At 45.0% G+C, this 111,132-nt stretch overlaps 7 protein-coding genes and 1 pseudogene across 13 annotated transcripts; 3 read left to right on the top strand and 5 right to left on the bottom strand.

Annotated features, from left to right (window-relative positions):
* Positions 1 to 14,960: 14,960 nt before the first annotated feature.
* Positions 14,961 to 41,597, bottom strand: ANAPC2 (anaphase promoting complex subunit 2). Its single transcript, XM_027849370.1, has 13 exons — positions 41,395 to 41,597; positions 40,370 to 40,998; positions 38,168 to 38,300; positions 30,170 to 30,344; positions 25,658 to 25,777; positions 24,435 to 24,552; positions 23,260 to 23,441; positions 21,234 to 21,375; positions 19,593 to 19,668; positions 19,172 to 19,375; positions 17,107 to 17,236; positions 16,140 to 16,378; positions 14,961 to 15,482 (listed from the first exon to the last, which is right to left on the bottom strand). The coding sequence occupies exons 1-13, from the start codon at positions 41,509 to 41,511 to the stop codon at positions 15,270 to 15,272; spliced, it is 2,478 nt and encodes an 825-aa protein (XP_027705171.1). The 5' UTR covers positions 41,512 to 41,597; the 3' UTR covers positions 14,961 to 15,269.
* Positions 41,598 to 41,734: 137 nt separating this feature from the next.
* Positions 41,735 to 43,865, top strand: SSNA1 (SS nuclear autoantigen 1). Its single transcript, XM_027849357.1, has 3 exons — positions 41,735 to 41,863; positions 42,019 to 42,218; positions 43,205 to 43,865. The coding sequence occupies exons 1-3, from the start codon at positions 41,812 to 41,814 to the stop codon at positions 43,310 to 43,312; spliced, it is 360 nt and encodes a 119-aa protein (XP_027705158.1). The 5' UTR covers positions 41,735 to 41,811; the 3' UTR covers positions 43,313 to 43,865.
* A 2,354-nt stretch (positions 43,866 to 46,219) lies between these two features.
* On the bottom strand, positions 46,220 to 79,600 carry TPRN (taperin). The gene is made up of 4 exons (XM_027849303.1): positions 77,362 to 79,600; positions 48,565 to 48,781; positions 48,136 to 48,245; positions 46,220 to 47,556 (listed from the first exon to the last, which is right to left on the bottom strand). The coding sequence occupies exons 1-4, from the start codon at positions 79,549 to 79,551 to the stop codon at positions 47,494 to 47,496; spliced, it is 2,580 nt and encodes an 859-aa protein (XP_027705104.1). The 5' UTR covers positions 79,552 to 79,600; the 3' UTR covers positions 46,220 to 47,493.
* Positions 79,601 to 82,213: 2,613 nt separating this feature from the next.
* TMEM203 (transmembrane protein 203) lies at positions 82,214 to 83,048 on the bottom strand. The gene has a single exon (XM_027849346.1). The coding sequence runs from the start codon at positions 82,997 to 82,999 to the stop codon at positions 82,589 to 82,591; it is 411 nt and encodes a 136-aa protein (XP_027705147.1). The 5' UTR covers positions 83,000 to 83,048; the 3' UTR covers positions 82,214 to 82,588.
* Positions 83,049 to 83,346: 298 nt separating this feature from the next.
* Positions 83,347 to 96,455, top strand: NDOR1 (NADPH dependent diflavin oxidoreductase 1). 4 transcript variants are annotated; one of them, XM_027849316.1, is made up of 15 exons: positions 83,350 to 83,397; positions 83,806 to 83,940; positions 85,265 to 85,342; positions 86,621 to 86,718; positions 87,452 to 87,550; positions 88,251 to 88,352; positions 88,864 to 89,073; positions 90,180 to 90,301; positions 90,672 to 90,892; positions 91,069 to 91,176; positions 91,804 to 91,918; positions 92,296 to 92,442; positions 93,130 to 93,248; positions 93,426 to 93,520; positions 93,716 to 96,455. In XM_027849316.1, exons 2-15 carry the CDS (start codon positions 83,806 to 83,808, stop codon positions 93,858 to 93,860), a joined length of 1,794 nt encoding a protein of 597 aa, XP_027705117.1. In that variant the 5' UTR covers positions 83,350 to 83,397; the 3' UTR covers positions 93,861 to 96,455. The 4 variants fall into 4 exon arrangements, 3 of the variants coding, with proteins under 3 accessions (XP_027705117.1, XP_027705124.1, XP_027705133.1); XM_027849323.1 differs by having other exon boundaries at positions 83,366 to 83,397; positions 83,793 to 83,940; XR_003568008.1 differs by lacking the exon at positions 93,716 to 96,455 and having other exon boundaries at positions 83,347 to 83,397; positions 93,159 to 93,248; positions 93,426 to 93,518.
* A 1,666-nt stretch (positions 96,456 to 98,121) lies between these two features.
* LOC114033684 lies at positions 98,122 to 100,665 on the top strand. The gene has a single exon (XM_027849342.1). It carries the CDS (start codon positions 98,612 to 98,614, stop codon positions 99,308 to 99,310), a length of 699 nt encoding a protein of 232 aa, XP_027705143.1. The 5' UTR covers positions 98,122 to 98,611; the 3' UTR covers positions 99,311 to 100,665.
* Positions 100,666 to 102,429: 1,764 nt separating this feature from the next.
* RNF208 (ring finger protein 208) lies at positions 102,430 to 106,171 on the bottom strand. Of its 4 annotated transcripts, none has more exons than XM_027848767.1 (2): positions 106,015 to 106,156; positions 102,430 to 104,965 (listed from the first exon to the last, which is right to left on the bottom strand). In XM_027848767.1, exon 2 carries the CDS (start codon positions 104,499 to 104,501, stop codon positions 103,746 to 103,748), a length of 756 nt encoding a protein of 251 aa, XP_027704568.1. In that variant the 5' UTR covers positions 104,502 to 104,965; positions 106,015 to 106,156; the 3' UTR covers positions 102,430 to 103,745. The 4 variants fall into 4 exon arrangements, 3 of the variants coding, with proteins under 3 accessions (XP_027704568.1, XP_027704575.1, XP_027704582.1); XM_027848774.1 differs by lacking the exon at positions 106,015 to 106,156 and adding an exon at positions 105,320 to 105,336; XM_027848781.1 differs by lacking the exon at positions 106,015 to 106,156 and adding an exon at positions 105,208 to 105,227.
* A 1,753-nt stretch (positions 106,172 to 107,924) lies between these two features.
* On the bottom strand, positions 107,925 to 108,400 carry LOC114032821 (annotated as a pseudogene).
* Between the last annotated feature and the right edge of the window lie 2,732 nt (positions 108,401 to 111,132).

Raw genomic sequence — 111,132 nt, 5'->3', positions numbered from 1 at the left:
CCATAACCACTTCTTCCTCCCCTCAGACATTCCTATATTTCTCTACATATCTTCCCATATCTAACCTCCCTCCTCCCTCATATACTCCCTTGAGTATTGTACATGCTGCCCATAACACTGACTAGAGCATCTGCTCCCCACTTGGAGGACCTAAAATGGCCACTGCCCAGCTTGGTTGGCAACCATGGGACCCAGTCTCCTCCTGTCACCCCTGCCAACTGAGAGAGCTGGGAGCTCCTCCTCAGCTCCTGGTCCACCCCCCACACACCTCTTGGTACGAATAATGCTGATGACCACAAGGAGCAAGGCTGAGAAGCAGCTCACACTGACACCTCCAAGGACAATGAGTAGGGTGATCAGGGCCTCCCGGCTGAGCCCCAGACCACACTCACAGTACTTTCCATCAACGGAGACAGAGTCTAACCAGGGAAAGGAAACAAAGGACAATTGATGAGGGATATCAGAGAGAGGGGAGGATGAGAGAGAAGGAACCCCCTTTCCCTCTGGGGAATTTTTTATATCCCCCCCAAACTCTGATGTCCATAATCAGAGGTAGTGCAGGTCATGTAGGCTTTCTCCTCAGGAGGAATAAGTTTCACCCTTCTCACACTCCTCTCTCTAGCCCCAGGAAGGCTGTGAGTGGGGAGAGGAGCCAGCAGACAAGACATGAGACTTAGCAAGAGAGACCAGAACCAGGAAATCACAGGGTCAGGGAACATATTAATGAACCCTTTTTCTGCCCAGGCTGGGCAGCTAAGAATGGGGGAAGAGTAGAGGGAAATAGGCAGGTCCCACAGAATTCACAAGCGTGAAGAACCTCGAACCCTCGAATCATCTACTCCAACCCTCCTCACTGTATAAATAAGGAATCCTAGGCCCAGAGAGGTTTAGTAATTGGCCCAGTGCCACACTGGTGCAAAGCAGCAGAGTACCTGCAGCTGAAGAGATGCTGACAACCAAGAGCAGCAGGCATGGGATGCTGCCAACCAGTCCTGAGGGAGACTGGGGTCGGGGGAACATGTCCAGCCCCCAGTCCCTGTGGACAGCTCTGGGCAGGGCTTGGCAGCTGGAATGTGCTGACCTCACAGTGCCGGCTCTGGGCTGGTCCGTGGGAAGAGTGGGAGAAGGGCCAGACTAACTCCCTTACCCCCAGTTCAGGCCCTCCTGCCTGCCTGGTCACCTGAAGGACTGGTCCCAGGTAGCAGGGAAATCTCACCACTGTCTCCCCTACCTCGAAAAAAGGACAAAAGGTCACCGTGTACGTCTTACCCAATGGGTTTGACCTCAGAAGAGAGCTCAGGGCAAGGGGAAGAGGAGGGGAGGGCATGAACTTTTTTCTTCTTCTCATAAATCATGAGTTATAATAAGAATAACAGTGCTGCTCCCCCCATCCCCCTAGTCTTTCCCTTACAGCATGAGGCACTTCCTCATAAGGCAGCACAGGGAAGGGTACAAGGGCTGGGTCCAAGCCAGGGTGACACAGTGTACCTGCCTATCCTTCCTGCCTCAAACAGCCGAAACTAGGAGCTGCCAAGTCTGAGACAAGAGGACAATTGTGGGGATCAGCCAGCCAGCTGGAAAGAACTGGCTTGGTGACAGAGGAGACCTGGATGGTTGGAGCCTCTGGTGTCACCTGCAAGCAAGGGGAGAAGGGAGGAAATAGGGATAGGGAGAAGGGGAGGGGGTGGGGAGCTGGGGTGGCAAAGCTTTAAACCAATCCTAACCTGAATAACAGGAATTCTCATTTCATGGACGATATGTCAGGGTCTGGGGGTGGGCAGACTCCTTAGATATTCTGCCCCTTGGCCTGGGTATATCCCTCCCACTGGTGCTTAGCACAGTTCCTGGCATGTAGTAAAAGCTTAATATGCTTACTGACTGACCTCAACTCACACAATTGTAGGAAGACAGACTTTTTTTTGCTTACATCTGCTTCATCTCATGCAATCTACACTCTCCATAAATTGGAGTCTTCTGGCCCCAAAATACATGCTGCTCTCCCACCTCCATTCCTTTATACTCATGCTGCGTTTGTCAAGGACAATGATGCCCTTCCTTGATCTCTTTGCCTACTGCCTGCATTCCAGACAGAAATTATTTCCATGAAGCTTGTCCCCATAAATCTTTCCCACCTCATCGACCTTCTCCTATCAACCCTTCTACATGGTTGTGCAAGGAAATGGAAAGGCCTTGATAAACACATTCACACTTAAGATGTTCAATATTGATCTCTACGACATCATGCCATTCTTCAGTTGCTCTGACCTAACTAAAAAACACCTACCTCCATTTAGGAGTTCTACTTGGACTGTAGGAATTAACCCAGGGAACAAAGTCCATGGTGAAGGTGGTAAAACAACCGAAACAAAAATCTTAGAGAACCCCGTTCCTAGAGAACAGGAAGTGATTACATGTGTATGTTAATGTTACAGTGTTCACTCACCAAATCTGAAACAAACTTTCCAGTGATATACCCTCTCCAGACTTCGGCCACTCAGAGTCCTTGAGGTATTAGAGCACACTAATCAGCTAGTCAATTGTCAACAAGTATTATTAAATGCTTATTGTGTGCTAGGCAATACTAAGTGTTACAGATACAAAAGCAAAACAAAACAAAAACAAAATAAATGTAACAGATGACCTTGGCCTTTTTTTTTGTGCATGGGGGGCATTTATTTTGTATCTAACTAGTAATTTACATCTTGTCTCCCACTTTTGAATGTATGCTCCTTGAGGGCAGGGGCTTCTGTTTTTGTTTTTGTTCTGCTTTTGTTTCTCCAGGATTTAGCAATGCCTAGCCATCAACAGCTGTCTTGACTTTTGTCTTGCCGCTGGACTTCAATGACTCTGGAGGACAGAGTGAGGCCGAAGACTTTGTGCAGTTCTGTCTCACTTAAATCCAATTACCATGCAAGTCAAGACATCACCTTCATGAGGTCATTGGTCTTCCAGAACCAAGGACAAACAACAAGAACCAAGAGATAAATAAATGCAGAGTAGAATGAAGGTAATCTGAAAAGGAAAGGCACTGAGGGGAGAAGGGGAGGGGAACTGGGAAAGACCTCCTGTAGAAGGTGAGATTTAAGTTGAATACTGAAGGAAGGAAAATAAGAGTTGGAGATGCATGGAGAACAACCAATGCCAAGGTATGGATTTGGGAGATAGTGTCTTGTGTGGGGAATTACAAGCAGGCCAGTGCAAGCCGATCAAACAAACGGCAGGTGGAAGGGAGGAAAGGATAAGAACACTGGGAAGGCAGGAAGGGGCAGAGGTGAGGAAGAGCTTTAAATGCCGGAGGGCTTTATATATGATCCTGTGGGTAATAGGGAGCCCCAGGAGCTCCAGCAGGGATATGACAGGTCAGACTATTCTTTTACAAAAATCACCTTGGCAGATAGGTGGAGGATGGACTGGAGCTGGGGAGAGACTCGGGATGGGAGACCAATTAAAAGGCCCAGGGCCCACAGCAGATCATCAACTCAGTTCTTTAGCTTAGGACAACAGAGCAGGGGTTACCAGAAGAGCCTGGATCCAAGATTCTGATTCTAGAGCACTCAGCTAGGCCAGCAACCCTGGGTAGTTCAGAACAGATCACTGGGAGAATGAATTTGAAAAAAAAAAAAAAAAAGACTATTATGATTCCAGGAATGGATGCCAGACACAGAACCCAAAGAAGAGAATAATTCCAAATTACTTACAATCAAAGCCTCAAAGAAAAACAGAGCTAATTTATGAGATCAATTAGAATTTCTAGAAGAAATAAGAAAAGCTTTCTTTTAAAAAAAAAGTTTAAAATATTATACATGAAATGAGACTGATAGAGGAAAGAATCAGAAAAAAAATGAGAACTACAGAGAAGAAACTTGGAAAGAATGAACAGCTTAGCACAAAAATCTCACTCAAGTAAGAGACTCTCCAAAAATCAGAAGGGATCAAAGAGGAGTTAATGACTCCATGAAACAACAAGAAATATTAAAACAAAGTAAAAAATTGAAAAATTAGAAGACGAGGTAATGTCTTCCATATTAAAAAATGACCTGCCATTAAGAAGAAACTCCAAGTGGATTCCCCAGTGTATATAAAGCCTGAAGATTTTGTGGCTGATTTCCGACTGATTTTTGAAAATTGTGCTGAATTCAATGAGCTTGACTCTGAAATAGCCAGCGCTGGTATAAAACTTGAAAGCTATTTTGAAGACCTTATGAAAAACTTTTATCCAGAGAAAAAATTTCCAAAGCAGGAATTTAAGAATGAAACAGAGGATACCATATTTAGTGATGGTTCAGATGATGACTTTGTACAACCACAGAAAAAGCATCTCAAAAGCATTGATGATTGCCAACTGTTTAAATAAGTGGCACAGTAGCAAGGACTGGTTTGGACTTTTTTTTTTAACCTTTTTATTAGTGATTAACATAATTGCAAGGAAAAATCCATGACCACTCTAACTTTTAGGTTTGTGGATGTTTAATAGCTGTTGATTTCCTTAATATCCCTACCCACAAGCATCACTGAAGATTGAGACAGACCCTTCTCCTTCTCAGAAATCATAAAACAGCATCTGAAAGGATAGCCACATGATGTATTCTAAAGAAAGGAGAAAAGCTTTATTTAGACAAAGTTGAAAACTTAAATGTGGTTTCAACATATGAATTAATCCATTTTCAGAAGATGTAATACCACTACCCACTCTTCTTACCAAACGCTTGTGGCTGATCATTATAAGTTTATTCTACTGTACTTAACAGTATACCATGAATAATATGATATTAAATGTCCTAGGACACTGATGGGTGCAATTAAAGTGTAGGTAGATGCCACTAAGGAAGTACCTGATGGTCTGTCATGTAACATGAAGAGTGTATTAAAGAAAAATCAGGGGAAAAAAAAAAACCTGACTTGGGGACAGCTAAGAAGAGAGAGCACCAGCTCTGGAGTCAGGAGGATGCGAGTTCAAATCCAGCTTCAGACACATGATACCTACTAGCTGCGTGACCCTGGGCAAGTCATTTAACCCCAATTCCCTTGCCAAAAAATAAAGAAAAAAACTGACCTAGGAAATAGATCAAGTGATAATTTAGGATTCATTGGACTAACTGAAAGCCATAAAAAAAAACAAAACAAGCTTAGATAACATATGTCAAGAAATCATGAAAAAAAATGGCCCAAATCTCTCAGAGGGCAAAATAATAATAAAATCCAGTGAGTCATCTCATGAAAGAAACCCTAAAATGAAAAGATGATATCCAAAATCCAGAATCTCCAAGTCAAAGAAAAAATATAAGTTGTCAGGAAAAAAGAATTCAAGTACTGAGAAACCATAATCACATCACACAAAGTTTAGCAGCTACTACTATAAAAGGAATAGGGAGCATTAAACACAATATTCCTAAAGGCAAACCACATAGGCATAAAACCAATAATAATTTACCCAGCAAAACTGAGTATAATCTTATAGATGGGGAAAAAAGGAGGACCTTGAATGAAATGAACTTCCAAGCATTCCTGACAGAGACTAGAACAAAGTGCAAACTTTGAAATAGGATCATGGGTGGAAAGAAAAACATAAACAGATAAATACCAGTGAGTAATCAGAAAAGACTTTATAAGGATGAACTAATTACATTCTAATGTGAAAGGAGGTGGGGTGGGAATGATCTACAAGCATCTCCTAAGAACCATAATGTCAGAAGTAACAGAAGGAGGCAAATAGGATGGAGAGTTTGGCAGTGATTTTTATTATGTTTTGATGTTCTTAAAAAAAGAAAAGGGAGGAAGGGAAAGGATACACAAGGGAAGAAAAGGGAAGTAATAGGGAATACTTAATCTCTCTTCATTGTTCACATAACTCACATAACAAGTTACAGTCTATATATAAATAAGGAAGGGGTGGTGGAATGAGAGTAATTTGAACCTCAATTATATTTAAACTGGGAAAGGAGGGTGGAAAACACATGCAAACACACACAAATACACAGTGTGGTGTAGAAATACATTCAACTCAATAGGGAAATAGAAGGAAATAGGGAGAAAGGAAAGAATAAGAAAGATATAACAAAAGGTGGGATTATAAGCAAACCAAATCCTAAATTCAAAGGGGCAATTGTGAAAAGGAGTTCAAAAGGAAACAAAAAAAGGTGTGATTTGGATCAGATGTGGGGAAGAGAAAACAGTTGGGAAGGGAAAGCTGTTTGCATCAAGTCCACAGCACATTGGTGCTGAACACACTCCTATGCCCTTCTTTTTCTATGTAAAGGGGGGATGGAGAGCAAAGAAAAGGGAACAGGATGGAGAGAAATAAACAAAATTTAAAAGTTTTTGCACAAACAAATACAATATAGCTAAGATGAGAAGGGAAATAGTTATACAGACAAAAAAAATCTTCTAGGTGCAGGTAGGTAGTTCAGTGGATAGAGCTCTGGCCTTGGAGTCAGGAGGACCTGAGTTCAAATCCAGCCTCAGACACTTGACATTTACTAGCTGTGTGGCCTTGGGCAAGTCACTTAACCCTAATTGCCTCACCAAAAAGCAATAAATAAATAAACAAATAAATCTTCTTAACAGGTTTCTATGATAAAGGACTCATTTCCAAGATACATAAGGAACTGACAAATTGGAACTGATTCCAATTTATATGAATAAGAGCCATCCCCCAATTAACCGATGGTCAATGGCTATGAACATCCTTTATAAGGATGAATGAATTCCATTCTAATGAGTGTGTGTGTGTGTGTGTGTGTGTGTGTGTGTGTGTGTACCGGGGTGACACACAAGCATCCTCTAAGAACCATAATGTCATCAGGAGTAACAGAGGGAGCCAATAGTTTTCTAGGGAAGATACCCAAGCAATCTATAGCCACATGAAAAAATGCTCCAAGTCACTAATAATTAGAAAAATATAAATTAAAACAACACTGAAATTCTGTCTCACACTCATCAGATCAGCATGGCTGACAAAAAGGAAAATGACAAATGCTGGAAGGGCATCAGGAAAACAGGAACATTAAATAGACTGTTGATAGAGCTGTAAATTGGTGTAGCCGTTCTTGAAAGCAATTTGGAACTATGCCCCAAAAGTCACTAAACTCTACCTACTCTTTAACTCAGCATTACCTAGCAATACTAGGCTTATAACCCACGATCAATGAAAGAGAAAAAGGTCTTTGAGGAAATTGAGGGAATTAAAGGGATTAGAATTGCCAGTCGTGGTGGGAATTGGGTGAACCATAATGGCTCCATCTTGTGACTCAATTCTGGAGCTAGCTCAGTTCCCTTTCTATTCAATTATGAGTCTAGTACAATTTCTGTCCTATAAGAAAACTTTATTCAATTGTGGGAATTGAGGGAAAACCTTATTGCACTGTTTGGACCTAGCTAGGAAGCTGGAACCTCTACTTGCTGTGTAGAGATACTTAACTAAGGACCTCAATTATGCTGATCAGAAACCTTCAGATCCAAAGACTGATACAAGGAGTTTTCTCACAATTGTACACCTCAAGCAAACCATATGCCTTATATGAAAACCAGTCCTATGCTTATCAATCAGTTATTGCTTCCAAGTTACTTTGCTTGTTCATAGACACTTGGGGCAAGTGGTACATCTCTTTTTCTGATTTCAGAGAACTGTACCAGTTCACTTTCCCTCTTCCAACTTGGAAAATCTCTAACCTTTTCTCCAATTAGAAATCAGATTACCTAATGTTTATTGTTTCTTTTTAATTAATTGGTCTTCCTATTTGATTATTTTTAATATATAAAAGTCTGTCTCCTCCTATATTCAGGGTCCGGGCCTAAGCTGAGGACTTCTGGCCCCAGTTTGTTGGGCAGTTGGCGTACACTGCCTAATAAATCAATATGCTTGGAAGAATGGACCTTTATTTCCTCAATCATTTCATCTTTCGCCTGCCATGGTAACTACAAAAATATTCACAACTGCTCTTTTTGTGGTGACAAAGAACTGGAAACTAAGGGGACACCCAGGATAGTATTCCATGTGTACCCCTCTGACGTCCCTATGTTCTGTTTTATTGTAGCTATTTATCTAAGTGTTATCCTTCATGATTGTGACCTTCATGAGAAGAGAGGCTTAAATCTTTTAAACATCTTTGTATATCCACCAGTGCCTAGTACAACTCTCTGCATGTACCAAGTGGGTAATTTATAAATGGTTACTGAATTAAAATGAGTCCTTAGTTTTGAACAAGGCATATGTACATAAAAAAGACCAAAAGAACACAGAGGTAAAGCCAAGCAATTAGCTGTTATTTTCAAAGGAAGTACAGTTCAGTTACATGGACAAATCAAATGCTTCACGTAAAAGACATTGATGTGAAGCTAGAAAGTTCATTCCCTGCCTGAAACATGTAACCAACTGCTGAAAAAAATTAGATGGAAAGAAATCAGTGATCAACCTATGATACCAAATGAAAAATTCAAAGTGAAAAGTCCTGAGGCAACTTTCAAGCCCAGGACTTTGTCTGAGACATAAATGCTATGAAGAAGAGTAGTATTGCCTTCTGAGACAATCTCAAAAGATTAGGGCTGTGCTCCCAAATATTTCTAATTTCTCACATAATTACCTTTAGGAATGTAGAATACATCGAAAAATCTTCTTTAACATTTATTTCTTCAGTCCTTATCATCATTCAAAGTCAAGTGTTCTATCTTTGTTGTTGAGTCATTTGAGTTATAGAAGACTCTATGTGACCCCATTTGGAATTGTGCTTGCAAACACACTGGAGTGGTTTGCCATTTCCTTCTCCAGTTCATTTTACATTTGAGGAACTGAGGCAAACAGGCTAGTGACTTGCCCAGGGTCATACAGCTTGTAAATGTCTGAGGCTGAATTTGAACTCAAGTCCTCCTGACTTCAAGGCCAGCACACTAACCACTGTGCCAACTAGCTGCCCCGGTTCATCCTTCCTCCTGTGTAAAAGAAGACTTCTTCCCATTTGTCCTAAAACTATCCCATTCAATAATAATTGTTTCCATAGCACTTGCAAAACAATGCATATACTTTATCTCATTTGATTTTGACAACAGACCATTAAGGTAGTGCTACATGTTTTTCAGATGAGGACACAGGCCCAGAAATGTCAGTGACTTGCCCACTGTCATGTAATCACTAAGCCTTAGAGGTGGGTTCAAACCCAAGTGTCTTCTTATATCTAGTCCAGTACTTACTATATTTCTCTCAAGCCTTGACGTGGTCCTCATCCCCAACACTGGAAAATGGAATTTGGAGACCAACACTGGATTTACCCACTCCCCATCCCTTTCATCAACCCTCAGTCTGTCTTTCCAGAAGGAAACAATTTCTACCAGTAGTACATGAAGATATTGATGATCATACTAAATAGTGAACCATCAACATCCAAAAGGATGAAATGTGCTATGTTGGAAAATTCAGCTGATGCTTTTTACATTAATTAAAAAATAGAAACCATATTGGTGCTCACAGACTAGAGAATGGCTAAATAAATTAAGATACCTGAATGCAATGGGATGTTATCACACTATACGAGACAATGGATATGGAGAATTCAGAGTATGGAAGCATATACGCCGAGACCTCTTTTTGTTCTAGAAAACATTAAAAAAGTAATCTTTGTGCAGTCTGAAATCTTTGGTCTTATTTGAATCAAAGACTTCCTCAGTTTTTAGTAACAGAAGACTTAATAAAGCTTAGGGAGGGATCCAGATTCCCAGAAACTAGAATGAGATACAGTAGATGTCCCTTTGTGTTTAATCAAAGGTAGTGTCCCATAGTTTATCATGAATCAAATCAGTATTTTTGCTTACCTTAGATCTGACTAAAAGAAAAAAGTGTCAGTTCAATGCAATTAAGAAAATTATATAAAAAAAAATTTTTGTCTGCCTTTGAACAGATTGAGGTGAATTCAGGGAAGGAGTAGTTGAAGAGTAAATAGTTTCAGGAAGACAGTTCTCCAAGCATGCTCCAACACTGACATTATTGTTGTTCTGTTTAAGTAAATTTAAAAAAAAAACTAAACCTAAACTTTGTACCTTGTTTTCTCTTGCTGTGGAATTTTGTCCTTTATTTCATACAAAATGTCAGAGGACATTGGGTCAAGAACAATTTCAAGTAGCAGAGGAATCTTTGCCAGTACTCCTTTAAGCTAGAATAATTGTCTGATAGGCTTTTGGCTAAAAACACAGAATACAAAGTCTTTTGTCTACAAGAGAAACATGGAAAGACTTGTATATAGCGTACAGAAAGAAGAAAATAAAATCAGAGAAATGATATACACAATGACTACAATAATGTAATGAACATAACAATAAAAGCTGAAATCAGATTAAATGCACTGACCAATATTTGTTCCTGAGGACAAATGATGAAACATATCTCCCTCCTGTTGGTATGGGACTATAGATGTCAAAGTTGCATCCTTTGACAGAAGTGGAAACTGTGCCTATCAGTTTTGCTTAACTGTTTTTCTTTGTTATAGGGAAGCTAGATGGCACAGCGGATAGAACTCCAGGTCTGGAGTCGGGAAGACTTCTCTTCCTTAGTTCAAATCTGGCCTCAGACATTTACTAGCTGTGCGACCCTAGGAAAGTCACTTAACTCTGTTTGCCTCAGTTTCCTCATCTGTAAAATGAGCAGGAGAAGGAAATGACAAACCATTCCAGTATCTTTGCCAAGAAAACTCCAAATGAGGTTACGAAGAGTTGGACATAACTGAACAACCATCACAACTTTTCTTTATTATAAAAAAAGGGTATTGATGAAGGAACCAAGATAGAAAAGTGGTAGGAAGAAATATAGTGAGCTCCTCTCACCCACAAACTTGTCCAAAGGGACCTAGAAAATACATCAGACCAAATCCCGATGGGGAAATCCAAGAAAAAGTCAAGTGAGTTATTTGATTACCTGAAAGCCACAAAAAAAAAAAGAGCCTAAACATTTTATTTCAAGAAATTTATTTTTATTTTTATTTTTTTAGGCCATTGGGGTTAAGTGATTTGCCCAGGGTCACACAGCTAGTAAATGATAAGGGTTTGGTCTGAGGCTGGATTTGAACTCAGGTCCTCTTGACTTCAGGGCCAGTGCTCTATCCACTGCGCTACCTAGCTGCCCCTATTTCAAGAAATCTTAAGAGAAAACTACCCAGATGTCTGAGGACCAGAGGGCAAAGTGGAGATAAAAAATCCACTGGTCACCTCCTGAAAGAAACTATATAATGAAACTTCCAGGAACATCAGAGACAAATCCAAGGCTTCTGGGTCAAAGAAAAAATACCACAAGCAGCCAGAAAGAAAGAATTCCAGTACAGAGAAGCCAGTTAGGATCACACACAATTTAGCAACTACCATTATAAAGAGCAAAGAGCTGAAGATAGAATATTCCACAAGGCAAGGGATGTGTGTGTGTGTGTGTGTGTATTTACAATCAAGAATAATTTACCCAGCAAAATTGAACATAATTCTACAAGGGAAAAATGAGCCTTTAATGAAATAAAGGACTTCCAAGAATTTCTGATGAAAAGAACAGAGCTAGGCACAGTGGATAGAGCACCGACCTTGGAGTTGGGAAGACCCGAGTTCAAATCAGGCCTCAGACACATAAACACTCACGAGCTGTGTGTCCCTGGTCAAGTCACTTAACCTCAACTGCCTCACATTAAAAAAAAAAAAAGCTTATTGATTCAGTGAGATAATATTTAGGGGCAGCTAGGTGGCACAGTGGATAGAGCACCAACCCTGGAGTTAGGAGTACCTGAGTTCAAATCCAGCCTCAGACACTTGACACTTACTAGCTGTGTGACCCTGGGCAAGTCACTTAACCCCCTACTGCCTCACCAAAAAGAAAAGAGCAGAGCTGCACAGAAACTCTGAAGTTAAGAGAAACATAAATAGGTAAATAAGGGGCTAAACAAGGATAAACTGTTTACATTACATATGGAGAGGGGATACATATGTCCCCTCTAAACACTGTATAATCAGGGGTCATAGAAGGAATCTAATTAGATAAAAGGCCTTGATGATTTTAAAAGGATGGAGAAGGATGGCAAGAGGAATACATTTGAGGGGGAAAGTCAGAAGGGGAAAGAAAATTTAGCAAAATTATCTCACCTAATTAAAGTGCACAAGTAGAAGTCTATACAAACAAGAAGGAAGGAGTCGGGGAAGTGACTGGCACTTGAAACTCAACCTCATCTAAACGGGTCAAAGGAAGAAAAAGTACACTCACAGAAGAACACAGAAATGTTCAGTTGTTTCAATCTGGAGTTTTCTTGGCAAAGATACTGGAGTAGTTTGTCATTTTCTTCTCCAGCTCATTTTACAGATGAGGAAGCTGAGGCAAACAGGATTAAGTGACTTTCTCAGTCACCCAGCTAAGTAAGTGTCCGAAGCCAGACGAGTCTTCCTGACTCCAGGCCCAGTGCTCTGTGCACTATGGCGCCACCTAGCGCCAAGGTATGGACATACATTTCGCCTACTAGGGAAAGAAGGGTAGATTAAGAGATTAGTTCTAAGAAAAACAAACTCCGATTAAGGATGTACAAAAATATTTATAGATCTTCTTGAAGGACAAAGAATTGGAATCTGAGGGGGTACCCATCAATTGAGGAATAGATGAACATATGGGATACAAATGTGATGGAATATTATGGTGCCATAAATGATGAAGTACATAGTTTCAAAGAAACTTGGGAAAACTTCTATGAACTGATGCAGAGTGAAGTGAACAGAACCAGGAGAACAATTTGTATGAAGACAAAAATAATGTAGAGACAAACAACTTTGAAAGACTTAGGAATTCTGATCAGTGGAATAATCAATCATAATTCCACAGGACTAATGATGAAACATGTTACCTACCACCTGATAGAGAAGTGAAGGACTCAGAGTACAGAATGAGATAATATGGATACAGATATACTACATATATTATATACAACAGCATATCTTATTCTGTATTCTGAAAACATTCTGTGTATATGTATATACACATATATGTGTATGTCCATGTATATATGCATTCTTTTAGATAAAGTCAATTCTTTTTTTTTTTAAAGGCAATTGGGGTTAAGTGACTTACCCAGGGTCACACAGCTAGTAATTGTCAAGTGTTTGGTCTGAGGTCAGGATTTGAACTCAGGACCTCCTGACTTCAGGGCCGGTGCTCTATCCACTGCGCCACCTAGCTGCCCTAGATATAGTCAGTGAAGAAATTTATTTTGCTCGACTACACATGTTTGTAAGAAGGATTTTATCTTTCAGTCTCAATTGATTGTGGGGGAAGGGAGAGATAGTGGATTTTTGCTGACTGAAAAAAATGTTAAAAAAAAAGTTAGACATTTTTTGCATATAATTGGATAAAAAATAAAATATTTGAAAAAAATTTGTTATATGAGATGGTTCTCTTGGACGGGGAAGAGAGGGATATTGGCAGAAATTATGGTGATATTAAAAAAAAGAGTGATAAAAAGTTTCTAAAAAAATAAGAAAAAGGTATTTGTGTTTGGTCTAAGGGTGCTAGAGCATATATGTAAATGACTGTTGAGTAAAAAGCAAAAGGAATCAATAATTTAAAAAAACTCACTGCTGACTTTAAAGCACTATCCATGGCTGCATTTATAGAGCTTCCTTTATAAACTCATTTCAGGATAGTCTTAGGCTCAACTTTGCATGTAAAAGTAGCTTTCTGGTTGGAATCTGGACCCCAAAAAGGAAAAACCCTGGATTTTGCCACCAGGCCAAATCTCTGGTGTTAGCCTGAGGCTATAATCCCATCAACTGGCCTTTCATTGTGGATATGAAAATCTCTGTTACCCTTAACCTAGCCAGGCCCTCCTTTGTCTTACCTCCCCATGGCCACTGACCATTTCCCACCCTTAATCCTAGCTAAGTTCCATTCTCCCTTGGCCACGTGGTCCAGGTCCCAGGAGTTCTGTTCACCCCAGTTTACTGGCCACTCCCATCCAGATCTCCTTAGACCCCTCCTCCAGTCACTCCAAACTACTTGGCCACTCCTAGATCCCTCCCACAGCCTTTCTGTATATAAGGTCCATCTTGTCTCCATTAAGGAGCTCAGATTCTTATAATCTAGCCAAATGCTCAGATTCTTAATATCGAGCCAATGATTAAATCCTTATAATCTAGCCACCACTTAGATTCTTATCATCTAGCCAATAGCTCACTAACAGACTCCTTAAGAGTCTGCCAAATATGATGGATGTTCTAATAAACCTTGCCTTTGGCCGAAAAAAAAAAAAGTAGCTTTTTGCCTTATGGGACAAGGAAGCCAAATTGAGGGACAAAGAATGACTCTGTCCTGCTTCATAAGCCCTCAACTGGAGCCTGAGGTCCTGAAGCATCTTAACCACAAGGCAGAACCTGAGGTAAGCTTAGGGTTAAACAGAACCCTAAACATTTTATGTGAGAATTAAAAACTCTACCACAGTAACACAACAATCTTCCCCGGGGAAGATTCCTTTTATTCTGTGACCCCACAAAGGCCTGGTTCTATTCAGAAGCCCTCAATCTCCAATTAGTAAGGCATAACTACCTGTGGAAAGGTAACAAGTGCATAGAGAGGTGAGAGTGGATAGGGGACACAGCCTCTTAGTTCCTAGAAATTTAGGTGCTGAAAGTAATGAAATTGTGATTTCAGTGCTATAAGGTGGGAACAGGTCAGTTCTTTGCCCACACCTTGAAAGTTCAGCCCAGTGACCTGATATCATACAAACGTGCCTAGCATACTCAGGACCTCATTTGATCATGACCGAAACTGAACCCTGTTCCCAGGAAGCAGAGTCCAACCCAGGTATGGAAGAAGATGCCTCATAGACTGAGGTTGGAAGGTAAAGGTGAGGTGGGGAAGAAGGAAGTGCCTAGTGCCAGGTATGGTTTCTGGCTCAGTGTGGTTTCCATTACTGGTGTTCCTTCTCACACTGGCCCAGATCAAAAACCACCACAGAAAATTGAGAAATGATTAAAAAGCCAATTTGCCTTTAATGAGCAACAAAGAGTAGTGAATTAATTTTGGGAATAGTAGAAAAGGAATGAATGTGACGTGGCGCATCAGAGGAATGGGGGAGGGAATATCACACATGCTTTCTGTCCTTGTCATTATGGAAAGCAGAAAAGCCCATAGAGAGAGCCTGACTTGGCCAGATCCTATTCTCATGGGCAGTCCTAGGGTCACCCTGGGCTCTGGTCAGTCTCCAGCATGCCCTCACCATGACCCCACAGGCCCCTCAAGTCCCAAGATGATAAGGCTGCAGACCTGCCTCTTGTCAACTGCAGCTCTTGGGCAGGCGGTAGACGCCCCCAGAATAAATGAGCTGTTGGTCTCGAACCTTCTTCTGCAAAAAGCCTTGCAACTCCTGCAGATCTATCTCAGTCACCACCGGGCCCGTCATCACAAACATTTTAAGCATGCTATGGATGCGCTCCAGAGATAAGCTCTCCAAGTTGGTCAGCATGGCCTGGATGTATGTCCAGAATAGCTATAGGACAAAGAGACCAAGAGAATGAGTCAAGATGCACCCAACTGTCTTCTCCCCATTCCTAATCTGCCCAGAGCTCATGAGACTGGGGACCACTCTTTGAGCCCACAGATGTCAGAGATGGGGCACCATCTAAGAGTCACAGTGACTGCTCTGACCCAAACAAGTTCCTCCCATCTGTGTCTCCATGTCTTGGCAAATTGATAACAATGTCCCTTCCCATCTCCCCAGGTCAATCTGATAAGAAGCAACAGCTGAGGCTAATTCCTCACATACTCTAAGCTGGGGCAGCTGTTTCCCATGGCCTAGGCCATCTCTGGGAATCTCCAGGAGGTCTCCCTCTTGTGAAAAGTCCTCTGGGAATCAGCCAAGAGGAGGAATCCCTGAGGTACACACAAGTGAGTGTGTCCAAGTGAGTGTGGGACCAAGGAGAGTCCATACTATGGACTCATAAAACACTGAGCTGGAAAGCTTCTAGTCCAGCCTGCTCAGCTTGGAGAAACAATGGCTCTAAGAGGGGAATCACTGTTGTTCTGCCCCTGCCCTCTCTGCAGCCCCCCACAAGTGGAGCTCAGCTGCTGCCCCGCCTCCCATGGCAACCCAGCCCCTCGGGAGGCTCTCTCAAGGTGTGCCTGGGGGAGCAGGGCCGGGACTGACCTGCAGCTCCTCTTCCTTTTGGTCAGCCTGCGAGGCCATGGCTGAGTCGCCCTCCTCGTCGCTGTCAAGAAGCACCACCTTGTCCACTCGGTCCCTGGGCTGCTCTTCCTCTATCACTGAGAAGGTGCCCGGGGGCTCCTCGCGCAGCACCCCCTGCTGCAGCCACAGAGCCATCTTGCGCCGCAAGGAAGCCACTGGCACCTTTAGCACCTCGCTCAACTCCTCCAGGGACCAGCTGCCTGGGGTTAAGGTGAGGCATGAGGCCAGGGACCATCTGTACTATCATAGGCCTGGGCCCAAGAGGAATGATGGCCGAACCCTTCCCCAGCATGATCTGACCAGTACTGTACTGCCTACTTCAGGTCTGTCTCTGAGCCCAGGGCACTCCTCCAGAGAAGCGGGGTGTTCCATAACCAAGCCCTAATTCTGCCTTTAAGAGAAGGTTTGTCAGCAAAGGCAGAAAGGGCTGAGACCCAGTGATCACTTTCTTTGGAGGAGTTCCAGATAACCAATGGGAACCCAGCCACCCTCCCCCAGCACAATAGTCCTGCCAGTCCCAGTGATGCCAGAAGCCAAACAGCAAAAGGAGGCGATGAGGAAAAGCTGGGCTGAATCCAGGGAGGCAGGTGTTCAATCTACACTCAAATCCTTCCTACCCTATACCAATCAATGACTATTCCAGGGCCCAAGTCCCAAAGCAGAGAGTGCTTAGAATATAATAGGTGAGTATTAATGCTCTGCTCTGAGTAAGAGCTGATGCTTTGAGTTTACTGAGGGAATAGACCCACCAAATGAGCCTGAGAACTGGGGGGGATCACAAGTCCCCAAGTAGGACTATTGGTCCAGCCAGCTCAGAAGAACCACGAACTCCCAGCTAATTGACCCACTCTCCTCACTCAGAGAATGCAGAGCAGCATCCAGACGGCAATACGAGGGCAGGGAATGCACAAGACAGGAGGAATCTTACTTTTGCTCTGGAAATGCAATAGGACAGCAGCATGTATGGGAGACACCGACAAGGAAAGGGTACGGTCAGCTAGCTCCACATCGAGAGTCACCAGGCCTAGGTGGTGTTTCCAGCTCAGGGTCCTCATAGCCTGAGTAGAGACAGAAGAGTCAGCAGAGGGTCCAGGAGCTCCCTGCTTTGTTTAGAGAAGAGCCATGCACATGGTCCCTCCATTTAGTTCTGGTGATTCACCAAAGTGGCCCTTGATACTTCTGTGACCCTAATCAGTCCCCTCTCTATTTAGGCTAGAATTTTTTTAACTCTTTTTTTTGGGGGGGGGGGGGGGAGGTGAGGCAATCAGAGGTTAAGTGACTTGCCCAGGGTCACACTGCTAAGTAAGTGTCAAGCGTCTGAGGCCGGATTTGAATTCAGGTCCTCCTGACTCCAAAGCCAGATCTCTGTCCACTGAACCACCTAGCTGCCCCTAGGCTGGAATATTAGGTAAGAGAAGAGGAGGAAAGGAGTTGCCATGGCCCACAGGTCAATGTCCTGCTCCTCTTCTACAACCCAACAGTTTGCAGCTGAACCACCAGAAGCCCAAATATTAGAAGAAATTGAACAAACAGTGGTAAATGCTCAGGATGTTCTAAATCAGAGACTAAAAGAATGTGAAAAAACCACCAAGAACAGACGGCATCACTAAACTTTTGAAGGAACTCAAGGACAAAACTGGTGAACCACTGGCCAAAACATGTAACCTGCCATTATAAATGGCTAGTATGCCCAAGGGTTGAAGTATTGCTGATATGATCCGCCTTGGGCTCCAGAGGTCTCCTGGAAACCAGAAACTGGTGACTCTGGTAGGATCTATAAAGGGTAGACTCTACTGAACACTTAAGACAACATAGCTTATGTAGTGAAAAGCAAAGAAGTCCCACCTGACTCTTCTATTTTATGAGAGGATAAAAAACATTTAGGCAAGGAAAAAACAATGGATATAATTCAGCAAGCCTTTGACAAGGTACCACACCAAATTAAAATTATGAGATTTATTAAAAATATAAATGTTTTCTAAAGTTACAAAGCATGAATATGGACTTGTGGCTAAGTGCTAAATTACTATAATTAGAAGGCACTCCCTCCTTTAAAGATCACCATAGGCTTTAGAACCAGAAGAGATCTAAGAGATCACCTTCTTCTAAGTCCCTCATTTGACGGATGATGAAACATCATCTCACAGGTGAACTGATAAAAGCAGCACAGCTGGAATATGAACAATACAAAAAAGCAAAGACAACTTCATTCAGTGGGGAGCAAATGCTGAATGTGACATTTGGGGTGAGATAAGCTGCAAATATAAACACTAAGGTTACTATTAGAGATTGAATGCTAAGCTGGATGAAACATGGGACTGACTGTTTCTCAGGGAAAGTTTTCAGAGATTATAAGCATAAGATCTGAAGGTTAATGGACAAAAGAGGGTTGACACACTCAGGGTATATTAAAACAACGGGAACAGAAAATGATTCATAGCCAATGACAAAGTAAAATTAAGGACAGGAATTAAAAGAAATATATCATTTTAATAAAAATCTTAATCACAATTACCCACATTAAGTACTTAATTCAGATGGTTCTGGGTTAAATTTTTGTTTGGTTAATTATTGAACACTTAATTTATAATCAAATTTTGTAATCCATGCCATGAAAATAGCATGATTTAATTTGTTTTGAAAGTTCACCTATGGAAAACCAAATTTTAAAACATGGTTCACATAAACAGAATACGCGTTAACAACTTAATTGAACAAGAGAGGCAGTAAGAAATAATGGGTAGAGGCCTGACCGCACTGAATAGGGATGACTTTGGGTGGCATTTCTTAAGCTCTAATTTACTCAAAGGTCCCCTGCAACTCACCTAAGAACCTCCTAGCAGTCAAACCACTCTCAGATTTCACTGCCATATTCTGGCGTCAATGTTACCCTGCCACTAAAATAACCCCTTACTTAGAAAATAATGTTTATAAATGAGGGAAAGAGGGAATGCTCCCCTCCCAGTTCCCTTACATGTCAGGGGGGCTGGTACCTTCAGTTTCTCATATCTCTTGGAATAGGCCTCCATTGCCTCTTTGATCTGTTCTGGGAGCTCCAGCTTCTCCTCCTTGAGTGTCGGCCAGAACTCACTGGACAGGATGACAGCAATGAGGCTGAATGGGGGTCGCTCTTCCTCAGGGAGCCTCTCCTCCTCATCACGGATGTTGGCATTGATGCGCCTCGAGTCTGCCATGTCCTGGAGTGAAATGGAGGATAAAGGCCAGGTCATGTCTGGAGGGCCTGGGGTGGGTTCAGGAGTCAGGCTGCATCCAGAATTAGGGAGGGAAGATAATTAACAAAGATGGGGAAGGCATCTTCTAGGTTAGAGTAGCCCATTGGGTTTCTAAATATGGAAACAGAGATGCACTCTATACAACTTACTGAGAAAACTTCCTCCCAAAAGAGACACTAACCTTCAACATGACCTCACAGTAGTGCATCTGGGCCTCACCAAAACGGAGCTTCAGCAACTCCACATTACGGATTTCCCTGGAAATGGAAGGGTAGCTACATTAGTGCTGGGGAACAAGAACCTCCACGTGCCAGAGGGAAGGGATGTCCAAATCTGATAGCCCATAGCCCACGAAGGTCATGGGATGAGGTTATAGCTCTCTTGAGATCAGAGAGACCTGAACAATCTAATTACTTGTGAGGAAGAAGTGAGAGGATGTAGTAAATCTCCAAACATGGACTCTGATAACTGCCTGAAGGTAAACCTTAAGAGGAACATTTCATTTTGGAGGCTCTCCTGACATTTTTCCTCCTTCCCATCTCCATTCTCACCTCTGTACCCTTCCCTCCCCAAAAAAAGTAATTATAGGGTCACATAATTTGGAGCTGCAAGGTGCCTCAGAAACCACCCACTCCAACTCCTTCATTTTAAAGTTGAAGGAATAGAGGCCTGGTGGAGTTAGGTCATTTGCCTAAAGTAAACAGCTAGCAAACCACTGTTAAGATGTGTACCAAGTCCTCTAACTCCAAACCAAGGGTTCTTTCTACTGCACTATGCTGCAATGCCCTGTAGATTTTCCCTGAGACCTTGAGTCAACTGAAAAGTCATTAAAGAAGCTGTCCTGAGCCTAGGACAGCTAAGAAGGTTTGAAAGATCACTGTGAAATATTCCCTAGAGATCCTGAGAGAGTTCTGATAAACCTCCCCAAGCCCCTACCCAAACAGCAAAACGGACCAAAATCTCTGGGGTCTGTAAACTGCCTCACTGCCTAGGAATCCATGAGGCCAACAGTCCAGTCATGCCAAGAGAAGAGAGCCTCCATTAATGGCAATGAGTATCCTTACGAAAACTAGGCTTGATTTCCTCTCATGCCCACCCTGGCCAGCTCTGAAAGAGCACTATGGGATCCCTGCTCCAAGCTGAGAAGGGCTTCTTACAGTGAATGAACTCTGACCCTCATCTCCTAATACACAAAAGCTACAGAGTCTTCTGCCAATCTTGTCCAGGGGAAAATATTTATAACATTATAGTATTTATAGCAGCACCTTTGGTAGTAGCAAAGAACTGGAAACAAAGAAGGTGTCCATCAATTGGGAAATAGCTGAATAAATTCTAGTAATAGTATTGTACCATCGTGGGATGGAATATCATAATAAGAAATGATAAAAAAAACTTGGGAGATTTGTATGAAATGATACAGAGCTACTTGCACAGTCAGAAGACCAATTTACAAGATAACTGTAATAATGTAAAGGAAAATAACACCAAAATACTTCAGACTCTGATCAATGTAGTAACCAATCATGATTTCAGAAGACCGACAGTGATCAATAAAGCATTTAAAATATGTACATAAAATCCTATTCCTAGGGAGTTGTCCCTAGGGACAGGCTACTGGAAACAAGGAGGGAAACCTCAGCTTTTTTTTGACCAGTAATAGCTGGCACTGCTCACCTGCTAATCCCTTTCCTAGCCTCTGAAGGCCTCACTCAGCCAAATCAGAAGGGGATCAGGTCTCTTCTTCAAAGATACTGTGCCCTGGGTACTAGAATACTATGCAATGAAGACTCCTCTCCTATTAAGGGCCAGGAAACCGACTTACCTCTCAGCACTGTAATTGAACTGATGGAGAAGGCGGTCAGCAAGTAATGTACGGTATTCATTGATAAAGAGGTCTTTGCTGCCATAGATACTGACCAGCAGGCTGATGATGTCTGAGGAGCGGCGTTTCGAACTTGACTTCCCTAGAGACATAGGCAACAAAGACAGAACATTAGGGAGAAGCTTCTGGCAGAACCACTGCAAAGACATGAACATGCTGCTGGCAGCAAGGGGACCCAGGGCACATGAGCCCACCCTGGCTTTCCCAAGCCCTAAGGGAATAAGACTGTTATCCATTCCAGCACCAGATGATTCCCCTTTGGCTTGTCTTTGGGTGATAAACTCAGGGGGTTGAAAATCAGCTTCATTGTACTAGAGCAGTGGTCCCCAACCAGTCGATCAGGATCTAACAATACAGCTTAAAGACTTACCTGACCAATCATCAAACCGGCTGTTGCTGCCATCACATCCTCTTCCCCAGTTTGCCAGGGCTCCACGTGGAGAGGAAAGTGTGGCTGGTGGCAGCGACCCCTTGGTGACTCAAAGACTTTACTGCCAGCACTGCCACCCTTTCAAGTCAAGGACTTTACCACAACCCCTGACTCCAACCCCACCATGATCTTAGGGCTTCTGGGTAAATGAAAGTAGCTAGCTCTTCTTCAGAAAAAGGCTGGGGATCCCTGTCCTAGACACCACTCCTGTCAAAGGGGTGGGAAGAGAGAAGGGTCAGTCTTGTAGGATGCTGGGGAAACTGAGGGTGAAAGGAATACTGTGTCTGTATGAAAGGAAAGGAGGGTGGGACAAGGGACCTGAAACTATCACAAAGAGAGTTCGGGGCCATCTGTCCTCGGGGCTCCCCTGTTGGTAAAAAGCCACATACCTGAGTCATTCAGGCTGTCTGCCAGGGAAGGCAGAAGGGAAAACCCAAGAAGACTAAGATCAGCGTCAGGGAGGGAATGAGGGAAGGTAGGGGTGGAGAGATAGCTATTGGAGACTCGTGGAGACAAGTGGGGTGAACTATAGTGGGAAGAAGAACAAGCAAGGTGGGAAGTGAGAACTGTGCACTTAATCCCAATGGAGTGCTTGATACACTGGAAATCCAAAGCTGGCTATGCCAGTTTCCCTGTGCCCAGAGCACCAGGTGTGAGGTTTGTTTAGCTGCTGCTGTCAGGAAGGGAGGGGACAGAAATCCAGAGGGAGGTATGCCAGGACAATGTACTCCTCTCCTCTTATAGATGCAGCAGCAGGAGCTATGAAATGAGAGGGGATAGGGCAGAGAATCTGATGACAGGGAAATGTGCAGCCCTGCCTCAGAGGCTGAGTGTGCTTGAAGAGGATGCACTAGCTGCATGTCTGGATTTCCACAGACACTTCCTAAAGCCAAGGCTTCCTTTCGGGTCCCCAGTGCCACATGCGTATCAGTCCAATTCTACATATGTAATAAACAGAAGACAGGAAAGACCAAACAAGTAGGCCAGAGATAGGTTCCATATCTGCTATGAATAACTTGGTCCCTGAACTCAACATTCACCTATCCTGGGAAATCACAAGCTCATATCTGACAAGGCTCCCCAGCCAAAACCTGAGCATCCATAATAAGAAAACCCTTTCCATTGCTTTCTTGGCCTCCCCAAAGAGGTCCACTGGGGGCTATTAGTGATGGAGCTGGTTCCAGTGACTTCTAGAAGCTGGTTCCCTTTTCCTTATATCCCATTTTGCAATCCCCAGCCTGGCTTATGCCCCTCACACTGTAGTTCACCCCCAACTGGCTCCCCAAGACATCCCATAGCTACCTATCCCTTCTTGGGACACTGAAGCAAGCATCACCCACAAACTGAAACTTAGCTCCGTAGTTCTCAGCAAACAGGAGTAGGACCAATGAAAAAACAGGACTGATAAAAAAAAACAGAACTAAGTCTACCCTAAGTATGTACAGGACCAGATCTTGGATGCTGCCCTTCCCACCAGCAAAAACCCCCAACAGCCCATGGCAGGCTAGGGAGCTCCCCTAGAGGGAGCCATCTGACCTGGGTCTGCATCCACTGGGTCTGGCACCCAGTCTTCCGGCTCACAGATGTCATCATCACTCTCCTGGCCATTTTCCAGCGTCACCGGGTCAGCCTTGGAGAGCTCGTGAGCCAAGTCCCCAGAACCCTCAGCATCACCAGTCAGCCCAGCTACAATCTGCCTCACAGTGTCTTCCCGTGTCCTGTCAGGGTGAGACCACGTGTGGTCGTGATGTGGGGCCAAACCATCAGCTCCCCAGCACTGGAGATCTCTACACTGTCACAGCCATTATAATAAATAGCCCTGTTCTAGCACTATGAGAATTATTAGTGATACCCATACCCCTTTTTTTTTTGCTACAGACAGAAACTATATTTTATTGGATGTAAATTTATAATGGAAAATAACTGACAGAAAATAGGGAGGGAAAGATGATGATGTCCTGGAGAGCATCAGTATAAACAAAAGGGAAAAACAGCGGGAAAAGAAGTTTCTAAGTACATATAGAGAGAGCAACGGGTTTAAGAGGTGAAGGAGTTAACCAAGCAGGTGGAGAACATATTGAGGAGCTGACCTAGTATGGGCACCTTATAAAAAGACTAGTGGAGGATACCACCTGAGGGACTCCTGACCACTAGGAAGATCAAGACTAGGGTTGGGGTAGCTGTGCACAGGATGGGCCTGAGCTCAGGGCTGTTCCTGGGGCAGAAGGGATCTTGCTTCTTCATTACTCGGTCCAAAGGGGATAAAAGTACATAACTCTGGTTTTAACTGTTGGGTTGGAACAGAGTAGAATTAGAAAGAGAAGCCAGACCCTCCCAGGTAGGGAGAAGTGGAATCAGGCTTTAAAAGTGCCAAGTCAGGAAAATGGGCAGAAAATTCAAATCCAAAGAAATCCTTCAAGGAGCCTTCTCTCTTAAGCAGCCCTCTGTGACTACACTGGATAACTGCAATATCCCATCTCCCCCAGGCAGTCTGTCCTCAAAGTGTCTCAAAAGGCAATGAAACAGTCTCTTGCCCTCTGAACAGCTGTCTTGAATATGCCTTTGTTGATGACATGTTGAACATGTCACTACAAAGGACAGGTATGAATGAATGACCGATTAATTATCAGTAAACAAAGTAGACAAAACCAGTGAGATTGAACCGGGGGCGGGAGGAGGTGAACACCTAACATTCTGTTACTCTCCCTCACCTTAGATATCGTCGTATAGGTTCACAAGCTACTTCCAGGATGACCATGGAGGAGTCCAGCTCCCGGAGGGCTTTGATGGCTGAGATGTAGAGGGTGATGATATCTGATGTATTTACTCCTGAAATTGAACAGAGCCAGAGAGCAACAGCTGGAACACCTCTAGGCCACCCAAATGGGACTCAAGAAGCAAGCTAGAGGAGCAAGCATTCAGGAAGCTGAACTGTGGAGGTACAGGTGACCACGGTATTCATGCAAGCAAGAAACTGGAGAAACTTTGCCCCTTCTTTGAAGCATCTCTTTAAAGCCCTTTCCTCAATAGGCATTGTGGAGAAAGAACATTTGACATTCACTTTCCTTTCTACTCCTGAGAAGCTCAGCCTGATTCCTTCCCTGCTCTATCCTGCATGTGAAATAAGAAAGACTAGGTATCTATCACTCTATCCGATTCCTGAACCACCTTCGCATGGCAAAGCTTTTCCATGTAATATTGAAATAGCATTAATGATTTCATTTTGCCTTTATTCACCATTTTGTGAAGTTAAGTTCCAAAGTTACCTGAGTTTGAAGAAGTCACAAGTTTGCCACTTCTCCTGACCCGCCAAGTCATCCCACTTAAAGAATGTCACAAAATTACCCTTTTCCTTCTCTCCTCGTGTCCCCTGATTGTTTCCCAATCCCCTCCAGCCAATCTCACCCTCACTTCATTGTCTCCAGATCTCCTCCAATAAGAAACAAGGTGTCTTAACCTTTTAACCTGTTTTTCATTTCCTCCAAACTGTGTATTAACTGGGTAAAAACCAAAATTCTGAGTTCTTGGCTACCAAGAGCCCTGAACCCAGTTTGTTTGGCAACCACATGTGCATGCATTGCTAAATAAATCACTTGTCCGGATGATACTTAGTTTTATTATTTAACCATAACATCTGATGGTGAAGTATTTTCTTCTTAACTTTGCAAGGTATCAAGGGTTCCAACTCAGACTTGGTCTTTAATCTGCTTCTCTTCTACACCCTGAGGGCTATACTCAAATTCCATCACTAGTCCAATTTTTCCACAAGCATGAAAACTAAGGCCTAACAATATGAAAGAAGTAACAATAGGACAGAAAATGATGAAGATCCAGGTTTGGAGCCCCCATGACAAACAAACCTAATTGCTCTACAAAATGGGACAGAAGTTGACAGTGAGGCCCAGAGCAACCATCTTTGATGAACAAGACCAACCTGGGTGAAGGAGGCGGGTTTCAAGAGCTGCTTTAAGGGAGCTGAGCAGTTGCTGTCTCTGGTTGGTCCTTTCCAGACAGTATTTCAAATCTTCAATTGCTGGTTTAGACTCTGGAAAATCTATAAATTAAACAGAGAGTGCTATAAAATCTTATCACTGTGAACCCACACTAGTATATCAAAAATACCCTTCACCTACGCAGATGCAACCCAAGCTATACACATACAAAATCAAAGAAAATATAGATGTGCACATATGGGCCCTATTCAAACAAGTCCAGATGCCCATACTTTTGCTCTCATCTCTGAGGTCTCATGATCAGAAATGAACCCACACAGAGGAAAAAATAGCCAGTTTCAATTTCTAACCCTACTCTTCACTTGAAGAGATCAAACCTAAGAAAAACCTGGCTGTTGAGAAGTATGGAAGGTAGGTTACACGGTGAATCCGGGTGTCTCAGAAAAATAATAGTTTAATTAATCCAGTAGGTGAGAAAGTAAAAATTAGGTGCACAAAGAAGTACTAATCCATACGATCAGGCAGATCAGGAAACCTTTAACCTCAGCCAGAGCAGGTGGAGTGGTGGGGGTGAGAGAAAAAAGGTGAATACATACAACAGTATGGTGTAGCCATGAGTCCAGTTGAGAACTGGGGAGCAGGAGACCTGTCATCCTTTGACTGGTGAGGGTGGGTACCTAGGCACAGAATCCCTCACAAACTGGGTTTGTAACCTTCCCTGTCCCAGAACCTCCACATGTGGAGACATGCACCCTGCATCACCAAACTAACTGAAAAAACACTCAGGGGACAACTCTAACAGCAAGGGCTCTCCATTCTTGGTCCCTCTCTGGAGTCCCTCTCCTTTGCCTAAGGACCTACTCTACTATGTGTCATCAAATGGTCTATGAATATCAATGTTTCAGCCCTCTATAACCATCAAGCATGCAAACACCAAGCTACTCAGCTATGACCAAATGGCACTAAATTTAAGTCTAGTTAGGCCCCCAGGGACCCAAATATCAGGTCCTTCCCAACTCAGATGCCCCTCCCAATTGGCTTGCTGACTCAACCCTCTCCTCCAATGTCTGAAGAGACATGTTACTGTAAAACCCTGGAAGGCAGGGACCTCAGTAAAATGGTACTTCCCTCAAACTAAGGCTAGAAAACTCCTTCCTCCTCCTGTTTCTCCTCCTCTTCCTCTCCTAATCCTTGTCATTAAGCTGCTGTCTACGAAAACAAAAACAAACCCCTTTTACTTTGCAACCACTCACTACCTTTCCATTTCCATCCTGCTCAGCCCTACCTTTCTACTGTGCCTTCTGGGAAGCTCACACCATTATTTAACAAACTTCCTTTTAAGAACTCTTCCCTCATACTCATCTCATCTTCTTGCATTCCCAAAAACCTCACTCTCCCCCCGTCGTAGTCCCGACCAAAGAGCTGACCAGTTCAACTACATACTACACTCTACCCTTCAATCATTTGTCCTATTGCCCTTACACTTTGCCAAGCATCAACTGTGAATCAAACGCATCCTCTATCCTCTTCACTCGTAATCATACTGGGGAGCGCTGCTAAAGGAAACCACATCACTGCACCTCCTGATGCTGCACAGAAAGCCTTTCATTCTCCCCTGTTATCACACTCCCTGTGGTGACTCTTCTAGTCTTCCTCTTCTTTCCTCAGGCCCCCTATGTTATCCACAATTCCTTCCCTCACCAGAAAGTCCTGAGTCTGACTCCTACTGAAAACAACAGAGGTCATCCCTTCACCAAATACTTCTCTTCCTTTAAGATTCAGTTCAAGGTCCATCTTCTGCACAAAGTCTTCCTGATTCCCCCAACTGCCAGCAGCCTCCTTCCCAAACTGCCCTGTACTTATCTACTTTGCATATAATTGTATTTCTATTTATGCTGTATATAACTTTATTGGCAGCTAGGCTGACACAGTGAACAGAAGACTAGACTTGGAGTCAGGAAGACCTGAATTCAAATCTGGCCTTAGACATTTATCAGTTATGTGACCCTGGGCACATCACTTCACCACCGTCTGCTTCAGTTTCCTCATTTGTAAAATGGGGAAATAATAGCACCTGCCTCTTGGGATTGTTTTGAGGATAAAATAAAGTATTTGTAAAGCACTTTGCAAACCTTAAAGCATTGCAATTGCTAGCTATTATTATTATTATTATTATTATTATTACTACTTCCCAGGGTTGTGGTGAGGATCACATGAGATAACAAATGTAAAGAACTTAGTTTGTGTCTGGCACATAATAGGTCTAGCATATTCCTGTATTAAGCACTATATGAATGTTAGCCGTGATTATATTAGCTAATGGTATTATTACTGCTGTTGTTGTTAAATATTTGCTCTTTCCCCCACGAGAAGGTAAGTTCCTTGTGAGTAAGGATTGTTTCATTCTCTGCATTTGTATCTCCAACACCTCACACTGTGCCTGACCCACTGTAGGCACTTAAGAGCTTACTGACTGAATGACTGATAGGACTGCTCTTTTTCCCTCCTCTGCACCTCAAAATCTCTTTACAGTTTCCCTCATTCTCTCCTTTGCTCCAGTCTGTGAGAAAGAGATGGTCTTTCTTCATGTCAAGGCCCACACTAAGACCATAACTCAATACCTTTGTTTCCTCTCAGGTTCACCTGGTCCCTTGATCCCATCTCCTTTGGCAGCTGGTCCTGTCAATCATCCTTTTTCTCCCCTTCATTTTCAATTTCTCCTTATTTGCTGGCTTGATGTTTAAATTAAGAACATGCCCAGGTCTTCCATATCCTTAAAAATTCTTCATTTGACTCTGCTGTCTCCTTAAGCAATCATGCTGTCTCTCTTCTCCCTTTCAGCACCAAACTCCCAGTAATAGTCAATCTATATTGGGCTTCCATTGCAACACCTCCCACTCGTTTACTAATCTCTTATAACCTGGCTTCTGATGCCACCATTTGACTAAAATTACTTTCTCCAAAGTTGCATGTGATTTCTTAATTACTAAATCTGCCCTTTTTTTAAAAAATTAAAGTAAAATTTTTTCAATTAATAAGCTTTCTTTTTTTCTCCTTCCCACCTTACATCAACTGGAAAAAGAAAAGATAAACAAATAACAAAAATAATAATAAAAAAAGATAACAAATAACCACGAGCAAGTGAAACAAACTCCCAGACATGTCCAAAACTTCATGTTGCTTCCTTCATCTTGAGTCCCCAACAGAAGGTGGGCAGCACGCTTCATCATCAGTCTTCCAGAATTGGGGTTGGTCATTACATTGTCTTCTCTCTATCCTCATCCCACCTGACACATGCTGCAACTTTTGATACCGTCAACCATTCCCTGTTTCTGAACATTTTCTCTTCCCTTGGAGACTCTGACAGCACTCTTCTCATTCTCCTCTTTCCTGTCTGCCCACTCTTATCTCCTTTGCTGGATCATCATCCATCTCCCACTTCCTAATTATGGGAATCCTCCAAAAATGTATACTCAGCACTCACGTCATCCCTCAGTAGATTGCCTCTCTTGGTGATCTCATTGACTCCAGTGGAAGCATCTCTATGCAGATGACTCCCAGATTTAAACATCCAGACCTATCCTGTCTTTGAAAACCCCAGTCCTAAAATGCTGCAAAACTGCTGAGTATCACCTCCCTGCATGTCCCCATGGCACAAACTCAACCTATCGAAAACAGAATCCATCATCTTCCTCATGCCATTTGCTCTTCCTCCAAACTTCCCTATTTCTTTCTGCTGAGGCACCACCATCCTTCTGGTTACTCAGGTTTGTACTCTTGGTCATTCCTGATTCTTCCTTACCCTCCACATGCCCAGTCTTGTGATAACACACCCCTACATTTCCTGAATATCACCCCCTTCTCTCCACTCACACGGCCTCTATGCTAGTTTGGGTTCTCAATGCTTCTCAACTAGACTACTGTGATAGCTTCCTGATTGCTCTCCCTATTGTCAGTCTCTTTCCTTCTCCAATGTATCCTCTACATATGTGTCAAATTAGTATTGCTGAGACAGTGGTTTTCAATATGTTCTCCTATTCAAAAAGTTCTAGTAGCTCCCCATTACCTCTGGGATAAAACATAACCTTCTCAGCCTGGCATTTAAAACCATCTATGATCTGGTTCATCTTCACAGCCTACATTCCAGTACTGGCTATTACCTGACTGTGGCTTCCATCTCCCTTCCTTCTGCTTTATTACATCTATGTATCTGTTCCTGGAATGCTTTTTCAATTTAACTCTGCCTCTTGGAATCCTTACTTTCTTTCAGGGCTCAGATCAGTTATTCCTATAGAAACCCTTTACACATACCCCTAGTTATGAGTCTTTTCTTCTTCAACTTCCCGTGCATTTACTTTTATGTTTACACATTGTATCCCTCCAGTAGAATGTAAGCTCCATGAAGGCTGGGAATCATTTTGGACTTTTTATTCCCAGCTCCTTGCACAGAGTAGGCACTTAATAAATATTTACTGAACTGAATTGATGCTTACCACGGATGATGCTGAAGAGCTCCTCAATTCGCATACTGGCATAAATTCGGTAAAAAAACCTCTGTACATGGCAGCGCCAGCGTCGCAGGGTACTGCTGGCCTCAGGGGCTGTGGGCCCTATAGGGTTATCCTGCAGGAATACTTTGCTGAGCCAGCCAATTACCTTCTCTATCCACTGTAGAGAGAAAACAGAAAGGTTTACCTACTGCACTAGTAACAAAAGGGTAGGCCTGGGCCCTGACAGTGGCGGGGTAGGGAAAGGCTCCATATACTGCAGAGGAAAGGGGAGAATCTGTACAGGTACAGGGAATTAAGTTTCATCCAGCTGTAATGTTATTAGAAGCTGAGGCTTCTAAAATTCTTTTCTGGTGGAACCTAGAAGATCTACTATCATATAATGACAATTTATTTTTATGTAACACTTTAAGATTGATGAAATGAATGCTTGTGTCACAAGATAAATATGACATTCAGAGCCTATAACCAAAGCCCTGGCCAGAATAATAGCCTAAAATACAATTTCTTTTGCAGTTTGGGTTTTTTTTGGTTTGGTTTTTTTTTAGGTTGCCCTCATCCAGCTATAAGCTTTTAAGTTTCTATCCTCACTGAAAGACTCACAAACCTTGCTGACTGAGTCTATTACACATTTATGCTAGCTACTTTCAACTAGGCTCTCACCTCAACAAGGCAATCCTACTATTCCTCCCTAATGGTTCCCTATCACACTGACTACAGTTGCTGTTTCAGACTTTTTCTTTTCTCCTCAAACCCCCCAAGCCAATCCCTATGCTCACTCTTCCTGATGAAGATCTCCACTTATACTTCACTGGGAAAAAAAAAAATGAATCCAATTGCTAGGAGTTCCCTCTTCTCCATCTCACATCCCTCTGACATCATTCCTCACCATCTACTCCTTCATTCTAGTATCTGACAATGTGGCCATTTCAAAGGCTAACCTTTAAACATTTATCCACGACCCTATTCCATCTTGTCTTCTTCATCAGACTGCCTCCATCAACATCCCCACTCCCTAATCTTCAGTCTCTCCTATCTATTAGCACCTTTCTTGCTGCCTACAACCCCAAATCTCCCCCATCCTTTGGAAAAAAAAAAATACTACATACTTTTTTAAATGAAATAAAGAGAGCAGAAGGAAGGCCAGAAAGAACAGATAAGCAGCACAGCTTTGAAAACTAAAGCTTAAGGCTGAATTTATTATATATTTAAAAAGAAAAACATGTGATACCTAATAGACATCTGCAGTTTTGTGTACAATCCTCTTTCTGTTCTATCCCGTATGTGGAAATGTCCATATTTATTTGCTGCTTGTTAAATTCGGAAGAAAAACAAATTTAAAATAAAAAACTCTCATTTAATTCTACCATGCCTGCCGGCTATTGTTCTGTATCAGTCTTTCCCTTCTCAGCTAAACTCCTTGAAAAAATCATCTACAATCAGGCCCCCTCTAACTCTCTAAATCCTCTGCAATCTAGCTTCCAACCTCAGCATTCAACTCCAAGGTTACTTTTGTCTCTGAATTGCAAAATATAAAGGACTCTACTCAATCCTCACCCTTCTTGACCCCTCTTCAGCATCTGATAATGCTGACCTGGACATTCTCTCCTCTCTGCTCTCTTTTGGTTTGTGTGTGACGGTTCCTTCTTCATCCATATCATGCCCAGTACATGTAGGTATCCCACAAGGCTCTAAAAATAGAATCATCTTCTTTTTTATCTCTATACTCTCACTTGGTGAGCTCATCAGTGACCCATGGGTTCAACTATCTATGCAGATAATTCCCAGATCTATTTATGTCATCCTGGTCTCTTTCCTGGTCACACTTCCCAAGTTGCCTGTTAAAACAGTTTGATCTGGATGTCCCCCAGACATCTCAAACTCAACATAGTCAAAACCAGAACTCCTTAAATTCTCTCTCAAACCTTCTCTCTTCTGAATTTCTGTATTTCTGTCAAGGGCAACGTTACCCTTCTAATCATTAACACTCAAAGCCTCAGCATCATCTGTTGACTTTTCTCTCTTCTACATTCTACAATGGGATGTAGAATTAGTTTACAAATTGTATAATTTCTTTCTCTGCAATTCCTCTTAAATATGTCTCCTTTCTATTGAAACAGCCACCACTTCGGTACAGATCTTCATCACCTTTCTCACCTGGACTACTGCAATTATCTTCTAATTCATCTTCCTGACTCCCTCCCTAGTCTATCCAATCTATTCTCTACAGCTACCACAGTCATTTTCTCAAAGTGCAGATCTGACCATGTCTATCTGTCTTTCAGTTTTTGTTTCTCTTACTCAGACTCAGACACACACACACACACACACACACACACACACACACACACACACACACACACACACCTGCCCCATTCCACTCAATAAACTCCTTTGACTTTTAAACTCAGCTAAAGTGACATCTCCTCCAGGAAAACTTTCCTGGTCCCCCTAGCTTCTAAGGTCACCCTCTCTAACATTACATTCCATGTATTCTGTATTTATCCTGTATTTTCTTTCCTTCTGGTGATTACATCCAATTTATCCTGTATGCGGCTTGTTTGCATGTTGTCTCCCCTACTGGATTGTGAATTTCTTGAGGGCAGGGACTGTTTTGGCCTTTTTTTGCATCCCCACTGTTTAGCATAGTGTCTGGCACATAGTATATGCTTAATAAGTGCTTGCTAAGATGCAATGATCTAAGACAATTCCAAAAGACTCATGATGGAAAATGCTACACACATTCAGAGAAAGAACCATAGAATCTGAATGTAGATCAAAGCATACTATACTTTTTGGTTTTTTTTTCTTTCTCATGGTTTTTCCCTTTTGTCCTGATTCTTCTTTCATAACATGACTAATGCAGAAATATGTTTAATATTATTGTACATGTATAGCCTCTATCAGATCACATGCCATTTTGGGAAGGGGGGAGGTGAGGGAGAGGGAAAACTTAGAACTCAAAATCTTATAAAAGTAAATACTGAAAACTAAAAATAAATTAACTTTTTAAAAAAAATGCTTGATTTGACTTGACTTACATATGCTGTCCCTGCCTCAACAGAATGTAAGATCCTTGACAGCAGGGATTCTTTTTGCTTTTTCTTAGTATTTCCAGTGCTTATGGACAGTCCCTGACACATAATAAATAACTAATAAATATCTGTTAATTGACTGATATTCTAGCTCTGACAGCACCTGAGGCAGTGACTTTAATGCATTAGATGCATTAAAAAGCATGTATAGACACACACTTGCACGCACTCACTACATACCTATAGATGAAGTGTGGCCATAACATCATGACTGACTTGCTAACAGGTATACCAAAATATACACCTCTAAATGAGTGTGGTCCTTCAGGGAAGTCCCCTTGGTGATTATTTCAGGGATGCTGCCATTGCTCAAAGAATTTCTGGAAATATTCTTTTCAAACTCTCTTCTCAAAGTCTTGGCATATTCTTCTGACTATCCTCAAAGAAGGATAATCTTTATTCTTTTAGAACAGATTGGGTTTTTAGAGACATCAAAAAGTCACTGAAAGACTTCTGTGGTGAATATTGTGGGTGATCATATGAGGTAATGCAATTTTGAACTAAAAATTGTTACTATAAAGTAATAACTCCTTCAATTGGATTCATAAACATTTACTAAGTGCATACTTTGTGTAATATACTGCATCAGGAACCAAGGAAGATACAAAGTTTAGATCAAACACAGACCTTACCTTTGAGTTCTACTCTAGCAGATTTTTTCTTGTTTTAGCTGATAAAACTGGTTCCCAAAGCAGTTCCAAAAGAGGAATTTCAAAAATGTTTTGAGCAATGGCTTCATTGCTGGAATAAGTATATCATTTTCCCAGTACAAAACTTGTTTGGAGGCATGAGTTCTGTCTCATATATCTCCTACTCTTTATCACAACTTCCTTTCTTCCCCTTATCTTCTAATTATTCTTCAGTCCTGCTGGTGGTGCTCAAGACTAAAAAAACAATTGCTGAGCATTGTTTTAGACTCCTTAGGTGGTTGTTGTTCAATCGTTTCAGTCATGTTCAACTCTTTGTGACCCCATTTGGGGTTTTCTTGGCAAAGATATTGGAGTGGTCTACCATTTCTTTCTCCAGCTCATTTTTCAGATGAAGAAACTGAGGCAAACAGGGTTAAGTGACTTGCCCTGGGTCACACAGCTACTAAGTGTCAGAGGCCAGGTTTTTCTGACTCCAGGTCTGCTGCTCTAACCACTGCATCACCTAGCCACCCCCTTTAGGTAGCAAAAGGTGGTTTTTGTCTCCTGGGGACTGGGGTGAGCACTTCAGTCTTTCTCTTCAATGCCCAAGCTGTATGACAGTGAAGGGAGGACAGGCCAAGATCTCTAGTCCATGATGTACAACTCATACACAAAAGGAGGCTCAATCATACCTTAGGCAAATCACTTAACATCTCTGGGACTCAATTTCCTCATCAGTAAAATGAAAAGATTGGATTTGATGACCTCTAAAGTACCTTTCAGCTCTAAATCTTATTAAATGATTTCTTCTTTTTTGGCAAAAGTGAAGAAACTTAGACTCAGACTCAGAAACTAGATCCCAAATAGTGACATGGGATGAGTGAGCATTCAAAATCTATTTATGGAACTGCTGACAGAGAAACTTCCCCTATTTAGGACATGTGGCTGTCTCTTTCTGAGTAACCATAATGAAGACAACAAGGAAAAAAACTCATGTCCAGATCTGCACAGCAGAAGGATCAAGAAAGGGACAGTCTCTTTTTCCTTTCTGTGCATTTGAGGCACTAATAACCAAGGCTGGAATACTTGAGGTTAAAAACAACATGGCAATATTATGGGTTATTTGCATACAGATAATCCCCCTTTGTCTCATCCTAGCAAATGTATTTTCTCTTACACCCAGGCCAAGCCACCTAATGAAAATAACATTTAATGTTAGCCTAAGAAAATAATAACTAAAGGCAGCTAGGTGGTAGAGCACCACCCCTAGAGTCAGGAGGACCCGAGCTCAAATCCAGTCTCAGACACATAACACTTACTAGCTGTGTGACTCTAGGCAAGTCACTTAACCCTACTTGCCTCACCAAAAAAGAAAAGAGGTGGCAGCTAGGTGGCACAGTGGATACAGCAACGGCCCTGAATTCAGGAGGACCTGGCCTCAGACCAAACACTTGACACTTACTAGCTGTGTGACCCTGGGCAAGTCACTTAACCCCAATTGCCTAAAAACAAAACAAAACAAAACAAACAAAAAAAAAAGAAAAGAAAAAGAAAATAATAACTAACACAGGCTGGCTTAATACTAACTTTAAAACAAAAAGGCATTTCCCGTTTTCTAAACTATAAGGGCTTATTGGAAAGTGGGGGGTGGGTCATGTTTCAAGAATTTAGCAACAAAAGTTTTCCTCCTCCTTACTTGAGAGGAAAGACTGGCTATGCCTGTTTCACGAGAAATATTCTAATTTTACCATGGCCATTTCTGACTGCTTTTGTCACAAGTTCCTCTTTACTGATTAGTTTTGGGAACCCTCTGGCTCTAAGTCCATGATTTTTGGTCTTCTAATATGGAGACACCAACCAAAGAATATTCCATAAAACATAATTTAACACACTACTTTGTAATTCCTGGAGGCCTATTATGTGTTGATGCTATTTATTTTTTGTGCTAAAGAAGAAGGAGGAAAAGGAAAAGGAGAAGGGAAGAGTGAGGAGGGAAAGACAGGAAAAAAGAAAAAGAGAGAGAGACGGAGGAAGGAAGAAAGAAAATAGAATGGCAATAATTAGTTCATGCTTGAGTTGAACAAAATTTGGCTATCTCCTCCTTCATCCCCATCTCAGATGGAAGAGGTTTCCCTTTTCTTTGCCAAATCAACCTCTCTATATGTACCCTTGATCCTATTCTATCCCATCCTTTCCAGCAGACTAAGCCTTCTATTATCTCCACTCTCACTAACTTTTATCTCCCTGACTATATACTCCTTCCTGCTACCTACAAACATGTCCATGTCTCCCCAATCCTTCAAAAACTCTCACTTGACCCAACCACCTCCACTAGCCAACTTGCTATATTCCTCCTCTCATTCTCAGCTAAAGTCCTTGAAAGAGCCATCTACATTCCCACTTCCTTTCCTCTAACTGGGTTCTAAACCTTCTGCAGGCTAGTTTTCAGCCTAACCATTAAACTGAAACCGCTCACTCCAAAGTTACTAATGATCTCTGAACTGCCAAATATAATAGCCTTATCTTTCTCTACCTCTCTATAGCCTCTGACACCACTCATCACACTCTTTTCCCGGAAACTCTCTCCTCTCTAGGAGGATTATAGGTTTTTGTGATACTGCTCCCCTGGTTCTTTTTCTACCTGTCTGATTACTCATTTTCACTCTCCTTTGTTGGATTTTCATCAGGGTCATACACACTAACCACTGATGTTCCCATCCCACTTCCCTAATGACCTCATCTCTTCTCCCTCCATACTCTCTCACGTGGTGATTTTATCAGCTCCAGTTGATTCAATTATCATCTCTATCACCATTTGAGACAGCTCGATGTCACAGTGGATAAAGCCTGAAGTCATGTAGACCTGAGTTCAAATCTGAACTCAGACACTTCTCACTGTGTGACTCTGTACACTTTAACCTCCATTTGCCTGTTTCCTTAACTGTAAAATGAGGATGATAACAGCACCTACCCCTAGAGTTGCTGGGAAGATCAAATGAGATAATATTTGTAAAGTGCTTAGCAGTTTCTGGTGCATAATGGGTGCTACATAAATGTTTATTGTTTATTATTATTGATTCCCAGATCTATATATCCAGCCCTCTGGATCTTAAATGACCAACTGCCCACTAGACATCTCACATCTCAAACTCAACATGCCAAAATAGAACTCATTATCTTTTCCCCAACTCTCTTCTCTTCTGAAATTCTCTATTACTGTCCTGGGCACTACCATTCTCCCAGTAACCAAGGCTCACAATCTCACTGTCATCTACAACTCCTCACTCTTACCCAACATATTCAATCCACTGGCAAATCTTATCACTTCTGCCTTGACAACATCTCTTGTATACATTCCCTTCTCTCTATTCATACTCCCCTTGCTCAGGCCTATGACCTCATATCTAGACTACTGAAATAGCTTTCTAGTTGGTGTCTCAAGGCTCTTCCCTAATTGATCTGATCCACCCTCAACTCAGCTGCCAAAGCAATTTTCCTAAAATGCAGGTTTGACATGTCACTTCCCTATCTCCCACTGGCTCCCTGTAATCTCAGAAAATCCTCTCTTTGGCCTTTAAGGCCCTTTACATCCTGGTCCCTTCTTACCTATCCAGTCTTCTTACTATTCACTCTCCTCCACATATTCTATGGTACATTAATATGGCCTCCTAGCTGCTCCTCAAACACAACACTCCATCTACCAACCCCATGACTCTTCATTGGCTGTCCCCCGTGCCTGGAAAGTTCTCCTTCCTCGTCTCTGTCTTGTGGTCTTCCTGAAGATTCAGCTCACATCCAATCTTCTTCTGGCTCCTAGTGCCTTCCCTTTGAGATGATCTCCCATTTACACTATCTATGTACATTGCATATGCATAACTGTTTGCATGCAAGTTCCTCAAAGGCAAAAATTATGTTTTTGCATTCTTTGTGTCCTCAGCACTTAACACAGTGCCTAGCACTTAGCAAGTACTTTATATATGTTTAAGTGACTGAATGATTAACATCACCACATTCACAAGAACTATATAAAACCTAGACCACAGCTAATAATGCAAGCCTGGGCAAGAACCATTAAGGAACAACAACAACAAAAACCCAACTAAACCTGTCTAACTACAGGGTAAATAAAAAGGTTATCTGTATGTTCTACCACTCTAAATTTAGATTCTGGTCCATTTTTTAACTAACTCTCTCCTACTTGTTAAAATTGTGCTCCCTAAAGCAAGGGTCAAGAATACAAAGTCACAAAGAGAGCTTACCTCCTGAAATTCATTCAGGAATGACCTTTCATATTCTCCCCGACATCGACGTTCCATCCTTTCTTCAATCATCCGGTGGAGGATAGTTGTAACAGCATCAGCACTGACTCTCTCCAGCAAGTTTAGCCTGTGCCTGAAGGGTAGCCAGTGTTTAAAAATCTTATCCCAAGCCATGTGAAAGAATAGCTGAAGTAAGGGATGCAAGGAAAGAGATTCAGAAGGGGCAAAGTGTAAGACCACAAATGAGGAATTATGTTCCTCAAACACAACCTGGGCCTAAATCCAGACAGATTAAGTAGTTAGCCTCTATATGCTCTAAGAGTATTCTCCCCACCCCAAAATATTTAAGCCACCCTTACCTTCCAATAAAAAATTCATACCATTAGATCTACCACTTCAGTTTACAGCACACTACTTATAGAAAGGTCACTGTTAAAATAAATGTTAAATCTGGAAAAGCAACAGAACAAAGTTCCCATAGTTCATCAAAGAATAAGACTCTGAGAGCATTAGATGAAGAACAGATTAAAATTTTGTTGAAGAGGGGAATCTTAGGGGCAAAGTCCAAGAATAACACTGCAGTGGGACTTCCTAGGCAATTAGTAGGTCGGGAGTTGCTAAAAGCAGAGAAAGAGGCAAAGAAGAGGTGGTCTACTTCTGCTAAGGGGCTTGCCCTCAAGGACAATAAAGGATCAGAAAATCTGAGAATACAGAATTTCTTAGCTCTGACTGGTGAAGTAGCACAGATCTGACCAGCAGGTGTCCACTCAGATCAATCAGCAGACAAGTAAACATGGCTCCAATGGATGGAAAGGTACTTCTGGATAAGACAACTATCCCACTTGCTCCCTCTGGGCACTGAAAAAGTTTGCAAAAATTCTGCCTAGATAAATAGACATTATTGCGGTAGCTTAAAAACGATTAACTTTTGTGATTTTTAATGCATATATAAACTGTAGTGACAAATGCATCCTTAAAAAAATTAACCACATACTTTGTATGTGTGTGTGTGGGTGTATCATGCCCTTCCTACCAGCCTCGTGCGGCCCAAATGGGGGTCCTTCAGAGAACCATACTTAAAGACTCATTTTGAGCATAACTAGTATCACTATAGTAAAAAAACTGTAGACCAAAAAACTTCCAAGTCCACTCCAGAGCACATTTACTTAAAGGAGTTTTCAATACACAAAATTGTAGTACAAAAGAACTGGGATAACCACCTGAATTTCATCAAAATAAAGTCTAATCCATGAAAATCAATGGGAACCCCAAAGATCAAACCAGAAATCTTAGTCATTTTATCTATTTTTTTTTTAATTTTTAGGCAATTGGGGTTAAGTGACTTGCCCAGGGTCACACAGCTAGTAAGTGTTAAGTGTTTGGTCTGGGGCCAGATTTGAACTCAGGTCCTCCTGACATCAGGGCCGGTGCTCTATCCACTGTGCCACCTAGCTGCCCCCAATCTTAGTCATTTTAGCAAAACAACTCTAACATATCGCTGAAGGGCAAAACTCTTTCCCCAAAACTCTTTGATGGCTCTTAAGTACTGCCAGAAAATGCTAGTAATTTTGGACATGAAAATAAAAAGGCATAAGCTAATCATCTAATCCAGAATACAAAACAAGGAACCTCAAGGGTCATCTAGTCAAACCCCTAACCATAATATGAATTATATCTACAGTGCCATTAATAAGCAGTCATCAATCATTCATTTGAAGCTGTCCAATGACAGGGAACACAAGACAAACCACTTTTTTTGACTTATTCTCCACTGAGCATAACTAAAGTCCAGGAACAGGTGAAGAGATGAAAACATGATAATATAGTCAATGACTAAAAGTGTGAATTCATTATTCCAACAAATAAATTCTATTTTCTGTTAATGATATAGCACCGCATGCTCTCCAACATTCCCTGCAATTATGAGTGAGAGAAATAAGACATTAAGATGTCCTAAAATCCTCTTCCACTACCCAGAAATAACAGGTTTCCTCTGCTCCAGCTTTGTTAAGCCTTGCCTGATTCTAGGGAAAGTGACTAGGCTAGGGGATACTTTTTTATAGGACAATAAAATTTGGAGTTAGAAGGGACCTGAGAGATGATTAAACCTGATTCTTTTATTCTACAGAGGAGATCCCTGAAGCCAAAAGAAGCAGAGGGATTTGCCCAATGCCACACAAACTACAAGTAGCAGTCACTTACAGTATCTCACTAAGCTGCTGGAATTGTTCCAGAGCCACTGAGCACCAGCATAGCTCCTTAGCACTGTTGCAGCCGGCACACTCCTGGCTCTCTGGAGACCCACTCTCTTCCAGGTCACCTTGGTCCAGCTCTGGTTCACTCATGCCACCTTCACTCATCCCTTCATCCCCTTTCTTTTTCTTCTGCTGGTGCATGTAGATTTTAAAAGTACGGCCATAGAACTGTTGGATCATCTCCTGAAAGGTTTTCGTGGTGGAGAAGAACAAGATGGCTCTAAACATAGTATAGACTTTTTCCCGAAGACCCTGAGAGCCAGTCCCTAGCAACAAGCCCATTTGCGTCCACTTCTCCAGTAGATTCAAGCTGTTGAGGTAGGGGTCTAGTCGACACTTGAGCAAGCCAAAGGCTTCCAGGAGGAGCAGGATGCACTGGGGCTCTTCAGCAGTGTTCTCATACTGAGCAATGCCATTCCAAAACTCAGGGGCGATATTGGACTGCAGGTCGGTCTGAAGCACTTCCGTGAACCATTCCTCCAGGACTGAGTGCAGCTCATAGCATTTCAGCACCTCCACAGCAGCCTGAAGTTCCTCTTCTTTCAAACTCACTGCTCCACTTGGCCTGGAAGCTGCCTGGAGAGCACAAAACTCATAAGAACAGGACCGAGAGGGGCCAGAAACACGTGCCTCCTTCAGCATCTCTAAAACAAGGAGGAAAACTCTAAAGGACAGCCAGGGGAGGGAGAAGACTGCTGAGAATCAAGATATGAGGGGAGGGGAGCTAAGGGGAGGAGAGAATAAGGGGTAGAGCCTGAGAGGCCAGTTGGGAGTCTTAGGGGCAGGAGCTGACGGGCAGGAGCAGGAGGCAGCAGCTGAGAGGAGGAATGGGGCTGAGCAGGGGCAGGGGGCGGGGCTGAAGGAAGAGATGGAGCCAAGGGCTGGGATGCGGCCGAGAAGAGGGAGGGGGGTAGAGAGGAAGCGGAGATGGGCCAGGGTGGACGAGCCCGCCCGCAGGAGTGTGGCCCTCACCAGCCCCAGCGCGGCAGGCGGCACCAGCCCGGTGCTCACGGTACTCCAGGCCACTGACAGCTCCGCTCCTGGGGCCCCGCAGGCTGCACCCTCTATCATGGCCGCTACCGTCGCCATTTGCGCTGTCAGGCGTGGACCCCGCTCCCACTCCAGCTCCGGCTCCGGCTCCAGCAGCTGCTCCCCGCTCCCGCTGCGGCAGCGGCTCGGATCTTGGCCGTGCCGCGCGCCGCGGAGACGTCAGACGCAACGCAGTGACGCCCGAGAGCCGGCGCGGCGCGGTGCGGCGCGGTTTGATGAGCTCACTTCCCCACTGGCGCGCAAAGGGGGCGGGAGGGCGGTGTCTGAGCCGGCTCAGTGATGCGGTAGCGGCGGTTGGAGCGGGAGTAGGAGGCGGCCGGCGGCGGGAACCCGGGGAGGATGAGCCAGCAGGGAGCGGCGCTTCAGAACTACAACAACGAGCTGGTCAAGTGTGAGGGCCGCAGTAGGCGGCGCAGCCCCGACCCCGAGCCATCCCGGACCCCCGATGCCCACCTGCCCATCCCCTCCCCGAGGTCCGGCCCCGCGCCCCAGGCCCTGCCCCCGCCCCCCGCCCGGGCCCCCACCAGCCTCTCTCGCCTCCCCCAGGCATCGAAGAGCTGTGCCAGAAGCGGGAGGAGCTGTGCCGGCAGATCCAGCAGGAGGAGGATGAGAAGCAGAAGCTGCAGGGCGAAGTGCGGCAGCTGACGGAGAAGCTGGCCCGGGTCAACGAGAACCTGGCCCGGAAGATCGCCTCCCGGAACGAGTTCGACCGCACCATTGCGGAGACCGAGGCCGCTTACCTCAAGGTGGGCCTTACCCCGGGGCAGGCGGGCCAACCCTCCCGAGCAGGACCCTGCCCCCCCACAACCGCCTCTTGGATGGGCAACCCCAAGCCCACTTGGGACACCTGGATGAACCCTCCCCCCAAGAGATGTTAGGCCGTTCTCCAAATCCATCTGTTTGTGCTAAACACCCCAGGGTTGGGAGAGGACAGGTCTAGCCTTGCAGGCTCTGGGTGATTTGTTCTAGAGAGCAGATGAGAGGCTGGACTTGGAGTCCTGAAGTCAGGAGTTCCAATCCTGCCTCAGACATTAACTAGTTGTGTGACCCTGGGCAAGTCATTTAACCTCTTCAAGGTTCAGTGTCCTTTTCAGTAAAATGAGAGCACTGGACTTCTGAAGTCTCTTCAAGCTCCAGCTCAATGAGTCTATCAAGAGTGCCCACGGGAGAGGTCTGAATTTTCCATTTTCTTTAAGGGTGGAGCTGCCAGACATCCCCCACCACAAATGAAGTGCTCCCAAGAGCAGGGCTTTGCCCTTCCCTTTCCTTCCACACCATCATCCTTCTGTTGCTGCCCCCCTAGTAAGCCCGTACTGTGTTCTAGATGCTGTGCTAGGCACTAGAGGTACCAGGAGACACTAGGTGTGATGGAAAGAGAATTGCATTTGAAGGTGGAGGATGTGGTTCAACATCCTACTTCTACTACTTGCTACCTGTGGGGGACCTTGAACAAGTCTCTTAATTTCTCTGGGTCCCAGTTTCCTTATCTGTAAAACAAGGGAGTTGGACTAGATGATCTCTTAGATCCCTTACAACTCAAACTAGGACCCTATAAATAAATAAGTGGCACAATCCAGGCCTTTTATTTATTTGAAGATGAAGGACAGTATATACAACATGTAGTACAATAAAAGGGTAAGTAGTGATGTAGACAAAGGACCCCTTAGTACCTAAAAAGCTTCACCTTTCCAAGATGAGCAAGCATAAACAATTCCATTTCTTCTGGTCACAGATTCTGGAAAGTTCTCAGACGCTGCTCAATGTCCTGAAGCGAGAAGCAGGGAATCTGAGCAAGGCCACAGCCCAGGACCAGAAGAGCGCTACGGGCAAGGATAGCTGAACTAGGACCATAGGCTAGAGCCTGGGGCGTGCCTAACACTCCCTTTTGTAGGCCTGCAGGTGACTTCCTTGAGAGGGAATCTGTTAATAAAGTATCTTTGTTTTTCATAGCTGCAGCATTTCCCTTCTCTTGCTGTTTCAGGCATGTGAGAAAAACTTAGCTCCCCAGTACTTCATGGGTATTCACTATTCTCTGGGTGTTTATCTAACATTGTCCTAAAGAAAAGGGGTAATAACAGCCCAGCCACTTGGGGTAGGGGTGAGTAATGCTCTGCAGGTTTTGTTGCCTTCCATGCAGAAGGAAACATGGGGGAGAGGGAAACGTGGAGAGGAGCAGAGGCAGTTTTGCCTGAGAGTTGTTACTGCTGTCCTGGATCAGCCTTCAGGATATTTATTCCCAGGCTCTGTGCTTCCCTCAAGGCAGGTGGCCAGGCAAAGCCAGTAATATTGGGGATGAGTGGACAGAAACCCTAACTAGGGACATGAGCCCTAATATACATGTGGTCAATATATTGCAGTTTTATGTGTGAATAAAGATTTCCTTATGATTTTCATCTCCGAGCCTGTTGCCTGTGTCATGGGAGGAGGGCTTTTTTTTTTTCCCTAACAAAGAGCCAGAAGCCTTTGTTCATTGTTAATAGTCGGTGCCCAGCAATCTAGCCCAGATGGCTCTTTACCCTGCCCCCACTCCACCATGGAAATTGAGGCTCAGGAGTAGAGAGTATGAAGAGCTAAAGATACAGGCACAAGATGAGGCTGGAAGGACTTGGTTTGGCCACTTGACTGAGAGACCAGGACCCTTCCTGGAGGTGAGCAGGGCCCCCAGCAGAGTAAAGGACTAGACTTCCTTCAGTTCTTTCTAATGTTTATTAAATGCCTACTAAGGGCAAGGAAGGTCTTGTATGACTATATAACTAGTCCATATGCTATCTTAGGCCTGGGTTGTTTCGCTCTCATTTCATATTATTCCCCTTTATGTCCTCTGTTCCAATCAAACTGACCTGCTAACTTGTTCTTCCTCCACATTTCCTTTCCTACCTCTGTATTTGCACAAGTGGTCCCCCACATCTTGATTATGCCTCTTAGAATCCTTGTCTTCCTGTACAACGCAGCTTATACCTTGCCTCCTAGAAGAGGCTTTTTATGATATCTTGACATCAGCACATTCCATTGAAATTGCTTTGTATTATTTTGTATACAATTTGCATTGATTTACTTGAGTACATGTGTAAGTTCTTTGAGGGCAGAGATTTGGGGGTTTTAGCCATTTTCCCAGGGCCTAGCATAGTTTCTTATATATAGTTAGCACTAAATACATGTTTGTTGAAATGAAATACTGCAACAGTTTTCCCTCCTATTTCTGTTTATTCTAACTCTTCCACAGAAAAAAGTAATAAAAGTCATCTTCCTCCTGAGGCATTTTGACCTTGTCACCATCCAGATTAACAATGGCTTCCCCATCAAATTAAAATACAAAGATTGAATGTATCATGAATGCTGTCTTGATATGAATTTGTTTATGGAAAAACTATTAAACTAATGATATTACAGTATGTCTTAGATCTAATAAATAGTGTAGGCCCATTTTTACCCTCCTAAGCAGGAGTAAGCCTAACAGAACACACTGACTTTTTACCTTGTTTTACTTTGCCAATTCCAGCTATATCTTCATTTGGCAATCTGGTGTTAACAACTGGGAACTGCCTTCATTTTCATAATCATAGGAATTGACTTCCTAACTTACTGCCTCACCTTTGCAGTTCACACCTAAGCAAGAAGTAGAACCTACAGGTTTACAGACCATAATGAGTACTTGAAAATTAGTTTGTGACAGCCAAAGTTTAAGCAACTGAGGGACTGTGTAAGACTGTCTTATGCCCTCGTGCCTTAATGAGACCAGAGAGGGAAACGTCCAAGGTAGTTCCCAACAGATCACTCTTCTGAATTTTATCACTAGGGCATTTATCAGTGCTTAAATCTATTTATCGTTTCCTGGGCTGTTAACCAACTTTTAGTGCTAGCCACTAGCAGTTATGAGTATTATAAGGGCTTTCAGGATTTAAATATTTCCAAGGCACAGAATTGCACTAAAAATTCTTGTTCCCTTTTCCACTGCCTTCTCCCCTCGTAGATTTGAAGTCTCACCTCTTCAATGAAACCTTCCCAAATATATTACCCCCACCATTCACATCTTTCAACTCTACATTGCTTAGGATTCTTGTCTCCCTACTCCTACATCTGGCTGTATTGACACAGCCTTATGCCTCTGAGTATTCATGGGGTCTGGGGTTCCCAAACTCGGTAAGTTTCGAGGCCTGGGAAAGAAATACTAACTTTCTCTCTTCTCTACAGTTAAGCAGGGCATACTGAACATTGAGCTGCCCCTACAAGACACAATACTGATTTTTTTCAAGAGTCTGTAACTTAAGATCTGACCCCTTGGCTATTTCCATTATAGAAAAAGGCTGACCATCCAAAGGAATGGAATGTGAACTGAGAGGGGCCTAATTCTGATACAGAACAGAGAAAAGAAATGCACTTAGGGAAAAACTGGGCGAGGGAAGGCTGGGAAAAGCTGACTCATGAGTCAGTTTAGGCTCTGGAGCTGAGTGTACATTTTTTTTTATTGATGGGTGGGGAAAGGAGAGAGGCAGCTACGCCATGGGCACACTGAGGGCAAGCTCTTTGTAGCCAAAAATCAAAGATGTCTAATCCCATCGTGTTTAGACAATGGTCTCCCTATTTCTCTAACACGCAGGTGGTACTGGGCTCCCTTCCCTTATTCCCCCAGTAGACTTTCTCCACAGACTGTTTCTCACCTGCCCCTTGAGACTCTTACAAAGACATCATTCCACCTGCAGTGGTGATGAGTAGCCCTTGGAAAGAGAATGACAACTGAGAAAACAGGCAGTTTCTCTAGTGCTGTTTATTGAGTTCCATTTATCAGACCAAGGAATTATTCTGGTTAATTACAAAGTGAACTGTGCTAATTTTAACCATGTGTATAAGTACTGACTGGTTGAATGGTGGGGAAGAACCACCTGTGGAGTCATAAGTCCCTAGGACCCCAGAGAGGGGACAAGGCAGAGGGTAGGGTAGGGTGCAAAGACTGAACCCCTGCTTTCTGGCTAAGCCAGGTCTGGTTAAGTTCACTCTTTTCACACGTGCACACCCACTCTACCCCTTCACGTAAAATCCTGATATCCAGTGCAGACATGGAGTGCCTTTAGGCCAGCTAGGCATTGCTAGCCTCAGTAGTAAATTCAGAGCAGGAAGAGGGCTGCCCTACTAAAACAAACAGGAGACAGGTAGCTAAACCAGAGCCTGGCACAAAAGGCAGCTGCAAATGGAGAGTAAACACCCTAAGCTGGCTTTGGGCCTGGGCTTTTGCTAAAAGGCCTGTGCTTCTTACCTTGGGCAAAGGAAAAAGAAGGCCCTTTTAGGTGCAGTTATGGCCTCCTTTCCTGTGTCCCTTCACCCTCCCAGAAGGGTGTTTCCCCCCTCAGCAGAACAAAGCCAGACTAAACAAGAATGGGCCAACAGTGGGGTGAGGGGGCAAAGGATGTGGAGAAGCACTGGGAGTAGGCAGAAGGGTAGGAGAGCAGAGGACAGGAATACCGCCAATCCCGCCAATATAAGTGCTACCAAGAAAAGACAAACCTAGGCTTGGGTTATACCCCGAGGACTGGAGGAAGCCTTGAGGCAGGAAGTAGATTGTGAGCCAACAGGGAGGGGCTGCCCTGTAAGGCCTCAGTAATAGAACAAAAAGCATGGCCACGCCCCAGCATTCCCCAAAGATAAGGTGGCAAAGGAGCTTCTTAGGGCTGAGGCCCTGCAGAGGAATAAAGTCATATAGCTCTGGAAATGCCATAGGCACAGATCCTGAGTACTTCATCACTGGGCAGAACCAAGCCAGATGGAGAGAGGGGACGTGGGTGAGGGAAACCAGCAGCAGCCAGAGCTATGACCCTGGTGGCTGAGCTCCCCAACCACAGCATTGAAGAATTGTGGCACCAGCTGCCTGTGACTTTTACCAAGTATCCCAAGCACCATGGTCCTGGGGGGAGAGGGGAAATGGCAGGCTAATATCTGGAGAATTTCCAGTCCCACTCAGCCAAGATCAGGCCCAACAAAATGAAGTGCTATTGGTCTGTCCATTTCTCAGTCCAAAGTGCTGGGAGATCAGAAATAGAGGGCAGGCTCACTTCGGAAGTCTGAGAGGTCATTCTTGCTGGCTGGGGTAAGCTACAAGTGAGAAAGGAAAAATGGGGTAAGAGGGCTGGAGTATTGAGAGATTCTGTCCTACTCCTCTCTACAGGGCCTCCCAGGAGAGCTTTCATTAGATGCCATGATCAAGGCATTGTAGGGACCAGAATCTTAGGGTGCTTTAAATTGGGCAATGCAGAGACTGTGGAAAGGTCAGGACAGAGGGGTAAATCATCAGATTTGCCAAGGGAAAACAAAACCAGCCCCTCCCCGTTCCAAGCAGAACTTGAAAGAAGTAGGCAGAGGCCTCTGGACCCTAGAATAAGTGCTGTAGGGGTGGGAAAAGGTGGTCAAAAATCAGAGAGCTGGAATGAACTTTAGAGATCAGTAAGTCCAACTCCCTCCATATTTTAAATGATGAAATTGAGGCTATGGGGGAGTGACTTTTGCCTCAAGTCTCAGTGACTGTATGGACCAGCAGGGCCTTGAAGGCAGGTCTCTGAGCTCCTAGGCCAAGGCTCTTTCCACTAGCCCGGTTCCTTGAGCCCACAGGGAGTAAACCCCCCCCCCCCGAAAGCCAGGCAGTCCAGGGGCCCCATTCCAAACCCAAACTCTTACCATGACTTCTTTCTGAGGGCTAGCCCCAGCTTCACATGGGCCTGCATCATACTTCTGCTCCTGCCATTTGCTGAACTCCACTGAGTGTTTTGGGGTATAACTGGACAGACCTAGGGAACCAAATACAACATATGCATAGATACGTACCTACCCATGTGTAGTCCTGATGAGCAGCAAGAAAGCAGTGGGTCCTACTCCATGCAGGACCCATGTTGGCAGGCCCTCCCCAAGTTGGGTACCATCAGACCAGTATCTCATGCACCTCAAATACCCAGTCTACTAAATGGGACAAGGACTCCCTCTCCAAACCCTGGGTACATCAGGGATTGTGGGCTCTCTGACTCCCAGGTTTTAAAAGGGCTGAACAGCACGATGACCTAGCTAAATCACACCTAATGTCTCCCCTACTGCCAAAAGATGAATTCTCACCTGAGCCAGATTCTGGAGGTCGAGTGGTACTCTCCATTACAGTGCTGTTTACAAAAGTTGCCCGAGGAAGGAAGACAGCAAAGGGTTTCTCCTCCTCATCCCCTTCAGAGCCAGATGCCCCCTCTTCTTCCTCCTCTGCTTCTTCCTGCACCAGTGAGCTCTCGGAGGGATATTCAAATGTGGTCTGCAAGCTCTTCTCATTGAAGGAAATCTTCATCTAGATCCAAGGAAAGAGTGACATCCATCCCTGAAGAGTGACAGGGATACTCCCTTGAAGGCATTCTCTGCCCTTGTAACCTCACTAATCACCTTTACCTCCTCTCCCAGGGCTGGAAAGAATCCAAGCCCAGCAGCTGTACTTCTGTTCCAAACACCTCCCCCTCCCACCCCTAACCTGGAGAAGCTGGTAGTTAGCTGCAACAGTGAGTTTCTGGTGCAAGTCTCTCCCCTGGGCAAATCAGCATTGACCACTGCCTTTAGGCCAAAAAAGGAGTGTTATACTTTTCATTTGGAAACTAGCTAGGCAACCACAGCAGTCATTTGCCCTCTTAATCTTGGTTCCTAATTTGGGAAAAAAAATGGGATTAATAGTACACCACTTACCTCACATGGCTGTTGTGAAGAAAGTGCTTTGTAAACTTTCAAACAAGCAATATAAACATGAATCAATCCCTAGCTGGCCTGGCCTGGTTCTTCTTCAGTACTCCTTGGAATGGCCAGCCACCCTCATTCTCCACCCACTCCCTTCCCTCCAACAACATGGGCTTCATGACTGAGGGCCGGGCCAAGGCTTGGGCCTCAGAACTGCGCCTTTTGGTTACCACACCCCAAGAGTCTTCCTGCAGACCCCCAGTTTGGAAAGCAGAACAGCTGGGAGTAAAATCAGTCAAGAAGCATTAAGTCTTTACTATGTGCCTGGCACTGTGCTACTTTGTCTCCTCTATCAGAAGATAATTCCAAAGAACCAGAATGAAAAATGCTATTCACCTCCAGAGAGAAAACTGATGAACTCTTAATGCTGATTGAAGCATACTTTTTAAAACTTTCTTTATTTTTATTATATTATTTGTTTGTGATCTCTTTTGCAACATGGCTAATATGGACATAAGTTTTATATGACTCACGTATAATCGAAATCAGAGTGCTTGCCTTCTCAAGGAGGGGGAGAAGCAGGAGGAAGGAGAGAATTTGGAACTCAAAAGTTTACAAAATGATTATTTAAAAAATTTTACATGTAATTGAGAAATATTTAATGAAATAAATGCGAATCTTTTTTTTTTAAGTTGGGTGCCAAAGTTAAAAAAAAAGGATGAAAGGGATGGGTTAAGAGAAATTTGGGGAAACTTGCATGAACTGATTCACAGTGAAGTGAACAAAACCAGGAGAATAATTTATAGAAAAACAAAAACATCATAAAGACAAACAACTTTGAAAGACTTAAAAACTTAATCAATGCATCAATTATATCTCCCTGACAAAGAAGTGATGGCCTTAAGATGCAGAAGGAAACATTTTTTGCACACGGCCAATATGGGCATTTGTTTTGCTCAACTATGCATATTTGTTACAAAGGTCTGTTTTTCTTTTTCCCTTTAATAAAGGAGGACAGGATAAAGAGAAAACAAATGCTTGTCAACTGAAAAGAAAAAGAAAAAAAAATTGTAATGGCCATGGTTGAACCCTGGGTAGATAAATGAGTTGATCAATTCTCTCTTGGAAGTAAAGGATAAACCAGAGTGACTGATCCATAGCCATGTCTCATCTTAAATATTCCTCCTCAAATCTTAAAAAACAGAGCTGATTTCAATATTTTCTTAAAACCATCAGGAAGGGAAATCACCCACAATTCCAGGTGATTCCTTCAAAAATGTAAAAAAAAAAAAGTTTTGTGTACCTGCCATTATTTGTACTACAGCATCTTCTTCCCTGGTTAATGTAAATCACTCAGAGCTGACTGAATAGATTCTAGGTCCCTTAGGTCACCTTCTTCTGTCTCCTTGCCTCCAGGTAAGGCTGGAAGAATTTACATAGAGAAGGAGATAGGGCTCCTCCCCACCCTATTTCTCCAGCATTTCCATTTCTCTGAACACCGCCACATTCCAAAGAACAGATTTGGGCAGAACCTACCAGGCTCAATGGGCACTGAGCCAAGGAAACTATCATGCTCACCACCTTTCTAGACTGATGAAGGGATGATTAAGAAGGCTAAGACACACTACTCTCTGCCTGTTTTCCCCCACCCCCAAACAAAAAATGTGTATGTAAACTCAAGACTTCACTCTTCGGAGGAGAAAAGGTTCTAAACAGAGGCAGGGCATCAGTGTGAATGATGCAGAACTTGGAATTAGGGAAACCTGGGTTCAAATCCTGCCTCCAACACAGACTAGCTGTGTGACCATGGGCAAGTGCTTAATCTTTCTGAGCCCCGGTATCCCTATTTGTAAAACGAGTATGATAATACCTATGGCACCTCCCTTGAGAAGTAGTTGTAAGGTTCAGATGAGATAATCTAGGTAAAGTATTTTACAGAAATGTTAGTTATGCTTAATGATCCAGAACAGTGGCAGCCTGCAGTGTTTTTTTCCTACAAAATGAGCTCCCACCCAATCATATTTGCAATTCCTGTGCCTTGCCTGGAGAAAACCTATTTAAGGTTTAGAGGAGATGAGTCCATCACCTCTGGGTTGCTTTATCCCTGGCCCAATCTCCAGCTCAAAGAGCACCTAGTCACCCAGTCAGGGCAGTACTCAGGGCTTACCTCAAGTACAAAGCTGGGTGGGTCTACCTCTGGTGGCCAGTCAGATTCCCAAGAAGTGGCCTTTCCCCAACCCCCTTATCCCCACCCACCTTTCTAGCCTTGCCTCTTTTCTACTGCCCTGCCTCTTTTCTACTGCCCAACACAGAACCCCTTCCCACTCAAGCCCAAAGAAGGACCTCCTCATTTCACCCTGCACATGCTCATTCTCATTGTTCTCCCCCCACTCCAATTCATTCATTCATGCTGCCCCTTCTCCCCCAACCCTATGAATGTCCTCTCCAAATCCTACCCTTCCTTCAAGCCCCAGCCCCAACTACCCCCTACCCCCCACACACACCTCCATCTTTCTAGCATTTTCTCTTCCTTCCTGCTCCCCCACCTCTCTAGCCAGAAGATCTCACTCCCCCTTTCACAAACTCATTCCCACCTCTCATCTTTGCTCATATTGTTTCTTTCCTCTCCTAGAATGAACCCCAATCCTTTCCACTTAGCTAAACACTACCTGCCCTTCAAGATCTAGCTCAAGACCCACCTCCACACAGTCCTCTCACTGCTCCAGCCCAAAGTGACCTCTCCCCTCTCTGAAGTCCTCCAGCTGAATCTACAGCAGGCTTTAGGAATTATTCTTCTACTCCACTGAAGTCCTCCTCTGAGGCCTCACCACAGCTTGGAGGTGACCCTCAGCTCTTTTTAAATATAAACAGTTTTCAACATTTGTTTAAAGTTAAGCCAATAATCAGCTATTTATAAAGAAGAAAAACATTGCCAGAACTGAGCTCCAGAGCCCTGACCTTCTGCCTGTTCCCATCAGATGTGCCATTCAATTCTCTCCCCTCCACAGCCCTTTTGCCTTTTCCCTGAATGCCCTGGCCTGCCTCCCCAGACTAAGTTCCCAGGGTCACATGAATGCACAGAGGACATTCCAGTTCAGTGATCCATCTTCTCTCTATCCCCTGGGAGCAGGCATAGGCCATCCAGGGGGCCCCTCATAGAGGGAGGTGGACTTTGGCGTTGGCCTCCCTGTCTCTGCCTAGAGAAGAATAGCCACTGCTTCCCCTCAACCCTCCCTAGGAACAGAAAGGAAAAAACAGCCAGTGGATGGCAGGTGACATGACAGTCCATCCCTCACTAACGACATGGGTTCCACTCAATTCCCCCTGGGCCCACAGGGCCATGGCCAATGCCATCTGTTTGTATCCTGGTGACTTCCTGCACACTAGTCCTGCCTAACCCCTACTTCACAACAGCCACTCCCAGCTCAAAAATACAGTTATTTATACCTTGGGCTCCGGAAGGGGAAATCAGTGTTTAGGCATGTTATACAGGGTGTGTATGTCTGCCTAGAAAAATACCATTTGGCCTTGATTGGGGGGGAGTATACAGCAGAAGACTACTGGGGGGGGCAACCACATACCTGCTGAGCTGGCTATTGCCTTGATTTCAAGGAGAACAATTTGAGCGACTCTGGGTTTTGTTTCAGAGGCCATCACAATGGCCTTTATACCCTGAAGAGCCCAGCCCCGGGATACTGCCCCTTCTTTAAGAAAATGTCCAAATGAGATCCGGACAACCCTCACTTCTCACAGCCACGCCCCCCCCCCCAAATGCCAGCCTTAGTGTTTGAGAGGGAAGCCCAGCCCAGGGAACTTATTCTGTCCCAGCTGAGTTCCAGTCATAGCAAACAAACACCCTAACCCCTCTCCATTTCCCCTCCCCCACCTCTGGGCAAGCTACAACCCCAGCAAGGAGCAACAGGCCTGCCCTGGCACCTCCCCAGGAACATGTCCCAGATGCATGTCCCAGCTGGAGGACTATTCAGCTCATTCAGCATCCTGGCCTGGACTCGGGCAGATGCACTGAATACACCTTGAAGGACACAGTCGAGACAGGAAAAGACCACGGCCACCTCACGGAGACCAAGGCAGAGAATCAGTGCTTCCAGAGAGCCTGCCCAAAGCCTGACAGCCAGTCGATGGAGAAACCAAGGGAAAATCCCAAAAGTCAAGACTTGCAGGCCAGCTCCTGATCCACTGGATTGGCCTATCCTACCTCTTCTTCCAGTGTTCAAGAAGGTCTTGACCTCAATCTCTCTTGAATTAAAGAAAGGTCTTTTAGAATGCCCTCTTAGGAGAAAAGAAGAAAAAACATGCCTAGTTCCTCTCAGCAGGAATGTAGGGGACTCTAGGGATGGAATTTTTTGAACGCCACCAGACATAGTTGGGTGTTTTGCTCAAGGAGGATGCCATGGGGAAGGGAAGATTGGGAGGTTATTGGTGTGTGAAAAAAAAAATGTGCATCGGGGAGGGATGGCCCTATAATCCACCAAGTAATTCCAAGGAGTTATTTTCTCCACTATTCCCCCCCCCCCAAGGTTACTGCCACACATTAAGAGTCCATTTAATCTTCCCTGTGTCTTTCTGCCAAAGTCTTCCATCCAACAGAGAGGGAGGCCACAGAGTGCATAAAGGCTCCTGACCCAGTATCCCTTCTAGGGGCTATCCCTAGCACTTGGCACAGTGCTTAATACAATACTTAATAAATGTTTATTGAATTGAACTGAATTGCCAGCATGGTACAGTGGAAGAATACTATTGGTGGAGGCAGAGGACTCGAGTCAAAATCTCACTTCTGAAGCAATTAATTTATCCCCCAAGTGCTAATTTTCTCACCTATGAAATGAAGTCACTGCAGCTGGATATCCCTACACAGATGTACTGTAAATATCTCATACTCCCCAACCCTACCCTTCCTCCTAACTTCCCTATTTTCTTTTAGAAAGGTCCCAGTATCCTTCCAGTTAGCCAGGTTTCCAGCCTCTGAGTCATCCTCAACCCTTCGCTCTCCCTCAGAGTCAGTCAGTTGCCAAGCCTTGTCAATTTTACCATCATCACACATTGGGCATCCATTTCCTTCTCCATTTCCATGGCCAGCACCCTGGTTCAGGGCCTCTCCCCTCTAACAGATTCCTAATTGATCTCCCTGATTCTTGAGTTTCTCCCCCTGTCCAATCACCAAATCAGCAAGATTCAAGGGGACACAACCACCTCCTGTTCATGGAATTCAGTAAAAGACTGGTCATTGGCCTGACTCTCTCCTACTCCAGGCACTGAAAACATCTGAGAGGCCAGCCCCAAACAGAGGCAAACGTGCTACCCTTGAGAAAAAAGCTTTATGTGCCAACGTGATATTCCTAAAACACAGGTCTGACCAAGTCACGCCCCAGCTCAAAATGCATCAGCAGTTTCCTATTGCCTCTAGGAAAAATATAAATTCTTTGTTGTACCTTTAAAGCCCTTCACAATCTGCCACCAACATTTTTTTTCCAGAATGATTTTACATCACTCCCTCTCACTTTATGTTCCAGACAAACTGGTCTACTTGCCATTCTATTTCCATTCACTATATCTTTGTAAACACTGTTCCCCCAAACCCGAAATACTGTCTCCTCTCACTCCTGCCCCTTAAAATCCCTAGTTCCATTCAGGTTCACCTCAAGTAGAACCATCTATAACAGGTCTTTCCTGATCTCCCCAATTATTACTGCTCCCCCATCCCAAAATTACTATATATATGGTATGTCTATATACATGTGTACACACACACACACACAAACTAGCTGGTGCAATGGGCCCGGAGTCTGGGAAACTCATCTTCCTGAGTTCCAGTCTGGTCTCAGACACTTACCTGCTGTGTGACCCTGGGCAGGTAATTTAACAGTTTGCCTCATTTTGAGAAGGAAATGGCAAACCCCTCCAGTATCTCTGCCAAGAAAACCCCAAATGGGGTCACAGAGTCAGACATGACTGAAAAAGACTAAACATACATACACATACACACACACACACACACACACACACACACAAAATCTGTTTACAATTGTGTGTCTCCCCCCCCCCCACTCACAGAATGAAAGCTACTTGAAGGGACTGTCATTTTTCCTCTGTATCCCCAGTACCTAACACAGTGCCAGACATGTAGTAAAAACTTAATAAATGCTAGTTGAGGAGGTGGAGCCAAGATGCCAGGAGGAAAGGCAAGGACTTGCCTGAACTCTTCCCCCAAACCCTCCAAATACCTTTAAATAATGACTCTAAACAAATTCTACAGTGGCAGAACCCACAAAAAGATGGAGTAAAACAATTTTCCAGCCCAAGACAACTTAGGTTGGCAGCAACGTCTGTTGCACCACAGTGAGAGAAGAGCATAATGTAGCACAGACTGCACCAGTGTAGACTGGGCCCCAGCAAACCAGGAGCAAGCCTCAGGGTGACTGGATCAGTGGCAGCAGTGGTGGTTTTCAGACCTCTCAGCCCACAAAGAGTAAGGGAATTGGCCAAAAGGTCAGAAGGAGATTTACAGGAGTGCCTTTGCTAGCACCGGGGCAGGACTCTGTTGCATTGCCTATACCTGGATCTGGGTCTCAGTCCCAGTGCAAGGAGGAGCACCAGCACAGCAGAGCTTGTGGCCGAAGGGAAGCAGGAACCCTGGTCACAGTTCTAGGGTTAAAAAGAGTTCCTGTGGTTGCTATCAAACCAGCACACAGTACAAGAGAATAGTAAACACACCTTTCCCTAGATCACACCACCTTGAAAGAGCCAAAAACTTACAGGTCTCTAGAATTACCTCTGAAAACAGCTGCACAAAAAACCTGAGACTTGAAACAGTGTGCCCTCTATTTGGGAAGCAGAGCCTCACTTTAGCATAGTTAAAAATCAAGAAATAGGTTGGAAAATGAGCAAAGAGAAACAAAATTCTGACCAACAGTTGTTGAATTAAATCCACACACCGCCCCCCCAAGTTCCCTGTTTTTCTGGAAGGCACTGCCATTTGACCAGTCACATGACTTTGCAACATGAGTCATCCTAGACTCTCCCTCACCTCCCATATCTAAATCAGTTTTCAGTTCTATCTTAACGGGCTTTCACCCTCTTCTCTCTACTTCTGTGGTTAGCGTGCTACTCAGGCATTCATTATTTCTCCCTTGGACTATTCCAATAGTATCCTAATTGGTCTCCATATTTTCAGTCTCTTCTCTAGAACCCATCATTTCACAGAGCCTTCAAATTCATTTCTTAGACATGAATCTATGTCATTCTCCTACTCAAAAAGCTCCAGTAACTCCCATTTTCCTCTAAGACAAAGAAAGAAGGAAGAAAGAAAGAAGAAAGGCCTGGGACTGGCATTTAAAGCCCCACACACCACATATGGGAAGACTGACACCCTGATAAACTATCTGTGGAATTATGAAGTGATCCATCTAGTCTAGATTTCAGTTTGGAATTATGCAACACAAGGAACTAAGCTGTTCATGCCCTTTGACCCAGAAATTCTACTGCTGGGCATATGCTTCCCCCACCCCCCACCCCAAGAAGTCACATTCAGAAACAAAGGTACCAAAAACTTCATAGTAGCATTCTTTGTAGTCCCAAAGAACTAGAAATGAGGCAGTTGTTATTGATGAGGGAATAACCAGAATCACCAAAGAGACTATGGTATGGGAAGCTAAGTGGTGCAGTAAACAGAGCACTGGCCCTGGAGTCAGGAAGACCTGAGTTCAAATGTGCCCTCAGATACTTATAGCTGTGTGACCCTGGGCCAGCCACTTAACCCTGATTGCCTCAAAAAAGAGAGAGACTGTGGTATATTAATGTTATGTAAAATTACTATACAACATAGTAAGACATGACAAATATGAGGCATTCATAGAAACATGTATAAATTTGTATGAACCAGTGCAGAATAGGATAAGGAGAAGTAGGACTCTAATAAAGAGATACAAGAAGACATCTCCAACTTATACTTTAGTGGAGGTGGGAGCCCAGAGGGGTTACACACTGCACATGTTTTCAGACTTCTTCAATATATTCAATCAGTTATGCTGCCTTTTTTTTCCCCCTCTCTAAAAATTATAATTTGTCATATGGGATGGCTCTCTAGGAGGGGGAAGAATATACATGAGATATATGGTGATATAAGAAACAGAATATTTCAATAACAACTTTAAAAAAGAAAAAAGAAGCAGAACCAAGAAAACAATATACCCAGACTACAGCAATATAAATGAAAAGATCATTAAAAAAGAAGTTAAACTTAGTAACATAAAAGCAAATGAAGGTTCAAAAGAAGAGATAATGAAATATGTCTCATTCCTCATGGGGGTTGGTGGAGGCTGAGACAGAATATTGTTTACATTGTCAGGTATGGTCTTTATATGAGTTATTTGGACTTAATTGCTCTTCTTTATCACAAGGGAAGATCCAATCTGGAGCAGGGACTGGAAGATTTAAGGAAAACAAAAGGTATCAATAAAATTTTTTAAAACAAAAAGGCTAAATGAGTAATTGTAGGGTATGGAGTATAGGGATTCTTTACAAAGCACAGGTTGGAATAAATGGCCAAAGAAATCCGTTCCAATTCTGCAATGTATGGAATCCAAACTTCTGCAGAGATTGTTGCCCAAGCCTCAAACGCATCCTCCTCAGCTCAGCCTCTAAGAATCTGAAAAACTTTCTTCAAGGTTCAGCTGACTGTGTTTCCATCTCCCTTTGCAAAAAGCTTTTCCTAATCCTCTCCACTGCACTCCCACCAGCTTGTCAGTACACTGTCCTTTCAAATTACCTTGTATTTATTGATCTGTGTACATGTTATATGCCTGATAGAAGGTAAACTCTTTGCGGACATGTTAATTTTGGTCTTTATATTAAGAGAGGTTCAATAGAAATACTTCTTGTTTTTGTTGTGGTTGCTATGGGAGGAAGTAGTGGAAAGAGTAGTGTATTAGAAAGGTAAAGGCCCTGAATCTGAATCCCAACTGCCGCTTGCCCTGTGTAACCTTGGCCAGTCACCTAACCTGATATGCACAATGAAAGCGACTGGACTAGAAGACTAAAATGCCTTCCCAGCTCTAAATCTATTATTCTCTGATCCCCAGGCTAGCACAATGCAACCTTACACACAATAAAAGGCACTTAGATATTTGTCGAAAAGAACTGAATGTTCTAATGGCTTGATTGATCAGCCATAGGATTCGAGGGAGGCAAGTCCAGGCACCTCTGGCCACAACCTCCCAGCAGAAGTAAAGCTCAGACCTACATGTACAAAAAATATTTACAGCAGCTCTTTTTGTGGTGGCAAATAATTGGAAATTGAGGCCCATCAATTGGGGAATGGCTGAACAAGTTGTGGTATATGAATGTAATGGTATACTATTGTGCTGTAAGAAATGATGAGCAGATGGACTTCAAAAAAATTTGGAAAGACTTACATGAACTGATACAGAGTGAAATGAGCAGAACCAGGAGAACATTGTACACAGTAACAGCCACATTTTGGGATGACTGACTTTTAGACTTGGCTCTTCACAGCAACATAAGAATCTAAGGCAATTCCAAAAGATTCATGATGGACATTGCTATCCACACCCAGAAAAAGAAATATGGAGTCTGAATACAGATGGAAGTATACTATTTGCTCTCCTTTTCCTTTGTTGTTTTGTTTTATTGTTTCATTCTCGTGGTTCCTCCCATTAGTTCTAATTGTTCTTTACATCATGACTAATGGGAAAATACGCTTAATATGAATGTATATGAAAAGCCTATATCAGATTGTATGCCATCTGGGGCAGGGACAGGAGTGGGAGGAAGAAGTGGGAGAGGGAGAAAATTTAAAACTCAAAATCTTATGGAAGTAAATGTTGAAAACTAAAAATAAATAAATTAAATTAAAAAAAAAGTAAAGCTCAATGAGTGATCTTGGGGCCTCCTCCCCTAAGCTCTAACTCACAAATCCCAAAAGAAATGTAGTGGAGAAAGGACAGGGCTCCTTCTCAAAGCCAGGTTCATCCGTCCTCCCCAGAGGAAAGAATTCCCTCATCCAGGAGTATCTCAGTCAACTTGCTCTCAGTCAACTTGCTCTCAGTCAACTAGCTCTTTCCTCAAACTGTTTTCTATGACTCTAAGTCACTTATTCCTCAGAGTTTAAAGTTGTTACCTGTGCCATAAAATGCCATACTTGTGCTCACCTGTGGTTTGATTCTGCCCTAAAAAGCTTCCCTGATTAGACAGAGCATACTCATGAGGAAAGATGCGTTTCATCTTTCACCTCAGTGTCTCTGCAAGCTGTCCCTCTGGACTGGGATGCTCTCTCTTCCTCCTTGTAGGATCCCAGGCTTCCTGTAAAGCATACTGCAGGAACCTCTTCTTCCAGGGGTCCCTTTCTGATGTTAGTGGTCCCCTTCTACACCAAACTTACTCTGCATTTACTCTGTATCTATTTTATGCCTATTTAGTTGTGTCTACATTTCCCCAGGGAGCACAGAAGTTCTCTGAGGACAGAACTGTTTTATTTCTATCTTTAAATTTCCTTTGCCTAACACCATGCCTGGCACTCAATTAATGATTGTCGAATTGAAAGCACCCACCTCCTTGAGGAAACACTCAAAAATCCAAGTCTTAGTGCCTGTCAAATGGTCAGCATTTAATAAATAATAATTATTGTTTAACATTATTCATGACATCTTGCTACAACTCCACTAAGTTACCTACTAAGTGGACAGGGAACAACTGGACCCTGGACTCAAGGAGGCAAATTTGGAGGCAAATGCCACCTCATATGCTAGGTGTGACAACCTGAACAAGTCAATTAATCTGTCTATGCCTCAGTCTCCTCATCTGTAAAATAAGGGAGATGTACTCAATGGAGCCCTTCAAGCTCCAAAGCTAAGGACCCATATGAACCTACCAAAGGACAGAAATATTTTAACTATTCAAGTCACCTGGTCATTGCTTTGTCAATACTTAACAAAAGCTATTAACTGCTTATGCCCTTTGAACCCTGTAATTGTGTTTCAGGAAACATACTCCAAGGAAATAACAAGAAAGAAAATTGTAAAAAGATATTCATAACTCAATTTTTTTAAATGAATGTTAAAAATTATCTCTACATGTAATTGGGGGGAAACAAAATATTATTTAAAAAAGAAAAAGATGTTCACAGTAGCAATACATAGTGGGGGACCACGGGGGAATCTCCTTAAGTGATAATTCCTCCTAAGACTGATCCTAACCCATCTATAATTTAGTAGGTAAGTCTTAGTAGACAAATCTTATGCCAGAAGCACAGAAGCCCAATGACTTTCCCAGGAACACACTGCTATACCCAGTCAAAGGAAGGATTTCGATCTACATTTCTCTAACCCCAAGCCCAGAATACTAATATACTCTAACAGGCAGTACTGTTATAGGAGCAAAAGACTAGGAAGCTGCTAAAGGCTCCCACAGCAACAGGGGGGAGATGGCAGGCAGGCTCTAATGTGAAACTCAGTGATATTAGGAAGCCAGGATTAGTGATTCAAATGCCAGCTCTGGGGCTGTGTTGAAATGTTTATATAAAATAATGTTTACTGGAAAAAAAAAAAGCAAAATACAAGACAGGAATTGCTGTGTACATAAAATGCTATACAAACACAGGAATGAGTCTTAAGGACACAAGAGACTCTGAAGGGACAGAAAGAGCTTAATGCTCTTTGTTTTCTGTAAAGTTGCTTACATTCATAATTTTAAAAACCATTAAGATCAACTTTCCCTTCAGCTAAACAGAATAAACAAAGCCAAACCTAAGAGGAAATGTCTTTCTTTCCTAGAGCTTTGCAATCATTTTCCGGACAGGCAGAACCTCACCTAATGCATTCACCTGTGGATTCTGTTCTTTACAAGTCAGAGGTAACTCAATATGTGCGTTACTATAAGCTTTTTTTTTAAACTACTGGTTTTCTTCTTCTTCTTCTTCTTCTTTTTTTTTTTTTTTTTGATCTGGACAGTCCTAAATAGTTCTCTGAGCCCCTGGCAGAGCTGAGGAGATCATCTATGGGCAGATAAATGAGCTATGACAGACAAGGTGCTCCTTCTACTCCACTTCCTCAAACATCATATTCAAGCAAATTCTACCCCAAAATCCCCTACCAAAGGTAATCAGAGGTTACTGAAGGCTAGGGCAGAGGAGATAGCAGGACAGCAGCTCCTGACTTGGTCTAAGGGCAGATGGCCCCTCTGACCCTTTGGTCTCAGAGGGTGCACAACGGCCAGGTGGAGAGCCGCTGGGGACCTCTCCCACCAGCCCCAGCCCTAACAGCCAGTAATTGCTCTTCATCATAGCCAGGGGACTTGGGGCCCATACCTCCCAAAGAGGAGCAATAAGCCTCTGGGAAGGGGAAGCCAAGGTGAGGGGAAAGTCTGGAGTCCCAACTCTGCACTGGGGCAGCTCCAAGATAAGATCCCATCTCCCAGCCCCGGGGCCCACCCACACAACCTGCTCTCACTAGCTCTCTCGGTAATGAATACACTCAGCCCGTGGCAGATGGGAGCAGCACAGCTGAGGCTCGAAATATTAAACTCCACCTGGGCACAGGACACCACAGACAGTTTCAAATTCCTAGGGAGGAGAGACAGAGCGATCTAGATTCCACAAATGGAAGGCAGAAAAATGTGGCAAGCCATGAGCCAGGGACCAGGAAGGAACTGCTAAGATATTCCAGCTACCAGCAGAGGCCTTCCACTCAATCAGAGCTGGACTTTAACAAGGAAGCTGCAGGATGGGCCCCCACAGGGCAAGGGCACAGCTTCCAGCCAAGCCTCAACTGAAAAGAACGATGATGCAACAGAAATATTTGCATGACAGTGCCCTTTTGGAACGGGAGTTCCAGGTGAGGGCCTGGTGGACAGCACCCCTCCCCACTGCAGGATGTCTGGCTGCTCCCTAAGCACGGGCAGAGGCTTAGGTTACAATCACGTCTCAGAGGAGCAGTCCTAGAAAGGAACAGCTCTCTCACATGAGCATTAGCCCAGATCACACCACAAGACAGCAGGGCCCACACCTGTAACTCACCATGGGCTACCCCAGCAGAAAGGTCAAGGGCAGAACCACAGTTCTCCAGGGGCTCACACACCCATAACAGGCCTACACACTCAGTGGGGTCTCCTACAATGAAGGCTTCAAAGGGAGAAACAGCAAGGCTTGGCCATTGCCACAGGCTGTGGAGTAGCAAAGCTGAGGCCCTGGAGAGAAAACAGTCCTTTCCTGAGTAACAGGCTTCCTCTGACCAAGGCCCAGGAGGTGCTCTCCATGAATCACCAAGCACCTAGGAATTCCCCAGGTCCCAGGAGCCACACCTCTAGCTCTTGAATAACGAGCCTCAGATCACCTACCAGGCTAGGGCAAGGGCTGCTCCATACTCAAAGTTGCACAAAGCCAGCCCATATCAATTCTCCTACCCAGGGTGCTCAGCCTGAGCCCTCTGATGTACCCCCAATGCCACAAGCAAGCTCTTTCCAGCACCTACCTGAGGGGTGCACACACTACCACAAAAGCAAAGCATTCTAGTGTCAAGGAGAAACTCCCAAGACACTTTCAACTTCAACTTCCTGAATTTAAGGGAAAACTAGTCACTGAATCAGTATCATCTAGAGAGAAAAGACCTTCCATGAGTGATATCACTATATCCATCCCTTCATCTTTACAGAGAACCCTGCCACAGATCTAAGGCTGGGCTTGCTCAAGGAAGACAGAACAGCCAATTCCATGAGAACAGTCCCTTCATCTTGCCCTGGCTAGCAGGAGCCCTAAGGGAGGGAGATTTGAGTCACTCAAGCCGGTGATGATGCTTCCCTCTTAGATGGGTGCTTGCTCAATTTCGACATAACAACTGGCTTCCCCTACATGCAGGATAAACAATAAACCTCACCTTGCTCCTTTTCTGGGCCTGTGGAGTAAATGAGCTTGAAAGCTGGATGAAGAAGGTAGGGAAAAGTCCTTGGGGAATTAGGAAAGGAGAGACATCAGTGGCCATAATCTGAACTATTGGGATAAGGCCAGGGCAAGTCCTGAAAAGGTCATGCAGCTATCACTCAGCCATCCCTCTGCCTTATATGTGCCCCCAACAGCATAACTCACTGACCACCATGAAGCCCCTCAGAAATACAGGCTTAGCTCTCCAAGCCTATCCAGAAGGATATCATGATTAGCAGGTGACACACACACATACACCATGCTAACTCCTGAGATGATCACTGGAGAAAGGCAAAGAAGAAATATTAACAATGGAGCTCCAGCTCTCTGAGGGTCACTACCAAGATCAAGGTCCAGGACTGGTTAGAGAATACTTTAATCCAAATGATCAGACCCTGGTGGAAAGTTTCCAAGCACAGACATGCCAAAAGACTGAGTGCTGATCTAGCTCAAGCTGTCTCCTAGCCCCCTGCCTTTACTAAGGACCTCAGTGCCATATGGATCAGGAGCCCTTTGTGTGAAACAGGAGGGATAAGGAAGCAGTGTCAAGCCTGTCTCAGCTCCCTCCCAAGGAGTCACACACAGGGACCCACAGAGATAAATGGGTAGCTACGAGTTCAACAACAGGCTTTTGGAAATCATCTAAAGATGTATGTTGCCTTGCAACTCACAGCTTGGCTTCAGTGAGGCCAAATCATTACCCTAAGGTCACAGACTGTGTCCCTAAATCATAATCAATGGCTATTGGTCACTAGTGGGACCAGATGGGATGGTGAATGGCTCAGAGCAGACCATCCCCACTTCCATAGAAACAGCTTGAACACATGATGCTGGATAAACAGTGTCATCTCTGTATATAAACCACAGCACATTATTGTCTTGTTTGTGGACTTGCCCTTCGTCCTTTTATCCCCTTAAATTATGGCAGAGAAACCATTCTCTGGATGTAGTGAGGAGGCCAAACAGGCTGCCACACCACTGATCTGTCTCTTCTGACTATCTTCGCTCACCATAGAAACCAAGGCCAACACTGGGTGGGGCCTAACACTGATCACTGCTCCTTGGCAGAAATAAGCCGGTCAGCCATTCACCTGGAACATTTACTGACTGCAGCTTCCCTCTTGGCTGAGCATTTATAAAATCTCAACAGGGAAACAGGCCTTCCCACATAGAGGATTAGCACTAAGCCTGACCAGCTGCTTCAATCAGCTTGTACCCACAAACCTCTAAAACTCACAAGTCACCTAATACAGGGCCAGGTAACCTGGGGGGCAGGGGGCTTCTAACAATCCCACTATTCTTGTGCCTCTCCAGTTATAGCCATAGAGCAATGGACTGAGGCTCTGGCTGCCCCCAAGGGTAGCACTCCCAGTTCTGGGCCAAGCCCCAAAGCTCATGGCAGCCACAGCAGAAAATGCCTTGCAAACAAGCAGCCCTCTACTGAGAAGAGGAAAGGAGGGCAGCAGAAGCCCAGGAACCAAAAGGGAGTAAGGCCCAGAGAGGGAGAGGAGCCTAGAAGAGATGGGCTTCTACAGGCTTCTACTGGCTTCCACTGCTGTGTGCTTATATAAACAGTATCACCTGCCCCATGGGGACTTTGACCGAAAGAGTTTAACACACCAGGGCAGATTGGTCACAGTCAGCCTCAGCTTCAAAGCTGAGCTTTCCCAGCTTTCACAAGTGCCTTTTTGTTCTCTGTTCATGCTACACAAAGCCCCAGCTTGTGTTACATTCCTACCCTCAGATTCTAGGCCCATGAGCCAAATACCAACCCCAACTTCAGGGGACAGCTGGGAGTTCAGAGCCCTGACTGTCCTCCCATCATCACCCTTCATCCACAGTTAAATGTTTCTTCCTCTCCCCAACTATAACATGCCAAGTGGCCTATACCCATCAACTAGCGATGAGAAAACCGACAGATACTCTCACCCAACTCATTTCCCCACTTTCTGTCTGCTGCTCAAATCCTCCCTCCCCATTCTTGATGTCCACCCAGGATGCTATCTGGAAAGTGCCCTTCAGCTGGTCGAGCAGACCAGATAAATAAGGTATCCTCTGCAAAGAACTTGGCCTTGAACACCTCAGGAAGTATGAGTTGGGAAAATGAGTCACTGATTACAGTGTGGCTCGATGAGGCAATGAGATGCTTAATTGTAGGCATCAGTGGATTGTTAATAAGCAAAACAAGATAATGGACAGAGCACGTCAGTTCTCAAACATAAGACAACAAGCTGTCTTGTGTCAATAATGACAAGATCCTAAATATGAAGGGAAAAAATATGAAGGAAAAAAAGCAGCCATCATATGTATAAGTCCACAGCAGGAGCTAAAACCAACACATCTTGTTTAAGAAGTCCCACTTGGCCCACCACCTGCCTGTGACAAAATTAAGGGCATAATAGGATTCAGATGGTTGCTCCATGAAACAGAGGTATTCTAGAATTATACACAAAAAGGGGAAAGAACTACTATGGAGATGAAAAGGCCTCCTAGCCTTGGAGCTAGGTGGTGCAGCAGATAGAATGCTGGGCCTACAGTCAAAAAAACCTGAATTGAAATCCAGCCTTAGTCACATAATAGCTGTGTGATCCTGGGCAAGTCACTTAACCTCTATTTGCCTCAGTTTTTTTTTTCCAACCTCAAAATGGGGATAATAACAGCATCCACTGGCAAGGTTGTTGTGAGGATCAAACGATATGCCTGGCACATAGTAGGCACTATATAAATGCTTGTTTCCTTCCCTTCTTCCTGGGCAACTACATCCCCTTGCCTCAGGGGCTAGGCCAGTCTACCTCTGCACACATCCAACAAACTTTTCAGAAACAAAAGATTCTTTATACTATGGGATCAATGATTAAGGAATATTGGCTGTCATATAACTAAAACCCTAGATTTTAAAGATCTCATTAATATATAACAAACTGGAGCAACATGTGATTAGGGGTCACTTCTCCATTATCAAATGGACCTCACCCACTTTTATCTGACCTTTCCTCCAGAGTACAAATACCAAGAAACTCTCAAATATCCTTCTGTGAGGCAGGGCAGAAAGGGAAATTCTTCTCCCCAAAGACAGAAAGGGAAACTACAGGGCATCAGGGAAGTGACTCATCCCAGGACACAGTCATTGCCTGGCTCTGTAACCCAGGACTCCCAACTCTTTCCCCAGGGTCACAAGGACAACTCATCAGTAGAGCGGTCAGCATGACACTGAGATTCAGGCTGGCAGATGACAGTTCCAAAAAGTCTAAACCTTAAGCCAAACATGGAATTTGCCACCCAGAGACTTTGTGCCAGGAAACTGAGGCCAGTTATGTCCAGATAAGGCCAAATTTTAACCAACATTCACTCCCACAGCTGCCAATAATAACAGTAGCATCAACAACTGACTTTATGCCTGTTTAAAAGTTTACAGAGCATTTTACATACATTATCTCATTTGAACCCCATGACAACTCTATGAGCTAAGTATTAAAGATATGCTCATTTTACAGATGAGGAAACCAGAGCACAAAGAGCTTTGTAAAAACAGTACTGTTCCCATAGCCACAGAATAGATTAAAGCATCAAGAGTCAGGACTCGCACCTCGGTCTTCCTAAGTCCAGCACCGTCCATGGTGCTGTGCTGCCCCTCCCCCCTTGACTAGGTAGCAGGAATTTGCTGACGGGAATGGAAGGAAGGGGGTGATGAGGGGAAAGGTGCCCGTACATAACTGACTGTAAGAGTTCCTCTTAGTATGTCTAGCACTCCCTTCACTAACGGGGTGGAAAAACCAGGAGGCCTGGAGGGAGGGCAGGCCAGCCCTCAGAAGCCACGCCTGGGAACAACAGCCAGGAAAAACTTCCTTGGGGTATACCCAACTCCTACACAGGGCCCAAGTGCCCCACCTCGGGGCTCAGGCATGTAGGAGAAAAGGCAGCAGGAAACCAGAGAGGCTTAGACAAAGTGTAAAAATCACTTAAAAGGGGGCAGCAAGGTGGCAGCTAGGTGGCACAGTGGATAAAGCACTGGCCTCGGAGTCAAGAGGACCTGAGTTCAAATCCAACCTCAAACACTTGACGCTTACTAGCTGTGTGACCCTGGACAAGTCACTTAACCTCAATAAAAGGCCAAAGGAAGTCTTTAGGAATAGTCACCTGTCTCTACTCCCTCTCTACTGTTTGAATAGGTATAAAACACAAATTGCTGGCAGATACATTAGCCAATGATCCACTCAGGAGAAGGAACAACTCTTGCCCTCCCTCAGCAGAATCTCTCCCTGGACATCAGATCACTAGCCCAAATAATCTTGAAAGTAAAATCTGAAGAAATAAGAATCCCAAGGATGCAGAGAACTGCAGTAGCCTGAGGTGGCGGGGGGGGGGGGTAGGATTGCCATCCCAAGGCCAGAGAGCTCCCCAACTTAGCTCAGGGGGAGAAGGCATGGTCTCGTGTAGGCTTCTAGGCCAGGCCAAAGTTGCCTGTCACTCCTCCTGACTTCTAATTTCTCTATTTCCCAAGAAAAGGCACAGGATAGTGGAAAGCATACTGGACTGGGTTCTAACCTTGGCTCCTCCACCAACTCACTATATGATCTTAGAGAAGGCCAGGGGAACCAATACCCACAGCAATCACTGCCAGTGACTAGGTTTGGAAGGAAAAAAACTTCCAGAACAGTCTCTTGCAAGCCCTCATTTCCTTCAAAGCCTAGCCCTCAAATGCCATCAGGGGTTCTTAACTTGGGGTCCATGAACTGACATTTAAACACATTATTCTGAGGAGTTTGTAGACTTCCCCAGAACACAACAGAGAAAATGATGAGGAACACTGTTCTACGTGAAGACTTTCCTGATCCAGTACCTCCCCTGCCCCTACCAGGGTAACCTTGTATTTTGTATATATGTAACCTACTCTGCCTACATTATGAACTCCTCAAGGACAGATACTGTTTCACTTTTGTGCAGGCACTTAGTAAGTATTTTCGGGGGATTTTTTTGTTTGTTTTTGAGGCAGCTAGGTTGTGCAGTGGATGAGAGCATGGAGTCAGGACCTGGAGTCCGGAAGACACGAGTTCACATTCAGACTCAAATACTTCCTAGCTGTATAACCCTGAGCACCTCTGTCTACCTCAGTTTCTTCAACTGTAAAATGGGGGCAATAATAGTAGCACCTACCTCCCGGAGTTGTTATGAGGATCAAATGATATATTTATGAAGGGCTTGGCAAACCTTAAAGCACTAAATAAATAACAGCTAATGCTAACATTATTATTATTACTATTATTATTGATAAGTGGCTCTGTGTATTTCCAAAAAGAAACAGTTTGCAGGACCATCGCCCTTTTGCCCTTGTTATTCTACTCCATGATCACAAGACTACAAAATCTGAGTCCTGCCACTCACTTCACAAATGCACATGATTAGAAAATAAGGACATTTATGCACTCTTAGTGGACCTGTGAACTGATCCAGCCATTCTAGAAAGCAATTTGGAACTGTATCCAAAAAGCTATTAAGCTGTGTATACCCTCTGACCCAGCCATATCACTACTAGGTCTATACCCTAAAGAGATCAAAGAAAGAAGAAAATGACTTACATGTACCAAAAAAAAAAAAAAAAAGCTGTTCTTTTCATGGTGGCAAAGAATTAGAAACTGAGGGAGTGCCTATTATTTGGTGAATAGATAAACAAGTTACGGCATCTGAATGTAATGGAATATTATTGAGCTGTAAGAAATGATGAAAGGGATGGTTTCAGAGAAACTTGGGACAACTTGTATGAACTGACACAAAATGAAGTGAGCAAAACCTGAAGAACAATTTATACAATAACAACAATATTATCAAGACAAAGAACTTCAAAAGTTCTTTAAAAGTTAAACTTCAAAAGTTTAAAAGACTTAGGAATTCTGATCAACACAATGACCAACAACAATTCCAGAGGACTCCCTATGAAACATGCTATCCACCTCCAGATAGAGAGCTGATGGACTCAGAGCAAAGACTGAGGTTTAGATTTTTTGGACATGACCAATTTGAGAATTTGTACTGCTTGACTACACGTGTTCATGACAGGTTTTGTTTTTCTTACTTTCTCAACTGAGGGAAGAGGAAGAGGGAAGAGGGAGGGAGAGGAAGGTGGAAAGGAAAGAATTTGGATTTAGAAATAAAATAACAGAACCAGGAGAACATTGTACACAGCAACAGCAACAGTCTAAGAATGATCAACTTAGCTATTCTGATCAAGACAATGATCCAAGACAATTCCAAAGAACCCATGATGAAAAATGCTATCCACTTTCAGAGAGAGAACTAATGATCTTTCAATGCAGATTGAAGTATACTTTTTTTAAAACTTTTTTTATCTTGATTATTTTTGTTTTTGTTTTCTTTTGCAACATGGCTAAAATGGGGATATGTTTTACATGACCTCATACATATAATCAAAATCAAAGTGCCTGTCTTCTCAAGGAGGGGAGAGGCAGAAGGGAGGGAGAGAATTTGGAACTCAAAAGTTTAAAAAAGAAAGTTGAAAAAATTTACATGTAACTGGGAAATACCTAAGAAATAAATAAAAATATATTTTAAAATAATGAAAAAATAAAATAGATTTTTAAAAGGATTTACAACAAATGACAAAGAAGGCATTAACACAGGCTCATTCCTCCATTACTAAGGCCCATTGCTCATAACACATGTCAGGGATGTCACTGGCTGACTTAGGGTGTTACCATAGTTGACTACAGCTTTGTGAGATGATAATTCATATTTTGAAATCACTTTAATATCTACAAAGCACTTTTCTCACAACCACCATGGGAGATAGAACAAGTATCATTATCTGAAACAGATTCAGAAAACTTAAATGATTTGCGAGTGGTCATACAGACATTATATACTTAAATAAGATTCAACCCCAAGTCTCCTGACTTCAAGCCTAGCACTATTTAAACTGCATGAAATGCTGCCTCTGATAAACATGAAGTAGACAAGTGATTCTGTGTGTCCAAGGGCAGAAGCAGCTGCCCTGAATCAGTGCTGTGAATGAAGATATTGCTCCCAGTAGGGCCCTGGCCAGGACTGCATACTCAGAAGAAGCCATCTGGCCTCTCCCTTCCTTTTCTGGACCTACTGAAATAATGACTGCCAGGTTTGGTCACCTCCACAACTTCCCAAGGTCATATTCCCTTTTCTCCTGGCTCAGGCTCAAGCCAACTTCCCTATCAACCTCCTCAACCTCTCCTCTTCCAGTCTAATTTATTGTGAAGTACATTATCTTTCCTACATCTAGGAATGTCTGTTCTTCTGTTCTCACCTATCTTCACCACCCCAAAATTTTTATTAGCCCTTTCTACAGCTCAAAATCCAAAGTCTCCCTCAGTGTCCTTAGCCTCCATTTCTCAGTTGCCAAACACCCTATCAGGGGTGGGAAACCTGCAACCTCAAGGCCACGTGTGGCCCTCTAGGTCCTCAAGTGGCGTCGAGGCTGCAAGTTCCCCAACCCTCTGGGTCTAGATCAAGAGTTGTTCACTTTTCTGGGTCATGAATCCCTTTTGCAGTCTGATGAAACCTACAGACCTCTTTTCAGAACAATGTTTTCAAATCATTGAAATGCTAAACTTCAGTTCAAGATTAGTGAAAATAAAAATATAATTTTTTTTCCTATCCAAGTTCATGGACTCCTTGAAATCTACCCATGGACACCCCACCTTTCGGGACCCTGCCCTTGACAATCTATGTTCCTTAGTCCTAAAGCTCCATCATCTCAAACACCAGTAGACCAAAGTCTCCTAGACATGAGAAATGGCCAAAGTCCCTGGCTCCTTCTGCTGAGGTTCAGAGGTGCTGGGACCCCAAAATATCGAGACTAAGAAATGTGGGTCCTGTCCGAATGAATTTGACCCAAGCCTTCTTTCAGCCAAAGACAAGGTTTATTAAAGATCTGCCATATTGGCCAGATTCTTAAGAAACTGAAACATCTGTGATGCTCATATTGACAAGTGGGCTAGAGTAAGTCTCAGCCATTGGCTAGATTTTATGAATTTGAGCATTGGCTAGATTTTAAGAATCTGAGCACTTTACTGAAGACAAGATGAACCTTATATACGGAAAGACTGTGGGAGGGATCTAGGAGTGGCCAAGTAGTTTGGGGTGACTGGAGGAAGGGTCTGGGAAAAGGGGTCTAAGGAGGATCTTGATGGGAGTGGCCAGTAGGCTGGTGTGACTGGAGGAGGGGTCTAGGGAGGATCTTGATGGGAGTGACTGGGAGATAGAGAATGGGGTCTAGATAGGATCAAGGGTGGCCATTGGGAGGTAATAGACAATGAAGGGTTGGGCTAGGTTAAGGGTAACAGAGAATTGTGAGACTGGGCCTAGGAAATAAGGATAGGCCAGTTGACAGGATTACAGCCTCAGGCTACAAGGAAGGCTAGAGACTTCCTTGACCAAGTGGGAGAGTTCAAGGAGAATCCAAGGTGGGAGTTTCTAGGGCCCATAGACAAATGGGACCCAAATTCTTTTTGGGGTGAGGGGCAAAGGTCTCGACTTGGGCCCATACCCTATCACTTCCATTGCTGTCTTAATACAAGAAAGAGAGGTAGGGGTGGCCCAGTGAATAGATTGCTGCCCTTAGAATTGGAAACTTGGGTTTAAATCCCTTGTTCTCTAGCCATATGACAATGGGAAACTCAGGCACTTCAAGCCTCAATTTCTTTATCCCTAAAAGGGAGATAACAATGAGGATCATAAATGCCTTCTAGTAAATTTTAAAATGCCATATAAATATGAATTACTATTTACTTGAGAGACCCTAGCCCAGAGGTAGGGAACTTTTGGCCTTGAGGCCACATGTGGCCTTCTAGGTCTTTGGGTAAGGCCTTTCGATTGAGTCCAAGTTTTACTGAACAAATTGTTTTAAGAGGATTTGTTCAGTGAAGTTTGGATTCAGTTAAAGGGCTATGTGTAGCCTTGAGACCCAAAGGTTGCCCATCCCTGCCCTAGCCCAAGATCAAATGACACAAAGAAATAAAGGACCTGGGATAATTGAGGAAGCTGATGTCTAAGGACTGGAGAGATATGGGGGGGGGGAGGACAAGGGGTCAGGGACCAAGAGAGAGAGATGAGGGCAGCCAAAACCTATAGTTTAATTTTTTTTAATGGCAAAAAGGAAAGAGAAGGTCATGAAATAAGGATAGTGGGTAGATTTGTCTGCTAAAGTGGAGGCTGAAAAAATTTAATAAACTGGAGGCTGATGTCAGGGGGATAAGAAGATGCAAGTGTGTAGGAGGGAAAGCCCCACAGGGACAAAAATGAGGTTGCAATAGTGGAGCAGTGAGATAACCAGATTTTAGACATGAGCTTTGCTAAGAAAGAGGCAGGTATGAGAGATGACATAAGGGATCAGACACGGCACTGAGAGGATGTGTGAATAAGAAAGTGACAGGAACCAGCAGGAGGGAAGCACTGCTACCAACTGGGATGGCAGAGCCTCAGCACAGAGGATGAGGACTGACTTGCTATTAAACCACGATAATTCCAAATATTAAGAGGCCAAAGGAGAGAGAGGTACTTTGACCATCTACATATACACAGTAACAAATCATGATGGCAGAAGACCTCACAAATGGAACAGATGTAGAGAGAAAACAAGGCAAGACTTAACCCCTGGAAGAGACCCCAGCAATGAGCGCGGAGGGAGATGCAGAAAAAAGGGAAGGACAATAGAGAGAGGAGAACCAAGGACAGAAATACGTTATAAATCAGTGCCAAAGTGTGAGGGCTGTATGCAACAGCTAAGAGAAGGGGAGAGAAAAGGGGCCCTTGGATTAGTCTTGGAAACATTGCTAGAGGCTTGAAACAAGAGAACCTTTGGGCACCAAGATGGAAGCAAAAGTCACATTAGGAGGATGTAGGAGGAAAACAATGAGGAGACAGCTAGGTGGCTCACTGGATAGAGCACCGGCCCTGGAGTCAGGAGGACCTGAGTTCAAATCCTGTCTCAGACCAGACACTTGACACTTACTAGATGTGTGACCCTGGGCAAGTCACTTAACCCTGATTGCCTCACCAAAAAAGCAAAAAAAAAAAAAAAAAAGAATGAGAAGCCCTGGAAATAAATGGCTCACTCAGGAAGCTCTGAAATGAATGGGAGAAGTCATCATTGACAAGATGAGTAAGGCTGACCAGGGTATACTGTTAGATACTTGTCAGACCCAATTTCACTTCCAAAGGAGCCCCTTTTCACCCCACCAATAGGGAAGTAATATGGTATTTACTAGCCTTGGAATTTGCCCCAAGGTTAAACAAAGAACAGGAAACTACCTGGAAAATTTTTAGCTTTTCTATGAAAGAGATTGGCAGGGAGTGGCTCTATAAAGCATTGTGCTCAGGTACAGGGTACAAAGGGTTAGGCTGGCACTGCCTCTTCCCCTTCCCCCTCACCCCTAGGAACAAGCAAGGCTGGGAAGGAGTTGGTTCTAGTCAGAAAGATAGTCAGACACAAATCTGAGACTCTATACCTAGCCTTCAAGTTACTTAGCCTGGTTCTTATGGTATTTACCATCCGTAGGATTTAAGGTCTTTAAAAACCATCTGGTCCAAACCTCTCATCTTTCATGAGGAAAATGATGCCCACAGAGATGAAGAGAACTCATCCCAGGTCACACAGAAAGCCTGGATTTGAACACAAGGCCTCTGACTCTACCTAAATCCAGTGCCCTTTCCATTATACATCTCATAGCCTCTCCCTTTTTCTTACTCGGTTATGGTCAATAAATTCCTTTGAACTCCTTCAGGGGTCAAGACTTGTAGCAGTATATTGCTTCCTCCTAATACACTCAAGAGCTCAGTACAATCTACTCTCTCCCACTCATCTCATTAAATACAGAGAGGCCTAGGGGTGGGGTGGGTTATATGAGCTCATCGAAGGAGAGTAAAAAGCCAAGAGAATGGGACAGAGTCAGCAGGTGAGCAGGCACAAAGCCAGTCCAAGAAAGGAGACCAAGCCCAACCCTATAAGAACTGGCTCCACCACTAAGACCCAGCTAGCAATGAGTCAGTTCTCTCATTTTTGCAAATCACAGAGAGTAAAGGCAACCAAAAAGTCCTTTACAGAAGGTAAAGAGCGTAACCCCTCTTATAAGAATGCTCCTTGTGGATTTGGAAATAAGGTAGATCCATTCATAGTTCTGAGACTTCAACACCCAATACAGGGAAAGCCCAATGGGGCATGTAATTAATGAGGCCCAGTGATAGGCCCCATGACAACAGCATTAAATAGAAAGGAATTAACAAGCCTGTTAATTCCACGTGGCCACTCTGGTTTCTGAGGGCTCCAGAGAGCTAAGGCTTTGGGCCCAGGTAAATTTCAGTTTCTACTCACAAGGTTTGGAGGATTTATGGATTTACCAGCCAGAGCTGGCATCCCTTGCAGTAGGAACAAAAAAGACCTCCCACAGAAGGGAAACATTCTACAATATTTTTCTGTGAAAAAGCCAAAAGAGAAAATATACCTCCAACTTTAGAAATCAAAGTAGAGGTACCCAGTTTCCTAAGGAAAAAAAAAAAAGGCAGGTCTTAAAGGGACTCAAAGGTGAGGAAATGTATAAACCTCCGACCCAAAATGCTGTCCAGAGAATCAACCTGCCTTAATTTCTCCTTGGGGGTAGCAACAGGCTTCCTGAGGTTCTCCTAGGGCTTCTAATCTGAGCTTGGATTCAGCTGAAAACCAAGTACAGGGCCCAAAAGGACATCATGAATGTCATATGAGGTCAGTACACTTTGCCATCTGCAGATGACAATCCTTTAAGACAGAAGCATCCTGAATCAGATTAAAATATAACTGGGAAATATTTAACAAAATAAAAATGCAATAGAACACAGATAATGTTAATAGGTGGTTTTCTAAGTCATCATGCAGCCCAAAAAGGGGCCAGTGGCCTCCATTTCTATTTGAGTTTGACATCACATCACTGCTTTAAGGCAGAGAAACTGGATCTTTATTTGATTAGTTAGTATAGGGAACTTCCTCTCAAGAATGCAGACCAGCACCTTGCCTAGAGTACTGAGAGGTGAAGAGAATTGCCTAGGGTCATGAAGCCAGTAGGTTTCAGAATTGGGACTTGACTTTGGGTCTTTCTGATTGAAACCTACTGTCTATCCTCCTGTCCTATAGCCACTGAACCGTACACAGCCATGGCCAATTTGGGGCTGACCTAAACTTCCTTCCCACTTGTCTACTCTTCACCTGGCAAGCTATTTTTTTTTTTTTTTGCTTTTTGGTGAGGCAATAGGGGTTAAGTGACTTGCCCAGGGTCACGTAGCTAGTAAGTGTCAAGTGTCTGAGGCCGATTTGAACTCTGGTCCTCCTGACTCCAGGGCCGGAGCACTATCTACTGCACCATCTAGCTGCCCCCACCTGGCAAGCTATTTAAACAATAGCTCCAGGTGAGACCCTACAGGTTTTTCCTGCCTGTGCTATTTTTTTCTCTAAGGGGAGACCTGAAGAGCTTCCTTGGGATTAGGCTATGGATCACAGCATCAGAAGATTGGAGATTTAGAGCTGAAAAGAACTTCAGAGGTCATCTGGTCATCTAGTCCCATCTCCCTCCTTGTTTTACACATGAGGGCCAGAGTTGTGAATTTATGTACCTAAGGTCGCTCAGGCATCAAGTAGCAGAAATGGGATTCAAACCCTGGTCTTTTTATTCCAATGCCAGTGTTCTTTCTAAAGTTTTCACGTAAATGGGAGTTGCCATCAAGTAGACAAAACAGCACATCACTTAAGGTCTTTCTTAAAGCAGTTCTCTCATTTTTGCAAATCACAGAGAGTAAAGGCAACCAAAAAGTTCTTTACAGGACTTTTCCCATTTGAGTGGCAAAACGTGGGTAGGTACACCTGCATCTCCAATCTACGGAGCAGCTGCCACCACCCTGCTGTAAAGGGGGCAGGTTCCACTCTATTTAGGAGTGTTGTTGTAATGACAAAACAGTTAGTATGGGATATTCTGACTCTGTAAACTTACTAGGGAATTTTCTAATCTATATCCACAGGTGACAGCCAAGAAGGCAAAGACAATATAGGGAAAAGCTCAGATGCTTAATAATTTGAGAGAGGTCTGCTTCTCGTATCAAACAGTTGTTTTTAACAATCCAAATATCTCCATCAACTGGGTGCAACAGCTTGGACCAGAACAAGCTAATATTGTTTCTCTGGCCTCCTAACATTCAGAAGAGAGCACCTGAACAGCAGTTGCAACCAATCTCAACAATTTATGACCTGACTACAGATTTGGAACAAAGAAAAGTGGCACAAATCAGAAAAATACTCATGTTCTTTTCTCTTTTTTTTTCCATTTCATTGTCACTTTCCACTAACCATTCCAGCTCCAATAAAACCCCCTCTTGTGAGGAATATATTCAATCCAGAAGGAAGTTTCCCTTCACAGTTATCATTTTGGCAAAGGAGACAGAAAATGAGAAAGGAAAATGTTGGAAGGGCTATCACAGGAAGACAGGCACACTAATAATTTGCTGGTGGAGTTGTAAATTGGTCCAATTGTTCTAAAAACAAATTGGAATTACACCCAAAACATTACTAAGCCACAGGTATGTTCTGACCCAGGGATACTACATTAGGAAGTCAAAAACAGAGTGAAAGTTCTCAGATATATAAAAATATTTATAGCAGCTTTTTTTAAATAACAAAGAATTGGAAACAAAGTGGGTGCCCACTGATCAGAAAATAGCTGAATAAATTGTAGCATACAAACTTAATGGAATATTATTGGGATGAAAAAAGAATTCAACTTGGGAAGGCTTATTTTGAACTAATGCAGAGTGAAAAACAAAACCAGAAGAACAATTTACATGATGACCACAAAAATTAAAGGAAAACCACATCAAAAGCCTTCAGAACCCTGATCAACATGATCAATCACGACTTCAGAGAACTTTTTGTTGGAACATGCCTCCCAAGTCTTGACAGAAAGGTGATAGACTTGAATGAGGCTTACACTTTTCAAACATGGTTAATATACTGATTTGCTTTGTCTGACTATATTTATTGGTCACAATAGAGGGCTCTACTAGAGCAAGGATGGCCAGTGGAAAATGACTATGAAGGAGAAGAAAATAAAGAAAAGAATATCAATAAAGCTTTTCTTTCTTTTTAAGAGGCTGGGAATATTTACCAAGTGCTAGTCAGTCTAAGTGTCTATCACCTGATCACACATTTTTCTTCCTTACTAGGCAGACCTCTGGTATCTCTTATTCAGTGTTACCTTTTTCCTTGAGGACCCAGTCTTGGTTAAACAGGACTTCTTCAGAGACAAGTAGCCCCCAATCACTTCAATTTCATGGACAGTGGGATAACGTTTCTTGAGTAACATCCCCACATTCTCATTGGATGCTTCAGGATCTTCAAGAGCTTTCCCTTTCCATTGGTCTTCCTCCTCCTCTTCCTCAGTATACAGTTCCCCATTTGGTGGGCTGAAGCTTCCCTCAGGGGCAGCTGGTTTCCTATTAGGCACCACCGTGAATGTATTGTTGCTCAGGTAGTGAACTTCAGATTTGCTGTTAGGTAGAGAGGGATGAGGTCGATAATGAGGAGCATCAGGTAATCTGAAAGCTGGTTTGGCCTCTTGGTAGGATTCATCATCTGAATTTACCTCATCAATATAAGTAACAGGAAGCCCTGGTCTATCCATGTCTTCAGGAATCTGGGTAACTGAGGAACTGAGAGATGTGTCAGAAATCTCAAAGCCTCCACAAGGCTCTTGTTTGGAAGGTCTCTCTATAGAGGGGGTCGTCAATACCTTCCCTGGCCATTTGTGGTTCACCTCTGAGAGAGCTGTGGCTATTTGTTTCTGAGGATCTCCTTCCTCAGCTGCCTGCAGGGCCTCACCCCCCAAGTGATTCCTGTAGGCAGGTACAACTTCCTGTGGGTGCTGACCCCCATTTTCCAGAGGTATATGGGTCAAGTGGCCAGACTGAGAAGAAACACTGGCCTTTCCCTTTGGCTGCTCAAAGGCTTTGCTCCCCACTGGATGGCCAGCCCTGGAGCCCAGTACTTCTACCCTGGGCTTGGGGATGACAGCAAAGGAGTTTTTGGAGTTCATCCGGAGGTTGGCCAAGGCCTTAGCCTGGACGTTCTCATCAGGGATGGTCTCCATATCTGGCTTGGGGGCAGGCCTGATCTCAAAAGAGTCATTGGTGCTAGTGGCTGCAAAAACCCACCTTTGCTGACTGGGAGTGGCACTGGCCAGGCTGTGTTTGGGGAATTTGGAAGGGGCACCTGGAGTGGCACTGGGTTTCCCATTGGCACTACCCATCGGGCAAGGGCCAGGGGAAGGGTGGAGGATAGGTGCCTCCTCCTCAGCATTTGGCTTCCGATTGTCGGTGCCTTTGGAAGTACTGGAAGAGGCTGACACAGGCCCATCCACTGCAGGGAGGCCATTGGCAGGACCCAGATGGGGCTCCATGGCAGGCCCATTTGGTACTGTCCGGCCTCCTCTGGTCAGACCCCGGGGGTGGACAGTGAAAGAGTTGCTGCCAGTCTTCTGCAGGAAGTCACTGAGCCGGGATGGGGCAGCTGCTGATTCCTGCTCCCTCTGGAACCAGGCGGCTCTCTCTCCGACGCTGGGAGTACGGGGTCCGGGGCTAGGCAGAGAGGGGGAGGTCACCGAGCTCCGCTGCTCGACGGCAGAAGGCTTTGGCACCAGAGGCCGGCTCCGTTCAGGGCTCCCGCGACGCCGAGGCGGGGATGGGGCCCGAGACCGGTGCTCGCCGCTAGCTAGCGGGGGATCGAACTTCTCCAACAGACGGCTGACTCTGCCGGGCTGCGCGGCCGCCTCCGCGGCTGCCCGGGGCGTCTCGTAGATCACCACCTCTGCGGCCCGGATCTCCGCCACGGAGCAGCCACGCCGGGCCAGCAGCTGCTGCACTGGGTCCGGGCCCGGGCTCGGGCCGGCGGTGCTCACCTCGTAGGGCCGTTGGCCGGGCAAGAAGCCGGGCTCGGACTCGATGATGAGGATGTTGTCGGCTCGAATGGTGCGGATGCCCGGAACCCGGCTGTACAGCTCCAGCAGCTGCTGCACCGGCCGCCCCGTCGAGGACCGGGCCCCAGGCGCGGCGTCGCGCCCCCTCCGCTGCCGCTTGCGCTCCGTCTCCAGCCGTATGAAGGGGTTCTCTCGTAGCGGGCCCAAGCTATCGGCCAGCACCAGCCGCTCCGCCGCCGGAGGTGGCTCCCCTGGACACTCGCCCCCAGCGCCGGCCGCAGTCCCTGCAGCAGCCTCAACTCCAGCCCCAGCGTCGGGCGCCCCGGCCAAGCCCCGGGGCCCGGCCCCCAGGCCCGCCAGCTTGGCTCGCTTCCTCTCCAGGATCTCCCGCTTCCATGCCGGCAGCACGGAGCGTGAGCCGGACGCCGCCAGTCCATCGAGGCCCGGCGGCCGCCGAGGCTCAAAGCTCGTCATGGTGCGGTGCAGCGCGAGATGAGGCAAAGCCGGGCAAATCCGCGCCAGCGTTAGTGCCCTGCTACCTGCCTGGCGGGCCGGCCGGCTAGTGGACTGATGGCAGAGGTCCGGTTCGCCTGACCCCCACCGCTACCCGCTTTCCCGTTCGTGACCACGCCCCTATTCTCGGGGCCACCGCCCATTGGGGAAGGCCCCTCAGGACCCGCCTCGTGTGTGCCAGGGCCACCTATGGCAGACGAGGAAGGGCCGTCTCGCAGCTCATGGAGGGTAGGAGTTCTGTTTATTGGCCAGTGACCTTTCTTGCTCCGCCTCTTGAGATAAAGTACTGTTCATTGGGGAATAAGATCATCACCAAGGTCGGTGCTTATTGGGAAAAGACCCCACAGACTCGCCCAGTATGTGCCTGCACCACCTATTGGGAAAACTGGGGGCGGGGTGAGGCAAGGGGAACGCCCTCTCCCCGTACCCCCCCAGAAAGAGCTCTTCTATTGGCTAACGATTACCCTCGCTCGACCCCCAGGGGAAAAGCACCCTTAATTGGGTAAGACTCCATCACCCGGGCAGGCGCCCAATTGGGGAAAAGCACCTTAGACCCTCCTCTTGGGTAGTCATGGTGTATTGTAATTACTTTCCTCCTCCTGCTATTCCCTCTTAAGACACTAGTGTAGGCAACAATGTTCCTGCAAGGGTGGAAATGGGAGGGTCCTGGCCCGCAGCCCAGGCACTTCCATCAGGAAGAGAGCTTCCAGCTATGAGTGACTAAACTTGGGTTCCACCTCTCCGTGTGACCGTGAGTCTTGTTCTTGCTAGTCCAAGGATACAGCCCTGGGTAAACTGGGAGAAAAAGGAATGAGCTAAGTCCTCTGACATGTCTCAGGTAGACCTGAGTGTAACTCCAATGTGGACTCCTAGGAGGGCGGGAAGCAAAGGTTTTTGTTGTTCAGTCGTATCCTAGTCTACCGGGCCCATGAACTTTTGTCCATAGGATTTTCTGGCAAAGATGCTGGAGCGGGTTGCCATTTCCTTCTCCATTGTGTCCTTATTTTACAGAAGAGGAAGTGAGACAAATATGGGCTAAGAGTCTTGCCCAGGGTGACATAGCTAGTGTCTAAGGCCGAATTAGAACTGCAGGCCCAGTGCTCTATCCACTGAGCCACCTAGCTTCCCAGGCAGAGGTTAGGCCAAATTATTAACTCGGCTTAGTAAAAGTGGGCATTTCACTTTCTCAACAAACTTACTCTGTTCTCATGGTATTTTGCTTTTATAGTGAAATGTAAGCAGTGACTTTTTGCAAGAGTCATAGGATCATATATTTAGAGCTGGAACAGACATTGAAAGTCATCTAACCACCTCATTTTACAGATGAGGGGAAAAATAGACTGGGGCTTCCAAGATCCCAATACCTGAACAGTTCACAATACCCTCTGGGATCCCCTTTAATCCAGAGAAAGAATAACCTGACCAGAATATCTTCTTTAGGTTTGTTTAGGTAGGTTTGTTTCCTTCACAGTTACCCCAAGTGAAATCCAGTGGTGGGAAAAGCCTAGGATTGTGGACCAAGGGATTGATGTGAGAAGAATCTAAGCCAAAAGAAGCCAAAATAACTAACACCACTGTGTTCCTACAATTGCTAACTTTTCATCTCATTTTCTCCCATTTCCTTGGAAGCCTTACCACTACATTACAGTCAAGGGAAATTACTCATCTCCAACTCCAAAGTTCTAGTAGTAAAATATAATGGTCATACCATGACTTCATTAGTATCTGCCTCCAGCCAGGATCACTGGTTGGCCAGGAAACCATCCACACCCAGGGTTGCAATAGACTAGAGGCCCTTGACCTCACCAATTTTTTCCAGGTTGCATTAGTGTTTACCTAACTAAAAAGTGGGCTAACTGAGGAAAGTAATGATACATGGAAATATATGGGTAAAAGGAAGAGAGAGTGTAAAAATTTTGGTTTTTGGTGCACTGACATGGGATTTATATAAAGTTTTAAGATGTGCAAAGTACTTTGTATACATTATCTTATTTGAGACTAACAACCCTTAAAGAACTATACAGAAATATGCAAATATACAGATATATAGAAATGCATATTATGTAATCTAAGTCATCAAATACTTTTAGTAACAAAGCTGCAGTCCGGTTGATGTTATAAACCTTTAATATAAAGGGTAGCAAGGACTTAACTGTTACCTTCATCCAGGATTACTAAAGGTGGAACACTTGGGGCAACAGTAAAGGGTGAAGAATGAAAATGGAAATGTGGAAATTACTGGAGCTGGCAGGAAAATACAATTACAATTCTAGATACCAACCAACTAAAATAAAAACTGTTTCACTAATTCATGGGGCAAACTAGTCAGAGGACTATCTAGCACCTGGGGTCCTAATCTTTGCTCTATCCTCAGGAATTAGTTTTCTCTATTTTCTCTTTAGGAAGAGAGGAACAAAAAATATGCTTAGTAAGCTGCAACTATCAAATTCTTTGATCAGTTCAATTTGAGAAATGAGCTTTGCAGTTAACACATGGCCTGCTACCAGGGAAGCTTTCCTGATACAAACTCCCTGATAAAACACCACTGACCAAAATGAGATTCCCTAATTTAGCAGTACAATCGATGCCAACCTGCCCCACACCACTAAGTCCAAAGAAATACTCTTATTCCAACAGTACATTTTATTAAAAAGCAATTTCTAACAGCAAAACTCCTTTACAGTCCACGCAATTAAACACTGTGCAATCTGGAAATCATCTCAAACCAAGGAGAACGAAAAGAGAAACAAAGAGAACTCAAAGCAAAAAAAAAAAAGAAAAATGAAAAAAGAATACCTTTATTTAGTGATCAGTGATTTTTCCACCCATCTGCCCACCCGCCCGGAGTAAGGATGAAATGCATGAAGAAAAGCTGAGGACTTCATAAGCAAATGGGCCTGATTCCTCCTTGCTGGAGTTCCTTTCATCCAGTTCAAGGCTAGCGGGAAAGCTAGGTTTGGGATAGCGTCCTTTCCTTCTCCCTCCCCTCCGAGCAAGGTTAATTGACACGACAAGCCCGGATCATGAGCAGCTGCAAAAGAATGAAGACTGGGGACATGATAAGGCCAAACCAGAGCTCCCTGGTCTGCTCCACCAGCTTCTGGCACAGCAGCATCTCAAAAACAAACTTGAGGCTGAGAATAGTGAGGATCCAGAAGAGGCGCAGCACAGCCAGCCGCTTCTCCCCGTCCTGGAAGAGGCGCACGGACACGATAGTGGTGAAGTAGGTGCTGAGCCCGTCGGCGGCGAAGAAGGGCACGAACACATTCCACCACGACAGGCCCGGGGCCAGCTCGTCCACTCGCAGCGCCAGGAGCACGGAGAACACTAGCAGCGCCAGCACATGCACGAAGATCTCGAAGGTGGCGAAACCCAGCCACTGCACTAGTTCCCGCAGCGAGAACAACATCGCGCCGGTGCCGGCGCGGCCCAGGGCTCCGCTCCCGGCAGGGCCCGGGCCTGCCGCCCGGCGCTGCGCAGCTCGGCGGGGCCGCGCCTCAGCGGGGACCTGGCGGCGGCGGCTGCGGGGACAGGGACAAAGGGTCAGCAGTGAGGGGGGCCCGGCCGCCCTCCGCTCGCTTACGGCGCCCCCAGCCCCGCAGTCGGACCTGGTCCCAGCCCGCCTGCTGACCGAACCGTCACACCAGGTGTCGGTAAGCTCCCAGCCCAGCCGAGACCCCAGCACTTACCTCAGTGGTCCGAGCGGCACCTCCCGCTGCCGCCGCCGCCGCCATGATGTGCCCGTCGCTCACTGATGGCGTCACTTCCCCTGGCACCGGAAGTCAACCCCGGGAGTTGCAGATAGAGGTGGTGGTCCTTTCCCTGTCTCCCTTTCGGTCCTTGCCCTGCACCCCCTCCACCCCTGTACTCGTCTTTCCTTTATCCCGGCCTCACGCTCTGCCCACACACCTGAGGCCCCGCGCCCGTGTCCTCCCCTATCCCATAACCCCTTTTCCCCAGCTGTGGCCTAAACTCCAAATTCTATCTGCCTCGGCTGCCATCCCGTCAACTCTGACCCCATCCCCTTTGACGTATCCCGACTGACTCCAACACTCTAACCCACCCTCCTTCATATCCTGCCCTCCTTCCCAACTCTGACCCCAGCCTCAATTTTAACCCCATCCAATTATAGACTCCCCCAAAGAAACACCCCCTCCGCCAATTCTGACCCTCCTCACGTCTCTGACACTCCCCAACACCAGCCCCATTTCTCAGATGTTGACCCGCAGCCTCCTAATCCTGTTTGGGAGCCAGACAGGGACTTCCCAGGATGTGGCAGAGAGGATCAGTAGGGAGGGCCGGCGGAGGCGGCTGCAATGTAGGGTTCTGGCACTGGATTCCTATGATGTGGTGAGTAAGGTTGGGAGTGCGGTCTTCGCCTAGACTCCCCAGTTTTCTATTCAGGTGTGGGTCCCTGCTCAGGACTTGGGAAAATGTGTGCCCCTGCTTGGCAGAGATGGCACACAGTCCTGCACCTGGGTTTCCTATGTGGGATGATTTAAAGAACTCCAGGAAGGTCACCGTAACCAAAAGTCTTACTCCCACTTAGCTGACTTGGGTCCTCAAATAATACCATTAGAACTTCATATCCAGTGCCCCTGGAAGATGCCAAACATTAAGCCATTAGTTACTAACCTTTTATGATGAAAATAGCTTGTCAGACTTTTCCTCTCTGATGGGTAGCTGAGAACAAGCCAGTTAAACAATACAACAGTACAATTGAGTAAACACTTATTAAGGGTCTTCTGTGTGCAGAGGTCTGTACTAGGTACTGGAGGAGATAAGAGGCAACAAATCTTATGAATCAAGGAGTAAGATGTAGAGCTTATAATCTCATTGCGGGATACAACACAAATATAATAATAATGCACAATATTACACTAAACAAACATTTAAAGTTGCAAAACAAAGTGTTATGTGGTCTGCGGAGAAAGGTTTTGCGGAAGTGATTTAGTCTTGAAGGATGAATAGGTCATCAGATGAAAAATGAGGAAGGAATACATTCTTGGCATAGAAAATGTATAAGAAAAAGTAACAGAGGAGTGAAAGCACCAGGCAGGTTTCAAGGACAGAGTACTTCATAGTGACAGCAACATACCATATGTTGAGGAGAGTAATATAAGATAATGTTGGAAAAATAGAATGGCATTCAATCATGGAAGTCCTAGAATGATTGTCAGAGAGTGGGAAAGAGAAAACATTTGGGAATGTAGGGAACTGCCAGGAGAGCTCAGTCTTGGAGGTGTTTTAAAAGTAAGGCAGTAGAACAGGAATACGGGAGATACCAGGTGGGAAAAGGGGCCAAAAATAAGAACTAACAGAATGGCAAACACAAATTTATTTGTGTTCACATAATCTGATAAGTTCCCTTCTGCTCACATTAATCTCTTTTTCTCCACATTAACCAGAGTGAATTTAAACAGTGGGGACAGATTGAAGAGTAACATTAGGAGTTCTTATCAATTCTTATTCTTCATCTATCTGGGCAACCAGGCCTGATTATATGAGTCTTACCTGTTGAATAGTATGGACCTTGTAAGGAACCACCCCTTTGATGCCACAAGCCAAGTCTATAGTATTTTCTTTCCCATGAATCTGCCAGAGAGTAAAGGAAGGGAAGATTTCTCATGCTGACGTTATGAGAGATCCTTATACCTCTGTCTTTTATATTGAGGTGAATCTGATTAATGAACCACTGGTGATATTTGTTTGTGCAACTACAGGCCAAGGAGACCCCCCTGACAACATGAAGGTAAGGTTTTCTGAATACTTGTGAATGTCCCTGGGGCCCAAAGAATCCCCCCCCCGGTCAGTTCAATTCAACATACATATTATTAAAACAAGTCAGGTTACTGGGCTCATAGGTCTTAAAGACAAAAGAATTGCTATTCTAGATTCATTCAGCCCAGGCTCATATCTCTAATTGAGTCAATACAGTGATAGGTTTGGTAAGGCCATAATCATTTTTCCTGACATCACTACACAGATTGGGGATATCCCCAACTTCTCTTATTGATCTGCTGTAGGTCTGTTGTCTAGGGGTTCATCTAAACACCTCCAAGTCTTAATTGTATTTTTATCCCATATCATCTCTCAAGGTAATAATTCTCAGCTATTTAAATTAAGACAACTTTGATTTGGCTTATATTTACCTCTCTGCAGCCTTATGTTATGGTATACAGAATGATTTGATGAACAAATCTGTTCTTCCCCTCCGATTCCTCCATGATTTTGTTAATTTTTTCTCATTGTTATCAGAGAGAGCAGAACTAGTACTCACTAGTTCTATTAGAAGTAGTAACTAGTAGTTCTGTTACTAGAAGTAACAGAAAGGCAAACTTAGGTTAGATGTGTCTTACAAACTTCTTAATGATTAGAGCTGTCCCAAAGTGGAATGGCCCACCTTAAGAGGTGGGGTGTTCTCCCTCCTTAGAGGGCTTCAAGCAGAGGCTGAAGGACCACTGGCCAGCCATGTTATAAGTGGAGTTCTTTCATGTACAGGTTGGACTAGGTTCCTTCTAACTCTCAGATTCTGTGATTCTGTGATCATAGACTGATCCCATCTCTTTTCACTTTCCATCTCTAAAGACTAAAAAGGCCTTATCTCCAATGATCTGTCACATGAATTACCCTTCTCTGGATTTTGCCTGTTGTTTTATGCCTGTCCTGAGATCCAGCATCAAAGCTGGCCCCAGAATTCCAGATCCAGACACACTTTTGCTGGAAATACTTACCCCACCCAAGATCTGAACTACATGAGTAGTGCCGTATTTATCAGACCCTGACATGAAGTTTTTCTCAGGAAAAGCAAATTAACCTAAAATTACCCTACATGAAAGTAGCAGTCTGTTACTTGGGAAACACTTCTAAAGTTGAAGTCCTCACCCAGACTGCCCTTACAAGCTACACCATTGACTTAGACCACCTGGAGTCCAGATCAGGGAGGTCTGCTTACCCTTAGGGGTATGCCATGTTATGAGCTTCTCAGTTATCTGGATCTGTGGTATCTAAAGAGTGGTTCTAATTTTAGAACTTCTGGAAGTTTATATTCCGAAAAAATCTGCCTCCTACCTCCCTCTGTCAGATGGATTATGCTGTGCTGGGTCTCGGCGATTCCTCCTATGCCAAGTGAGTAGAAAGGTTTAGAAGTGGGAAAAGATAGAAGGCAGCCTGTCTTCTGAGGTTGACCCCACCCTGTGACCCAGTTGTGCCCCTCAGAAAAAGATGGACTCTGTGCTAGATATCTTTGTCAAGATGAACAGGTGCCTTCCCCTTACCCCAGTCCTACTAATTCTTTGAGGTTTCCTAGCCTTCTGCAAGCCTAGAGACCGACCAGGAAATCAGGCGCCTCCCTACCAGTGCTACCTTACCCTCTGGAATCCACACGCCTTCTTTCTGTAGTCTCCTGAGTACTAGTCACGGGATTGTCTTAGCCTGAGAGTTTGCCCATTTCTGGGACTATTACCTAGAACAATTTTGGTGACCTGGGCCTAAGATGACTCCATTGAAATCAAACATCATTAAAACCTCTGTCACAGGGACTCCCTGATCATGCCCCAGCCAAGAGTGCCCAAAGCATGGTACTGTGAAGAAACACTGGGCTGGGACTCAGAGGTCTGAGACTCTAGTCCTGTCCTTGCCCATTCACAGGCAAGTCCTGACCCTCTTTGAACCACTTCTGTAAAAATGGCAGTAATAGCCCCTATGCACACACACTCCCAGACTGATTTCCTGCTGAAGGAAAACGCTTTTTCTGAACAATGATAGGATCACCTGAGAAGAGGGGGTCCCATGGACTAGGAGTAAGAAGTTTTACATTTGTTCGTGTATGGGTTTCTTAGTATATTTTTTCTCTCAATAGGTTTAATTTTGTGGCCAAGAAACTACACCGGCGCCTGCTACAGCTTGGGGGTAATGCGCTCTTGCCCATTGGTCTGGGTGATGACCAGCATGACCTGGGGTGAGTGGGGATTCCAGTGCTGCACAGGCTGAGGCTGATATTCCAGTCAACAAGTATTTATGCAGTACCTACTGTGTGCCAGTCACTGTGGATACAAAGACAAACATGAAACAGTCCCATTTTTATGGAGTTTACATTCTTTTGGGGGAGACAGTATAAATATATGCAAAAAGTAGAAATCTTCAAGGAGCCATAGGTCGGACAAGTAGTGAGTTGCCTGCCAACAGACCTCTGTGCTCCAGTGAAAGGTGTGTGGGTCAAAGTTCAACATAGACACCCCCCCCCCCCCCAAGACATGCCTGCTTGGGCCTCTTCCCCTCCCACAGTTTCTCTCCTGGTACTATGGAGCACATAATATAGAGATGCTTGAGTCTTGATTTGGGAGTAGGATCAAAGGGCAAAGAAGAATGATATTGAACCAAGCCTCTAGCATATGTCAATTATACCTACCTCCTGCCTAGGGTCCTGGTTTGAACGACCCCTAGGAAATGGTGATAGTTGTAAGGCTATCCTTAGTTCAGCTGCTCTCTAGTTTAAGAATGAGCTAAGACACTCTTTCCTCCCGACAGTGAGTATTCAAGGCCTGTCCCAGAGCCAGACTAGCTGCAGGGGGAAGGAAGAGACCATAGGTGGAAATGGGTGAAGAGCTGTTAGAAGGCAGCATGCTAGCTTACCCGGGATTTTCTCTGTGTTCTGGCAGGCCTGATGCAGTTATTGATCCCTGGCTTCTGGACCTGTGGAGAAAGGTTCTGGGGCTGTATCCTGTGCCTTCTGACCTTAGTGTGATACCTGCTGATACACCGTAAGGATCAGATGTTGGGAGAGCTGCCAGCTCTCTTCTAGAAGGTTTCTGTGTGACTCCCACTCCACTCCTCAATCCCTCCTGCAGGAAGCTAGCATTTCTAGATCTCCTCCCTTTCAGTGGCCAAGTGTAGGATCTCCCTGGATTTGACATCTCTGATCCAGGTTGCTTCTAGGCTTTTCCTGGGACAAGCTCTGGCCAGGAGTAAATCTGTAACTGAGATAGATCCAAACACATTTCCCTCTGGTTCAATTTAGGTACTCCCTCTACTGGTCACTGGGAAAAGATTCGTCATGACAACTACACCACTTCCTCTTGTGGGCTCTCTTTGCTCCCCAGCTTAGGCTGTAGGGAGAGGAGGCATGGCATATCCTTAAAGATTCTTGGGGGAAGAGAGGGTCCTTTAGTGGCTTACCTCATTAATGTGAAGCTCCTTCCCTTTCTCTCCCTCTGCTGCTCCAGCCTCATGATGCACTGACTTCCTTTGTCACCTTTTCATTCCCTTTTCTAGTTTGCCTTCAAGGTTCATTTTGAACTTTTGTGATGAAGCCCCAGGGATTTCTTATGAGGAAGAACATTCAGAGAATCAAAGACCTGAGGAGCTCCCCTCTGACCATAAACCCTTCCTGGCTCCCATCGTCTCCAATCAAAGAGTGACTGCTGAATCACACTTCCAGGATGTTCGGCTAATTGAGTTTGATATCACAGGCTCAGGAATCAGGTGAGATACATCTGTCCCACAGATCCACCCCAACTTCTCACTGGAATTCTTCCTTTGTCATCCAGAGGAGATCTTGCCAAGTTGGGTGTTCTATCAATAAGCATTTATTAAGTATGAGATATATTAGAGATGGAAAGAGATATTCCTTCTACAAATATATGCACTAATAGGTGAAACATGTAAGCAAACAACTACAGTACATCACAGAATATAAGTGCCATATGAGATAATAAATGCTAAAGGAATTCAGTAAAAGGAAAAGTCTCTATGAGCTTCTGTGGTTGCAGAAGGTTTTGTGGGAGGAATTTGAGCATGTACCTTGAAAGTAAGGTTTGAAAAAAGGAGGGTGTTCCAAGAGAAGGAACAACAAACAAAAACACAAAGTCAGGAATATATGGGGCACGTTTGGGAGATAATGAGATCAGTTTGGCAAGAGTACAAGGTTGAAGTAGGGAAAGGAATGTGAAATAAGGCTAAAAAAGTAGGCAGGGGCCTACCAGGCTAAGGAACTTGAACTTTTATTTCATAGTTTGGAACCACTAAGCAGAGGAATAATAGGATTAGACCTCTGTTTTTAAGAAGATTATTCTGGCAATGATATATAGACTGGATTAAAGTGGAAAGGCCAGGAGATCCTTTAGGACGATTATGCAGTACTCCAGATGAGAGGGAATAAGGGCCTGGGTAAGGTGGTAGAGATGGGAAGAGAGGAAGAACGTGAGGATACAAGTACATTTGGAATGTAGAATCAACCTACTTAGTTTCTAGTTAGATGTGGGAGGCAAGGGAAAAGGAGGAGTCAAATATGGCTTCTGCCTTGGCTTTAGCCCCCAGTGTTCAGCAGCTCATTTTAGGGGTGTTAATTTTGAGACCCAGAATCCTAAAGAGCTACTTCAACCCTTGTCCCCTTAACTTAGCACTTTCTTGCTCTTCCTAGTTATCTCCTCATAATTTACACCTCCTGCTCCCAATTTCCCTAGGCTCACTCCTTCTGCCTCTCTACTGCCATACCCAGATGTCCTTATATCCAGGCCAAAGGGAAGCTTCTCTGAAGCTTTCATAGGCAGGTGTCCAGGGGTAACTGAAGTAGCATCCTTTCCCTGCAGCTTTACTGCTGGTGATGTTGTGATGATCCAGCCTCAGAACTCAGCCAGTGACACCGAGCAGTTCTGTCACCTGCTCCGTCTGGACCCAAACCGGTGTTTTGTGCTGCAGCCTCGGGAGCCAGGTGGGTTTCTCTGTTTCTCTGTCCATTTCTTCATTTTGCTTTTCTCTTTTCCCTGTTTATCTTTTACTGTCCCTCTCCTCTGTCCATCTCTCTTTTCCCTCTAGATGGCTCTCTTTTCTTCTATCTTCTCTCCTTTCTCCCTTCAAAAGCCAAAGAACTTTAAGTATCCTCTCAGGGGCTTTGAGATATAATTGGTCTTCAGAGCCTCAGCTTAGTTCCTGCTGTATGACCTAGAGAGAGCCAGCCTGCCCTCACCAGGTCCTCCCAGATTTGCCTTGAGGCAGAGGTCACCCCCCAGGGAAGGTGGGCCTCTACCCCACCTCCTTTTACTCACCATAACCCAAATTGGATTCCCTGCTTGCTGTTTCAGATGTCACCTGCCCAGTTCAGCTGCCTCACCCCTGCACCATCCATCACCTTGTGTCCCACTACCTGGACATCACCCGTGTCCCCCATCGCTCCTTTTTTGAGATCCTGGCCTGTCTCTCTCAACACCAGATGGAACGTGAGAAGCTGCTTGAGTTCAGTTCTGCACAGGGCCAGGAAGAACTATACAACTACTGCAATAGACCTCGACGGACCATCTTGGAGGTGCGGGATCAGGACTGGAGCCTGACTCTGGACCCCCGGGTCAGGGAGGCTCCATAGACAACAAAAGATTGGCCCCAAGATACTGTCGTGCTCTCATGCCCCCAGCCTTTAGCATCCGGGAAAAGTCAAAGTTGAGTTCCAAGATAAAAGTCAGGTTGCTCTGCTTCCACTTCCAGGTCCTGGGTGACTTCCCTCACTCAGCAGCTTCCATCCCACCAGACTACCTGCTGGACCTCATCCCCCCAATCCGGCCCAGGGCCTACTCCATTGCTTCTTCATTGCTGGTGAGAGATAGTTCCCACCCCAAGGGTTCTGAAAGAGAAGGTCAGTGCCAGTGACTTCTGGGGAGGGAGGACCAGGAACAGAAGGCAGGCCTCCACTCTGAGAAAATCCACAGACAGCTTATAAACGTCATTTAGAAGCATCTTTAGTCCTTAATTCCTCTTTTGATACTTTGTCTATTTACAGTTAAAGAACAAACATAATAGCATCAATAAGAAAAAAGATTTTCATATTGTAAGTAATTCGCACATACCTTTTCAGGAATACAGCTGTTGCCTAGAGTGGTTAGTCTAGCCATAGTCGAAACCTCCCAACCAGAGAGGTATGAACAGTGCCTAAACACAGGGTACAGTAAGAGCCCTGAAGGAAATGAAAAGACAGAAATTCCCCCAAAAAAATCTCTTTCACTGCCTCTTGCCTCTTGTTTTCTCCCTGATTTTAGAGGCATATGTCGCCTTTCCAATTTGACCTACAAAGGAGAGGCATAAAGGGAGAAGCTTTGTAAATTCTGTGAAGCAAATTGATATTCATAAGCTACCCATCGGCTTTCTGAAAATGAAGCCCTATGCCATATCCCTTCCCTCTTACTCCCCAAAGCATGATATGATCCAGCTTGTTCCCTCCCCAAGGCTCATCCTCTCAGGGTGCAGATCCTCGTGGCCGTGGTGAGGTACCAGACTCGCCTCTGCAAGCCCCGGCAGGGCCTCTGCACTTCCTGGTTGGCCTCCCTGGATCCACAGAGAGGTAAGCCCAGCAGCACTCCAGGAGCACTGGAGCACTGCGCTCAGGCATAGTGTCACGGACTCTCTCTTCTCCACCACCCCAGTCCTACCCTCTCCACTCAGCTGAGCTAAAATGTCACAAAGCATGGGAAGTACCGAGGGACTCCAGGAAAGGCAGGGGAAATTTAACATAGGCATCAAACATACTGCATGCAAAACACTTTGTCCCCTCTGTTCCTCCCAGGGCTAGAAGTATATCCTGGATTTGCCCTGGCCTGGGGCCACCCCCTCCTGGTGCCTTTTCCCTTCCAGGCCCCCTCAGACAAGATTAAAAACTTAGAAATTCTCAGGGACTGTTCTGTCTTTGGATGTCACCCCAGCTGCTTCTTCCCTATCCAGGACCAGTAAGAGTTCCCCTTTGGGTTCGAAAAAGTGGGCTGAGTTTCCCTTCAGAGCCTAACACCCCTGTGATCATGGTGGGTCCTGGCACTGGGGTGGCACCCTTCCGTGCAGCCATCCAGGAGCGTGTGGCACAGGGCCAGACAGGTGAGCACAAGGGGCAGCATGGATTGGGATGGGACTGGACAGCAACTGCATACAAAAAGCTTCTTTGGAATATAGTACTTTTGTGTATTCCTGCCCTACTGTGTCTCTTGTCCCAAAAGAATGTAAGGTCTTTGAAGGTGGGATCAGGTCATCTTTATCTTTGTACCCCCAGGTACCTAGTAAGTCAAAGTTAGAAAAGTCAAAATCAAAAACAAAAGCAAACATGTCTCCCTGAGCAGCCTAATGGAGAGGGATCCAGAATAATTAGACTCCTCATCCAGGAGGATGATCAGTGTGATGAAGGTCAGCCTTAAAGTAATTTGCCAAAAGATGGCCTCCATCCCCACCCCTTCTGAATCCCAATGAGAAACTCAAAATTAGAAAGATTGGGAGGGGGAATTGAAATGGCTTTTCCAGATTCCCCAAAGCCCTTAGTAGGGCACCAGGCACTAAGATGCTTCTGGTGTCGAGTCCAGTGTTCTGGAATTGCCTTCTCTTTTTTTTTTTCCTTTTGGAGGTGCAGTTGGGGTTAAGTGACTTGCCCAGGGTCACACAGCTAATAAGTGTCTGAGGCCAGATTTGAACTCAGGTCCTCCTGACTCCAGGGCCAGTGCTCTATCCACTTCACTACCTAGCTTGCCCCTGTCTTTGTCTTCCTTATCCCACTCTGACCCCATTTGCCAACAGGAAACTATCTGTTCTTTGGTTGTCGACAGAAGGACAAAGACTTTTACTGTGAGGCAGAGTGGCAAGAACTCATTCAGAAAGGCTTCTTGACCCTCATCACTGCTTTCTCCAGGGACCAAGTGAGTGGGAATTGGGAGGGAGAGTCATGGGAATGATAGCATGAAAGACAATGGAAATCAAAGGAGTCAGGGTGAGGAAGGGGGGCGGGGCGGGTGCTGGACCCAGCAAAGGGGAGGTTTTGAGTCAGTGACTACTCTGGCCCAGAGGGTTGAGAAAATAACGCAGCATCTCTGCAGGAGGAAAAGATTTACGTACAGCACCGTCTGCAGGAGCACGGGGCATTGGTGTGGGAGCTGCTGAGCCAGCATGGAGCCTACTTTTACCTAGCTGGGTAAGTCTTCCCTCCCTTCTCTCCCTCTCTCTTCTCTAACTCCTCATTCCCTTTGCCCTCAGGGTTTGGAGAGGTCTATGGGGGGTTGATAGGCCAGATTCATACTTTGGAACCCAAAAAGGGCCCGGGGCCTAGGGGATCCACTGGAATCTTATAGTAACTCCCTCCCTCTCCTTTCCCTTTTCTTTCCATCAGCAATGCCAAGTCTATGCCCGCCTCTGTCTCAGAAGCATTGACCTCACTGTTCCAATCCAAGGGTGGACTGTCCAGCCCTGATGCTGCCACCTACCTCACCACACTGGAGCGGGCCATGCGCTTCCAGGCTGAGACCTGGGCCTGATGATCTTCACAACCCCCCTTCCCTTACAAGGGCTCGGGCCTAGGACTGACAATCCACCTTTCACATCTTGATCCTGAACACATTTTCCAGGCCCTCTCCACCCACTGTGTGACTCGATCTCAAGGATTTCACCCTGTCCTAACATCTAGATGTTTTCCTTTACAACTGGGGAAGCTGATGATCTTCAGTTCCTCTGAGAAGAGAATGACTGAGGGGATGGAGCAGGGCCAGGGTATTTGATTTTTTGATTGTTTGGGGAAGAAGGATTGAGATGTGATTGGCAAATAATAATATGGCAAAGTGATCACCTGCAGTGTCGTTAAAAGGGATAGGGAAGGGCACAACACACACACACACACACACAGAGAGGACAGAATTCCCCACTTCTCCCTTCTATTGCAAAAAGAGATGAAGCTGGGGAAATGGCCTAGGCTAGATATATAATAAACAAAAGACTTCCGTGGGAAAATTAGGGACATCTTCCTGGAGGAAGTTTGATGGAAAGGGCAGTTTTGATTTGGCGAGGGAGAGTGGAGAGAGAGTGTGGGTGAAGAAACTGGAAGAACCAGAGCTCTTAAAACAATTGCTTGTGTCTACAGGATTCCTAGTCCCCCAAGGCTCACCCTGAGAGAACCTGGGCTAGGGACGGAGTTAGCTCATTCTCATCTGATCCCAAATGCCTTAACCCCTGTACAGGTGTGTACCAATGAGGTCCAGTCATCTTAAGTAGAGGGCACCTCTGCCCTCAGGAAAGAACAAGGTCCCCTGACCTGTGAAGGACCTCCCCTGCATTCTGGTCTGACCAGCAAGTAGGGATTCCTTACCCTGACTCAGCAGGGAGGGGTGACTCCAGGAGGCCTGCCTTACACCTATATTCCTTCTGGGACATGGCTTAGGACATTCCAGGGGTCTAGAATACCTACCCTCTCCATCAAGCCAAAGTGGAGCCATGGCTTGCCACCTCTAGGAAATTTTCCCAAATTAACTGTACGCTAGATGAATCCCTGCTTTTTATTACCAACATCCCCTCTGTTTTACATAAGATACTGACACTATTCATTGGCATCTGCCTTCCTGTCACTTCTTCAAAACTTCATTTCCTGGAGTCACTACCCTCTCCCCAGGCTAGAAAGAAGTCCTTAGATTTGGGGGATTCCCAGGCGAAGTTGGGGCTATTTTGTGTGGGCAGTTATTCATTGGGTGGGTATAAAAATGAGGCCACTTCAGTTTGGAGAGTCAGAGACTGAAAATGGAATTGAAATCTGTAACATCATGACAATGGAAAAAGAAGCACAGTGTACTTAATCAGTGCTGGTATTAAGAACTTGGAGCTTGAAGGATTTTTGTAAACAAGTCCCAGGAAGTCTTAGAGGTGCTATAGGCTGAAAAGAAAGCCTCAGGAACTAAATTGGAAAGGCTATTTCCCCATCATGGCCATGCCCAGGAAGTAACTGGGACATGGAGTTGGGAACAAAATTACCACCCCTTCCCCTGGGGTTCTTTGGAGCCGTGTCCAGTCATCTCAAAAACACTCATTGGGTAAACTTAAGGAGTAGTAATGTTGATGAATATCAACAAGACACCTACCTTCCCATCCTTCCAGGCCTGTCTCACAAACCCTGTAAAAACTGCCATTTTTTAATGACATCAGGTGATAGACAGTCTACAATCTTAGACTATAAGGATCAGAAGGCAAGATGCTACCTAACAGATAAGGCTGCCCTGTCCCTCCTGACCAGGCCAGACTCAGCTAGGGGGAAATGTCTGTTCTTACAGTTCCTTTTCTGAGATAGGAAATAGTCATAGCTTTATCCAAAGGGCTCTGAAGGATAAAGTGGAAAGTCAAACATCCCAGGGGACCTGCAAAGTTGACATTAACCATTAATGACTACTCTTTGAGTCCTACCATTCAATCAGTTCCAAATCCATCTAACTGAATTATCCTTTAGTCTGTATCATAATTCCATCTTTTCCACAAGAAAATTTACCTTCATTTTCTCACCTCATACTCAGTTCTCAACCCCTTGCAATTTGGCTTCTATCACAATAAATATTAATAAATATTCAGTGCCTACTAAGTGCTAAGCACTGCTGGTCGGGGGGAGTCCTTGCTCTCAAGGAGTTTACAATCTAATGGGAAGATAAAACACAAAAGGAAGCTGAAAAGTATGGGCAGGGGGAGAAGGTACCCAATGAGGGGGCATGGTGGAAAAGGCAGTCAGAGAAATCCCAAAGTAGTGCACAACCAGGTGAGAAATGAAGAAAGAGGTGTGTTCTTTGTCCTGAGAACATACACCGAGGTAAACAGAAGTGTGACACATAAATCTAATTGTGCCTTTAACATCCTGTCTTCCTGAAAAGTTGTATTAATAAACTATGTAGTAATCATTTCTGACAGATAGTTGGAGTAGGTATCTGAACACTTTAGAATGTTAAATCTTCAGCCCTGCTTGACAGCCTATAAATTTAAATGTACTATAGTTTGTGGTTTAAGAGAACCATTGGGTGCTAACCTAAGGAATTCTTGGTAATTGAATTGAAACATTTATTGAGAATCTATTAGGTTAGGGATGAACATGTTAACATGGGAAAAGTAAAATCATAACATGGTTAATTTGGAAATTCGTTTTGTATGTCTATACATATTTGTAATTTTTTTTTCTTACCTTCTTAATGGGTGGAGGAGAGCAATTAACCTTGAACCTTAAATAATTGATCTTGACATCAAGTGCCACAGATATTTAAATGAAAGATTACCATACTATATAGTGATAGCTTTCTGGGAACATAAACTCCTTACTTGTAGAATTATTTCATTTTTTTACCTTTATCTACAGGCATATAGTAGGTACTTAATAAATGTTGATTGATGGAGAGGCAGGAAGTTTTGTAAAAAATAATAATGGGGGAGAGAAATTGAAGAGAACTCTAAATGCCATGCTGAGGCATTTTTTAAAATATTATAAATTTAATAATCAACAAAAACAATATATATTACAAAATAAGTACCAAAATCTCAGCCTCTGATAAGGTGCAAAAAAGACAAGCAAACCAAATGTTCTGTGTCCTTTTCAGGGCCTACCTAGAATAGTCAAAAGTATCTCTAGTTTATCTTTTAGAAAATGGGAAGAGACATGTATTGGCTGGACTTAAGGGGGAAAACATGGTAGAGAGGTCAATGAGGAAACTGCTTGTAACTCAGATAAAAGCACCTCATAACTTTGTAAAATTTTGATGTAATCAGTCTGTATTCAGTTTGGGTTACCTTCAGCTAGTGCACTTGATTGATTAAGAGGGAAGAGAAAATAAGGACCAGAATCTGAACTAGCCAGTGAACAGCCTAGCATTGAATTTGGAGTGCTGATTTAGGTGTTTACCTATCATGTGTCAGTCTTTCAGTGAATCACTCAATTGACTGAATAACAAAGTTATTCAAACATTTATCAAATACCTATTCTGTGCAAAGCAAGTGCTAGAGATAAAGATTACAATCTAATCTTCCTTTCTGAGTTTATAGTGATGTCCCCACCAAAAAAAAAAAAAGGCAGAAACATTCTTCTGAGTAACAACTAATCAGCTCAGGGTCATCTTTCCCTTCCTGACAACTCACATTGCTTAACCTCTAGAGCTATGTCTTCATATTCTTAGGACTAGAGATTTGGCACTGGAGAGGATTCAGAAGTTAACCATTTTTAGGTGAGGAAGCTGAAACCCAGATGAGTGACTTCTTGAAGTCACACAGATGGTTAAGTGGAAGATCTAGAATTTTAAACCAGATCCTCCAACTCTAAACCTAGTGCCTATATTCAGACCCATCCTAGAACCTATAATCTTATTCATCCTTCCAGGTCTCTTCCCAACTAGACTGTGAGGCTCCAAACAGCAGAAGCTGTAGGTATTCTTCCTGCCTTCCCCACAGAATAAGGTTGTTATAATAAGGAACAGTAACTAGGCAAGGTGTAACTGCCCGATAAAGATTTGGTTAATTAAGTGCCTTCTCTATGAAGATCTTCTCTTCTCTCCTCTTCTCAGAACCTGAGAAATCCTGATAATGGATTTTCCAGGATTTGTCCCTTGAATAGATTCAAGATGGAGTTGGAAGAAGTCTGAAGTGTCCAGATTTTTAGCTTCAGGTTTTCTGGGCCTCCTCCCAGACCAATACTCACCTGGGTAGGGAGGAGCCTGCCCACCTGAGGCTGTCCTTCACCTGCCCCACCCCCAGCCCTGGGAGGAACCTGAGTTCACAGTCAGCTGAGCCACTCAAAAGAGAAATACTACTAGAATCTGGGCTCTGGCTGACTTCTTCCTGGCCTCCCTCTTCATTTGGTCTGTCTGGATTTGGCAGGAGCCAGAAGTGGAGTTGGATGTGACCCAAGAACTAGAAGCCCAAAGCCAGAAATTAGGAACCCAAGCTCACAAGGAATCGGGACTACCAGGAACCAGGAGCCAGCGCCAACCAGGTGTTTCGGACTACAAACTCTTAGAGGTTTACTCTAATTGCTGGGGAGGATTGTGCTGGGACTCTGGGGAGGGAGAAATCAGAGGCCCTAGCATTATCAAGTGCTGGGAGTGTGTGATCCCCATAGGAGCCTCAGGCCCCTGCCAGGCTGAGCAGCCAAGTCCACTACCAAAGTCTCACAGGAACTGAAGCAGTCAGCCAGGAAATAGTATTTTTCCTTCTGAATTTTGAACTCCTGAAACTAACCCCTAACATCTAACCTCTAACCCTGGTCCTGCCTTCCTAGAAAGATATGGCTGTGGGCAGCCAGGAATCAGAGCCAACTGAGCCTGTGTCTAGGTCCCCAGATGATGAGGAGGAAATGGAGAGCTTGACCCCTTCAGCCCCCCGCCCACCTGAGGCTGCCCCCATGGAAAGCAAGCCCCTGCTGGGAGCTGGAGCCCAGTGGACTCTGCAACTAGTGGAGGATGTGGAAGATGAGTGCCCTATCTGTACAGAACCCTACGGCGTAGACGAGCACCTCTTGGTGTTGCTGAACTGCGGACATGGGCTGTGCCAGCACTGCCTGAACAGGCTCTTGGGCACAGCTCCTAGCACTGACCTGGGCCGTGTGCGTTGCCCATTGTGCCGACAGAAGACTCCTATGTTGGAGTGGGAGATCTACCAGCTTCAGGAAGAGTTGCTCCAGGCTGATGGGCCCCAACCCCCACCACCTCCCAGTCCCCCAGCCCTTCCTCCCCAAGGGACAGGGCTTTGGGCTTCCCTGGAGCACCGTTATCAACTTCGAGGGAACCGAGGTTGCCTCCCCTTCTTGCCTTGCCCACCATGTCTGATTTCGAGGCTCTGGGCCCTCCGGGACAGGCGGCCCTGCACCCGTTGCCTTGTCTTGCTGACAATGCTGGCCCTGGAGATGTTTGGACTGGTACTCATCTTTCTGCCCCTCCTACTGCTTGCCTTGCTCTTGATCCTACTTAACCATCTAGGCCACTGACCCTCCAGTCAGGACTCAAAAGACCTTTTGAGGGGGTGGGCCTGCTTACCATTCACCAATGATTTGCTCATCAAAGAAGTACCGCACCAGAGACTTGAGCACTGATGCATCCAATCACTGGAAGGATCCTGAATTGACTGAACTGACATTATCTCCAAGAAGATCTGGGGGACAATTCTTCCTGGAGCTAATGGTCACTGATTAGAGAGCTTAGACTTTGATCACAACTCCCTCAGCTGCCCACCTTGATAGTCAAGACTGAATAGGGGAAGAAAGATCTGGATTACTGAAAGAAGTAAGTTCACAACCTGGATAATTTCTAGAAATGATCCTTTACATTAGTGAAAAGAAGTGGGGGGGGGGAGAGAAGGCAATGAATACATTGAGATGGTGGGTGTGGAAGGTAGGGGCAGCCTGAGTGGAGGGACAATTTGGGGTGGGAAGAATAGAGTTACAGAGCAGCCAGGTTGCTTGCGGGGGAGGAGCAGAAATGTCCTTCTCTGCCCCTCTCCTTGTCTGGAGGCCTCAGATAAGGGCTGTACAGCTGGTGTTCCCTGAAGGTCAGCCAGACTTGGGCTTGAAGGTAGGGAAATAGAAACTGCTCCCACCCAATTAGGGTGGAATGTCAGGCCTCAGACTGGTAGATGAGAGACCTCTGGGGGAGAGCTGTACTCTGACCATATAGGCACATGCCTCCTCTAACAGGGATATGGCCAGCTGTGGTGAACACAGAACTTATCCAGGCATGAAAATGCCAGAGGGCACAAATGGACCTGGACCGAATTTCAAGGTGACCCCTTCTGTGGCCATCTAATTCTCCTGGAACTTGTCTCCCCCATACATACACATACCCTGAACCATAAAGGGGAGCCCATAAAAAGAAGAACCCACAAGCTTCGGGGGCAGAAACAGGGCAATGCTGGACAGGAGGGAGCAGCAGTCCAGTGTACAGAATGAAGGAGCCGAGAGTCCAATTGTACCCTGCTCTCATCAAACTACATCTTAAGAACTATATTCAAAAGGATGGTGAAAAGCTGGAGTGTGTCCAGAAGAGGGCGACCAGACGTATAAGAGGCCTGGAGACCATGTCATGAGATCACTGGTGGAAAGATTCAGGTATCATCCATTGGGAAATGGTTAAACAAATGATGATACGTGAATATAATGTAACATATCACTGTGGTGTAAGAAATGATGAATTACAGAGAAACATGGAAAGATTTGCCCAATCTGATGCAGACTTAAGTAAGAAGAGGCAAGATAACAATATAGACCATCAATTCTCAAACTTTTTGGTCTGAAGACCCTCTACACTCTTAAAAATTATTAGGGGCCCCAAAGAGCTTTTGTTTGTGAGTAGTATCCATTGGTATTTATTATATTATAAAGAAAAACTGATAAATTTAAAAATATTTATTCATTTAAATAACAATAAACCTGTTACATGTTAACACAAGCCGTATGTTTTCTATGGAAAAAAACTATTTTACAAAACAAAAAATTTAGTAAGAAGAGTGGCATTGTTTCACATATTTTTGCAGATCTCTTTAATTGGCTGGCCTAATAGACAACTGGATTTTCATATTTGCTTTTGCTTTCAATCTGCTGTGATATTGTTTTAATTGAAATATTTGAAGAAAATCCAGTCTCACACATAGATGTAGTTGGAATAGGGAGGAATATTTTAATAGGCAAATAATATCTTAATATTATTATGAAAATAGTTTTGACCTTGCAGATCCCCTGAAAGACCCTTTCAGGGACCCACAGAGGTCTGTGGACCAGGCTTTGAGAACTGCTGATACACACAATGACTACAATGTAAATGGAAAGAGCAACTACAAAACAATCAAGTGTTACAAAATTACAAAGAATGCCCCCAAAAAAGAAAAATGAGGACATCCCCACTCTATTCCTTTGCAGAAGTGAGCTGTCCACAGGCGTGTGGCACTGCATATATTTCAGACTTTTTAGATGTATTCATCAGTTTTGATTATTTTTTTCACTTCCACATTTTAAAAATAGTATTTATTGCAAGGGATGGCCCTCTGGGAGGGGGGAAGGGAAGGGGATACTAGTAGAAATTCTGTTGATGTAAAAAACAAAAGACACCAATAAGATTGTTTAAAAAATAAAAATGTTAGAACTAGAAGGGTCTTCATTAATATCATCTAGACCAACCCCTTCATTTTTCAAAGGAGAAAACTGAAGCCCAGAGAGAAAAATCCACCATTTCTGGGGTCATGATTGTTGTCTTGGAATGTTATTAGGAAGGGTTTAGATTTATTCTGTCCAGAAAACAGAACTAGGGCTAATGACTAAATGTTTTAAGGAAGCAGTTTTCAAATTAATTTAATTCTCTAAAAATCAGAGCTGTTCAAAACAGGCAACCTTTGAAGCAGGTGTGCTCTCTATCACTGAAAGCATTCAAGCAGATACTGGACAATGCCTCCCCAAATGTACCCCCCAGAAGATGTAGAAGGGAAGGTGATTAGACTCAATGGTCTCTAAAGTTACTTCCTACAGTGAAATTCTATGGCTTCTGGCTGCATCTAAACTCCTTCTGCCCTAACAGATGCTCTGGTTTTCACTTAAAAGGGTGCAAGATTCAACCAACTGGTTAACATACTGGCATTAGCATCAGGGGAAAATGTATTAGGTGGGTATGGTGCCTGGTGTGTGAAAACCAGGCCTGGGTGCACAGGATTTCCACACTCCAAAGCAGTCAGGGTCCAGCTCCATGTAGATTATATTGCTGCCTTGTTCCCATATGGTTCTACCCCATCCCCCACCCTTACCAGCCCCAAAACTTCTGATTCCCTCTCCCTATCTGGACTCAGTTCCTGCCCCCAAAAGTAGCCCTAGGGCAAAAAAAGCCTGATCCTAGGGTGCCTAGGGATTAGAGGTGAGGTCCAGTCAGAAAGCATTTGGGATTAATCAGCTAATCAGCTGGTTGATAGCCCCCCTGGGCTTCCCTTTCTCCCTCTGTGCTATGGGTTCTCACTAGCCTTAGAACTGATTCAGTCCACTTCCCTTATCCCCAGTCATTAAAGCTGTGCTGACACCTCCACCCCACCCTCCCACCCTCTTCTCCCAAGTTCAGGCACTGACAAGGTTGGCATTTTTCAAAAGGAGTCTTTACTAGGAAACTCTGGGGCAGAAGAAGGAAAGAAACACAATAGCAGAGAAGCAGATGAGTTTGCAGAGCACGCATTCCTGATCAGAGCAAGTATTGGGCCCCAGAGCAGCTTATATAGAATAAGTTACAGATCACCTGCTCCCGGGGAACAGTAAAGGGTGGTAGAAGGAGCGCTAGACTTAGAATTCGACAATTGGGGTTCGAGTCCCTTGGGCAAAAGTCATGTTACCTCTGAGCCTGTTTCCTCATCTGTAAAATGGGGATAATACTTGCATTGCCTACCTCACAAGCTTGTTGTGAGGAAAACGCTTTGTAAACGGTAAAGTGCTATAGAAATATGAACTGTCCTTAGTAGTAGTTATTGTCCTTATTTTTGCCCCTGACACTGTCTGGGTTGAACCAAGATAAAAAGGTTTACTACACATGACCCAGGGGAAAGAAGAGATCAGTAGGTCCCTGGGTTCAAGCACAGCATCGGTAGAGGACCAGAATTCCACGAAGGGTCACCCAAGTAGGAGAGGGATGGGTTGCTGTAGGCCCTTCCTGCTGGGGAATCCTTGGCTGATGGAACCACCCTAGACATGTAAATGAACTGAGCGGCCTCTGGACCCAGCTGTCCATGTTTCCCAGGCTCACACACATGGCCCAACTTGGCATAGCACACAAACGGAGCCTAGCTGCATGCTGACCTGAGACTCCAGGGGCCATGTCTTCATTGCTGGAAGGGAGAACCTGGGACCCAGCTCTGGGCAGAAGGGTTCCTGGGGAGGATGCAGACCTGTTAGGTTGAAGGGGCTCTGGAGTGGGCCTCATGGGCCTCTCTCCCATGACTACTCTGCTGTAAGGGAGGAGGGAGACGGGGGACTGGTGCTGAGGTTTAAGTCTGCCTGGGGAGGAGGGTTGTGCTGTCAGACATGGTTCCAATTAGCAATTGAAATGGCAACTTTGGCAAAGAGTTTTAATGGCAAAACTGGCTGCAAAGACCCCTCCTTGGAGGGGTGAGGAATGGGAAGCAGCAGGGCAGGGGCAAAAAAGCCTTCTTCCTAGGGGCTAGCATGGCCCCACTTCCAGGAGAAGCAGCTTCAGAGAGTAAGCAAACACCCAGGGAGATCGGAGGAAGTGAGGATCCCAGGACATGGAGACGAACATCTAGGTTGCAGTCCTTTTCTGTTGAATCCTCTGGGGTGTTCCAGAAGGCTGGCATCAGTCTGTGCCTGGCATTTGGGGGGACCAAAGGAAGCAGAAGTCCTAGAATGGAGGATGAGGAGATAGCAGGGATAGGGACGGGAGAGAGCACTACATGATAGCACAGGAGGACAGTGGGTTCCGGACGTGGCAGGTACAGGCAGCCCCACAGTACTGGCGGAAGGTCTGGTAGCAGCTGCCCTCAGACTCACCACCCCACTGGCCAGGTGGGGCGGTCAGTGCCTCCGGTGGCAGGCGACTCAAGATGGATGTATTGACAGCCAGGGCAGCCAGCCCATAGTCAGTGAAGAGCACAGTCTCCCTGCGGCAAGTAGGGCAAGAGATGAATTTGTACTTGGGGCAGGACTCATAAAGGATTTGCAGACACTGCTCGCACACAGAATGCAGACAGGAGAGCACACGTGGACGCCGCTGGGTCAGGTTATATGTGTGCCCACAGGTTGGGCACTCCAGCGGCTCCCCAGCTGGGCCAGGCCGTAGCACATATTGGTTCACAATGACCTCATCACCAGGAGCTACACGGGGGAAGCCCAGCTCAGCACTGCTCTTTCGGGGCCTCCTGGGCGGAGGTGGTGTGCGAGGTACCCCTTCCAGGGCAGGCACATCCCCACTGCAGGCCTGATTAACAATGATCTCGGTGTCAGATGGCCAGGCCCTCTTGGGGGCCAGGGCAGGAGGAGGCCTGGGGGTGGGTGTATAGCGGGGGGTACCCGCCTGGAGCTCTGGAAACTTCTCAGGGTGGACAATCTTCATGGTCTCCATCTTGAGGATGACCTGTGGGCCCTTCAGGCAGGACATGAGGAGGCCGGGCCAGCCGCTCGCCTCGGGCCCAGGGGGCGCCGGCATCCGGCTAGTGGCACTTAGGCCGGTTGGGCCCTGGGTTGGGGGTGCTGGTGAGGACCCAGCATCGGGGACAACATCCTGGCACTGCCAGGTTTGGGGTGGTCCCCGGCCGCCCCCCTGACTCCCAGGGGCGGCCGGTGAGAATGTATGGGGACAGATCTGGGGGGGAGACCCCCCCAGGAGCCCCAGCTTCCTCCCAGGGCAAGTCTCAGGAGAAGGGGAAGTGACAGGCGGGGTGGATATAGGGGATCCCCAAGGTATAGGTGCCTCCCCCAGGGCCCCTGCCCTCTATCTGAGGAGGTATGCAGGAGGCTTCCTTTCTGGCCTGAGTCAGTGGTCCCAGCAGCCAGGCAGCTGGACACCCGGGTACTCTGTGGCTGCCATGGCTCCAGGGCGGGGCTTCCCAGGGGGGCTGGTTACCTTACCCTCCCACCAGTCATGGGGCACCAAGGAGAAGAGGAAAGAAACTGAAAACAGAGACCAAAGGGTAAAGGAGGTCACCAGACTGAAGGAGACTTGACCCTAGAACCAACTGCCTGACCCCTGAATCACCCCCATCCCAAAACCTGGGAACCTGACCTCTGACTCCCAACCCCGGTCCAGAAACCTAAGGACCCCTTCCCCCTCCCGCCCAGGTGTGTGCTCCGCCCCCAAAGCCCTTGGAGAAAGGAGGGGATGGAGAAGGGACAGGGAGGGGTTAGCAGCGTACCCCTGGGCAGACGGAGCTCAGGCCAGGGGAGGCGAGAGCCCGTAGGGTCTGGTCGCGACTACTGCCCCAGCCCCAGGCCGCCCTCCGCCCTGCCTCCAGTCCCGTCCGTCACCTGGCTCGGTCCCCCGCGGCTCCGATGCGGCCCCAGGCCCGGCCAGCCCGGGCGCGCCTCCGCCGAGGTTATCTGAAAGGCAGAGACGGGATGCGCCGCCCGCTCCCTGGCTCGGCCCGAGGCGGCTCTGTCGGCACGGCGCGCTCCAGCAGCTGCTCGGAAGGAGGGCGAGAGAAGAGGAGGAGCAGGGCCCGGCTTCTGGGGATGCGGCGGGAGGATGCAGGGGCCCGAGCCGCGGCGGGGGCGCGGGCGGGGGGCGCGGCGCGGCCGGCTCCGCTGGGCTCGGCGCGGCGGCGGCGGCGGCGGCAGGTGCGTGCGGAGCGGAGCGCGCTCTGCGGCGGAGACGCGGGGACCGCAGTGAGTGCGCGCTGCGCCTCGCGTCCCCCTCGCTCGCTCCGCGCGGCTGCAGCGCCTCCCCGGGCCCCCGACCTGACCCCGCCCCCAGCTCGCCCGACCAGACCCTCCTCACCGCCCCCACTGCTTCTGGTTTCCTCCCTACTCCAGCCCCCCACTTCTCATAACAGGAGGGAAGGTGACTCAGGCCCCTCTAGAGGCCAGAGGGTTGAGGTTCCGAGGCTGAGCCCCCACCCAATACACAAACACTCCCCCTGCACAAACATTTCTTGTCACCCAATTCTAACAAGGGGCCATCCAGTGTCCCGAGGGTCCCCCCTCCCCCTCTCTCCGAGTCCAACCTGGAGGTGGGAGGTGGGAATACTTCACGCTCATAGCAGGAGCTGATGCCCAGCAGAGCCCTAACTGTCACAGCCCTGGCTGTGTGTGTGCACACACACACACACACACACGCACGCTATTGGGTGTAACGAATGACATAGGAACTCCAGCTCCAGGGACTCGAGCTCCCACTCCCAGGCAAGGCCTCAATCCTGGGGGGGCCAGCTCCAGGCTCTGGGAGCCAGGCTCTGCCACAGGAAATCCGGGCTTTCTCCTCCCAGGCCATAGTCCCTGCACACACAATGCTGTCTGGGGGAGGGACAGGGATGACTGGGGGAAAGGGGAGACCTGGTCAGAATGGGTTGGAAGGAATTTTTTTGTGTGGTCTAGTGCGAGGGCACTTGTATCTCTTGGGATGCAAAGCCACAAGTGATACCAGGCCATCAGGAAAACATGACTGTCCCTCTCACCTGCACTTAGTCCATCATACTTAAATGCTGCATTGGCTGAATTCAAACCAGACCCCTTCTCTGCTCCCCTGGTTGTCTCACAAACATACGGCATGACTCACCATAACCCTCTACTCTCTCTGCTGATTTGGTCCTTTGCAGCCTTTCAGTACAAGCCTACATTTTTTTAAACCTGTGAACTGGGGGCTGAGAGACTGGCCAGAGGGAGGAGCCCACAGCTCCTATGGGTTGGTCAAGGAAAATAGCTTCTTAACTCTCTCAGGCCAGCCTGAGGAGAAAGATTTGCCTTAGGAGACTTGGACCCAGGGAGTCAGTGAGTTGCCTGCAGATCCCAGAATCTGTGTTCAGCTCACACATAGCCCATCTATGGAAAATAAAATTTGAACTGAGGGGAAAAAAAGCTATCATAGGAATTAGAGTAACATTTAGGGCTGGAATCATCATCTCCTCCTTTTACACATAAATCTACCCCTCTCAGACACGCTGCTACAAACAGAAGCCCAGAGAAGTTAAGGTCCCCCCTCTATGGTCAACCAACTGTTCTACATCCTCAAACTTTTCAGCCAATATGCCTACCCCCTCCCCAATTTAACTGAAATCAAGTTTTCTTCCAAGGACTCCATATCTCTTGTAACCTTTTTCACTGGAGGCATTCCTCCTACTGCCAAAAATTAGAGACTAAGAAGAATGGTCAGCACATCTCTCACTCCCCATTGCATTTCCAGAGCATGTCTCTACCATTAGCCCTGAATAACCTTTCTTCTTTCAAAGTCCTTTCAACTCCCATATACTTTCCTCTTCCCATCTTGGTTACTGGCACCTTCTGACTTCCAGATCATTCTCTCAACTTTTTCAATTTTTAAAAGTCCTACCAGCCTTAGCCTATATACAGGTGCTTGTACCTTCACCATCCTGTTAGTGCCTCAAACATAAGGCTCCACTTCATGTCTACCCCAGGATGCCTTACTCCTTAAAGGAATATTATCACTTGAGTGTGTAACCCAGAGTCCATTGGCATGGGATTCTTACCTGGCTTACGGTTTTTCTCTCCAAACTATCTTCTGCCATCATCCTCAGTGACTTTATTTTTTGTCTTTGCTTTTTTTCTTTTTTGGGTGAGGCAATCAGGGTTAAGTGGCTTGCCCAGAGTCACACAGCTAGTGTCAAGTGTCTGAGGCCGAATTTGAACTCAGGCCCTCCTCACTCCCAAGGCCAGAGCTCTATCCACTGCGCCACCTAGTTGTCCCTCTCAGTGATTTTAATATTACTGGTGACAGTGCCACTAGAAACCTGCTTTCTTAATTTGTCTACAACCTCAACTCCAATGACTTTCTCCGCCCAACAAGAACATACTTTAGACTTTACAATCATTCAGAATTATACCATTTTGAAGATTCTAACCTTGGAATTCCACTTTTTTTTAACCCAACTTTTTTTTATTGTTTTTATTTTACAGCCATTTATGCCATGAATTTGTAAGGGATTGGTTCCAACAGCTCAGATTCCTTACTATTGGTTCTCACAAAGTGTGCTTCTCTGGGTGGAGTATGCTGGTGTTTCAGTTGAACCCAAGTGCCTTTTTCTCTAGTTTCCTTCTTCTTCTGATCATTTTCCTTTACCAGCTTCAGGAAACTATCTCTGCTCTTAGAATAGGCTCAGTATGCCCATTAATTGTCTTGGCTAGAATCTTGCCCTTAACCTGTTTGTTTACAACAATGCCTACAGGATGTTGAGTAACATTATAGACCCGTCCAGTCTTGCCACAGTAACATTTGTAGGGCATTCCTTGCTGAACTGTGCCCATTCCCTTGATATCTACAATATCACCTGTCTTGTATATTTGCATATACATAGCCAAAGGGACAACACCATGTTTTCCAAAGGGCCTAGAAAACATGTATAGTGTCCCTCTCCTTTTTCCTTTTGTGTTCATCATTTTGGCATCTCACTCAAACACTCTTTCCCAAGCCTCCCTGGTAGGAGCCGCATGAGCCCCACGTACCTGGAATATGGTGGAACCAGCGGAAAGGAAGAATAGAATTCCACTTTTCAAGAACAACCTCCTATCCCTCTACCTCTCTCACTCTCTTATTCATATTATTCATCCTTGTAAACTTCAGTTCCTTGAACCTTTCCAATTCTCCCATTCCATATCCCCTACCCTGGTTTTATTTGCCTCCATACCCAAGCCTTGATGCCATGGTTTGCCATTTGAATGTATTACTAACTACTATCCTAGGATGTTTTGCCTCCCTGATATTCCTTGTTTCTGAGTAACCCTCAACATCTGTTTTTTTTTTTTAATTTTGTTTTGTTTTGCTTTTTTGCTCCTGTTCCAGGGCTGCTGAAAGTGCTTGGAGAAATAAATGCAATTTATTAGACCATAGATTTAGTCTTGGAAGGAATCTTAGAGGTGCTCTAATTCAACCCCTCATTTTACAGATAGGAGACCTTGGCACCAAGAAGGTAAGAGACTTGCTCAAGGTCACACAGGTAGTAATTGAGCAAGGATTTGAATCTTCTTATTCCAAATCCAGATATTTTTACTCCAAGGCAAGAGCTCTTTTCACTGGATGATTTCATTAATTTCACCCACTATAAATTGAAGGTATGTGTACTATCAAAGCCAAAGAACACATTCCTATTGTCTGTTAAAAAATTACAAACTTATTGTTTTCAAGGAGTGTACTTTGTAGGAAACTTTCAATATTTCTTCAAAAATGTTTCAAAGTGTATCAATAAATTTTAAAAATAATTCATGGTATATAATTTCAGCTGACAGCTTGACAATCCTGTTCTACACTTAGCAACTCTTTATTAATTTCCAACAGCAACAGTTTCTTCTATCATCTCACCACCAACCATACTGTCACTGTCCACAATTATAGCAGATGACTTAGCCTCTTTCTCCCTGGAGAAGGTTGAGGCCATCCAGTTGCATTTCTTCAGCTCTCTTTCATTCCTCAAACCTTCTTAGCATCGTTGCCCTTTTTTCTTTCTCTCTGGTTATAGAAGATGAGATGTTTCTAGTTTTCACTATGGTTAACCCTTCTTCCTGAACCCTTGACCTCATTCTCTCCAGCCTCCTTCAGTACCTTGACCCAGCAGTCATCCCTCCTCTTTCATGCATCTTTAATCTCACATTCACCAGTGACACTGACAAATATCCACTTTAGGAATATCAACTTGGTTACTGTGTGGAGGATAAACTGTAGAGAGAGAAACTAGATGCAAGGAGACTAGTTGGGATGATAATCCAATAGCCCAGGGAAGAGGTGATGGGGTACTGAAATAGGCAGTTGTGGTGTAAATGGTGAGAAATGGATGGATAGGAGAGATGTTAAGAAGGTAGAATTAGCAAGATTTAGCAACTGATTAGATAGAAGGTGTGATAGTACAGTGTTGACAATTCTCAAGTTTTGAATCTGGGTGACTGGAAGAATGTTAGTAGTCTTAACAGAAATATAGAAATAAAAAGGAAGTGTGGGTTTAAGGGGTTTTTTTGGACATAATGAGTTTGAGTTGTCTATGGTCATGCAGTTGGAGATGTCCAGCCAAAGAGGTGGTGGGAAGCAATCTCAGGAGAAAGATAATGGCCAGATATGTAGATCTGAGAATTATCTGCATAGAGATGATAATTAAATTCTTGGGAGCTGATGAAATCATCAAGGGGGTGGTAAAAAAGAATGAAAAAGAGACAGCCCAGGGCAGAGCCTTGGGGTACACCCATGCATGGCAGAGGAGAGGGAATGTATGACAGTTTTGCAAAGGAGACTGGGGATTGGTCTGACAACAAGGAAGAGAACCACAAGAGAGAAGTGTCATAAAAACCCAGGGGAGAGAAGTACCCCCAAAGTAAGGGATGGTAAACAGTATTAAACACTGCAGAGAAATCAAGGATGAGAATGAGGACTGAAAAGTACTATTGGAAAAACAACGTAGAGGAGGAGGAGGAGGAGGAGGAGGAGGAGGAGGAGGAAGAAATCATTTGGGACCTTAGAATAGTGTTAGGTGAGTTCATCATCTTATAAGATCTCATCAGTCTTAATATTCCACTTCATCACTACCCTCTGGAGGGTAGGGCCATGAACTCCAAACCTTCACTTAAGGAAAGAGAGAGAACAGCTCAGACATCTGATTTCTCACCAGACTGAACTACTTTGGGACTTCTCTGACTGGCTTTTCCACCAAAGCCCCTCATTTACCTTTTCTTCCTCCCCTTTCGCCATATTTTCAGCTTCCTTTTGTGTTTCTTCTTTCCTGTTAGACTGTGAGTTCCTTGAGGGCAGTCAATATCTTTTTTCTTTTTTTTTGCATTTAGCACAGTGTTTAGCACATAGTAGGCACTTATTTTGTGCAGTTCTGCCTCACTTAAATCCAATTCACTTGCAAGTCAAGACATCACCCTCCTGATGTCATTGGTCCTCTTCCAGAACGAAGGACCAACAACAATAACAACAATCTGATTGATTAAATGACTGAGTGATTGAGGTAGAATCCAAATCACAAAGGTCTGAGAACTGAGTGTGAAGTGAGAAAGTGAAGGCATATTTTCTGGTGGAAAAGATGGAATAATATAGACTAAAGGATAATTCAATTAGATAGATTTGGAACTGCTTGAATGGCAAGACTCAAAGAATAATCATTAATAGTCAATGTCAACTTGGC

Source organism: Vombatus ursinus, unplaced genomic scaffold (genome assembly GCF_900497805.2).
Source record: "Vombatus ursinus unplaced genomic scaffold, bare-nosed wombat genome assembly UNPS02000580.1, whole genome shotgun sequence".
Lineage (NCBI taxonomy): Eukaryota > Metazoa > Chordata > Mammalia > Diprotodontia > Vombatidae > Vombatus > Vombatus ursinus.
This window is presented reverse-complemented; position numbering and strand designations above follow the sequence as displayed.

What these genes read in the sequence shown, in the direction of transcription:
- ANAPC2 (XM_027849370.1), bottom strand. Translation starts at nt 41,511, where the DNA reads ATGGCGACGGTAGCGGCCATGATAGAGGGTGCAGCCTGCGGGGCCCCA. An exon ending in CAGCAGCTTAGTGAGATACT is followed by an intron (nt 38,301 to 40,369) that starts GTAAGTGACTGC and finishes GCTACCCTTCAG; the next exon opens with GCACAGGCTAAACTTGCTGG. An exon ending in ACTGTGAGGTCATGTTGAAG is followed by an intron (nt 19,376 to 19,592) that starts GTTAGTGTCTCT and finishes ATTTCACTCCAG; the next exon opens with GACATGGCAGACTCGAGGCG.
- SSNA1 (XM_027849357.1), top strand. Translation starts at nt 41,812, where the DNA reads ATGAGCCAGCAGGGAGCGGCGCTTCAGAACTACAACAACGAGCTGGTC. An exon ending in CAACAACGAGCTGGTCAAGT is followed by an intron (nt 41,864 to 42,018) that starts GTGAGGGCCGCA and finishes CGCCTCCCCCAG; the next exon opens with GCATCGAAGAGCTGTGCCAG. An exon ending in CCGAGGCCGCTTACCTCAAG is followed by an intron (nt 42,219 to 43,204) that starts GTGGGCCTTACC and finishes TTCTGGTCACAG; the next exon opens with ATTCTGGAAAGTTCTCAGAC.
- TPRN (XM_027849303.1), bottom strand. Translation starts at nt 79,551, where the DNA reads ATGACGAGCTTTGAGCCTCGGCGGCCGCCGGGCCTCGATGGACTGGCG. An exon ending in CTGGGTCCTCAAGGAAAAAG is followed by an intron (nt 48,782 to 77,361) that starts GTAACACTGAAT and finishes CCTTGGATCTAG; the next exon opens with ATGAAGATTTCCTTCAATGA. An exon ending in GCCCTCAGAAAGAAGTCATG is followed by an intron (nt 47,557 to 48,135) that starts GTAAGAGTTTGG and finishes TCTCACTTGTAG; the next exon opens with CTTACCCCAGCCAGCAAGAA.
- TMEM203 (XM_027849346.1), bottom strand. Translation starts at nt 82,999, where the DNA reads ATGTTGTTCTCGCTGCGGGAACTAGTGCAGTGGCTGGGTTTCGCCACC.
- NDOR1 (XM_027849316.1), top strand. Translation starts at nt 83,806, where the DNA reads ATGTTGACCCGCAGCCTCCTAATCCTGTTTGGGAGCCAGACAGGGACT. An exon ending in CCATTGCTTCTTCATTGCTG is followed by an intron (nt 91,177 to 91,803) that starts GTGAGAGATAGT and finishes TCCCTCCCCAAG; the next exon opens with GCTCATCCTCTCAGGGTGCA. An exon ending in CTGCTTTCTCCAGGGACCAA is followed by an intron (nt 93,249 to 93,425) that starts GTGAGTGGGAAT and finishes GCATCTCTGCAG; the next exon opens with GAGGAAAAGATTTACGTACA.
- LOC114033684 (XM_027849342.1), top strand. Translation starts at nt 98,612, where the DNA reads ATGGCTGTGGGCAGCCAGGAATCAGAGCCAACTGAGCCTGTGTCTAGG.
- RNF208 (XM_027848767.1), bottom strand. Translation starts at nt 104,501, where the DNA reads ATGCCGGCGCCCCCTGGGCCCGAGGCGAGCGGCTGGCCCGGCCTCCTC.